The sequence below is a fragment of the Ursus americanus genome, chromosome X (genome assembly GCF_024610735.1).
Source record: "Ursus americanus isolate L20-20 chromosome X, mUrsAme1.1.p, whole genome shotgun sequence".
Classification (NCBI taxonomy): domain Eukaryota; kingdom Metazoa; phylum Chordata; class Mammalia; order Carnivora; family Ursidae; genus Ursus; species Ursus americanus.
The window spans coordinates 97,293,801-97,437,979 of NC_142164.1; the positions used below are offsets into that span (position 1 = coordinate 97,293,801).

At 40.1% G+C, this 144,179-nt stretch overlaps 1 protein-coding gene and 1 pseudogene across 8 annotated transcripts; both read left to right on the plus strand.

The window, feature by feature from the left end:
• Positions 1–10,086: 10,086 nt before the first annotated feature.
• On the plus strand, positions 10,087–95,127 carry TAB3 (TGF-beta activated kinase 1 (MAP3K7) binding protein 3). 8 transcript variants are annotated; one of them, XM_087859773.1, is made up of 11 exons: positions 10,087–10,257; positions 39,185–39,286; positions 43,926–44,002; positions 44,244–44,358; positions 66,603–66,794; positions 70,667–72,128; positions 73,007–73,167; positions 78,721–78,814; positions 81,446–81,529; positions 87,174–87,275; positions 90,956–95,127. In XM_087859773.1, exons 5-11 carry the CDS (start codon positions 66,693–66,695, stop codon positions 91,102–91,104), a joined length of 2,154 nt encoding a protein of 717 aa, XP_087715899.1. In that variant the 5' UTR covers positions 10,087–10,257; positions 39,185–39,286; positions 43,926–44,002; positions 44,244–44,358; positions 66,603–66,692; the 3' UTR covers positions 91,105–95,127. The 8 variants fall into 8 exon arrangements, 5 of the variants coding, with proteins under 5 accessions (XP_087715899.1, XP_087715901.1, XP_087715902.1 ...); XM_087859774.1 differs by lacking the exon at positions 10,087–10,257 and adding an exon at positions 11,958–12,182; XM_087859775.1 differs by lacking the exon at positions 87,174–87,275.
• Positions 39,293–43,917, plus strand: LOC123780101 (B-cell CLL/lymphoma 7 protein family member C pseudogene; annotated as a pseudogene).
• Positions 95,128–144,179: the final 49,052 nt, after the last annotated feature.

The following is a 144,179-nucleotide window of genomic DNA, read 5'->3' on the forward strand; positions in this document are numbered from 1 at the left end:
GTAAGTCCTGTCCTTTTGGGTTTTTATGGAGGGTTCATTAAATAGCCGTGATTGATTAAATCTTTGGCCATTGGTGATTAATTCAACCTCCAGCCCCTCTTCCCTCCCCAGAGGTTTGGGGGTGGGGCTGAAAGTTCCAAGCCTTTAATTACAATGCTGATTCCCTTGGCAACCAGCTCCTATCCTTAGGGGTTTTCCAAAAGTTACCTTGTTGACACAAACTCAGGTGTGGTTGAAAGGAGCTTGTTATGAATAACAAAAGGCACTTTCGCAGCTCTAAGACTCGGGAATTCCAAGGGTTTTAGGATCTTTCTGCCGGGAATGGGGACACAGACCAAATACGTTTTCTTATTATAAATCACAATATAACAAGGATCTATTCTCCCTGATTTATCATCTCCCAGCTATTCCCTCCCACACCTCTAGACTCGTGGTGGGTCAGAAGATTACAGAATGAGAAGTTTAAAAAGAATTCTTGCCACATCACTAGTCTCTGTTTGGGAGAATGAGATTTGAGAATAAACAAATGAACTTTTTAGATACCAAAATAAGTTTTTAAAAAACTATACATAATCTCTCCCTGGTAAAATTGAAATAATGATAAAAACTTTAATTTTGAATATTTATTATTTCATTTATAATAACTGAACATATATTTACCCATTTCCTTATGAGTTTTTCACATGACCTCTTTGGGGACACTCTCCCCAGATGATTTTCTCCTTCTTGTAACTTTTCCCAGTCCCCACTACGCCAAACACTTCCTCTAGACCATAGCTTCTAGAACATCAAAGGTATGAACTATAGGTTCATTTGCTTCATTCTCTTATGCTTATTTGTTTATGTGACATTTTTCTCAAATAGACTAAAATACCTTGAAGCCAAGGACTTTGTCTTATTCATCTCTGTAGCCTCAGAATCTGACTCAATAAGTGTATATTGAACAATGAATGAATTCCTAAGACGTGAGTAAATGGCACTTGCTATTTCTGGCACATAGGTTATTACATTTGGGAAGAGAGGATCGAAGTCCCATATTGACTGGTTCAGTTACTTATTACCTTGGGTAATTCTCTTAGCTTCAATTTTCATCTGTCAAATGTTTCTTCGTACTAGTCCGTCTGTGGTAGCAAAGGCTGGCTGCCCCCAAATGTGCCACTTTGGCACATTGATTATTTTGAACTAAAGTTACTTAAGGGGCGCCTGGCTGGCTCGGTCAATAGAGCATGTGATTCTTGATTTCGGGGTCCTGAATTCGAGCCCCACGTTGGGTGTACAGATTACTTAAAAAAATTTTTTTTAATTTACGAATTAAAGTTACTTGAGAAATAGCCAGTGCAAGAACACCCTGACCTTTATTGCCAGACAGCAGAAAGGAAATCTCTCATGTGAAGGTACCCTCCCTGTACCAGGAGGTAAAACAACGCCCTTATCACCAGAGATAGGGAATTCAGAGCCAAGAAGGCTGTCTAAACAAACTCGGTTACTTTCACTAATTTTCTACCCCCGCCCAAAACCTGTTGAGGATTCCTTATTAACCGAAGCTCCCAAACATAAGCATTCTTTGTCCCGTCAATTTCTCCCAAATTGATTGTTTCTTTGTTTAAAAAGCATAAAAACTGGGATGTCTGGCTGCCTCAGTTGGAAGATTGTTACTCTCGATCTCGGGGTCATGAGTTTGAGCCCCACATTGGGTGTAGCAATTACTTAAATAAACAAACCTTAAAAGAACAAAGTATGAAAACCGCCTGCCTTGGTCATTCTTTTGAGGTCTCAATTTTATTATAGGTCCTCCATGGACACATAATTAAACTTCCTTTTCTTCTTCCTGTTACTCTATATTATGTCAATTTAATTCTTAGACCAGCTAGAAGAAGCTCGAAGGGTAGAATAAAATCATTGCTCCCCTATACAGGTATACTATGAAAAGGAAATTCTGTGGTTCAGAAAAACCTCAAGACCGTCCAGGAAAGAAAGTGACTAAAACAGAAGCCATTGTTTATATGTCTTGAGGGTTTGGCCATGTCTTCCCAAAAGCAAAGAAGATTCTCAGTGAATATATTTTCTAAACTGTATTAATCCATAAATCGTTAACATTGGTGAGGAGGGGTTTAAATCTTGCCTCTGTCCAGACTCACTGTGCCACCTTAGTTCTCCAGGTTTGTTTACTTTTGTAGAATTATATTTAATTTAACAGATGTTTCTGGAGCACTTATGTCTTAAGAAGTTATACGTTGAAACCTGAAAGCACTAAGAAAAGATAGGATTCATTTTATTAACACAGAACATAAATATTTTTCATTAATTTGCCTTCCCCATCTCGATCATGGTCTCGAGTGTTCCAACTACTCATTTCTTATACTCATTCATTCATGCTATATCAGTTTAGAATCTTTTGTTGGCAAGCAATAGAAAACTTACCTTCAACAGGCTTATGCAGAAAAGAAAATGTATTAGTTCATGTAAATGAATGGTATAGGGGATAGGGCTGGCATATTTTTTTAATTTTTAAAATTATTTTAAAGATTGTATTTATTTATTTAGAGAGCAAGTGAGCATGAGCAAGGGGAGGGGCAGAGGGAGCGGGAGAGAGAGAGAGTCTCAAGCAGACTCCACGCTGAGCACAGAGCCCAATGCCATGACCCTAAGATCACGATCTAAGCCAAAATCAAGAGTCAGAAGCCCAGCCAAGTGAGCCACGCAGGCGTCCGTGTGCTGGCTCTAAGTACTACCGGAGTTCAAATGATGTCCCAAACCTACGTCCTTTTTCTCTCTCGCTCTCTTCATCTCTCAATTCATTTCCTTTGGGTTGTTACCATTCTTTTTTTTTTTTTTTAAGATTTTATTTATTTATTTGACAGAGAAAGACAGAGAGCACAAGCAGAGGGAGCGGGACAGGGAGAAGAGATGTGGGGCTCGTTCCTAGGACCATGGGATCATGACCTGTTCCAAAGGCAGATGTTTAATGGCTGAGCCACCCAGGCACCCCGGGTTGCTACCATTCTTTAGACGAGTTCCCTCTGTAGTCATGAGATGGCTGTTGTAACCCCAGACTTCCATCCTCTAGGAAAAGTGAGAATGTCTTCCCCGGATGTCTCAGAAAAGTCTTATTGCATCTGAGTTGTTCTGCCTGAGTCACGTGCCCACCCCTGAACCAATTACTGTGGCTTAAGGATTATGAGGCTCTGATTAGCCAGAACTGAATAATGTGATCACCTTGGGAGCTGGAGGTAGAGGAACTTCATTAGAGGCACATAAACTGAAAAAGGGGAGTAGTCTCTTCCATCCCCCACCAAGGGAAATCTGGGACGATTACTAGAAGGGTTGGTAGGTGCTAGACAACAAAACAACTCAGTGGAATATACATAGGTTTACTATACAGAGGGCTTAGATGGGCTTCTCCAGAAAGAGATTTTGAGATGAATAACTGAGTGCAGGAGGTTTATTGAGAAATTCTCTTGGGAAATACACCAGGAAGAAAGGAAAACAAAATGGGAAAGAGGGAAACACTGACCCATGATGACAATGCAACCAGGACTTCAGCCTATCTCACATGGAGCTCTGAAGCTGGAATGGTTCTTGAGAGTATCCCGAATTAATGAAAGGATGCCAAGTCTTTGTATTTCCACCTTAGCTAGTCATTGGCTGTGGGTCACCCACTGGGAAAGTGCATAACCTTCGTGAGGCAGATCCCTGAAGCAAAGGCAATTCCCAGTGAGTTACAGAGATGTCACCTGTCAGGAATCAATACCCCCAGTAACTTGGGGATAGGTGCATTGCTCTGAACAGGGGATCTCAGTGGATTACCGTGGTATCCCCTACAAATGCTCTCTACCATTGCTGTAGCCTTAGCAAGGTCGCTCCATAAGAACTTTTCCTAATTCACCTACCCACTCATTCTCTTCTACCTGCCTAGCCAAAAATGGTGTTAACCTCTCCTGTCTTCCCCCGGCACGGTTATCCACCATCTCCGTGCAAATCTACACTGCTGGCTCATTACAGAAGAGATTTTTATTTATTTACTTACTTATTTTAAACTTTTTTAAAAAAAGATTTTATTTATTCATTTATTTGACACAGAGAGAGAGAGAGTGTGTACAAGCAGGGGGAGTGTCAGGCAGAGGGAGAGGGAGAAGCAGGCTCCCCACTGAGCAGGGAGCCCAACGCAGGGCTCAATCCCAGGACCCCGAGATCATGACCTGAGTCGAAGGCAGACACTTAACCGACTGAGCCACCCAGGAACCCCTAAACTATTTTTTTTAAAGTAATCTCTCTGCCCAACACAGGACTCGAACTCACAATCCCTGAGATGAAGAGTTGCATGCTCTACTGACTGAGCCAGCCAGGCATCCCTAGAGAAGAGATTTTTAAAATAAATCTATTTTATGATTCTCTCAACTTGAGAGTTGAGGAAGGTGGGCAACTGGCAGCCTGTGCATTAGGGTTCCCTCAGAGCATTGGTGAGCTTATGTAGCATTAAGGAAGGATACAATGAGAGTCGCAGTGAATTTATTTAGAAGTTGATACTGAGCATGTTTTCTATTTGAAATGTACTTTTTTGGGGGGGAGAGGGATTAGAGATTACTTGGTACTGGTCAAGAGAACTGGAACCCTAAATGTTTTCATTCTGATTATTAATTAACCTTTGACTTTAAACAAGAAAAAGACATTGAACCAACTGTGATTAAGCTATATTAAGAGAGATAGTTTCCACTCCTGAGATGACAGCCTTGGTAGAGATGAACCAGCGGGGAGGGGACCACTGGATGGGGGCACTGGTGGTTAGGAATGCGGACTAGCAAGGAGAAGGAAGGATGTGAAAGGCGTGATTCTGGTCAGCAGCTGGAGTTGCTGAGATTGTTGTACTATACCCACCCGGTTCAGGTGATGGCCTGAGACCAATCCTATTTCTCTGGCTTGTTCTAAAAAGAGTGCTGGTGAGTATAGATGAGTCATGTTCCAGAAAGAGCACTATCCCATTATCCATCACCAGATCACAACTCCCAAGTCAGAGAATGCTGAAACATGAGACGATGAGCGTGTCCTGTCCTGGAACAGGGGGTGAAAGGGTGCTGGTGCTGGGCGACTGGCATCTTCACCTTCTTGGTCCTTTGCACTTAATTCATAACTTCATTTTTCTTCTTTAAATGTCTTGGTATAAAAGGGCTAAATCCCATTGTTCCTTGTGGTTATAATAAGGACAATTAGAATTGGCTGCATTTACTTCTTTCAGCAAGCTCAGAAGGCACTTTGACACACTCATTATTTAGGGTACTGGCCAGTATAGGGACAAGTGCCAAATGAAGGCTAGGAGGAAAGCAAAACAGGAGGTAGAACATAGGGAACAATTCAGGTAATGAGGAACCTCTTTCCCACTGAGAATACCAAAGCACAAGGTAAAAAACAGTCAAGGGGTCTACACGAAAGTGAACATTAACGTAATTTAAAGAGTATTTTAGTACAAAGAGTACACTTGTCTGAAAGTGATTCTGAGAAATTATGATGCTGGTTTGCAGGCAAAAATCTAACTAGAACCACAGAACTGCCTTTCTTCCAGAGGGATGGGTTGCACTCCAACCTAGCCTGCCATGGGACCCCCTCCTCTCACAAGAGGACTGCAACATCCCATCAGCTTCAAGGTCCCAGAAAATGCCTATAAACAGCAGGTACCCCAAATCCAGATTACCTGGCACCAAGCAGGCCAAGTAGTCCATCACCAACAAGGTTCCTCATAGGCTTGCTCCATAAGAAGGGACCCTGCCAATGGAAGCCAGGCTCACCCTTCAGGTCCAACAAGGGTTCCTTCTCGCTGAGGCTCAATTAGCTGCTACTGACCCAACCCACCACCTGCAGAAACCAATACTGAGCCACAGTATGGCACCATTTCTCAAGGAGACCAACCAGCCACTTGGGCAAAATGATTACTTTGGATCTCTTCCACATGGGGTGGGTGTGACTGTGGGGCAGCAATTCATTCTATCTAGGACTGATTCATACTCTAGTTATGAGTTTGCCTTTCCTATCCACAGGTCCCCCGGCAGGACTACCATTCAAGAGTTTACAAAACTGTCATCCATTGACAAGGTATCCCATATAGTGTTGCTTAAAACCAACGGATTGTGTTACTGCAAAGGGGCTGCACGTGACCATGAGAACCAGTGGTCTCATTATATGCTTCGTCACTCAGAAGCAGACAGCTTAATGAAATGGGCCCATTAAAGGCCCAGCTAACTTTTTAGCTCTGTATACGTGCTGCCAAAGTGCGCACAACTTTTTAGCTTTTAGATCATACCACGTGGAATTGGGGTGATTTGGCAAGAGGGGGCCCTTGTTAGTCCCATGAAGAGCCACTATTCTTGTCACCATGAGTTACCCTGGGTGAGACAAGAAGAAGAGCAGCCCACCTGAGGCCAATCTAAATTGCTGACCAACTGGGGTACCTGGCTGACTCAGTCGGTGGAGTGTGCAACCTTTGACCTCCGGGTTGTAAATTCAAGGCCCACGTTGTGTGTAGAGATTACAAAAAAAAAAAACACAAAGTAAATAAAAAATCCTTAAATTGCTGACCTCCTGTATAATGAACAAATAAAATGGTTATTAGTTTAGTCTATTGTGTTTTGCAATGGTTTATTACGTGGCAATAGATTATTGACACAAATGAGGCCAAAAATATCTGAAATGGTACATAGATGGATCTGATGCAGCTGAAGAAAATACGTGCTATGTTCTATCACATTCCAAAGAGAGCTCTAGGCCCTTCCCTAAAGGCTCACCAAGAGGCAGCAAAACTGGGTCTAGAACTACAACCCAAACACTTCCTCCAGCTGAAACAAGAGAAGACTAAAAGGGAGATTTTGACTAGTTATTATCGCTCAGGGACTATTGTAGATTTTCTCTTCCACTGGAGAAGGCAAAGCCAAAGTGAGAGGAGGACCTCTGAGAGCTGAGGTAGGAGCGTCTTAAAGATATATCACACTCTAGCTGCTTGCTTGAACCGTAGCCACTTGAGGATTTTAGGGGAGACAGAATTTTAGGGAGAGCTGGTCACATGTCCTTGGAGTTTGGAGACCAGAATCAGCACAGACACTGCTGCCTGCCTTTTGCCAGAGGGATTCTGAACACAGGAAGCTTGCTGGAGCAGCAATGACAGGGCAGCCTATCTGTTACTCAGCATGGCAAGCATATGTGTGTTTCCTATGGATCGAGTGATGGTCACAGAAAACAAAAAAGCTTGAGCCTCTTGCTTGTGCCCTGCCAAAGGCCCTGCCGATGGGTACGGGGATCCCAGCAGTAAGAAGCTGTGGGTATTCCACAAGGGCAGTCTGTAGCAAAGAACTATGCCACATGGAGGGTGTTGAAGAATCACACTCGCCTCATCGAGAGCCAGCATTTGGATGCCAGTCACCTAGAAGACATGGACAACCAAGAGAGGACTTTTAGCAACATCAGAAAGTAAAAGAGACCAGGGGTTGAGGAGAGAGAGGGCCGGCAGGGGAAAGAGCATCATATGTGTCCTAGGACGTGCATCCAATCTCCCAGTGGGAGGCTAAGAAGAACCTCCAAAAGCAACCCGCAGAGAAAGAGCCGATTTTAGGCATCTGCTGTGTCCGGAGACAACAAAACCATCTTATGACTATAACCTGTAAAGCAGGAAATGATCTACCTCCATTCCCACCCTCTTCATCCTTGGAGGAGAAGAAACTGTGGTTAGAAAAATGGGGAGGGAGAGGTGGAACCGTAAGGAACAGAGTGAGGATTATACTTGCTTCTTTGACTTTAAGCCCCTCACTGGTGGCAGAACCCAACTCGGAGAGAGGACAAGAAATAACTATAAACCAAGTTCTGAGTTTTGATTATTTTATCAGGCTGCTGGTTCCCCATCAACACCTCCCAACACCTCCTACCCCTCCACACCCTTTTTTCTGAAGTCATGGAATTTTTAGCTAGGTATGAGACTGCTGAGAATAAGAATACATTTCTCAGTCTCCCTTGCAGGTAAATACATTAACGTGAATAAGTTCTGGCTAACAGGTTTTGAACATAAATGATGTTAACCACTTCTGGGTTGTACCCCTAAAGGAAATGGGTACATCTTCCCCTTCCTGATGACTGGAATGTGCTGTGGTACTGAGCCATTCTGGACCAAATATGCTAGGACAGTACTCTAGGGATGGTGGAGCAAGAAGACAGAAGACAAACTCCAGCTCACTCTGTGGAACAGAGCTGCTGTTATCAGTCCACTTTGGCCATATAATAAGTGAAAGTCTCAGGGGCATACTACGATGGACATTTATTTCTCACTCAGGGCCTTGGGAGTGGGCTGGGGCAGTTCTGTTGGGTATGAAACCCTGAACTCAAAACAGGTTTTTTACCAGTGTGCCAGCTATGTGGGGTGGATGACAGGAGTGGAAGGCCCCCCTTCTGACCACATCCAGCTTCCAAAATGAGTGGCTCTGAACACCAGAGCTGCTCTGCTGGTGGGTGTGGGTCCGGTTCAGCTCCACTCTAGTGTCTCTTTCTCATTTGCATCTTTCAGGACAGTGCAAGTTCCTTCCCATCGCGGCAGGTGGGACGCGGTTTGCAGTTTTTCCCACACCTGCAGACACAGCATCTTGAGCCCTGATCTATCAGAGACACCAGCAGCAGTAGGGGCTGTTGCCTCCTCAGAGGTCTGAGTTTCAGCTCCACACAGCTCCTTCTAGATCTCTAAATTTTAATAATCCCAACCTCTTCCCTTGGTCCCCATAGCCGCTATGCCACTAGAGCACAATGGCTATATCTGCCACATATTGAGTCCTCTTCTTGCGTTTTCAGTTATCTAATTATCATTTCTTTGTATTAAATTCTGTTAAAACAATCAGGTGGTTTGTTTCCCTCCATTCAACTGACTGATTCAATGGACTAAATCCTATGCCTGTGAGACTACCTTCAAGAATTTGCTCTTTGACATATTTCATGATAGTCTGCTCCCACTACCTGCCACTCCTCTCTGCACTTATTTTCGTTATAGAATTTACTCTGCTGAACTGTCATCATTGTTTTTTTCTCATCCATCGCCATCCCAGGCTAATAGCTCCTTGAGGATAGAGCACATGTCCCTTTCCTCAGTACCTGGCACACAGGAAACTCTCAACAACACACGTTTGAATGAATGAATAAATTCATTTTTCCAGTAAGGAAAATAAAACAGGAACGGAAGCAGTTAATAGTATGCGATTTGGAAGGTTCACACTGCGCCAAAATGAAAGAGAAAGTTAAATGGTGATGTGAGAAACAGGAGGGCTGTGGCTTCCAGCAACGAGCCCAGCTCGGAGAACCCAGCGAGCTCTCAATAAAAAACGCGAATCGACAACAGGATGAAAGGGCAGCTGAGACTCTGCAAAGAATACTCGGTAACCGGGAGAGCAAGGAGAAGGAAAAGGTTAGAGGACTCCCGGGGACGCCAAATCGGCCGTTCGGGCTCTAGAGGGATGATCCAGCCTTAGGCGACGCCCCTCTGTTCTCAACCAGTCCTGCCCAACCCTTTCCCGGGTTTCAGTTCTGGTTCCTCCGCCCACTCCTTCTCCGCCCCGCGCCTCTAGAAGGAAACAGGTAAAACACGGAGAACTGGGTCTTACTTCAGGAGCCGTTCTGGGCATGCGTCAATCCCGGCCCCCGCGCAGGCGCAATAACTTCCGCTGTAGCTGGTACCGCCCATTTTCGCTTTGCGGGAGCGTTTGCTCTCAGGCCAGCTCACGCTGCCCTAATTGACCACTTTTCCTGTGGGGCCCCCCCGCCTTCTAGTTACTGTGGGGTGTGTGTAGGGGGAGCGGGGAAGAGGGGAAGTCTCGCGAAATCGCCTTCGGCCGTCTCCGGTGGCGCCATCTTTGTGCCTGGCGAGCGACGGCGCACGACAGGAGTCCTGAAGCCCGCGGATCGCTTGCCAAGCTCTAGCAGAGACCGGATCCAGGAAATACGAGGCGGGCATCGGTGGGAGGGACGAACTGAGGGAGGAGGGAGGGAAGGAAAGGGGGCGGCGGCGGCGGCGGCGGCGGCGGCGGCGGCGGCGGCGGCGGCGGCGGCGGCGGCGGCGGCGGCGGCGGCGGCGGCGGCGGCGGCGGCGGCGGCGGCTCCTCTCACCGGATCCGGTCCCCGCGCGGCGCGCACCCGAGGGGGGTCGGGCGGGGAAGCGGCGCCGGCCCGGACCCCCTCGCGGGAGCAAGCGGCAGGCGAGAAGTCGAGGCAGCGGCAGCGGCAGTCAAGAGCAGCGGCTGCTGGGTGAGTGTCCCCGAGGAGGGCCCGGCACCTGCCCGAGCCTGGGCGTCAGGGGGTGGCCCCGGGGTCGTCTCGGTGACCCAGCGCCCGGGCAGTGGGTGTGCGCGCGTCTGCGGGGGTCCTGGGGTTCGGCTTGGCCTGGGGTTGCGGCGGACACTAGGAACTGCGGGGCTGCCGGAGGTCTGCGCAGGGCCTGGCGCGCCCGCCCCAGACGCCCCGGGAGGCCGAGGAGAGAGGGAGTGGCCGGGGGCCTCGGTTGGCTCTCGCCCCCCGAACCGGCGCGGGGGGAGGTGGGTGGGAATGATGTCCTTCCTCGCCGCACCCTGGATATTGCGGAGAGTGAACCTCGGTGGACGGGCTTCAAGCCCCAGCAAGGCGTTTGGGGATGAGGACTAACCAGCATCAAGGTTGGGTCTGTTGAGGGTGTTGAGAGATGTGGGGGAAGGTTAGTAGTAATAGTAATTGTTCTATACGGGGTTTGTAAATTGGCGGCAGGTGTGGAGTAAGGCGAAAACATTGTCTCCGTTCTTTTAACAAAGATCACACAAGCAGTCCTCTGAGGTCCAGTGACAGATTAGAGTTATTCCCAGTTGGAGTTGTGTAGTTTAGTACTGTATGCCAGCTCATTAAAGTGCATAAAAACAAGATTTGGGGGGATGGGAGGGGAGGACAAGGTACGTTATAAAGTAGGGTGCATATAAAGTCAAAAGTTCATAGTGTTGATAGAAAGCATTTTTGTCCTTACTGAAACGTAATTTATTTAAATTGCTTAAGGACACTTATCACCTTTGGTCTAGACAGGGCTTGTCAATTCCATGTGTTCTTCAGTGACATTTGTCAATCCGACAATAATTTCAGCATCTGATGTATTTATTTCTGGTTTGTAAAAGAACAAAAATGAATGGGAAAGAAGAACAATTTGACAAACGTAGCTTTTGCTCACTTTTTCATTTTGGAAGAATGAAGGGATTTGTTTTTTTTCTTAGCCTTGTGAATGTTTTGCAGTTGTGTATCAGAACATTTTAAGAAGGAAGAAATATTTCGATCAAGAATAGGTTTTTGAGACGAGAGTTTAGTTTTTCACGGTGTTTTAAAGGGCATCGTCGCCCATGGTAAATTTTGTGATGGTGTCAGGAGTGCAAGCAAATACACATACATATTTTAAAGCATTGTGTCATATGAAGTTTTTCAACTTTAGCCTCCCCCCCCCACCCAGTTTTGCCTGTGACTAGTTTAATCAAAGGAAAGACTTTAGTGAAGATAAATATTAAATATATGACTTTCATCTTTACATTGGACAGAACCTGTGTTCTGTCACTCTGAATTTTCTTCCACGTGTGGATTTGCCACAATCTCCTCAATTATATAGATTTTTCATTAGTAGATTTTGTACAGTTTGTGTTGGAGTGAAGGGAGGTAACATTGAGTGTGTTCAGGCACTGGTTTTAGTGGGTTATGTACGTTTACATTTAATCCTCATAGCTACCCCGTGCAGGTAATTTTATTCCTGCTGTACAGATAACCACACTAACCTCCAGTATTCCTAAGTAATTTTCCTGAGGAGGTTATATAGCTGGTAAATTGCAGAGCTAGAACCCAAACTCATGTGTGTCTGATTTTAGAATATGTGCTTTTTCTACTATATTCTGCATAAGTGTGTATGCTGCTAAAAATTTCATGAAAATGGAAATTTTTGTTACAAAGAAACCTTTCAGTTCTTTTGGTAATCTTGAAAGATTTCAGTGTTCTTGGTTGAAGATAATCTTAAGGTTTTTTTTTTTCTTTCTTTCTCATGTGTTCATTTTCTAGCCAGAGGTAACATTTTAACAGAAGTCTGCTGATTAGTAAGGATTCCTAGTAGCCGGTAGTGACCTATGTGAAATTCAGATGTTTCCAGTAACTTTGCCTCCAGTTTCAGCATGCCCAGGGTAATTAAAAGATCAAGTATTTTGTTTATTTTGGTCCTGAATAGTTTTTCAAATTATATTACTAAAATGAAATACCAGCTATTTCTGGGGGTCTGAATTTGCTTTATCATAGCTTGGAGGTATACACACATACCCACCCACCTACTTTCTCCAACAAGTGGAGTGCTTGATAACAGACACTGTTTTTCTTCTCTTTAATTTAGTACAGAGGTTTTGGATCCACTTTGTCGTTTGCAGAAAATACGGCAGCTATTCTGGGATCCAGCATAATCTTCTGTGGGGCTAGGGAGTGAAAGATCTTCCAGGTTCCCAGGCAGTGTTGGATATATCAGTGAAACAGCAGGAACATCTTGCCCGTGCGTGGCTGATAGTCACTTTTGTCCCCTAATGGTCTCTGCTCTTGCATCTTTGATGTGCTGCTGAGCTTGCCTCCTGGCCATTATTTCTGCTCAGGAGAGAGTTCAACTGGAAGAGTAGCAGCTCAAATAATAGGGAAAAAAACGGATGCTAAGTGTCTGGCACTCATCCTCCAGCTGGTCATTTGGTTAGTTTTACCTGTTGAATTACTTATCCCTGGCTGGGAGTTCGGGAAATGTTACTATGGAATTTGGGATTTACTGCGCCATCTTTTAAGATGTAAATTGTTTGGGGGGGCCCTCGGTTAAGTAGCCGATCTCTTACAGAAACATGGACATTAAAGGCTGGATGTAAAAGATGCCCTGTGCTCCTCAGGATGCATTTGTGTATGTATGAGTTTGGAGCTTTGCTTGAAATACTAACCTTGGAGTCCTGACAGGCAGTGTTTGGTCTCAATGAGCAAGGTTTTCATTATAGTTATACTCCCAAGAAAGAGTTAAATATCCTTCCTTATTTGTGAAGGTAATTACTCAGGATATTTGGGCTATTGGGGTGAAAAAATTGACAAATGATAATGCAACTGAGTGCTCATTCTGTAAATAGAAAAACCTTTCTGAAATGATTTATATTGCCGCTGTGTAAAGAAAAGGCACCAGAAAATTATCTCACATGTATTTAGATGTATATTTTCGTATTTTCCACATAATAAACCTCAATATATTACCATGGCCACAAATACTCGTTTGTTTAAAAGTGAAATGAACTTGAGGAAATACTGGAAACTGTCAAGATGAATTAATCCTAAATATTTAAGAACAGTTGTTATTGTTTAATTTGCTGGTAGTTCTATTAACTTATTTGGCCTTCCACCATCCCACTTCCTGCTTCAAATTTCCTTAGGTTCCTACCTGTCTCCTACTAGTTGTTCCAGCTAGTACTTGGAGCCCTAATTTCCCTTAGTTCTAATTGACACTGAAGTCTTTGGCAGAGTGGATGCTGATGGGGGCGGGGGGAGGAGCAAAACCCCTCTTAAGTCCATTCCCGTTCTCCGAGTCTCTGTGCTCTAGGAGATCAAGAAGGATCTGGACAAGACCTCTTTTTTTTTTTTTTTTAAGATTTTATTTATTTATTCGACAGAGATAGAGACAGCCAGCGAGAGAGGGAACACAAGCAGGGGGAGTGGGAGAGGAAGAAGCAGGCTCATAGCGGAGGAGCCTGATGTGGGGCCCGATCCCGAAACACCGGGATCACGCCCTGAGCCGAAGGCAGACGCTTAACCTCTGTGCCACCCAGGCGCCCCTGGACAAGACCTCTTAACCCACTCCTTTCTTTGTTGAAAAGGAGAATGAGAGTAGCCAGAATGAGAGAGGCAGCGTCAAGATCCTTGCCACGGTTTCTTTTTCTTTTCCTCCCCTCTGCTAAATATTCAGGAGGAAAGTCTGTAAAAGCTCATCTGCTCCAGGAGCAGGTCCTGCTCCCTTGTCCTCTTCTGCAGCGCACCCTGACCCCACACTTTCCCTTGCTTGTTTCAGCTGCCATCCTGCCCCTCATCCTTCTCTCCCAAGCAGGTCTTGCCTTCCTTATCCCAGGATCTCCTCCCACTGCAGCTCTGCCTTTTTGTCCTTCTAGCTCTGAAGCCTCTTGCAGTGCCAACTGCCGTCTTTCCTGCCTTTTCTCCTGCTCTGCCTCGATCATGGAAGCCTAGGCCCGTGGTCTTAGGGGAGGGAATAGTTCTACTTGAGGGCTGAGTGGGGCAGGGGTACGTGGTTTTATTCTAAGTTGGTTGCTAAATGAGTTTTCCCATAGAAACGTTGCCCGTGCAGGTTTGGTATTTTATTATACTTCTGTAACCTTATGGGTGTTTTAGCTTTTGTGGACTCGTTTGGAATCCTGCCACACAGACCTTTGTTTGCTGGGAAGGCAAGTTCTGAGATTCAAATAGATGGTTTAAAAAAATCAGTGTGTGCTCCAGAAGTTGTTGGGGGTTGCATGCTTTTTGTTAATTACTCAGTGGGATGGTATGGAGCACACCTTTAGGCTGTCCAAAATTAGATGTTATGTGGATCAGGTGGCTCTTCTGGGAGATAAACTGATAGCCTTTTTAGATCGTCAGTGAAGAATTTCTGAATTTAGGCACATGTTTTGAAATGTAGTTGTTCAGTCCATCCCAAGTTAATATTTGTCCTTAAAGCAGTTGTTACAGTGTTGTGGAAAGAACAGAGTTTTGCTTTGTCATAAAAAGAATATCTTGTTCCCACAATTTCTTGTTGCTGTTTTGAAACTTTTCAAGGGTATTTGGACTAGCAGTTATTTTATCCTGGTTTACTTAATGGTAAAGAGACAATGTGTTTGTTTTTATGTTGAAGATTTTAAAATAAAGTTTTATTAGTCTGTTGTTGAAGCTGCATGCCTTTACCACTGTTCAAACAAGTGAGGGATTTCAAGCAAAATATATTTTAAATTTGTTCTCTGTAAATGTGTTCAGTCTTTGCTTGGTGGAAAGACAGATTCCTAATAAAAGGCAAGATGGATCTCTCTCTCTCTCTCTCTTTTTTTTTTTTGGTTTCCAAACCACTCTTGTTTTAAAAATGGAATAAACACCCTTTATTTAAGAGTTTGCCAGATTATTTAATAACACACAGAGTGCAGTGGTTAAAAACATTTCTTGGGATAAAATGCTTAAATGTTCAAATCTTACTTTTGACACTAGCTCTGTGATCTTGGGCAAGTTGCTTAATCACTGACCTGTTTCCTCATTTTTGAAATTGGGGTAGTGTAATACTTACCTCACAGGATTTTTGTGAGGATTAAATGAGCCAGAGGATGTATAGTATATTTTTAGAACACAACTAGTGATGGTAAATACTCAAGAAGAGTTAGTTTTTTTATTACGTTCTCATCATTATTGTTACTGCTGCTATTACTACATTCTGAGATGACACCCCTTCTGTTGCGGGTGTGTGTGTGTATGTGTTGAGAGACTGTGACTGAAAGATAACATTTGTTTATTTGATAGTAATTTTTCATGCAAAGCTTATGAGGGGCCAGGGAGAGCAGTATATTAACTGCTGGATACATCCAAAATTGGCTGTAGTGCAGGAAATGCATAAAATATTAAGCTAATTTTTTTTTCGGTGACACCATTCCTATTATGTTCAGTATAAGAAACTGTGCCACTTTGATATATGAGCAAAACTGGATTATGTGAGTAACAGCGGTGTCTTTTATTAAAATTTGTGTAATTATCTTGGCGTCTATAAGGCCAAATTCTGTGTAGAGGGAGCCTCAATTTTTAAATGGTCCGTTTATTAAGACTTCTTTTTGGAATTCACCACCATTTTCCCATAGAAATAATGTCACATATGGCCTACAGATTCCCAGGCCAGTCCCACATACCTGAATTTGAAGACTGATAGTGCTATAAAAACTGACTTGTATGTACAACAGTGTCTCAACAAGAATATACACTGGGTGCCTCAGGTACTGCAAGATTATGAACACAGTCTTGAAAATGGGAAGGGGGAGTCACATTCCTTCACAGTCCTAGCAAGGACTTCCAAGTCTTGGGCAGAGGGCTTGCTTCTGTAATGGACGCTGAGGACAGGGTGAGTAGTGGGACCTGGTCTCTAGAAGGCAGAAGTTTTTTCCTGGTGTGGCTCCTCAAAAGGCTAGCTAGAATGGTGGTTGCCCTCAATTCTCTGTTGCATCACTTACAGAACTTCTCATCTGTAAAATGTAGATACTAGTACTGTACTGCCTACCTTATAGGTTCTTGGGAGGGTTCAATGTGTTAATATATATAAGGCATTTAAAATGCAGCTAGCCCATAGGCAAGTGCATAAGTAACATTATACACATATTTATAATTGTTATTGTTTTAGGACTTCTAGAATCCCCCCCTCTCTCTGGAACGCCTGGATGGCTTATTTGGTTAAGCCCCGCAGTCCCCCATCGGGCTCCCTGGTCAGCGGGCAGTTTGCTTGTCCCTCTCCCTCTGCCCCTCCCCACTGTTCGTGCTTTCTCTCTCTCTCTCTCTGCTCCTCTCGAATGAGTAAAACCGGAAAGAAAGAAAGAAAGAAAGAAAGAAAGAAAGAAAGAAAGAAAGAAAGAAAGAAAGAAAGAAAGAAAAAAAAGAAAGAAAAAAAGAAAGAAAAAAAGAAAGAAAGAAAAAAGAAAGAAAAAAAGAAAAAAGAGAGTCCTGTGATAGTGGAAAGAATGCTATGGGGATGGAGTGGAGTGTAAAGCATTTTTATATTTTAAAAATATGTTTCACAGGACTAAATGGGTTGTTTTATGTAGTGTACACTTTTGATGGAGTTAACTTCAGAATGACAAGTCATTTTTCCTTTTAAAAATGTTAAAGTTGGGGCACTTGGGTGCCTCAGTCGGTTAAGTGTCTGCCTTCAGTTCAGGTCATGATGTCAGAGTCCTGGGATCAAGCCCCGCATCAGGCTCCCAGCTCAGCCGGGAGCTGCTTCTCTTTCTCCCTCTGCCCCTCTTCCCTGCTCATGCTCACACGTGCTCTCTCTCTCTCTCAAATAAGACCTTAATAAATAAATAAAAATGTTAAAGTTACATAGAAAGCACACTTTCTTCATATTAGATGGAGAAGCTAACTGGAATGAATTGGTGAAATTAATTTTTTTGAACTTACTGATTTAATTAATACTAAGTTAGTATAATAATTGTCACTAATTGAGCAATATTTATTTATGTGTGTATTTTTTACTACGTACTGATTTGAGGTTGTGGTCATTATTGGTTTTTTTGGTCTTTTTCAGGGGTACCATATGCTATAGGCGGCATTGTCATTCTAAATTCCCACACAAGCTTTAAGTTTGATGTCAGAGTCGTCATTTAGTGTAAACAGGAAGTTATCTGTTAGGTTGCACATCATGAGCTTTACTTTTAGAAAGTCTTATCTTTTCTGCTCCAGAAGTAGCTTTTGGCTATTAGTCATGGGTGGCAAAGAAATTAATTTTGAGTTGGTAACATTTAGATGAAAATGTTTCAATTGAAAATAGCATGTATTGAGGGACACTGTCAGTAAACAAATTCTCTTGCTGGGTGGGAATCCTCTAGAACTTAAAGAAAATTGGGAAAGTGATGAACTTAATTAAATAACTGTTTCTGCTTATGGAGAGCTGCTTATAATTTTGGACAAATTAGCCTATTCAGAGGACCTTGGTTTCCTTATAAAATTAGGAGATTTGACTAGATATGTGAACCTATTAGTTCACTTCTTAGATTTGAAAGACCCTTTTATTTAATAAAAACGTAAGATCAAGTGGCTAGTGTTAGAGCTTTATGAATCAATACTAGTCACTAAATCTAGATCTTTAACCAGTTTACCTTTTTGGGTTTGAATAGTTTCAAACCAATTTTACTGTGAGTTTGAGAGTTCCTAGTTGGTTTGGCACTTCTATGAATATTTTTTTGGTAGTTAGCATGTTGTCTAATACTGACTTTTTAAGTTTTTGTTAGTTATTTGATTTCTGTGATTTGACCTGAACCAATCAAACTTTTTTGCTCTCTTATCCCCTAACAACTTTTTTTGAAAAACAAGTACTCCTTCATACTTAAACAATTTATTAAAAGTTTATTAAATATGCAGAAAGCATATATCAGTAGTAAACAGCTCAGTTAATTTTCACCAACTGAGCACACCTTTGTACCAGCACCCAGATCAAGAAAGTGAACGTTATTAGCCACTTAAAAGCCCCTTTGTATGCCCTTCTGATCATTTACTACCCTACCCATCCCCTCACCATTTCCGACTTTTTTTTTTTTTTTGAAAACTGGAAATTTGTACCTCTTCATGTCCTTCACCATTTCCCTGACATTTAACGTCACATAGTTTTGCCTACTTTTGTGCTTTATGTAAATGGAATCCTCGTGTGCTCTTAGGCGACATTATGAATGTGAGATTTATGTATATACTGTGTATAGTTGTAGACTGTTTCTTCTCATTAGGGTATATTCCTTGGTGTGGCTATATCACTATTATTCTGTTGTTGATGGATATGTAGATAGGTCTCAGTTTTTGGAGAATGTCTTTGTGACCTTGGAGTAGGGAAAGATTTCTTAAACAAGACTTTTTCAATAGTAAGTATTTCTTTTGGAGTTGCCACTGGAGAAAGAAGAGAGAACTGGTTTATTTTAATATGGACATCTGAAACATTTTTTTAAATGTTAATAAATAGTAAAATCTTTTACTCTAAATGTCAGCGAAAGTGTCAGTATTTACAACTAAATTTTCTAGGTGACTGAGTTTTGTGCTTTTATAACTATTTTGGGCTGAATTCCTTCAAGAATGTGTCATGTACTTCGTTGACTATTTTGACTTGCTGATTTGTAGAAGTTCTTTATTATGTGCTAGAAATGAGCCCTTGCTTGTTGCATGAGCATGTATTTTTTCATTTTTGATGTGTTTTTTGATAAACCAAAATTCTTTAATGTCATCTGATTTAGAAATATTTTCTTTTGTATTTAAAATAGATATCAGGTTCAGTTTAAAATATCCTTCCCTATCTCAAGGTCTTGAAGATACTGTCATCTTCCAGAAGCTTTGTATTTGGCTTTCACTTATGGGTCTAGCACGTACCTGAAATTGACTTTTGTGCATTGTGTGACAAAGGGGACAATATTGTTGTTTTCTACATGGCTAGTTAATTGTCCTAGCACAGTCTTTTTCCTGCTTTTTTAGAAATCAAATATTCCTATGTTTGTGGTTCTGTTTCATAGCTGTGTATTCTGTTCCATTGCTCACTGCGCTGATACCACACTGTGTTCGTCACTAAGACTTGATTGTAAGTCTTGCTGGTCAGTAGAACAGGTTCTTCCACTTGCTTGTCCTTTCAGAGCATCTTGGGTATTCTTGGCCCTTTGCACATTTATAATGCGTTTTAATATCATTATGTCACTTTCCACACACCACATGTACACACACACAAAACCTGTTGGAATTTTGATTGGATTTCTGTGAAATCTATAGAGCAATTGATAACTGACATCTTTATAATTTTCTTTTCTTTTCTTTTTTTTTTTTTAAAGATTTTATTTATTTATGTGACAGAGAGACAGCCAGCGAGAGAGGGAACACAGCAGGGGAGTGGGAGAGGAAGAAGCAGGCTCCCAGCGGAGGAGCCTGATGTGGGACTTGATCCCGGAACGCCGGGATCACGCCCTGAGCCGAAGGCAGACGCTTGACGACTGTGCTACCCAGGCGCCCCTATCATTTTATTTTCTAATTCATGATCATGATCTGCTCCGTTTACTTAGGTCCTCTTCAATTTCTCTCAATATTGTTTATAATTTTCTTCAGAGAAACGTTCTAACATTTAAGATTTTTATTCCTAGGTATTTGGTATTTTTTGATATTGTAGTTTTTAAAGAGATCATTTTGTTTATCAAAATACAATTGACTTTTTCATATCGACCTTATATATAACAGTTGTGCTAAATGCTTATTACTTTAGTAATTTATCTTCAGGCTTTTTGTTTCCTTTCGAATTGCTGTACTTTTGGTTCTTAGTCCTGACTAGTACTAAGATTATATTATTGAATAGAAGTGGAAATACAGGGCACCATTGTCTTGTTCCCTTTTGCAAATGGGAAACTTTCAGTATTTTTTCATTAAATATGTATTTGCTTTAATTTTTTCCCAGTTACCCTATCAAATTAAGGAAGTTTTATTCTGTTCTTAGTTTGCTAAGGGCTTATCTCATGAATGATACTGGATTTTTACCAAATATTTATTGTTAAAAAGGAATTAGATTTTGCTCCTTGAATCAGATTATACCTATTGATTTTCTAATGCTAAATCAACTTTGCATTCCAGGAATAAACCCAGTTAGTTCCAGTTAGTATCACATTTTCCTTAGGAATTTTGAATCTTTGTTCTTGAGTGAGATTGGCATCTAATTTTGTTTCCTTGTAGTGCCCTTGTCAGGTTTTGGTAGCCTTTTAAAATGAGTTAAGGAATATACCTGTTGTTTCTATTCTCTGGAAGAGAGTGTGTTAAGATTGGTTTTATTTCTTCTTTAAAGGTATGAGAGAACTGAGCCCTGATGCCCTTTAGGCCTTAGAGTTTTCTTTGTAGGAAATTTTTTTTTTTTTTTTAAGATTTTATTTATTTATTTGACAGAGAGAGAGACAGCCAGCGAGAGAGGGAACACAAGCAGGGGGAGTGGGAGAGGAAGAAGCAGGCTCATAGCAGAGGAGCCCAATGCGGGACTCGATCCCATAACGCTGGGATCACGCCCTGAGCCGAAAGCAGAGGCTTAACGACTGAGCCAGCCAGGCGCCCCTGTAGGAAATCTTTTAATTACAGATTCAAGTTTTAAAATACTAGTAGTACACTTCAGGTTTCTCTTTCTTTTTCTCTTTCTTTCTCTTTCTTTCTTTCTTTCTTTCTTTCTTTCTTTCTTTCTTTCTTTCTTTCTTATTGAGGTACAAACATCATAACATATAACATTGTATCAGGCCTACAACACAATGATTCCATATTTGTCTATATTACAAAATGATCACCACAATAGGTCTAGCTAACATCTGTCACCATACATAGTTATTACCCCAGTTTTCTTTTTTTTTTTTTGATGAAGACTTTTAAGATTACTCTCTTAGCATCTTTCAAGGGTGCAATACTGTATTATTAACTGTAGTCACCATGATGTACATTACATCCCAGGACTTATTTATTTTATAACTGGAAGTTGGTACCTTTTGACCTCCTTCATCCATTTTGCCCACCCTCACTTGCTGCCTCTGGCAGCCACTAATCTAATCTGTTCTCTGTATCTATGAGCTTTTTTTTCCCCCCCAAGATTCTACATATAAGTGAGATCATATAGTATTTGTCTTTCTTTTTTATTATAAATAATGCTGCAATGAATGTGGGAGTTAGTGTTTTTTGAGTTAGTGTTTTTGGGTTTTTTTGGGTGAATACCCAGAAGTGGAATTGCTGGATCATATGGTAGTTCTATTTTTAATCTATTGAGAAACCTCCATACTGTTTTCCATGGAGGTGGCTCCATTTTCATTCCTACCAGCAGTGGACAAAGGGTTCCCTTTGCTTCACATCCTCACCAGCACTTTGTTATTTCTTGTCTTTTGATATTAACCATTCTGACAGGTGTGAGATAATAGTTCATTGTGGGTTTTTTTTTCCCACTTTTTTTTTTTTAAGTAAGCTCTACACCCAGTGTTGGTCTCGAACTCACGACCTGAGATCAAGAGTTGCATGCTCTAGCAGCTGAGCCAACCTGGAGCCTCTTGTGCTTTTTTGTGTTTTGTTTTTAAGATTTTATTTGACAGAGAGCACTCGCACGGGCAAGTGCACAAGCAGGGGGAGAGGGAGAGGGAGAAGCAGGCTCCCTGCTGAGCATGACCTGAGCCTGAGGCAGATGCTTAACCGCCTTAGCCACCCAGAGCTACCCAGGCGCCCCCTCGTTGTGCTTTTGATTTGCATTTCCCTGATCATTAATGGTGTTGAGCATCTTTTCATGTAGCTGTTGGCCTTCCGCATGCCTTGTTCAGAAAAGTGACTATTCAGAACTTCTGCCCATTTACAAATTGGGTTGTTTGGGTTTTTTTTTTTTTTGCTATTGAGTTGTATGAATTCTTTATATATTTTGGTTATTAACTACTTACCAGAGATATGACTTGCAGATATTTTCTCCCATTCAGTAAGTTGCCTTTTCATTTTTGTTGACGATTTCCTTTGCTCTGCAGAGCCTTTTAGTTTGACGTAGTTGGATTTGTTTGCTTTGCTTTTGGAGTCAGATCTAGAAAAATCCTCACCAAGGCTAATGTCAAGCTTATTATAGCCCGTGTTCTCTTCTAGAAGTTTTATGGTTTCACGTCTTATATGTTCAAGTGTTTAGTCTGTTTTGAGTTAATTTTTGGGTATGGGGTAACATAGTGATCCAGTTTCATTCTTTTCCAAGTGGCTGTCCAATTTTCCTGACAGACTTTATTGAAGAGATCTCCTTTCCTCACTGTGTGTTTTTGGCTCCTTTGTCATAAATTGATTGACCATATATGCTGGAATGTATTTCTGGGCTGTCTAATCTGTTCTGTTGGTCTATGTGTTTGTTTCTATGCCAATTCCATACTCTTTGATGACTATAGCTTTGTAAGATAGACTGAAATCAGCGAGTATGATGCCTCCAGCCTTGTTCTTTTTTCTCAAAATGGCTCTGGCCTTTTTTGGGGTCTTGGAGGTCAGTCCTACACATTTTAGTATTGTTTGTTCGAAATACCAAACTGCCATTGGTATTTTGATAGGGATTGCGTTGATTCTGTGGATTGCTTTGGGTGGTTATGGACATTTTAACAGTATTAGTTCTTCCAATCCAGGAGCATGGGATATCTTGCCATTTATTTGTGTCTTCAATTTCTTTCATCAGTGTCTTACAATTTTCAGTGTACAGACAAATCTTTCACCTCTTTGGTTAAATTTTTTCCTACCTATTTTATTCTTTTTGATGTAAATGGTATTGTTTTCTTAATTTCTCTGATAGAAATGGAACAGATTTCTGTGTTTTGATTTTGTTTCTGCAACTACTGAATTCATTTATTAGCTCTAAAAGTTTTTTGGTGGAATTTTTAGGGTTTTCTCTATATAATATGTCGTCTGCACATAGTAACAGTTTTACTTTTCCCTTACTAATTTGAATGCTTATTTCTTTTTCTTGCCTAAGGTCTGCCAAGATTTCCAATACTATGTTGAATCAGAGTGGTGAGAGTGGGCATCCTTTTGTTGTTCTTGATCTGTTGTTCTTGATCTGTTCTTGTTCTGTTGGAGTATGATGTTACGTGAGAGCTTGTTATATATGGCCTTTATTGTTTTGAGGTGTGTTCCCTCTAACCCACTTTGTTCAGACTTTTTATCATAAAAAGATGTTGAATTTTTTTGCATCTGTTGAGTGGATCATATGATTTTTATCCTTTATTTTGTTAATGTGGTGTGTAACTTGATTTGCATGCTTGTATCCCTGGAATAAATTTCACTTGATTCCGGTGTATGATCCTTTTAATGTATCGTTGAACTTGGTTTGTTAATATTTTGTTGAGGATTTTGCATCTGTGTTCATCAGTGATACTGGCCTATAATTTTCTTCGATTGTGATGCCCTTGTCTAGTTTTGGTATTAGAGTAATGCTGGCCTTGTAAAATGAGTTTGGAAGTGTTCCCTTCACTTCTGTTTTTTTGGAAGAGTTTGAGAATGATTGGTATTTTTCTTTGAATGTTTGGTAGAAGTCACTAGTGTTACTGTCTGTCCTGGTGTTTTGCTCATTGGGAGGTATTTGATTATTGACGCAATCTCCTTACTAGTAATTGTTGTATTCACATATTCTGTTCTGCCATAATTCAGTCTTGGAAGGTTGTATGTTTCTAGGAATTCATCCATTTCTTCCAGATTTTTCAGTTTGTTTGCATATAATTGTTTATTGTGGTCTCTTATCCTTTGTATTTATGTGGTATCTGTTGTATCCTCTTTGATTTCTGTTTTTATGTATTTGAGCCCTCTTTTTTTCTTGTTGAGTGTAGCTAAAGGTTCTCAATTTTATCTTTTCAGAGAACTAGCTCTTAGTTTTATTGATCTTTTCTGTTGTCTTTTTCATCTTTATTTCACTTATTTCTGCTCTGTTCTTTGTTATTTCCTTTATTCTACTAACTCTGTGCTTCCCCCCTGCCCCCAGTCCCTTGAGGTGTAATGTTAAGTTGTTTGAGATCTTTTTTGTCTTGATATATTTGCTGCATTGCATGAATCTTGGCATATTGTATTTACATTTTCATTTGACTTGGTATTTCTTGAAAGTTTTTATTTAAATTCCAGTTAGTTAACCTACAGTGTAGTATTAGTTTCAGGTGTACAGTATAGTGATTTAGCACTTCCAGACATCACTTGGTGCTCATTGTAAGCGCACTTCTCAATCCCCTCCACCTGTTTCACCCGTCCCCACCCCACACTCCTCCCCTCTGGTAACCATCAGTTTGTTCTCTATAGTTAAGAGTCTGTTTCTTGGTTTGCCCCCCCTTTTTTTGCCTTTGCTCATTTGTTTTGTTTCTTAAATTCCACATGAGTGAAATCATATCGTATTTTGCTTAGCATAATATTCTCTAGTTTCGTCCACATCATTGTAAATGGCAATATTTCATTCTTTTTTATGGCTGAGTAATATTTCATTATATATTCCAGGAACCTCCATACTGTTTTCCAGAGTGGTGCATCAGTTTGCATTCCCACGAACAGTGCAAGACAGTTGCCCTTTCTTTACAGCCTTGCCAACACCTGTTGTTTCCTGTGTTGTTGATTTTAGCCATTCTGACAGGTGTGAGGTGATAGCTTATTGTAGTTTTGATTTGCATTTCCGTGATGGTAAGTGATGTTGAGCATCTTTTCATGTGTCTCTTGGCCATTTGCATGCCTTCTTTGGAGAATTGTCTATTCATGTCTTCTGCCCATTTTTTAACTGGATTATGTTTTGGGGATTGAGTTTGATAAGTTCTTTATATATTTTGGATACTAACCCTTTATCAGATGTCATTTGCAAATATCTTCTCCCATTTCGTAGGTCGCCTTTTTGTTTTGTTGATTGTTTCCTTCTCTGTGCACAAGCTTTTTATTTTGATGTAGTCCCAGTAGCTTATTTTTGCTTATGTTTCCCTTGCCTCTGGTGGCATACCTAGAAAGAAGTTGCTATGGCTGATGTCAAAGAAGTTACTGCCTATGTTCTCTTTTAGGATTTTTATGGTTTCAGGTCTTACGTTTAGGTCTTTCATCCATTTTAAATTTATTTTTGTGTATGGCATAAGAAAGTGGTCCAGTTTCCTTCTTTTGCACGTCGCTGTCCAGTTTTCCCAATACCATTTGTTGAAGAGACTGTCTTTTTCCCATCAGATATTCTTTCTTGCTTTGTTGAAGTTTAATTGACCATATAATTGTGAGTACATTTGTGGGTTTTCTGTTCTGTTCCATGGATCTTTATGTCTGTTTTTATGCCAGTACCATATGATTTTGATTACTGTAGCTTTGTAATATAACTTGAAGTCTGGAATTTTGATGTCTCCAGCTTTGCTTTTCTCTTTCAAGATTGCTTTGGCTATTCGAGGTCCTTCGTGGTTCTATACAAATTTTAGGATTGGTCTAGTTCTGTGAAAAAACCTGTTGGTATTTTGGAGGGATTGCATTAAATGTGTAGATTGCTGTCTCAATGTGTTTTTTGATTTCTCTTTTTGATTTCTTTGTTGACCCATTAGTTCAGTAGTTTCATCTCCACATATTTGTGAATTTTCTATTTTTCTTGTAATTGATTTTAGTTTCATACCATTGTAGTTGGGAAAAGATGCTTAATATTGCTTTATTTCTTATAACCATTTGGTAAACCATATATTTATAAAAATTTGTTTCATCTGAAGTTTCAAATGTATTGGCATTACAGTTACACTTTTTTTGTCATTTAATGTATACAGATTCCTTAGTGATAGTCCTCTTTTCTTTTTTTTTTTTTTTAAAGATTTTATTTATTTATTTGACAGAGAGAGACAGCCAGCGAGAGAGGGAACACAAGCAGGGGGAGTGGGAGAGGAAGATGCAGGCTCCCAGCGGAGGAGCCTGATGTGGGGCTCCATCCCAGAACTCCGGGATCACGCCCTGAGCCGAAGGCAGATGCTTAACGACTGAGCCACCCAGGCGCCCCCTCTTTTCTTTTTTTTAATAGCTTTGAGTGTACAATTTAGTGGTTTTTAATACATTCACAGACTTCTCCACCATCATCATAATCAATTTTAGAACATTTTCATCATCCAAAAAGAAATCCTGCTCCCATTAGTAGTCACTCCTCATTATCTCCTAATCCCTTCCCTCTTCATCAGCCCTAGGTAATCACAAGTCTTTTTTCTTCTTATAGATTTATTTATTCTGAAATTTTCATATAAATGGAGTCATATGATATTTGGTCTTTTGTGAATGGTTTCTTTCACTTAGCATAATGTTAAGGTTTACCTATAGTGTAACACTTACCAGTTTTATATTTTTATTACCATAAAATATTACATTTTATGGATATATCATTTTATTTATTCATTCATCAGTTGATGGACATTTGGGTGATTTTTACTTTGTTGCTCTCATGAATAATGGTGCCATAAACTATTTCATGTACAAGTTTTCATGCAAATGTATATTTTCATTTGTTTTGGGCCTTTTTCATTCATTACTGGGTATATGTATCTTTTTTTTCCCCCTCCCTTTAAAAATAATTTCCAGGGCACCTGGGTGGCTCAGTTGGTTAAGCGTCTGCCTTTGGCTTGGATCATGATTTTGGGGTCCTGGGATTGAGCCCCATGCTCAGCGGGGAGTCTGCTTCTCCCTCTGCCCCCCCCCCATGCTTGCACGCTCTCTTGCTCTCAAATAAATAAATAAAAACTTAAAAAAAAAATAATTGCCGTGGAGGTTTAGTAATTAAAATAATTTCTCCAAGAAACCATTTTGGGTGTTTTCCTATTTTGTTAATATCTGTTTTTATGTTCATTATTTCCTTTTACTTAGAGTTTATGTTTGCTTATTCTAACTTCTTAACATAGGTAGTTAGGTATGAATTTGCGACCTTATTTCCTTCCTAACACATGGATTTAAAACTGTCATTTCAGGGGAGACAAACCATGAGAGACTCTGGACTCCGGGAAACAAACTGAGGGTTACAGAAGGGAGGGGGGGTGCGGGATGGGGTAGCTGGGTGATGGCTATTAAGGAAGGCACATGTTTTGATGAGCACTGGGTCTTATATGCAACTAATGAATTGTTGAACACTACATCAAAAACGAATGATGTACTATATGCTGGCTAACTGAACATAATAAAAAAAAACCTTGAAAAACAAAATAAAACAAAATTATGTCACTTTCAGTATTGCTTTACCCGAATCCCATAATTTTGGGGAGGGGTAATATTTTCGTTATTTCACATCATTTTCTAATTTCCATTGTTATGTCTTCTTTGATCAGGGGGTTATTTAAAATTGTGTTTCTTAAGTTTTAGTAATAAGATAATTTTCTAAGTATACGTATTTTATAATTGGTTACTGTCTTTATTACATTTTCCTTAGAGAACTTCCTTTGAGTGACTTTAAGATTTCTTCAGATTTACTTTATGGTCAACCTGTGGTCATTTTCTGTAATGTAAGTGCTTGCTTCACAAGTATATATTCTTTTTTTTTTTTAAAGATTTTATTTATTCATTTGACAGAGAGAGAGAGACAGCCAGAGAGAGAGGGAACACAAGCAGGGGGAGTGGGAGAGGAAGAAGCAGGCTCCCAGCAGAGGAGCCTGATGTGGGGCTCTATCCCATAACGCCAGGATCACGCCCTGAGCCGAAGGCAGACGCTTAACGACTGAGCCACCCAGGCGCCCCCACAAGTATATATTCTGTAGCTCTTGGATTCAGTGTTCCATGTATGCCTATTGGTGAAATTTGTTAATTGTGTTGTATCTGTATCATTACAGATTTTTTATCTTCTTATTCTTTTAACTACTGAGAGAGGTCTTTAAATCTGCCACTGTGATACTGACCTATGTCTGTTTCTCCTAGTAATTCTATCTACTTTACCTATGTATATAATTTGAGGCCATGTTACCAATTGCATACAAATTTAGTTAATTATATTCTGGTGAATTAAGCATTTCATTGTTTTTGAAGTGACTCTTTTAAGCCTAGTGATGATTTTTCTTTAATATCTGTTTTATCTGAAACTAATTTAGCTATTCTATATTTTGGCTGATGTTTGCATGATGTATTTTTCTATCCTTTTACTTTTAATCTTTTTTTTTTTAAGAGATTTTATTTATCCATTTGACAGAGAGAGAGCACACGCATGGGGAGCAGCAGAGGGAGAGGGAGAAGCAGGCTCCCCGCTGAGCAGGGAGTCTGATGTGGGGCTGAATCCCAGGACCCTGGGATCATGACCTGAGCTGAAGGCAGATGCCCAACGAACTGAGCCACCCAGGCGCCCCTCCTTTTAATCTTTTTGTATTATGTTTTAGATGCATCTCTTGAAAGCAACATCTATTTGTAGTTTTTTGGATTTTTTAAAATCCAGTCTGATAATCTTTAATTTTTTGGAGAACATTTAATTGATCTACATTTAATATGATTAGTGGTTTTTTTGACTTTACTTCCAGCATCACATTTCTGTTTCACCTGTTATGTATTTTCTTTGTCTCTTCCGTTAGTTTGATTATTTTTTGGTATCACTTTTTCCATTATTGATTCAAATACCACATAGTCACTTTCTTTTTGCGATTACCCCAGTACTTACAGCATGTATATTTCACTTATCTAAGTCTAGTGTTAAGTGATACTTTTACTTTCCTTTTGGTTGAAGCAAGAGTATTAAAACTCCGTAGTTCATTTAACCATCTCCTGACATAACATGCTGTTCTGTAATTTCATTTTCTGTATATATTTTTTTTATACAAGGTATACATATTTAATATATATAACTTAATGAGTTCAGAAGTAAGTTTCTGTACGTACCTTAAACTCCAGAAGACATTATTTTATACAGTGTTCTGTTAGTTTTTAAACCAGTTACTTACACTTTCATGGTTCTTCATTCTTTTCTGCATCTCTGCCCTTCCATTTGGATCAGTTTTCTTTTGCTTTATGATTTTTTGGGGTTTGCTGGAAGTGAATTCTGTTTTTATTTGTCTGAAAATACATTTCATTTCCGTTCTTGATGGATATTTTCTCTGCAGTGGAATACTAGGTTGGCAGTTGTTTTTCTTTCTGCTCCTTAGAGATTGTTTTAGCTTCCATGTTTGTTGTTGCAAATTAAGCTATCTGAAGTGTTGCTTCTTTGAAAGTAATCGCCTCCCCCCTCTTGCTTTTAAGTTTTTCTTTGTTGATTGTGCGCTTGGAATTCATTGAGAATCTTTTTTTTTTTTTTAAGATTTTATTTATTTATGTGAGAGAGATAGCGCATGACCAGGGGGAGGTACAGAGGGAGAGGGAGACTCCTTGCCTAACAGGGAGCCTGACTCGGGGCTTGGTCCCAGGACCCCAGGATCATGGCCTGAGCATGGAAGGCAGACGCTTAGCCAACTGAACCACCCACGTGCCCCACTGAGAATCTTACATTTGTGGTTTGACATCATACATCAGTTTTGGAAAATTTTAGCTACTCAAATATATTGCTTCTGCCCCATACTGTCTTTTCTTCTGGGATTCCAATTAACTGTGTTGTATGGTAGACCTTCTACTGTACTCTAAGCTTTTTTTCTTCTTGATCTGTCTTTTGATTTACTGTCTCAACTGTTGCTCTGATTTACTATCTCATTGGCTGTTAAACCTAAACCTGTTTATTGAATTCTTAATTTCGGTTTTTGTATTTTTCAGTAACAATTACTTTTTGTTTGTTTTAAAAATCTGGTATGTCACTTTTTATGGTTTTTTAGTTCATTGCTGAGATTGAGTTGTAATTTAAAAATCTCTGCCTGGTAATTGCAGTATTTGGAGTCCCTGTGAGTCACTTTTTGTTTTGTTTGCTATTTCTATGGCTTTTGATCTTGTTCTCTTGTCTCCTCAAGTGCCCGGTTCTCTTTAATTGTATGCTGGGCATTGGATTTGAAAAATTATTTTACAAATTATTTGAGACCAAGGATATTTCCCAGAAAGGATTTATTTTTGTGGCATCTGCTTTTTTTTTTTTTTTTTTTTTGAGAGAGAGAGAGCAAGGAGGGGCAGAGGGAGACAATCTTAAGCAGGCTCCATGCACAGTGCAGAGCCCAACGGAGGGCTTGATCTCACAACCTGAGATCGTGACCTGAGCCAAAATCAAGAGTTGGATGCTTAACTGCTTGAGCCACCCAGGCGCCCCGTATTTTTATGGCATCTGCTTGAGAGAATCCAGGATTGCTTAGTCTCATCTTACCTTTTAAGATGTTTCTGGGCTGACCAGATGACTCCAGGCCAAATTGCATTCAGTGTATGGACTGATTCATTTCTGGTTCACCCTTACTAATAAGGTACTGCTCTTCAGGTTCCTAACCTGAAGGTGGGAGAAGGGGATATTCCTTCTGTCCTTCTCAGCATGTCAGGCTGTCAGATATAGTTTAACCTCAGTTTCTTCTGGATCGTTGGGGTAACCTCTCAGAATTTTCCGGTCCTCTAGTCAATCCAAAAGCACTGTCTTGTCGGTTCTTCAGTCCTTTAAGAAAGTCATTTCTTACATTTTGTGCAGCTCTATTTACATGGCTTCAGCAGGAAGATTGGTTCACATTACCTAATGTGCCATAACCAAGAGAGGAGGTCCTCCTGTTGGCTCTTTAATGGCAGAATATGATTTTGTCGTGTTTCTCTAAGAGTTCAAACTCAGCCCCTACTTCTGTTTGTTTTATGTAATTGTACTCACTTGGATAATTTTGTACATTTGTATTAAAAGGTTATATTCTGTGTGTGTGTGTAAATATATATAAAGTTTTACCAGAATACTCAGTATTTGAAGTCTCTTCAATGTTGGGCAGTTTCTAGACCTTGACAATGGACACATTTGTTGTATTTAAGTTTCAGCTAAAAATAGTGTCCGGAATGAGTCTCAGAACATGGAATCCCTCTTAATTGCTATTGAAATTGGGATGTGCAGTATCAGCTGATTTTTTTTTTTTATGTCGTGGAAAGGAATGCTTTCCTAGCTACACTTTTGCCATCATTACATCTGTCTTAGTTTATCTGTTTGTAGGTATAATATATATCTGTACTTTTGAAGTAGGAAGGATGCTGTTGTGCAGATTCGATCTTGCTGTCCTTTGAGAACTCTCAAACAGCCTCATAAATTAATAAAATTCTTTACAAGTGAGAACCGTTTTCCTTTTTTGTGTAGTTTCCACAATAGCCTTGTGAGGTGGTGTGATAGTTATGTGGTATTATACAAAGAATTAGGAAACCGGGCCTAAGACTCGTTAAGTGACTTGTCTGTGGCCCTACACCTGGTTAAGGGCATATGTCCTTTGTCTATGACCAGTAGAGCGTTTTTTCATCTCTTGTGACCCATTAAAGCTTGCCTGTAGATACTCACTGATTTCTCAGTTCTGTCATGTTATGCTTTTTTCTTTCTGTAAACTAAATGATAGAATGACTTCATGACTCATGTCCTAAGGATTGAGACAATTGGGAGATTACTCCTTCCTATCTGATCCTCACTGACTCCCCCCAACCCTCTGCCATTTCTAGAACATGGTTCCACTGGCTCTGGAATTTGCCAACTCCTCTGCCCTGTTGGAAGGCTTGCTTTGTTACCAGTTCTTTCTCATCCCCACATGTACAGTCAGCCCCTTTCCCTCTCTTTAGACATGCTTCAGTTTTTCCAGTTCTGAAAGATACCTTTTTTTTTTCCCTAACACATTTGCCATCCTTGTCATCTTATGGTTAAAATCAAACTCTCTAACTCCCTTACTGGGTATCTTCTGTAAGCCTTCTTTTCTTGCTTCTTTAACCACTCCTGATTAAGAGCCTAGTCAAAATCTTGGTTGCTCTGATCATTTGAATCTTAGGGAGAACAAAAAGCTTTTCTGCCTTGGACCCTTTTTGCAGCAGTAGAGTCAGTGCCTCAGCAGAAATATGGTGGTGCTTCTGCTTCTACATGGTGCTCACATCTCATTTTCAGTGTCCTTGTTATAGTAACTTTGAACAGTTATATTAGGTCTGTGAATGTCACATGTCCTTGTTTACTTGGAGTATATTCAGTCACATAGTGTTCGTTTATCACATATTTAAGGGTATGAGGAAGTGGCCTCAAATTCAGTATTACTCCATTTTCTTCCAAGAACTATTTGTTTTAACCCCTAAGAATTCTTTTCTTGGAAGTTCATTTATTAGTTTTGCCTCCTGTCCCACTGACAAATCTGTCATGCTTTGAATGTTAATAGAGGGGTGCTTGGGTGGCTCAGTTGGTTAGGCATCCGACTTTGATTTCAGCTCAGGTCATGGTCTCAGGGTCATGAGGTTGAGCCCTGTGTGGGGCTCTGCACTCTGTGGGGAGTCTCCTCCTCTCCCTCATCCTCTGCCCTTCTGTCCCTGTTCGGGCACGCGTGCGCACATGCTCTCTCTCTCAAATCTTTAAAAAAAAATGTTGATAGGACTGTGACTGGTGCCATTATCTTTTGAATATCTTCATCAGAACTTTTGCATTTTTCCCTCCCTTTTTTAAAATCCTGTATCTATTCTGTTCTCTACTTTATTTTTCTTCAGTAAACTTGCTTTGCTTGAACGCATCTCCCTTCTCTGAACTGTGTGTTATTAGGGTGTGGAGTATGTTCTTTTTCACCAGCTCAAGTGGAAGCTTTAAAACAGGGCATGGGCTTCACCATCTTGCTTTATCGCTTATTGCAGAGTCCTGCATATAATAACTTTTCAATAAATACTTAAGTTAATATGTGTAATCAGTTATAAATGATAATGTGATAATTATGATTACTGATAGGATTACTAATTTTAATATTAATATTAAATTGATAGTTAAATTTAAAGATTTTGTCTCTGGACTGCCTTAGGAGCCCTTGCAGTAGTTTTATATCCCCAGCTTCTTTTTCTGCAGTCTCTGTTCAAAATAATGAAAACGATCAACTTTTAAATGTTAATTTGATTTCATTGATGTTTTCTTCTTAAAGGACTCTGCAGGGACTCCTAGTTGATTGCTTTTATTTTTTCCTTTTTTATTTGTGAACATTTTAAAATGTACACAAATTAAGTTTAGTGAAACTCTGTGCTACAGTCCATCAACATTTCACCATACTTGTTTCCTCTCCCCCACCCCACTATTTTGCTGAGAATTTATAACATATCGAAGATATTATTTTATTCCTAAATAATACGTCTCTAAAATAGCACATTTTCTTGCATTACTGCAATGTGATATCATGTACAACACACCTGATAATGATTTCTTAATAGCTTATGCGATATTTAGTCCGTGTTCAAGTTTCCCTGGTTCTCTAAAAAAATTTTTTTATATAGTTTGATTTGTCAGAGGGCTCAGGTGATAACATCCTGATCCCTTCATGAAACCCCACTTTTTACCTAATTCTTTTACCATCCATAGATTACCAATGCATGGATTAGTTATTTAATTAAAAGTTAGAAAATTGAGGTGCACCTGGCTCCCTGAGTTGTTACAGTATGTGACTCTTTTTTTTTTTTTTTAAGATTTTATTTATTTATTTGACAGAGAGACAGCCAGTGAGAGAGGGAACACAAGCAGGGAGAGTGGGAGCACAAGCAGGGGGAGTGGGAGAGGAAGAAGCAGGCTCCCAGCGGAGGAGTCTGATGTGGGGCTCGATCCCAGGACTCTGGGATCCTGCCCTGAGCCGAAGGCAGACGCTTAACGACTGAGCCACCCAGGCGCCCCAGACACTATGCAACTCTTGATCTTGGGGTTATGTGTTCAAGCCCCACATTGGGGATAGAGTTTACTTAAATAAATAAATAATAGCGATTGTTCTAATTTGGTCACTTCTGCCATTATTACCTGTAATATTTCTCTGAGGAGGAATTTTCCTTGTTCACTAGGGCTACTTGGTTAACCTGAAATATCTAGTCAGTTCTTGAGTTGTTAATGTTGCCTCTTGGGGAACTGAAGACTGCTTTCTTCTTTTTTAAATTGATGTATAAGTAGCGTACAGTGTTATGTTAGTTTCAGGTGTACAATGCACGGATTCAACAATTCTATATATTACTCAGTGCTTACCACAAGTGTAGTCACCATCTGTCACCAAACATTTTTACAGTATTACTGACTGTATTCCCATGTTTTCATTCAGTGATTTATTTATTTTATAACTAGCAGTTTGCACATCTTACTCTCCTTTGTTTCACCCATTTACTCACCCACCACCCCATGGCAACCATCGGTTTGTTCTCTACATTTAAGAGTCTGTTTTATTGTTTGTTTTGCTTTTTAGATTCTACATGTAAGTGAAATCATATGGTATTTGTCTTTCTCTGACTTATTTCACTTAGCACAATACCTTCTAGGTCCCCATCCATGTTGTCTCAAATGACAGGATACCATTTTTTATGGTTGAGTAGTACTCCATTACACACACACACACACACACACACACACGCTGTATCTTCTTCATTTGTTCATCCGTCTGTGGATGGACACTTGGGGTTGCTTCCATATCTTGGCTATTGTAAATAATGCTGCAGTGAAACATAAGAGTGCATATATTTTTTCGAATTAATGTTTTCATTTTCTTTGGGTAAGTACCCAGTAGTGGAATTACTGTATTGTATAGTATTTTTATTTTTAATTTTTTGGGGAACCTCCATACTGTTTTCCACAGTGGTTCTACCCTTTTATATTTCCACCAACAGTGAATGAAGATTCCTTTTTCTCTACATCCTTTCCAACACTTGTTATTTCTTATCTTTTTGATAATAGCCATTCTGACAGGTTTAAGGTAGTATCTCATTGTGATTTGCATTTCCCCGATGACTGAGCATCTTTTTATGTGTCTTTTGGCCATTTGTATGTCTTTTTTGGAAAAATGCCCATTCAGGTCTTCTCATTTTTTAATCAGATTATTTGGGATTTTTTTGGCCTTGAGTTGTTGGAAGCTCTTTTTATATTTTGCATATTAGCCCCTTATCAGTTAATATCATTTGCAAGTATCTTTTCCCATTCAGTAGGTTGCCTTTTCATTTTGTTGATGCTTTTCTTTGTTGTGTAAAACCTTTTTATTTTGGTGTAGTTCCAATAGTTTAATTTTGCTTTTGTTTTCCTTGCCTGGGGGACATATCTAGAAAAATGTTGCTAAGGCTGATGTCAAAGAAATTACTTGCTATGTTTTCTTCTAGGAGTTTTGTATTTTCAGGTTTTATATTTAGGTCTTCAGTCCATTTTGAATTTATTTTTGTGTGTGGTGTAAGAAAGTGGTCCGTTTTCGTTGTTTAGCATGTAGCTGTTCAGTTTTCCCAGCACCATTTATTAAAGAGACTCCATTCCCCATTGTATACTCTTGTCTCCTTTGTCATAAATTAATTGACTAAGTGTGGGTTTATTTCTGTGTTCTCTATTCTGTTTCTTTGATCTATGTATCTGTTTTTGTGCCAGTACCACAGTGTTAATTATTACAGCTTTATAGTATGTCCTGGTATCTGGGATTGTAGTACCTCCAGCTTTGTTCTTTCTCAAGATTGCTTTGGCTGTTCAAGGTCTTTTGTTGTTCCATGTAGATTTTAGTATAATTTATTTTAGTTCTGTGAATAAACGCTCTTGGTGTTCCAATAGAGATTACACTGAATGTATAGATTTTTTTGGGTATTATGGATATTTAAAAATATTAATTATTCTAATGCATGAACACAAAGTATCCTTCCATTTGTGTCTCTTTGGTTTCTTTCAGTGGTGTTTTATAGAATATAGGTCTTTCACCTCCTTGGTTAAGTTTATTCATAGGTATTTTATTCTCTTTGGTGCAATTGTAAATGGAATTGTTTTAATTTCTGTTTCTACTACTTCATTATTAGTGTATAGAAAGGCAACAGATTTCTGTATATTAATTTTATATCCTGCAATTTTCTGAATTCATTTATCAATTCTAATGATGTTTTGGTGGAACCTTTAGGGTTTTCTCTACATAGTATCATGTCATCTGCAAATAATGAGTTTTACTTTATCCCTACCAATTTGGTGCCTTTTTTTTTTTTTTTTCTTGTCTGATAGCTCTGAGTAGGACTTCCAGGTCTATGTTGAGCAAAAGTGGTGAGCGTGGAAATCCTTGTCTTGTTCTTGACCTTAAAGGAAAAGCTCTCACCTTTTCGTCATTGAGTGTGCTGTTAGCTGTGGGTTTTTATATATGGCTTTTATTGTGTTGCTGAGGTTCTCTCTCATCCTACTTTGTTGGAAGTTTTTATCGTGAGTGGATGTTGTACTGTGTCAAGTGCTTTTTCTGCGTCTGTTGAGATAATGATAAGGTTTTTATCCTTTCTCTTGATTATTTGGTGTATCTCATTGATTTGTGAATATTGTACCACCTTTGCATCCCTGGAATAAATTCTGTTTGATCACAGTGAATGATTCTTTTAATGTAATAATGATTTTGGTTTGCTCATATTTTGTTGAAGATTTTTGCATCTATGTTGACCAGGGATATTACTCTGTAATCTTCTTTTATTGTATTATCTTTGTCTGGTTTTGGTATCAGGACAATGCTAGTCTCATAGAATGATTATGGAAGTTTTCCTTCTGTTTTTTGAAATACTTTGCGCAGGTATTAACTCTTTAAATGTTTGGTAGAATTCACCTGTGAAACTGTCTGGTTTTTTTGTAAGTTTTTTGATTACTGATTCAATTTTATTGCTACTATAGTAATCATTCTGTTCAGATATTCTATTTCTTCCTGATTCAGTTTTGGAAGATTGTATGTTTCTAGAAATTCAGCCGTCTCTTCTAGGTTGTCCATTTTCATGGTACATAATTTTTGGTAGTAGTCTCTTACAATCCTTTGTGTTTTTGTGGTGTCAATTGTTACTTCTCTTTCATATCTGATTTTATTTATTTCAGCTCTTTTTTTCTTGAGGAATCTGGCTAAAGATTCATCAATTTTATCTTTTTCAAGAACCAGTTCCTGGTTTCATTGGTCTTTTTTTTATTATATTTTTAGTCTCTATGTCACTTATTTTTCCTGTAGTCTTTATTTCCTTCTTTCTACTAGTTTTGGGCCTTGTTTTTTCTAGCTTCCTTAAGAGTAAGGTTAGGTTATTTATCTGACATTTTTCTCATTTCTTGAGGAAGGCCTGTGTTGCTATAAACGTCCCTCTTAGAAGTGCTTTTGCTGCATCCCAACGATTTTGGACCAGCATATTTTCATTTTCATATGTCTCCATGTATTTTTTGATTTCCCATATGATTTCTTGGTTCACCCAATTTTTAGTAGCATGTTGTTTAGCCTACATGTATTTGTGTTTTCCCAGCTTTTTCTTGTAATTGATTTGTAGTTTCATACTCTTTTGGTCAGAAAAGATGGTTGATGTGTTTTCAGTCTTGAAATTATTGAAACTTGTTTTGTGGCCTTACATGATCTGTTCTGGAGACTGTTCCATGTGCACTTGAAAAGAATGTGTATTCTCTTGTTTTTGGATGGAATATTCTGTGTATATCTTTAGGTCCATCTGGTCTAATGTGCCATTTAAAGCCATTCTTTCCTTTTCATTTTCTGTCTGAATGATCTATCTGTTCATGTAAGTGGGGTGTTAAAGTCTGCTACTATTATTTTATTACTGTTTGTTTTTCCCTTTCTGTCTGTTAATAACTGGTTTACGTATTTTGGTGCTCCGGTGTTGGGTGCATAGATATGTACAATTGTTATATTCTCTTATTGCATTGTTTCCTTTATCATCATGTAGTGCCTTTCTTTGTCTTTTGTTACGGTCTTTGTTTTAAAGTCTATTTTGTTTGATATAGATATTCCTACCCTGCCTTTTGTACACAGTAAGCTTTTTTTTTTTTTTTTTTTTTGGGCCTGAACCTATGGCCCGAGATCAAGAAGTCAGATGCTTAACCGACTGAGTCACCCAGGTGCCCTGCTACCCTGGCTCCTCCCCCCCCCACTTGATTTGTATGATAAATGCTTTTCAGTCTGCACGTGTCTTTAGTTCTAAAGTGAGTCTCTTGTAGATCGCGTATAGATGGATCCTGTTTTTTTAATTCATAGAGTGACCCTGTATCTTTTTTTTTAATTAAATAGGCCCCACACCCAACATGAGGCTTGAACTCATGACTCTGAGACCAAGAGTTACATGCTGTACTGACTGAGGCAGCCAGCCACCCCTTACCCTATATCTTTTTATTGGAGCTTTAGTCCATTTATATTTAAAGTAATTATTGATGGGTGTGTACTTATTTCTGTTTTCCTTTTTATGTAAGACTATTGTTTCACAGAGGCTTATGATCAAGTATTTTTCTTTTTTCATATTTTTGAGTGATAGATGAGTGATTTTGTGAGTTGGGTTATGGGGACGGTCTCCCAGTCTTTAGTGAGCAGCTGTAATTCTATTGAGAAGGTATATCAGGTGACAAAGAACCATATACCCTCTTTGCTCCTAGGCTTTGCAGTGAGGGTATGGTTCTCATTTGGGGTGTGGAAATCTAAAAAAATTCCTTTACTTTACCAGAGAATAACTTAGACTTGGTATGGAGTCATTTAAATTTTAAGACCTATGGCTCTTAAGGAGCCTGAAACCCATTAAATTTTAATGGCTAGTATAAATGAGGAGCTGCAGGGACCCCGGATGGTTTGCCAGGGCTGCAGTTGAAGTTCTTCTTGCTAGCTTTCTGTGAAGGCGAAACCTCAGAAAAGCTTTGCCCAAACCCTCTCTGCTGTTGCTAGCTCTCCCTTAGGTACTGGAAGTGACTTAGTGGGAGGGGGAGCCAAGTGACTAATACAGTCACGTGAACTTTGTGTTAGTATTGATGGAACGTCAACTTTATTCACTGAAATTTCGGGTAGTAAAGGTGTACAAACAGCTGCTTTCTGTTTCATGACTTTGTATTTATTTGTTGTATAACTTGCTCATGTTGTTTTCTTTACACCTTTTATAATTGAAATCTTACCTGCTTGGTCTTTCATTTTTTTAGGGTAGTGTCTGCAGCCTTTTCTCAAGTTTTTCACCGTGAGTTGCTGTGTGTCAGACTGGACAAGGTATCTTAGTTGAAGCTTCATCATTTGAAAAATTGGAGGTAAGGAGTGTATATATACATGTCTTTATTTCTGTAGTTATTAGAGCAAAAACCTTTTTTGAATTCTAATCTGTGTTGCCGTTAACATGTTTGTTTATCTTATCCCCTCACTTCCATCCCTGGTGTGCATTGAAGAGCAAGGATGAAAAAATAAAAGATGTCTAGTTAACTTCAGATGTCCAGGCCCTTATTCAGGAGCCTAAGAAGGTCTTTGTACATTTCTTTTTTTTTTTTTTTTTTTTTTTAAGAAACCTCACCAGCCAATGGAAGGGTAACTTAGCATTTGATTTTGAATTAAAGGGGCAAATCCCACCCAGGTTCCTGGTTTTGGCTGGAGCTGGTAGAGCTTTAAAGACCTGCCCTCAGGAGTAACTGAGTGTGGTGTGTGCATATGCTGATCTTCCAACTTCCTGGTTTTTATTGTAATTTTCTTACAGGTCCATGTTCAATAACCAAGTTGCATAGATGATAAATCTAGTATTATAAACAAATACGGGTATAATTTTTTAAATGGTACTGTAGCATCGTTCTTGCTCTGAGCCATTGATAGATCTGTTTCAAGAGAGACTGTATAATACTATCACCTTTGATTTCTATCTAGTTTGTTTTTCGACCTTATACAAATGTTCCCACTCTTTTGAAACATCGGTTTCCTACTATAATAACATGTGTAGGTGTGTGTTGTGAATTAAACACTGAACAAGATGTTATGAGGCCTGTTTTAATAAACTTAGCTTTTTTTAGCAAGTTTTTAAAATCCCTATGGCCTTCGGTTACCTTCTTTTGTAAAACAAGGGGATTGTACTGAGATTGGATTCAGGGTTTCTCAACCTTGGCACTAATGACATTTGGGGCCAGATAATTCTATGTTGTCAGGGGATGTCCTGTGCCTTTAGGATGTTGAGCAGTGTCCTTGGCCTCAGCCTACCAAATGCCAGTAGCATCCCTCTCCAGTATGACAACTGAAATTGTCTCCAGACATTTCTAAATGTGCCTTTTTGGGTAAAATCATCCCTAGTTGGGAGCCACTTGGTTACATGATGTGTAGAGTTCCTTCCAACTTTATTTTGTTTTAATTTCAAAAAATCCTGTTCTTCGCAACCTAGCTTAAATGTCATCTCTTTGGGGGCGCCTGGGTGGCGCAGTCGTTAAGCGTCTGCCTTCGGCTCAGGGCGTGATCCCGGCGTTATGGGATCGAGCCCCACGTCAGGCTCCTCCGCTATGAGCCTGCTTCTTCCTCTCCCACTCCCCCTGCTTGTGTTCCCTCTCTCGCTGGCTGTCTCTATCTCTGTCAAATAAATAAATAAAATCTTTAAAAAAAAAAAAAAAAAAAAAGTCATCTCTTTGATGAAGCTTTCCTTCGTGCTCTTTTTCCTTGGCTTACTGTAATTGTTTCTGCATCTGACAACTGATTTTAGGACTTAACCCCACTCTACTGTAACTGTCAGTGTGTTTCTTTGAGGGCATGGGTCTTCTGTACCTCTAAGCTGCGTGCTCAAATTTTGTTAAATGAATAAACAGTGGATTTGGGAGGATTGTTAGGTTTGTCATTGTTAAATAAATGATTATAAATGATATTTTTGTTCATCATACCTTTCTAGTAGGAAATTCCCACGGTTTGTGATCTTGAATTTCTGAGTTTAGGAAACTGATTACTTAAAAAAAAAAAACAATCGTTTTAGAAGGCAGGAACCTCCGGTAGTACGTAAGGGAGCCACACACAACACATCGAGCCTGCGTTTGAGAAAGACAGTCACACAAAATTCATAACATAAAGAGTTGTGTCAGCTTTTATATCCAGATGTTTCTCAAATAACTCCATTTGGTTAATTAGAAAACTGCCATCTATTCCGATAAAAGTAAAATGGAAAGGTAGTAAATATTCTTTCTTACATAACCTCACCATATTCTAAGTCAGTATTTCCCATAGCAACCCACAGTAAAAAAACAAAAAAACCCCCATATTTTAATCATGATTTAATACATATCCACACCTCAAACAAGTTTTTTGAATCACTGTTTACCATTACTATGTATAAAGCACTCTGATACTTTCTATGACGTTTCTTTTTTTTTCCTTAAATACTTGTCACCATCCAATAAATTTATTACACAATTCACTAATAGGCCACAACTTAGCATTTGAAAAACACCGTTCTAAGTAATCTTTAATAAAATGTGGAAATGATCTGCTTCTAGAATGTGTTACCAGTCAGTTGTCCTGTCTTTCTTTTTAAATAATGCCATTTAAGAATTGGCCTAATAAAGACCTTGGAGGGAGGGCTGTCAGGCCAAGAGAGCGGCACCCAGGTCCAGTGCCGAGCCTGAGGCTGCTGGTTGGGAGGCAGCCCAGCCGCAGCTTTCGACCTTGGGCTTGCCAGCATGGCCGGCTGGACCATGTGGACTGAGTAGGGATGACATCAAGAAAGTGATGCAACCATCGAGAAGGTCTGGAGATGGGGAGAAGTGCTGGGTGATTGTGGGTGACACTTCCCTTCATATCTTCAAGTGAGTGCTAGTGGTGGACCCCCAGGAGAAAGAACGACAGAGGGCAGGTGGGGGCGCAGAGAAAGCCTTAGGCCTACAGTGGCAGGGTAGGGGCACCAGTCCCCAGGCGTGCGGTGGCCTTCTCATCCTGCTGGATCTCCATGAGAACCATAGTCAGTTTCCATTCAGAAGGTTTCCTGCAAAAGGGCACCGAGCTCAGCCCTGGGGGCATTTGCCAGCCCACCTGCCTTTTGTCACCTGCCAGACCACCAGAAGGGGTCCCAGAAGATGCTTGGCCCCCATGGCTGGGCTAAAGAGAGCAATCCTGGGAGCATTACTGCAGGCAGCACTGATGAACCCCAGTGCTGTCCAAGGAGGATCCTGTTCCAGAATTGCTGGAGGTTGAGGCCTTTGAAGTTTACCTTGTCTTTGAGCTAGTGCTGCCTGTCCCCAAGGCAGCCCAGGGTGATTCAGAGGGCAGCCCCTCCCCCTACTCAAGCACATCTGTCCACATGTCCCTGACTCCTGAGAAGCCGGCCTGCCTGTCCTGTCGCCTGAGGAGCCCCTCTGGCTTTTTACAAATAAAGACCCTTTTGTTTAGGGAAAGAAAAAAAAAAGACCTTGAAACACCTTGATTTCCAATTAATGTAAAATCCTATATTTTGTCATTTATACTAAGTATTTAGTGTGCACAAGGCACTGTTGGTTTTCTCAAGATTTACAGTGATAATACCTAGAGGAGAATAAAAAGTTAAAAAACGTTATTTCAGGTGCTCATAGTGGTAATAAACGCATGACATTTTGGGTGTTTAGGAAGGGGAGAAAGCTGTGGTGATTTAGGTCACTGGAGAAAGTTAACATGAATGTGGGGTGGATTTTGCATTGTCATATCAGAGATTTGAAAAAGCTATTACACATGGTAGAAGACAGCATTTGTGTAGGTGCCCAGGACTTTTGCTCATTTTTTGGGTACTTGAGAAATTAAAAAATAAGAAAAAATATGGTAAAGTGCTGAAAATATACAGTATAAATAGGGTATGTTAACTCTCCTGTGGTTATAAAATGAGGTTCATTCAGGAGATTAGAGTCTTGTGTCTGTGGTCCCTCTGATACAAGGCATTCTTTGCCCCCAGATGATAAAGTTAACATTGGATTATTAGGCTTACTGAAGTGAAGATATGGTAGTCCCCCCTTTATCCACAGGGAATATGTTCGAAGATACCCAGTGGATCCCCCAAACTGCAGATAGTACCAAACCCTATATATACTATGTTTTTTTCTGTATATAGAAACCTGTGATAAGTTTGTAAAGTAGGGACAGGAAGAGATTAATAATAATAAAATAGAACATTTATGACAGTGTACTGTAATGAAAGTTATATGAATGTGGTCTCTTAAAATAGCTTATTTTACTGTACTCACCCTTCTTATGGTAATGTGAGATGATAACATGCCTACAAGATCTACAGGGAGATAAATGGCAGAGGCATTGTGACACAGTGTTAGGCTACTATTGACCTGATGATGTGTTGGAAGGTGGCTCTTCTGCTTCTGGACTACAGTTGACCATGGGTAACTGAAACTGCAGGAGGCGAAACTGTGTGTAAGAGGGGACTGTCGGAATTTCTGAATGATGGGGAGAGAGAATGCTCATCTGTCAAATTAAGCCAGTGAGGTTACTGTTCTTTATATAAATTGCTCTTCATGGAACAGAAATGGGTTATATTATAGTCAGCATTTTTTAAAAAGATGCTTATTATTTTGGCCATACAATTTAACGTTTCCTACATGCTTGTGGGGCCTGGGCTTCATCCTTCTATAAATAGATGCGGGGCTCAGGATGCTACATCACAACCAGTGTGCTACCAAAGCCTTAAGAAAAATGGTGGGTTATTTTTTTATTTTTCTGGACTGCTGCTCTCTTCTTGGGATAATGTAGAATTTAATTACTGTAGAAAATATCTATGACCTGAAAGATGATGATTCAGCTTGTGATGGTACTTGGGAAAGAACCACCTGCCCTAAAAGTGTGGTCTAGCATCCTGTGTGCTGTTACTTAAAAGCACTAGAAGTCTGAGTTTTGTCATGTTTCCATACTGAGTTAGGAAGTTAGCAAAAGGATAACTAACTCCTCATTTTGTCACATTTCTAGACTACTGAAAAGAAGGTGCTTTTAGAGCTGGAGATGTGAATAAGACTCCTGTGCCAGAGATCATAAATCATCTGGAGGTAAATTTTTTTAAATTAAATAGATTGTTTTTTACAGTTTTAATTTTACAGAAAAATTGAGAGGATAATACAGAGAGTTCCTATATGGCAAGCACCCAGTTTCTTCTATTATTAATAGATGACCTTGGCGTGGTACATTTGTTAGAGTTAATGAACCAATATTGAAACCCTGTTATTAACTAAAGCCCGAAGTTCACTCATATTTCCTTACTTTTTAACTACTGTATTTTTTCTGTTTCAGGATCCCACCGGGATGACGTTTAGTTGTCATGTTTCCTTAGGCTGCTCTTGCTGTGACAATTTCTCAGACTTTCATTGGTTTGATGACCTTGTCAGTTGTGAGGAGAACTGATCAGGTATTTTGTAGAATGTCCCTCAGTCAGGATTTGTCTGATGTTTTTCTCATTGTTAGACTGGTGTTCTGGGTTTTGGGGAGGAAGACCACAGAGGTAAAGTGCGATTCCTGTATTTTTGTCACATCACGTCAGGAGTACCTACTGTCACCATGATTTATCACCGTTTATGTTGGCTTTGGTTACTTCGCTGAGAAGGTTTATGTCCGCTTTCTCCATTCTCCATTCTAATGTTACTTTTCTTTTTTTTAATTCTCTTTTGTACTGTGTTGTTTGGAATGAAGGCACTGTGTGGTCACCACTTTAAGGGAAATTATGCTCCATCTCCTTTAGAGTGTTCAACATAAATCATTGGAATTTTTTTGAATGGGAGTTTGTCTCTTCTCCCCCATTTGCTTATTTATTTAGTCATTTCTTTGTATCATTATGGGTTCATGGATAATTATTTTATACTTTGGGTCATAATCTGTTACTACTATATTTATTTTGTTGCTTCAATTTTTCTAGCCTTGGCCATTGATGAACTCTTTTGGTTGACCCATCGTCATGGGGGTGGGTTTCCTTTTGAGCACTTCCTCAATTTCGAGCATCGTAAGATACTCCAGACTTAACTGTGTATGCCCTGTTTTAGTTCTATAATCAGCCATTTCTCCACAAACCCCTAGTTCCTTTTATTAGAGAATGCTAATGCTATTAGAAATCAAGATCTGAGTACTAGATAGGCTCATTGCTACTTTGGGGTGGTGGTGTTTCTAGGCTCTGTTAGCTGAAATCCCATGTACACGCTATCTGTATATTTACGCATGTCTATAAATGTTTCTCTGTATCTGTTTTTATATATTTATATCAATATTAAGCTAAACATGAGTTTTTACTGATGTCTCCAACCTAATGCATTACCACATGGGTCATTTTAGCCTTCTCCCCTTGCTTTTCTGTAACCTCTCCCAACAGTGAGAAACCTAGCTCTCACCATTCACCATCCATGTACTTAATTGTTCACTCCTGGTATACATATAATATATAGATGTATGTCCGTTTTGTTAACTTCTACCCCCATGAGAAACGACTTTATCAACTAGAATACAGTGCTTATGTTCATTTTCTTTTACCTTTACTTTAGCCTTACAGATGCCACTCATTTTCAAAGTTATGTAGGTCAGCACCTTTTCCCCCCACCCTCTGGAATGACATTATTTCATACATTTGTAATACAGTTAGATTATATCATATGGTGTCTGCTCCTTCCTGGGATCCCCTGACCTACTAAATGATCTTAAATTTGCATACTTCAAGGTTCACTCTTGGGGCACCTGGGTGGCTCAGTCAGTTAACTCTTGATTTTGGCTCAGGTCATGATCTCAGGGTCATGAGATTGAGCCCTGCGTCAGGCTCCAGGCTGGGCGTGGAGCTTTCTTAAGATCCTCTCTCTCCCTCTCCCTCTCTCCTCCCCTTGTCAAAAAGAAAAAGGGTTCACTCTTTGTGTTATAAAGTTCTATGGGTTTTGATAAGTGCATGATGTCATATATCTACTATTAGAGTATTATACAGAATAATTTCACCACCCTTAAAATTGCCTATGCTTCATCTGTGAAACCGCCCCCCCCCACAAACCCCTGGCAACCACTGATCTTTTTACTGCCTCTGTAGTTTTGCCTTTTCCAGAATGTTCTTGAGATATTTTTAAAGTCACTTTACAAAGGAAACCTTTGATTTTTCTAACCTAGATACCATTTTTTCCTACCACCAATTCAGTATCCCTAAATGAACAAAGTATTTCTAATCAGAATCAAAGCTTTCCCATTTCTTTTTTCATATACTACTCTATAAGGTCATTTTGCTTTATTTTTTAATATCCTACTTCTTTGGGGCACCTGGTTGGTTCATTCAGTGGAGGATGTGGCTCCTGATCTTGGGGTCATGAGTTTGAGCCCCATGTTGGTTGTAGAGCTGACTTAAAAGCTAATAATTGGGGCACCTGGGTGGCTCATTCGGTTGGGTGACTGACTCTTGGTCTCGGCTCACGTTGTGATCTCCTAGGTTGTGGGATCGAGCCCCACATCGGGCTCCCCGCTGCATCGGGAGAAGCTTCAGGTTGCTGTCCGTCTGCCCCTCCCCCTGAAGGCTCCCACCCTCCCTCTTTTTCTCTCCAATAAATAAAATTTAAAGATAAAATAAAAAATAAAAAAAATAATATCCAGCTTTTTTGTTACCATACTCAGAATTGGGAGACGATCCTAAGTACCTTCATTTTTATTTTTGTTGGGGAGGTCGGTGGGTGGGGCGACAGGAGTGGCACGTATCATGGTTTCTGTAGAGATGGCAGCTGTCAAGCAGATACTTGGGAGGACGGATGCTCATCTTAAATTTATTTTTTTATTTTTATTTTTTAAACATTTTTTAAAAAAAAAAGATTTATTTATTTGATAGAGAGAGTACAAGCAGGGGGAGCAGTGGGCAGAGGGAGAGGGAGAAGCAGGCTCCCTGCTGAGCAGGGAGCCAGATGCGGGGCTCGATCCCAGGACCCCAGGATCATGACCTGAGCCAAAGGCAGATGCTTAACCGACTGAGCCACCCAGGCGCCCCTCATTTTAAATTTAAACTGAATATGCTTCTATTTGTTTCTGGGGGAGTATATTTAACATGAAAATGCTTTTGATTCTTTTAATATAAATATTATATTGATCTGTAGTATATCTCCTTTGAGAATATAGTAGAATAAGAGATAGATGGAACGAATATGTGACTGTTTCAGAATGGTTTCCATTATAATCAAAATCCTGTGGGACGATTGTCTTAGAAATTACTTGGAAGGCTTATTTAGGTGAAATAACAAGTATCGTATTCCTATCCCTTCCTTGTTATTTAGTTGCACCTTTACATATATGCATGAAAAATCTTGAAATTGGAACCCTTACCTGTACCAGTAAAAGATCATTTGTTCTGCTCCACTACTGGCCACTTCTTGTTGCTGTTTACCTCGAAGAATTTACTATGTAGTACAAAAAACCCTTCTATTTTATAATCAGGTTTTGATTTAAACTCTCTTTAACATCAGAGTCTTACCATGTAGCCAGAGGTATAGGAGAAAAATGTTTGTTTGCTAGCTTTGCTGCTCGTTGGCTCTGTGACTACAGGCAAATTATTTACCCTCTCTGAGTCTCACATTTCCTCATTTGTAAAATGTGGATCATGTTATTGCCTCTCCTGTGGGGTAAGGGAGATTAAATGAGACAGAGCACTTAGCCCAGTGCCTGGTACATACATATGGTTCAGTAAATATCATCTAAAACCAAAACTTCCAAAGCAGCAAGAAAATGGGTGAAAATTCCAAAGGTTTATATGAGTATACATGTTTTTGTTCAACGGCTATTGGCTGGGCCAGACTAATCAGAAAAATGAATGATTCCTTTACTTAAAAGTCCTCTCAAGGCAAGGCTAACTTTTCTTCAAACCTCAGCAGTTTTCACCTCACCAAACTTAAGATGCTAGCAGTGGCTGTCAGCCTGAGATACTGTTGTCTCTGTAGGGGCCACCTGGGGGTGCTTCTGGCATTTTAGAGGAGGGGCCAGGAAACAAACCACCTTGGGACGCGTGGGACAGGCTTGCATGATGAAGAATTATTGTACCCACATTACCGTGTGAGTAGCCTGCTGTGGAGACGCACTAGCCTAGACGGATACAGTACTGGCTTTAAACCTTCTATGGAACATATTGCAGGTGCCACAGACCCCGCTGGTATGCAGTGAGTGAGGCGACCGCAGGCCTCTGTGTCTGGGACGCCCTAGGGAGGGTGGAAAGTAGGCAAGCTGGAAAGTCCGTGGCCCTTCTAAACGGCACAGTTTTAGCCAGTTGCCTGCTGTTGCTCCAGCTTCTGATTTTTTCAGAGAAAAGTTGGGTATCCAGATTGTTATGTAAAATTTGTGTATTCTAAAGTGTGGATTGGGCCACCTGGCTGGCTGGGTTAGTGGAGCACGTGACTCTTGATCTCCGGGTTGTGTGAGTTCGAGCCTCACTTTGGGTGTAGAGATGACTTAAAGAATCTTCAGAAAAAAGTGTGGCTCAACTTTTTTCTTTAACACTATTGAGGTCAAACCAAGCAGATCAGCGGGCTGGATTTGGCCTACAGACCATTGGTTTGTAACCTCTGCTATAATTATTTTAGGAAGTGAGCTAAAATGTGGCAGAAGTAAACACTCAGGCCCATAACCGCACTACCCTGCGTATTTGCTGATCTCAGAAAAGGCTGTGGAAACAAAGCACTAGGTGTGAGGTCATTTTCTAGAGTGTGGAGAATGGCAGCATCAGACCAGAGCTCTGGGGAAGCTTTCTGTCTGTTTGGGAGGAGGAATTCTGTTGGGAGAAATCCCAGTGCCTGCGTTTTGAGGAACGGAACCCGCTGCGCCTTGTGATGCTGGCACTCCTGAACGGGGGTGGGGGTAGCCGCCCCGCTAGAAGAAGCGTCAGAGTGATTCCACTGCTGAGCATAGCATCTGGGCCCCCCACTCTCCATCCTGCCCTCAGAAATTGGGAGTGGCCCGCAAAGGTGACAGACAACAAAGGCTCCACCCTGAAGAACTTCTTGGTTATGTGGCTTTGGATCCTATGACGATCGTGGGGTTTATGCCTTTAGTATTTCTTCTTTTTTTGATCTAGGCTTACCGCCTACATAGCTCCACAATCCACAGCTGTGACCATCTGTGATTTAGTGGGGGTGTTTCAAGGGTGTCCCAGGAGTTAGGTCACAGCCTAGCCTGGCCAGTGCAGTGCAGTTACTGTTCAAGTCCTCTGGTTGCTTTCAGATCATCACTCATCACGTTAGAGTTGTAGAAAAAGTAGCAGCCCGTTAAAATGTTAAGAAGCAAAGTCCATATCTATTTTGCATAGTCGTTGCATACATTGATAATATCTGGACAAGAATAGATGGTATGTTTTGATGTGCATCATATCAAAATCTGTAGTATAAGATACTATAGGGCAGTGTTTCATTTTAGTTGTATTCTGTGGGATTAAATGCAAAAGTGTAGTGTAGTACTTTATTTTAAAACTTCGTTTTTCAGGGAAACGGGCTCGTCTTATTGGCTAGAATACTTTGTAAGCTATCTGCTGTTTTAACCTCTCAGCAGAATGGAAATTGCTTTTTTTAAAGAAGAATTTTAACATTTTTTTAATCATCAGGAAATTATTGAGTGTGTTATATATTGTGAAATACTTAATGATTATCCATGTCAGTGCTTACGTGAATAACTGTTTGGTATAGGGCAGAGTGCTAGCTGTTCAGATTGTGTACATAATCCTTTAAAGAGAAGACATTTTCGTATTTGATGTGAAAAGTAGGTATTCTGTTAATCATCTTTTCAGGAGCACCTGGGTGGCTCAGTTGGTTAAGCATCTGCCTTCAGCTCAGGTCATGATCCCAGGATCCTGGGATTGAGCCCCGCATGGGGCTCCTTGCTCAGTGGGGAGCCTGCTTCTCCCTCTTCCTCTGACTGCTGCTCCCCCTGCTTGTACTCTCTCTCTCTGTCAAATAAACAAATAGAGTTTAAAAAATCATCTTTTCAGATGGTAGCCATCTTTGTGTGTATGTAAGTTGTTGGCTTTGATTTTAAAGATGCTTTTTAGTATGTGTTTTCAAAGGCAAGTATTTGTAACTCTTAAGAAAAGGGCAATTTTTTTCCTTTTAGCTCTGCCTCTTTTATGTCCTAAAATAGCTTATTTATACGAAGACTCTTTGCTCCCCTCTTAGCCCTTCACCTCCTACCCCTGTAATCCCTTTTTGGATGATAAGCTGACGGGGGTTTCTTCTCTTTTTTTCCCCCAAAGAAGGGCACTCCTCCTCACCCTACTGGCAGTGTCCTTGATACCTACCAGTGACATAGTGGAAAGAACACGGCCTTTGGAGAAGACAGGCTTGGACTTGAGGCACGATTCTGCCATATGCCCATTCTTTGAGGTTGTTTTCTTACTTGTAAACTAGAGATAATCACAGCTACCTTTCAGGGCGCAGTTTTTCGGTAAATGGTATCTGATAGCAGTAGTGGTGAAATTAAGGGTGACTTTGGCGTTGGTGGCACCTGAGGTTTTAAAGGTGGACAGAGCTGGCAGAGAGCGAGCAGCTCCCAAGAGCTCAGAACTGGACAGAACCCAAGCTCTTGCTTGATAGCTAAGGCATCTTTCTTTTTGTTTACCCTTGTCGCCTTTTCTTCTTTTTCGTAAAAAGGCAACTGCATTATCCTTATATTTTAAAGACTTGAAATTAGGGTTGAGAAATGAACGAAACAGTTCTTTGGAGCACTAGGGAAGCTTGAGTTAAGCTTTTGGGTGCTTCAGAAGCTCTTTGTTGACAACAGTTAAATAGCTATCAAGTGTTCTGGATATGGTTAGTCCCTCAAGTATTGAAGTGCCCTTTCCCGGTGGGAAAGTTGTCATCATTTCTGCAAATAAAAGCAGATTTGATGACTAAGGTCATTCTTAACATTAAATTCAGTGAATTCCATTTTTCTTTTCTATTTCACCTAACAAATATTCTTTGAACACCTAGTCTGTGCCCGGCGCTGTGCCTAATCAGTTGTTTACCCTGAAAGGAGGTATTGAATTACAGAATCTAAGAGTTGTCGGTCTTAGCCTTTTAGCTGAATGAAAATCCTAAAGCCTTAGAGCTGTGCTGTCTGGTAAGGTAGCCCCTGCTAACTGCAGGTGGCTGCTGACCACTTGAAATGTGGCCAATCTGAATTGTGATGTGCTGCTAGTATAAAATGCACACTGGATTTCAAGGACCTAGTTGCTGAGAAATACGTAAAATGGCTCATCAGTGATTTTTATGTTGATCATATATTAAAACACTACTATTTTCGATATATCAGATTATATAAAATATATTAAAATTTCACCTGTTGCTTTTTTTTTCATGTGGCTGCTAGAACATTTAAAAGGACTTGCATTACGTTTTTATTAGACAGTGCTGTCTTAGACCTTCAGTGACTTGGCAGGGTTACTCACCTAGTTAGGACTCCTGTGGCTAGGGCAAATTACAGATCACATTACTGTGAAAATGGCAGATAATGTTTGTTTTGATGAAAATGGTGGGTAATTCAAACACGTTTAAAGATTTTATTTATTTGAGAGAGAGAGAGCAAGCAAGCTGGAGGGAGAGGGAGAGAGAGTTTGACGCAGACTATCCTCTGAGCACAGAGCCCGGTGCAGGTCCCGATCTCACGACCACGAGATCATGACCTGAGCCGAAACCCAGAGTTGGCCACTTAGCTATCCAGGCGCCCCGAACAGGTTTCAGTTGACCCTAAGGACTAAAGTTAACACTAAGGACTTTGAAATAACGTACATTTTAAATTAAGCCTGGATTGTTAATCTGTAGAATATTCTAGCTTTTCAGATTTGGGATATTTTAAGAGTAGAAAAATGAAAAACATACTCACAGTTTGAGTAGCTTTAACCTATTTTTCCTTTTCCCTCAGCATTCACCAATTGTTTCACATAGGTGATCCCTCATCCCCCAATATTTTATTGGGGGTGTGTATAGGAGGTAGGGGGCAGGGTTCGTCTATATATATATATATTTTTATCTTATTTAGGTAGATTGGTTTGGTATAGTAAAAGTGACTCTTCATTATTAAAAAAAATTTTTTTTCATTATGTTATATTAGTCACCATACAGAACATCATTAGTTTTTGATGTAATGTTCCATGATTCATTGTTTGCGTGTAACACCCAGTGCACCATGCAATACATGCCCTCCTTAATACCCATCACTGGCCTATCCCAATCCCCCACCCCCTCCCCTCTGAAGCCCTCAGTTTGTTTCCCAGAGTCCATAGTCTCTCATGGTTCATTCCCCCTTCTGTTTACCCCCCCTTCATTCTTCCCTTCCTTCTCCTACCGATCTCCCTGCTATTTCTTATATTCCATAAATGAGTGAAACCATATGATAATTGTCTTCCTCTGCTTGACTTATTTCGCTTAGCATAATCTTCTCCAGTCCCGTCCATGTTGCTGCAAATGTTGGGTAATCGTTCTTTCTGATGGCTGAGTAATATTCCATCGTATATATGGACCACATCTTCTTTATCCATTTGTCTGTTGAAGGGCATCTCAGCTCCTTCCACAATTTAGCTATTGTGAACAATGCTGCTATGAACATTGGGGTGCATTTGGCCCTTCTCTTCACTACGTCTGTATCTTTGGAGTAAATACCCAGTAGTGCAATTGCTGGGTCATAGGGTAGCTCTATTTTTAACTTTTTGAGGGACCGCCACACTGTTTTCCAAATTAGCTGTACGAACTTGCATTCCCACCAACAGTGTAGGAGGGATCCCCTTTCTCCACATCCTCTCCAACATTTGTTGTTTCTTGCCTTGTCCATTTTTGCCATTCTAACTGGCGTAAGGTGGTATCTCAGTGTGGTTTTGATTTGAATTTCCCTGATGGCTAATGGTTTTGGACATTTTTTCATGTGTCTGTTAGCCATTTGTATGTCTTCATTGGAAAAGTGTCTGTTCATATCTTCTGCCCATTTTTTGATTTATTTGTTTCTCGTGTATTGAGTTTGAGAAGTTCTTTATAGATCTTGGATACCAGCCTTTTATCTGTAGTTTCATTTGCAAATATCTTCTCCCATTCTGTGGGTTTCCTCTTTGTTTTGATGACTGTTTCCTTTGCTGTGCAGAAACTTTTTATCTTGATGAAGTCCCACAAGTTCATTTTTTGTTTCTTCTCTTGCCTTTGGTGATGTGTCATGAAAGAAGTTGTTGTGGCCGATGTCAAAGAGGTTACAGCCTATGTTCTCCTCTAGGATTTTGATGGATTCCTGTCTCACATCGAGGTCTTTCATCCATTTGGAGTTTATCTTTGTGTATGGTGTGAGATAGTGGTCAAGTTTCATTCTTTTGCATGTAGCTGTCCAGTTTTCCCAGCACCATTTATTGAAGAGACTGTCTTTTTTTCCACTGGATGTTTTTTCCTGCTTTGTCAAAGATTAGTTGACCATAGAGCCAGGGGTCCATTTCTGGGTTCTCTATTCCGTTCCATTGGTCTATGTGTCTGTTTTTGTGCCAGTACCATGCTGTCTTGGTGATCACAGCTTTGTAGTATAGCTTGAAATCAGGCAACGTGACACCCCCGGCTTTGTTTTTCCTTTTCAACATTTCCTTGGCGATCCGGCGTCTTTTCTGGTTCCACACAAATTTTAGGCTTGTTTGTTCTAGCTCTTTGAAAACTGTCATTGGTATTTTGATCGAGATGGCATTGAAAGTGTAGATTGCTCTGGGTAGCATAGACATTTTAACTATGTTTATTCTTCCGATCCATGAGCATGGAATGTTTTTCTATCTTTTTGTGTCTTCTTCAATGTTTTTCAACAATGTTCTGTAGTTTCTAGAATATAAATCTTTTACCTCTCTGGTTAAGTTAATTCTGAGATATCGTATGATTTTTGGTGCTATTGTAAATGAAATCGATTCCCTGATTTCTCTTTCTTCAGTCTCATTGTTTGTGTATAGAAATGCAACTGATTTCTGAGCATTGATTTTGTATCCTGCCACATTACTGAATTGTTCTATGAGTTCCAGTAATTTGGGGGTGGAGTCTTTTGGGTTTTCCATATAGAGTATCATGTCATCTGCGAAGAGAGACAGTTTGACTTCTTCTTTGCTGATTTGAATACCTTTTATTTCTTTTTGTTGTCTGATTGCTGTTGCGAGGACTTCTAGTACTATGTTGAACAATAATGGCGAGAGTGGGCATCCTTGTCGTGTTCCTGATCTTAAGGGAAAGGCTTTCAGCTTTTCCCCATTGAGAATGATATTCGCCGTAGACTTTTCATAGATGGTTTTTATGAAATTGAGGAATGTACCCTCTATCCCTACACTCTGAAGGGTTTTAATCAGGAAAGGATGCTATATTTTGTCAAATGCTTTTTCTGCATCAGTTGAGAGGATCATATGGTTCTTGACTCTTTTCTTGTTGATATGATCTGTTACACTGATCGATTTACGAATGTTGAACCACCCTTGCATCCCAGGGATGAATCCCACTTGGTCATGATGGATAATCCTTTTAATGTACTGTTGGATCCTATTAGCTAGGATCTTGTTGAGAATTTTGGTGTCCATATTCATCAGGGAGATCAATCTGTAATTCTCCTTTTTGATGGGGTCTTTGCCTGGTTTGGGGATCAAGGCAATACTGGCCTCATAGAATGAGTTTGGTAGTTTTCCTTCTGTTTCTATTTTTTGAAATAGCTTCAGGATGATAGGTAATATTTCTTTGAATGTTTGGTAGAATTCCCTGGGGAATCCGTCAGGCCCTGGACTCTTGTTTTTGGGGAGGTTTCTGATCACTGCTTCAATCTCTTCATAATTAATCAGTCTGTTTAAATAATCAGTTTTTTCCTGTTTCAGTCTTGGTAGTTTATAGGTTTCCAGGAAGGCATATCTTCCAGGTCGTTTAATTTATTGGCATAAAGCTGTTGATAAAAGTTTCGAATGATCCTTCCTATTTCATTGGTGTTGGTTGTGATCTCTCCCCTTTCATTCATGATTTTATTAATCTGGGTTCTTTATTCTTTTGAATAAGTCTGGCCAGTGGCTTATCGATCTTATTTGTTCTTTCAAAGAACCAGCTTCTAGTTCTGTTGATCTGCTCTACTGTGCTCCTGGTTTCTAATTCATTGATCTCTGCTCTAATCTTGATCACCTGCCTTTTCGTGCGTGGGTTAGACCTGTTCTTCTGTTCCAGCTCCAGCTTCTTGAGGTGAGAATACAAAAACTACATTTTAGATTTTTGACATTGGCGTTTTTAAGATGACATTCTTACCCTGTCCCAACCCCTCTCTTTTTTTTTTTTCTTAAATAGAACATTTATCATTTTGGCTTTGTCTCCTTCCTCATAAGTTTCAGGTTCTGCATTCCTTTTTTTTTTTTTTTTAGATTTTATTTATTTATTTGAGAGAGAGAGAGTGCACAAGCTGGGGTGCAGCAGGGAGAGGGAGATGCAGGCTTCCAGCCGATCAGGGAGCCCGTCGTGGGGTTTGATCCCAGGACTCTGGGATCGTGACCTGAGCTGAAGGCGGGTGTTTAACTGCCTGAGCCCCCCAGGCGCCCCTCAGGTTCTGCATTCCTGAATGGAGTACTGTAAAGTAGTACATTTTCTCAGGGTGTCCCATCTGGAGGTGTACATCGTCTGTCTTTCCCTCACCGTTGTAAATTTTGATTAGGTAATCATGGTATCGTTCGATTTACCTATGGTGTAATTTCCCCCCCTTGCAACTAATAAGCAGTTCTTTGGGGGAGATACCTGAAGACCATTCATATATACTATTCGTCCAAATCTACTTCTAGATTTAGCATCCATTGACGATTTTTTCTTAAAGCAGTATGTACTGTGATATCTGCAAAATGATGATTTCTCATGCTGGTACTCCTTTCTCAGGCTGGTACAAGCATTCCTTGCTTGTTTACCAGTTGGATTTTACAATAAATAAAAGTCTTCCCTTCTCCATTTATGTACGTGTGTATTTCTTTAATACTGATAGCCACTCGTGGGTTCCTGTTTTCTACAGGCCTGTAATTCATTACTGTCCTGCATTACTTTGGTACTCACATGGTCACAGATTTGGCCAGTGGGAGCCTCTTTAAGCTGGCTCCCAGGTCCTTAGGGCAAGATCCCATCGTTGCTGAGTACGTGCCCCGCTCTCTGGTATAGCAGCATGTTCTAGGTAGAGCTACAGTTTATATGAGACCGTTAGCCAGTCCGGTGGCTTCAGTGTCATGTGTTTGGTGCACCTCTGAGGATAAGCACCACCTGCAGTGACAGCACACTGGAGGGTCCTCCAGCACAGCCTGGGTGGAGGAGAGGCGTAGGACTCGGGGAATGCATTTGTCCGCGGAAGACTCCGTAGAGGCCTTGCCGTGCCGTCAGCAGCTGTGTGTACAGGATCGATGTGGCTTAGAGAAGCAGTGGCGAGTGAGGGAGCAAAGCGTCTCAGGCAGATGGATGACCATGGCCTCATGCCCTAGGAGGGGTAGCACTGGACAGCCATCCACAGGATCACACCTGGCTCTGTTCTGTCGGGATGTGGAGTGGAGGGGACATGATCAGATCTGCCTCTTAGAACATAAATACTCTGGCTGTGATGTGGGAGGAAGGCAAGGCCAGAGGTGAGAGAGCAGCAGGAAGTTGGAGCCATAATGTTGATGACAACAATATTCAGAAATGCCCCAAATAATAGTAACTAATGCTTTTTGACTTACTAACGTTTGATATTTAAATTTTCCTACAGCCCTACTATTATTTCCATTTTATAGGTGAAATTTCAAAGGCATAGGATTGAGTATATTTCTTAGACACTAACAAATAGCAGAATGGGGGGTGGAAACCATGACCACTTCATTTCACCCTCTAGTTGGTTGTACACAAATGGGAAGTCAGGGATCACACCCTCCTTTCTAGTATTGTTACTGAGTGAATAGTGGTAACATTCATGGAGAGAACAGAGAGCATTTGGGGAAGGGTTGTGGTGAGGATTTCCTTTTAAACATTTTGACAGTTATCTTTGGGCATATCCAGATGGTGCTCTGTAGTAGGCAGGTGGCTATATATGTCTGGAGTCTTAGAGAGAGCATGATGTTCAAGATACCAATTTGGGAATCCTCAGCCTTTAAATGTTAGTGAATGCCTACTAGTGGATACGATCACTGGTTAAAAGGATGTAGAATGAAAAGAGGAAGCAGCTTAGAGCAAAAACCCGACAGACGTTAATGGGATAAAAGAGGTGGGAAGAAACCAGGCTGGTATGCTGTCAGAGAGGCTAAAAAGAGAAGTAGCGATCAGTATTGTCAGATGCTTCAGAGATCAAGGGGGCACGGGGACCAGAAAATATATCCTCTGGATTTAGCAGCAGAGAGATGGTGGTATTTCAGTGGAACAGTGATAAGAGCCCGATTAAAGCAGACTAAGGAATGAATTGTAGGGAGAAGAGTACAGGGTGGACAGAAAGCCCAGATGTATGTCAGTCGTATTCCCCTACATTTTAATTTTTCTTCATTAGACAGCTTTCGTGTGGTGGCTGGAAGTCTTTAAAACAGTCTCTAATAACTCTTTTTACCAGTGGTTAGGCGGAGTCTCATAGGCATGGGCTTTGTGGCCATTGGTAGACAAAAAGAGTACATAACTCGACAGTCTTAGCTTGAAAGGAAAGGGAGAGCAAGCCAGATGCCCAGTGAAAGCCAGCAGTTTGTATGGAAAATGAAATGCCCTGCCTACAGTCAGCATCAAGTTTGAGATTACACGATGATTGTTTTTTAAGTATCTACTTAATTATAAACCAGCAAAAGTAATTCAGTATTTTCCTTAAACATTTTTATTTCTTCATTTGTTTTTCAAAGATTCAGTTTTTTAAAAAAAATTTAATTCAAGGATAGTAGACTTAAAATGTCATATTAGTTATAGATGTACAACAGGCAACAGAGTGACTCAACAATTCTATACATTAGTAGTGCTCACTACAATAAGCGTAGCCACCATTTGTCACGATACATCATTATTACAATATTATCGACTGTATATTTCCTATGTTGTACTTTTTATCCCCGTGACCTATTTATTTTATAACTGGATGTTGGTACCTCTTAATCCCCTTCATGTAGTTTGCCAATTCCCTCCTCCCCTCTGGCAACCACCAGTTTGTTCTCTGTGTTTATGAGTCTGTTTCTGTTTTCTTGCTTGCTTGTTCATTTTTTTGTTTTGTTTTTTTAGATTCCACATGTAAGTGAAATCATATAGTATAGGTCTTTCTATCATTGGTTTATTTCACTTAGCATAATACCCTGGAGGTTAATGTTGTTGTGAATGACAAGATGTTGTTATTTTTTTGTGGCTGAGTAATGCCCCATTGTGTATATATATACCTCATGTTCTTTACAATTCAGCTATCATTGTGGACACTTGGGGTGTTTCTATAAGTTGGCTATTGTAAATAATGCTGCAGTAAAAAGGGGAGTGCATGTATCTTTTCAAACTAGGGTTTTCATTTTCTTCAGGTAAATACCCAACAGTGGAATCATGAATTGTATGGTAGTTCTCTTTTTAATTTTTGGGGGAACCTCCATACTGTTTTCTATAGTGGCTGCACCAATTTATGTTCTCATCATTAGTGCATGAGGGTTTCTTTTTCTTCACATCCTCGCCAACACTTAATTTTGTCTTTTTGATATTAGACATTTTGGCAAGAGTGAAGTGCTGATTCATTGTGATTTTGATTTGCATTTTTCTGATGATGCGTGATGGTGAGTGATTTCTCATGTGTCTGTTGGCCATCTGGATGTTTTATTTGGAATGTTTGGTGTTTTGTTTTGTTTTTGGTGTTGTATGCACTCTTAATATATTTTCTCCCCTTCAATAGGAAATATCTTTTCCCCTTCGATAGGTTGTCTTTTTGGTTTGTTGATGGTTTCTTTTGCTGTATAAGAGCTTTTTAGTTTGATGTAGTCCCCGTAGTTTTCCTTTTGTTTCCCTAAGGAGACATCAAGAAAAACGTCACTAAGGCTGACTGACTGCCTATTTTTTTTAGGATTTTTATGCTTTCAGGTCTCACATTTAGGTCTTTAATCCACTTTGAGGTTATTTTTGTGTATGGTGTAAGAAAGTGGTGCAGTTTCATTCTTTGGCATGTAGCTCTCCAGTTTGTTTGTTTTTTTTAGCACCATTTATTGAAGAGACTGTTTTTTTTTCCCCATTGTATATGCTTGCTTCCGTTAGTGTAGATTAATTGACCATGTAAGCCTGGGTTTCTTTCTGGGCTCTATGTTCTGCTTCATTGATCTTATGTGTCTATTGTTTTACATTACCATACTGTTTTGATTACCGTACCTTTGTAGTATAGCTTGAAATCTGGGATTGTGATATCTCCAGCTTTGTTCTTCTTTCTCAAGAGTGCTTTGGCTATTTGGGGTCTTTTGTGGTTCCATACAAATTTTGGGATTATTTGTTCTAGTTCTGTGAAAAATGCTGTGGGTATTTTGATAGGGATTGCATTGAATCTGTAGATTACTTTGGGTGGTGTGGACATTTAAATGATACTAACTATACCACTCCGTGAGCCTGATGTATCTTTGCGTCTGTTTGTGTCATCTTCAGTTTCTTTCATCAGTGTCTTACAGTTTTCAGAGTATAGGTCTTTCATCTCCTTGGTTAAGTTTATTTCTACATATTTTATTCTGTTTTGATGCACTTGTAAATGGGATTTTCTCACTTTGTTGTTAGTGTCTAGAAATGCAACAGACTTGTGTATATTTTATATCCTGTAACTTTACTGAATTCATTTATTCTTTTTTTTAAAAGATTATTTATTTATTTATTCGATAGAGATAGAGACAGCCAGCGAGAGAGGGAACACAAGCAGGGGGAGTGGGAGAGGAAGAAGCAGGCTCATAGCGGAGGAGCCTGATGCGAGGCTCGATCCCAGGACCCTGGGATCATGCCCTGAGCCAAAGGCAGACGCTTAACCGCTGTGCCACCCAGGCGCCCCTGAATTCATTTATTCTAATAGTTTTTTGGTGGCATCTTTGAGTTTTTTTCTATATGGTGTCATGTCATCTGTGAATAGTGACAGTTTCATTTCTTCCTCACCACTTTGGATGCCTTTTATTTCTATTGTCTGATTGCTTTGACTAGGACTTCAGTACTACGTTGAGAGGGGACATCCTTATCTTGTTCCTGATCTTACGGGAAAAACTCTCTTATTCTGCATTGAATGTACTGTTTTTCATCTATGACCTATATTATGTTGAGTTACCTTTCTTCTGAACCCACTTTGTTGAGAGTTTTTTATTATAGATGCATGTCAATTTTTTTTCCTCCATCTGTTGAGATGATCATGTACTTTTTATCCTTTTGTTAGTGTGGTGTATCACGTTCGTTGATTTTTAGATATTGAACCATCCTCACATCCTTGGAATAAACCCCACTTGATTGTGGTGAATGACTTTTTCGGTGTATAGAATTTGGTTTGCTCATATTTTGTGGATGAATTTTATATCTTTGTTTATCAGGGACACTACTCTGTCATTTTTAAATTTTTTTTTTTTAAGAGATTGTGGTAGCAGAGGTGACAGGGAGAGGGAGAGAATCTTAAGTGGACTCCATGTGGAACCTGATGCGGGGCTTGATGTCATGAACCTGAGATCATGACCTGAGTTGAAATCAAGAGTCGGATGCTTAACCAAGTGAGCCATCCACGCACCCCTATAATTTCCTTTTATTGTAGTGTCTTTATCTAGTTTTGATATCGGGGTAATGCTTGTCTTATAGAATGAATGTGGAAGTTTTCCTTCTATTTTTTTGAATACTTTGAGAAAGTTAGGTGTTAACTCTTTAAATGTTTGGTAGAATTTACCTGTGTAGCCATATGGCCCTGGACTTTTTTCGAGGGGGGGTAGTTTTTTTAATTATAAATTCAGTTTCATTACTAGAACTAATCACTTTGTTCAAATACTCTATTCTTCCTGATCCACTCTTGGAATATTGTGTATTTCTAGGAATTTACCCATCTTTTTTACGATGCCCAATGTTTTGGCACATAAATTTTTTGTAGTAGTCTCTTATAATCCTTTGTATTTTTGTGGCATCAGTTGTTACTTCTCCTCTTCCATTTTTCTTTCCTTTTCTTTCCTTTTCTTTTCTTTCTTTTCTTTCTTTCTTTCTTTCTTTCTTTCTTTCTTTCTTTCTTTCTTTCTTTCTTTCGAGAGAGCACACAAGGAGAGGTGGGTGGATGGGCAGAGGGGAAGGGAGAGAGAATCTTAAATAGGCTCCATGCCCAGTGTGTGCTTGATCTCATAATCCTGAGATCATGACCTGAGCCGAAATCAAGACTTGGATACTTCACTGACTGAGCCACCTAGGTCCCCCTCTCCTCTTTAATTTTTGATCTTATTTATTTCAGTCTTCTTTTTTTCTTGATGAGCCTGTCTAAATGTCTGCCAGGGTTTTTATCTTTTTTATCTTTTCAAAGAACCAGCTGTTCACTGATCTTTTCTATTGTGTTTCAGTCTCATTTTCATTTATTTCCACTCAGATTTTTACTCTTTTCTTCCTTCTAGTAACTCTGGGCTTTGTTTGTCCTTACTTTTCTACTTCCTTCAGGTATAGAGCTTTTTCTTGGTTTTTGAGATGGGCCTGTATCACTATAAACTTCCCTCTTAGAAGTGCTTCTGTTGTGTCGCAAAGATTTTGAACTGTTGTGTTTTCATTTTCATTAGTCTCCAGGTATTTTTAAATTTCCTCTTTCATGTCCTTGTTGACAACATTGGTTGGTTAGTAGCATATTTGTTAGCTTCTGCCTGGTTGTATTTTTCCAGTTTTTGTTGTTGGCTGTGGTTACTGATGTCTAGTTCCATATCATTGTCATTAGACAACATGTTTGATATGATTTCAATCTTCTTAAATTAATTGAGACTTGATTTGTAGCCTAACATGTGATTTATCTTGGAGAATGTTCCATGTGCACTTGAAATGAATTATGTATTCTTCTGTTTTGGGATGGAATATTCCGTATATATTTGGTCCATCTGGTCTAATGTGTCATTCAAAGCCAGTGCATCTTGATGGATTTTCTGTCAGTGATTTATCCATTGATGTAAGTGGAATGTTAAAGTGTCTTACAATTACTGTATTATTCTGTTTCTCCCCTTTTGTTTGTTAACATTTGTTTTATATATTTAGGTGCCCTGATGTTGGGTGTGTATTTGCAATTGTAATATTCTCTTGTTGCATTGATCCTTTTATCGTTACATAATGCCCTTTGTCTTTTGTTGCGGTCTTTGTTTTATTTTATTTTTAAAATATTTTATTTATCTGAGAGAGAGAGCGTGCCCGAGAGAGAGCACAAGCACGGAGGTGGGGAGAGAGGCAGAGGGAGGGGGCAGAAGTGGACTCCCTGCTGAGCAGGGAGCCCGATGTGGGGCTTGATCCCAGGACCCCGGGATCATGACCTGAGCCGAAGGCAGACACTTAACTGACTGAGCCACCCAGGTGCCCCACGGTCTTTGTTTTAAAGTCTGTTTTGTCTGATGGAAGTATTGCTACCCAAGCTTTTTTTTCTTTTCTTCTTTTTTTTTTTTTTTCATTTGCATGGAATGATGGAATGTTTTTCCCTCTCTTCATTTTTAGTCTGTATGTGTCTTTTTGTCTGAAGTTAAGTCTCTTATAGGCAGCATGTAGATGGGTCTTGGGTTTGTTTGTTTTTTTTTTATGCATTCAGTCACCCTGTGGCTTTTGATCAGAAGATTTAGACCATTCACATTTAAAGTAATTATTGATAGGTATGTACTTACTGTCATTTTGTTAATTTTTTCTGATAGCTTTTGTGATTATCTGTTTCTTTATTCTCTTGCTCTCTTCCCTCATGATTGGTGACTTTTAGTTTTATGCTTGGATTCCTTTCTTTTTATTTTTTTGGTGTATCTCTTACATGTTTTTGTGTTGTAGTTACCTTGAGATTCATATATAACATCCTAAGTAAATAGCAGTCTGTATTAAGTTGATGATTGCTAAAGTTCTAGCATATTCTAAGGGGACTGCATTTTTACTTTCCCATCCATCTTTTATGTATGTTTTACATCTTTTTATTTTGTGACTCCCTTAATTTTTTAGATACAAATGATTTTACTGCTGTTGCCTTTTAACCTCCATACTAGCAGTGTAAGTGATTGATGTATTATGTTTGCCTTTACTCTTGAAATTTTTTCCTATCATTGTTTTCTTACCTCTTGTCATGGCCTTTTCTTTTCCACTTAAAGAGTCCCTTTAGCATTTCTTGTAAGGCTGGTTCAGTGGTGATGAACTCCTTTAACTTGTTCGGGAAACTCTGTCTCTCCTTTGATTTTACATGATACCCTGTAGTGCGGAGGATTGTTGGTTGTCAGCTTTTTTCCTTTTAGCACTTTGAGTACATCTTGCCACTCTCTTTGGGCCTGCAGAGTTTCTGCTGAAAAATCAGCTGATAGCCTCATGGGTTTTTTTGTTGTGCATAACTGTTTGGTTTCCTCTCGCTGCTTGTTAGATTTTCTCATTATCTTAAATCTTTGACCTTTTAATTAGTACGTGTTTTGGTATGGGCCTTTTTGAGTTCATCTTATTTGGGGCTCTCTGCTTCTTGAACCTGGATGTCTCTTTCATTCCCAAGGTTAGGGAAGTTTTCAGCTATTATTTCTTCATACAAGTTTTCTGCCCCTTTCTATCTTAGCTCCTTCTGAGATCCATATTATAAGAATGTTAATTTGCTTGATGTTGTCACAGAGGTCCCATATCTGTCTTCAGTTTTTAAAATTGCTTTTAGATGCTCAGCATGCGTGTTTTTTGTTCCCCTGTTTTCTGGATTGCTCCTCCGTTCTTCTGCATCCTCTAATCTCTTGTTAATTACCTCTAGTATGTTTTTAATTTCAGTTATTTTAGTCTTTAGCTCAGATTTTTGTTAAAAAAATAGTGTCTTTTTGTTGAAGTTCTTAGTGAGTTCATCTACTCTTCTCTCAAGTCTGGTGAGTGACTTTATGATCATTACTTTGAAATCTTTTTCAGGTAGATGGCTTATCTCATTTTGGTTTAGTTTCTTGAAATTTTATCTTACTTTGTTCATAGCGTATTCGTCTGCCCCTTTTTTAAATTTGATTTTCTGTATTTGTTTCTATGAATGAGGTGAAAGAGCCGCCTCTCCCAGTCTTAGAGGAGTGGCCTCGTGTAGACACATCCCCTGTGCAGACTGTGTATTCCTCGCACGTTTGGGTAGCTGGCTGCCTGGAGCTGTAATCCATGTGGTCTCTGGGTCCCGGGGCACTCCGCAGTGGGGCTACCCTAATGGGAAACTGAAGCAGAACCTGGCATGTGTGGAGGTTTCTCAGGGGGCTTTGCACTGTGCCCCCTTGGTGAGATTACTGGAGCTGTATTGAATGTAGGCTAGGTGGGTCCTGGTGTGCGCCCCACTGGGACTACCCTGCTTGGATGCCTGGAGCTGGTGTGTGCTTGGGGCCCAGGACTAGCTGAAGTAACAGGCTGTCTAGAACACCTGGTCCCTGCTCCTGTGTGGACTATCAGGGTGGGAGGGGGAAGGTAAACAGTGGCACTCACCAGCACCTCTGACCCCAGGGAGACTTCCAGTAGTTACCCCACTGTTTGGTGGATGTTCTGGGGTTAATGGTTTTCCTTCACTTACAGTCTAGTTACCCTTTAAGTTGCAGCATATTTTCTGTGCCCTGGGCAGGTGAGTCTGTCAGCGATATCTTCCCCTATTGTAGTTTGTGGCGTCAAGGTGGGGTTGCCCTTGTTACCCTGCATCTCTTTCTCTTGCTGTTCTGATTGAGGTCCCTCTAGCCTTGTATTGTGCAGAAGGTGTTCCGTCAGCCCCCCATTCTTCGGGAGGAATTGATCTATATGTAGGCGTAAATGTGGTGTGTCCATGGGAGGAGATGAGTTCAGAGCCTTCCTATGCTGCCTTCTTAGACCCATCCGGACATTTTTTATTTGTAAAATATTGATTATAGTTCTCTACATTGCCCCCAAGTAATGGTATGATTTCAAGTTTCAAGGCTTTTTTGCAAGATAAAGAAGATTTGGTGTGGAATGACCCTTATGTGTGTGGTTTAGACCATGTAGCTTACAATCATGGTTTCCATGCCTCTTAAGATGATGCAGGTGTTTACTTCTCAGACTTAAAAACATCTGACCATCAAATGGTGAACACAACAGAAATTATGAGATTGTATGGTATACACTACGTTTTTCCCCTTTAAAAAAATGGGAAATATGTGCAGTTGAACCCTTGAACAGCATAGGTTGGAACTCTGTGGGTCCACTTACATGCAGATTTTTTTTTTAAAAGATTTTATTCATTTATTTGACAGAGATAGAGACAGCCAGCGGGAGAGGGAACACAAGCAGGGGGAGTGGGAGAGGAAGAAGCAGGCTCACAGCAGAGGAGCCTGATGTGGGGCTCGATCCCATAACGCCAGGATCACGCCCTGAGCCGAAGGCAGACGCTTAACCGCTGTGCCACCCAGGCACCTCCACTTACATGCAGATTTTTAAAAATAAATACAGTACAGTGCTATAAATGTTTTTTCTTCCTTATGATTTTCTTACTATTTTTTCTCTAGTTTATTGTAAGAGTACAGTATATAATACATCATTTAACATACAAAATACATATTAATCAACTGTTTATGTTATCAGTAAGGTCAACAGTAGGCTGTTAGTAGTTAAGTTTTGGGAGAATCAAAACTTAAATACGGATTTTCGACTGCACTGGGGTTGGTGCCTGTAACCCCTATGTCATTCAAAGGTCAGCTGTATTAAAACGTGTATCAGTTCATTGATCCTTGATGCTGCCAGTTAATTTATGATTTCATTATTTCACTAGTTCCCTTATTTATATGTGGGTGCTCAACTTGAGTAGTGCCGGTGAGATTGGATGTTAATTTTCTGCACTCAAACTGTACCCTCAAATCCTGCCATCTTAGCACCTCTGCCGGTGACATCAGAAATAGGTGAAAGCCTCGCTATTTAGGTCTGGCTAATGATGGGCCAGCAGCATCATCTTTTTAATTAATTAATTTTTCTTCCCAGATTTTATTTAAATTCAAGTTAGTTAACATACAGTATAGTATTGGCTTCAGGAGTAGAATTTAGTGATCCATCACTTGTATACAACACCAGTGCCCATCACCACAAGCGCCCTCCGTAATGCCCCATTACTCAGTAGCCCATCCCCCCACCCATCTCCCCTCCAGCAAAGCATCATCATTAAAAACAAAGGATTCTGCGTTTCCATTTTTGTTTGCTAAGTTATTTCCTTTAGACTTTGGGTTTCCTTTACTCATACTTCAAATTCAAACCTTTTGGCCTCAAAGTGCAAGTAGAATGTCAGACAGGACAGGTAATGCTCTGTGGTATTATCAGCAAGTCCTTGTTTTCTTATTTTTTTTTTTTTTGGCTTCTTTTGTTTCTAAACCAGTGATTGGCTATATTATATCAGAAAAGTCTGGCTAAATTGAATTTGTCAATTTTACAACTTTGGAATTAACTATACTTATCTTCCGTATCTCCATTTTAACAGAGTGATCATTTCTATTTGAATAAAGTGAAATATATAATTAGGTGCAACCGTACTTTATTGGAGTATGTTGACACACAACGTTACATAAGTTTTAGGTGTATAACAGTGATTAACTTTCATTTCTTTTAATAGAAAATCAATGCGGTGTTGGAAGATCATTACTATCGGAAGGCCGGTTAGCATCAATTTCCTAACAGATACTTGACCACCATTTGTTCTGGCATGGCGCAGAGCAGTCCACAGCTTGACATGCAGGTTCTCCATGACCTCCGACAACGCTTCCCGGAGATTCCAGAGGGTGTTGTGTCTCAGTGCATGTTACAGGTAGATTACCCAGCAATGACAGTGATATTAAGCTGCATTTCTCCTTGAGTTTTCTTGTCTATGGGGAGGGTAATGGGAGATACTTAGAGCAGGATTTCTCAGCCTTGGTGCTATTGACATTTGGGGCTGGGTAATCCTTTTTGTGGGGCCCTGCCTTGTACATTGTAGGCTGTTTAGCAGTATTCCTGGTCTCTACCACTAGATGCCAATAGTACTTTCGCAGTTGTGACAACCAAAAATGTCTCCACACATTGCTACGTGTCTTATGGGAGGCGCAGCCTACCCCATTGAGGACAACTGATTTAGAGACAAAAAGGCATGTAGCAAAACAAAAACTGATTATGTTCACATTTCACTTTTTACATTTTTGGAGTTGTTCGATCAGTCTCAAAATCCTTAAATTTGAATTTTGAATCTCAAATTTATCATTATAACTTTTTAGGCTATATACTTCTGAGCCAATTTTTTAAAGTCTATAGCGTCCAGTCCCTTTTTTACTGGTTTTGTAGTTGATAAATGCTTACTAATAGGTAATTTTAAGTATAAGGCCACTTTCTCTAGTTTAATCATATTCCTTTGGTTTTGATGTCTTGTAGTGAAATATATCTTTAATATTGGATAGAATGTTTTTTCCCATTCAAGGGACAACAGACAAACTGGCCTAATGCTTCCCTTGTCGAATTTTGCATCATCCTCCACAGGATCTCAGTGTGTTCTGGGTTATAGCATTTCCCTGTTTGGTTCACTTTTGGGTACAGTACTTTTGTCTTGGCCACTGGACTTCCTCACACACAGTCAGTTCAAATTCTACCTTACTGCATCGTATGCAGAGTATACCTTACTGCGGGATATCACCTAAGCATATATACAGTGCAAGTTAGTTACAAGTAGAGACTCACAGAACAATTAAGTATGGTAAAAAGAGGTGCTTCCTAGCCCTTCTGCTAGGTCTAGACCTTTGGGCTTATGGTTTTTGTATTATAGCTTGTTTTTGTTTTTTTTCTAGCACACATTCCCAGTCTGAATTTCCGTTCTTTACTTTAGCCCCATTTTGGTCTCTGGTAGAGCAAAGGTGCTTCCCACTGGAGTAAAACCAAGCATGAATGAGGCTTCTAGTTAAAACCATTTCCTAGCAGTCACCTTCCTTACCTATCCTCACCACCTATCCCCCAGCTCTGACTTTGTTTTTTCAGATTTATGCCTTTATCATCTATATTTTTTTCATGGCTTAGTGTCTTTTTCACACTTACTAAAGTGAAGGAATGAACTTTAATTTCAGCTTAATGAGCATTTATTGCTAATTTACATCGACCCAAGTCTTTCTCTTCTCTGTTCCTTCGGGATTAACAGAGTTTATTGCTATGGAGACTTACCACCTAGTGGCTCTGAAGGTTTTTCTGTTTGCATTTGAAGACTCAGTAGTTTACATTTAATATTCAAGTCTTAAAGCCTCTCTCTCTCTGAGCTATAACCTCTCAGTTTAGGGTCACTTTTTAGGAGTATGATGCTTTTTTGCCTTGGTCTTTTCAAGAGTTTATATATGTGGGGGGTTTTTTTGTTTTGTTTTGTTTTTATTTCTGACCTCTTGGGGCACCTGGCTGTCTCATTCTGTAGAACATCCAACTCTTGATCTCAGGGTTGTAAGTTCAAGCCCCACATTGGGCATGGAGCCTACTGAAAAAAAAATCAAAAAAAGAAAGAAAAGAGAAAGAATCTGACCTCTTTATCCAACTAAATAATTTTGATTTCTTTATTTATATTTACTGTTTGATAAATTTTGTATGCATTTTTTTCTTTTGAAGGCATTTAGCAAGTTAAAGATGACATTTGAATCTGTTTTGGTGGTAGTCTTTTAAAAATGCTTTCTTAAAGATAATACTTAAATATCTTGTATTGCTGGTTTAAATTTTTTCTTCACAGGAAAAATTTACTTACCTTGTCACTGTAGACATGCATTTGAATAGGCTGACAGACCAACTTTGTATCATTGTGAATTTGGGTCCTCTCTCGAGGATATTGTTTAGGCTCCCTGATTCACTGTAGAACACATGAAATTTCAGCAGCATTAATACAAACGTCAAATAGTGAAGTATCCACAACTGCTGTAGGTTTCATATAAAATGGGCTAATTTTTGTTCTCCTTTCAGTCCAGTTGCAGAGATACTTTATTTTCACTTTTCATATTCTTTTCTTTCAGATATCTGTCAGTGACATTTTCTAGTAGGCAATCAGTTTGAATCCTTTGGATCCAAATTTGCTTAATAACTAGCTGCTTTTCCTTGATCACAGTGCTTTTTAAAGCAGGATTTTTAAAAAGGCCGAACTTTGAGTTTCAATAATTTTCTCCTTAAATTTCAACAATTACTTTTCTCTGTGGCTCAGAATTTTAGTATCAAAGCTTTATATAAGGAAACAGATACAAGTTATGTATGGAGTTTTGATGAAGCCGATTCTTTGAAAATTTCTGACAATTCATTTTGCAAAGGTTTGCTTAACTGAATCTTTGTTTACTTCCTAAAGCTTTAGTATAGTAATTTCCTTTTGGCCTAACATCCTCTCCCTTGTAAATTACTGTGTTATAGTCGAAACAGCAGTGGGAATGAGGAGACAGAGAATCTAGAACTGGCCCTCCTGTGAACCAGTTAAGTGCTTGCTCTCAAGCCATATAACTCTGTGGGCATCTCTTTCCTCATCTGTAAATGAGTTGAGTTGGAATAGATGAATCCTAAAAGTTCTTCCAGCTCTAAAATTACAGCATTGTATGTTCTGTTTTAGATTTAACCTTATTTGCTTCTCAGCAGATGGAAAAGTGTTTACTTTCATTTTTATATAAAATGTGCTTTTTCTAAAATAAATATACAGTAGTAGGTATGTATGTGCATATCTTTGTATTTATGAACTACAGAGAAAGTCACAGAAATTGAGAAGTTTTATTATTCTGAAGGCAATGGATAGTAGTGCTTTAGGCTAATAAAATAGTTCAGAATTTTGTATTTTAATGGAAAACTACCTTATAATATTTTCAAATTTAAAAGAGAGGAACCTCCTTCATTAGTTAGATTATTGTTGGAGTGTCTAAAATGTCACTTTGGTATCACCATCTTTGTGTGCATAGCGACTCAAAAATTCAAATCCTACAGTGATTCTGAGGGTAAAAAATTTTGAGACTGTGGGAATGTGAATGAATTTCATTAAGGCAGTCGAGACCCGGTTTTCTGGTACATGGCCTTAACTTTGGCAAAGTTGTGGAGCCGTAATTCAAACAATGGACTTGTTCTTACTGATTTCTTTGTTTACCTTAATCTCTCCCAATGATAGTTGAAGTTATATAGGGATAAATATGGTTAAAAGAAAAGGCTGCTTTAGAATTTTTATTGTTTTTATTCTAGGAATTTTATTATAACTTTTCTCCTTTTGTGGTTTCAGTGCCTTTCGAGACCTAAAGCATGGTTATTTTCATGTTTTTCAGTTTAAGTATTAATGATGAATATTGCTTTAACTTGTATGTTAGAGCAGTTGTGGTGAATCCAAGATTGGCCCAACACTTTAATTTGTTGAGATGCAACAGACCTAAAATGAGTCCTGGATTTGGACTCAGAAAACTTGGAGTTGAGTCACAGTGTTCATCAGTGGGTGCTTTCCATTTCTGTAGCAGTAGCAAGTAGTACTAGTCATAGGAACTAAATGTCTGTGAAACAATATGAATTGTTTGGGATCTCCATGTCAGGGTAGATGACTGTGAAGCTGTTTGTGCTTAAAATGCCGTTCTCGACTTATTTTGTGACAGTCGTGTTTGCGTAACCTGCAAAGCTTGACTTCTATTAGGATTTGTTCATTTTCTTGGTATTAATCTTATCATTTTTCTCCCCTAGAACAACAACAATCTTGAAGCCTGTTGCCGAGCCCTTTCCCAGGAGAGTAGCAAATACTTATACATGGAATACCATAGTCCAGATGACAACAGGATGAATAGAAATCGCCTTTTGCATATTAATCTGGGTATCCATTCTCCTAGTAGCTACCACCCAGGAGATGGAGCGCAGCTTAACGGGGGTCGAACACTGGTACATAGCTCAAGTGATGGACACATTGATCCACAGCATGCAGCAAGTAAACAGCTGATATGTTTAGTTCAGGAACCACACTCTGCCCCAGCCGTTGTGGCTGCTACTCCGAACTACAATCCATTTTTTATGAATGAACAGAACAGAAGTGCAGCTACTCCTCCTTCACAGCCACCTCAGCAGCCAGCTTCCATGCCAGCAGGAATGAACCCGTCTGCTATGCAAGGGCCTTCGCCACCGCCGCCGCCACCTCCTTCATACATGCACATACCTCGGTATAGTACCAACCCGATTACTGTTACAGTATCCCAGAGCCTCCCTTCTGGACAGACTGTACCAAGAGCTTTACAAATTCTTCCACAAATTCCAAGCAATCTCTATGGGTCTCCTGGTTCTATTTATATTAGACAGACATCTCAGAGCTCATCAGGAAGACAAACTCCTCAGACTACACCATGGCAGTCCTCACCGCAGGGCCCAGTGCCTCATTACAGCCAACGTCCTTTACCTGTTTATCCACATCAACAGAACTATCAGCCTTCTCAGTATTCTCCCAAACAACAGCAGATTCCTCAGCCTGCTTACCATTCACCACCGCCTTCTCAGTGTCCTTCACCCTTCAGCTCTCCACAGCATCAAGTGCAACCTTCCCAGTTGGGCCACCCAAGTTCCCACGTCTTTATGCCACCTAGTCCTTCAACTACTCCACCCCACCCATATCAACAAGGACCTCCTAGCTATCAGAAACAGGGAAGCCATTCAGTAGCCTATCTCCCATATACAACATCTAGCTTACCCAAAGGATCCATGAAGAAGATAGAAATTACAGTTGAACCCTCTCAAAGACCTGGGACAGCAATGAACAGGAGTCCTTCACCTATCAGCAATCAGCCGTCTCCACGGAATCAGCACTCACTGTACACAGCCACCACACCACCGTCAAGCTCTCCTTCAAGAGGAATAGCCAGTCAACCAAAACCTCCATTTAGTGTTAATCCCGTATATATTACGTATACACAGCCAACTGGACCTTCATGTGCTCCCTCACCGTCTCCTCGAGTGATACCAAACCCAACTACAGTTTTTAAAATTACCGTAGGTCGAGCAACGACTGAAAATCTTTTAAATTTAGTGGACCAAGAAGAACGTTCTGCAGCCCCAGAACCTATCCAGCCCATTTCAGTGGTACCAGGCTCTGGGGGAGAAAAGGGAAGCCATAAATACCAGAGGAGTTCTAGTTCTGGATCAGATGACTATGCCTATACGCAAGGTAACTTGAGCCCTTTTATGAAATTTAATCTTTGTGGGGAGGTGGCCTGTTGAGAATAAATTTATATCAGCTGGTTAGTTTTAATTAAATGGTTAGTATTTATTCACTATTGGGCAGTAGCATTGCTACCAAGAGAATAGGGTTAGAAAGAAACAGGGTCAGTGTGTCAGAGTTCTGTACAGGCTTTGTTTTAAAGTATGAAAATATATGCATGATAATAGTGACCTAATAAGGCTGTGTTTAGGAAGAACATTCATTGGGACAAAAACATAGACGAGTGAAATTGATACTGATCAAAAACAAACTACAGAGTGGGAAAAGGAGATTCATAGCAGGTGGACTAAAGTTGATCAAGGTTAAGGAATTTGAATCTTTTCTAATGAGTTTGGCCTGGAGGGTGTAATATCTATAAGTGGTGTATATTTGTAAGTGGGATTGGTGATGAAGACTAATGTTGGATTAGTTAATAGTGGACCTAACTGAAAGGAGGACAGAATTTTTTAAAAGTCCGTTGAGATTTCAAGGTATCTGAGAATCAAATATTCTTTCATTAAATAAGAGGAGTATTAATTACGATTGTAGTTTGATATGCCTGGTATCGAACCTGGTTAAATCCCACAGAGGTATAGTTAAAAAGACAATCTTAGGGGAACGAAGGTCAACAGAGCAAGAGGCACGTATAGATGATGTCATTTTGGCAGCGGTTAAAAGAGCCAAATTAAAGCAAAATAGCGTTAGCAAGACCTGAGAGTAAATGCCAACTCAAAATGGAGGACAGGGTTTCTTTTGAGTGTTTATGCATAAGCAACGCACATAGAAGTTTCCCGGTCACTTGTTCAATGTTATCCTCTGCAATGACTCTATCTGTAACACTATAGCCTTGCTGTTACATCAGCGAGCAAGGATGGAGAGGTTAGCAAAGCAGTTGAAACTTGAGAAAGAGGAGCTAGAGCGGTTGAAGGCTGAAGTGAACGGTATGGAGCATGACCTGATGCAGAGACGGCTCAGAAGGGTCAGCTGCACGACTGCGATCCCCACGGTAAGTCCTCTGCTGGCCTGTGCGGACAGGAAGCTGGGGGTGATGGATGTCCGGGCAGCTGTTTCTCTTGTAGGTTCTGTTCCTGGCAGGGCCTTCTCGTTTTTTAAACAATGGATGAGAGGCTTTTGCCTTCAGTTGTTCTCATCAGAAAATTCGATGCTTTAAATATACTTCTCACGTGTATGAATTCCATAGGCCCATCAGTCATTTCAAATAACTGACAGTTGTAACAAAGGTATGGCGTCTCATGTACTACGAATTGCTTTCTGTCAAAATGGAAAAGTGCGCCCTGCCCAAGCATTTTATATTTTTTCTCATGTATTTTTTTCTTTTAAGCATAATATACATATAAATTCCAAAGATTTAAAAGTTATTTTCTTAAGTATGTTGATTGAAATGAGTTAGAACAATATCAGTATGAATCTGGGGAAGTGTGCGCTATAGAGTAGTTTAAGGCAGAGCAATGTTGTTAAATATAAGTCATTGTAGGAACTAAGGTAACGGTATGGACAGCGGTCCTAATAGAAACTGCCCTAAAGACAAGATTTGGATAATATAGTCTTAACATGTTAAGTACTATTTATGAGTTCTAAAAAAATGTTAATTCAGGACGTTTTGAAACCAGTCTCCTAAAATCTTGTGACAATACAAGCTTTCGGTGCTCCAACCTATCACTTCCCCTTCTGACATTCATTCGCGCAGCAGCCCTTGTTGAGCTGGTGAGTGTGGTCCTGCGCTAGGGGCTTAGTACCTGCTAGCGAGAGAAGTAGGCCCCTGGACAGATAATTAGAATTCAGCGCGGTAAGTGCGGGTAATGCTCACGGGTAGGGAGAGAACTCATGCGGCAACTCGTCTGTGTATGTACTCAGAGCCCTTCTGCTGCTGGAGTGCCCTTCTGGAGCTTTTCCTGGTAAGTCCTGTGTATTCTTCAGGGCTTCACCTTACCCTTTACTTTGTCCTTGGAGCCGTTCCTTATTTTCCTGACCTCTGTAAATGGAGGGTAATTTCTCGGCATTTACAGGGTGAGAGAAGTGAGCATCTGTGTCAGGCCTCTTACAGACGGCATGTCTGCAGCTCTGCCTTCATAGATAAATTTTTAATGGAGGGTCATGGCTTCAAAGGAAATCTGTGACCTCCTGAAATTATGTGCGGTATGGAAGCATGTCTACAGTTTTCATGTGATTTTCGTAAGGTTAATAGAGTGAAGGGGAAAAGGGTGAGGACTCACTGCTCTAAACAGTATAGTGTTGCTGTATAGGCAGAGACGAAAGGGGAGGGCATTTTCGAAGGGAAAGAAAAGCGAAAAAGAAGGGAAAAGAACATTGAGGTGTAACAAAGGTGTGACGTTAAGACAGACTTTCCAGAGGCAGCAAATACAGGTCCTACACTCCAGCCGAGACTTCTCGTGTCTTAACACGGTAATGTGCACCTGTTGATGGAGGTTTAGACCTTGAGGGTGAGGTGTTTGAACTTTGCTCTGCTGGTAATGGGGAACCAGTGGAATTTTTTCAGAAGGAAATTATTGACAAACAGGCGTATGTAATAATTTAATGAAATTTTCTCTAATTTTGATGAAATTCCTAAGTATAGTCAGTATTAGAAGTAAGAAGGGAGGGCTTTACTTAAAACACTTAGAAAATTACAAAGCTGTCTGTAACTGAAAGGTAATAGATTTCTGTCTCATTGTTTTCTCCACTTGAAATCTTCACTGAATTCTCTGATTGGGAGGTATTGAAGAACATAATCCACATAGGAAGTCTACCCTGGTGGTTGGGCACTTAGGGGGCTTTTAGGTACTTACGGAGCATCAACAGATTTTGTTAGTGTAAAGGTCATTTCCCCTAACTTAACCAAATAAGGTTTGTTCAGTAACCTCTTGCTGTGTGATAATTCCTACTATAATGAACCCTATTGATTTTTCTTGTTGTGTTGGAAAGTAGAGAAGTGTCCAAGGTAACATAGGTTAGTGCTTCAAGAAAATCCAGATTTTAGATGAGCACTTTTATTGATGAGTTACTTCAAAACAGAAAAAAAGCAGAAGAGTAGAATGAAGCCCCTGTGTAGCCATCACGCAGCTCCAGAAATTGGTAGCTCATGATGAGTGACAGTATTTGAGAGATGAGAAATTGAAGTGTCTGATCTCCTTGTGTTTCTGCTGCCAGGCCTAGAGTAAAATGAAGGGCTAGCAGCAACGCACGGCTGCGGGACAGCTCTACCTGGGGTTTCAGACAGTGCCTCTCTCTTCCCGTGTGAATGTGAATCCTCCTCCTGCTACTTAGCTGTCCCTCATATATCCTTGGAGAAGTAAATGTCTCTGCTTGTTTTAGCTGTACTATCTGATAATATAATCAGTTCATGCAGTTCCCAACAAATACTAAGTATTCTTACCGACATTGGTTGGACAACACTGCAGAAACCTGCTTGAGATACACACACACACACCCCTGAACCATTTTGCAAAATTTCGATTTAACTTTAGGAATATGCATAACATAAGGACTATTATGTAGGAAATTCATCCAGAAATAGAGCATTTTGTCAGAATTCCCTTTTGTTGAAAGAGGCTCATTCGAGGCACTGTGACATCGTTTTAAAGAGTGCCCACATCACAGGCGCCTGGGTGGCTCAGTCAGCTAAGCAGCCCACTCTTCATTTCTGTTCACGTCATGGTCTCAGGGTTGTGGGATTGAGCCCCACATCGGGCTCCGTGCTCAGTGGGGAGTCTGCTGGAGATTCTCGCTCTTCCTCTTCCTCTGTCCCTCTCCCCCAATCTCTCACTTGCTGTCTCTAAAATAAATCTTAAAAAAAAAAAAAAGTGCCCACATAGGCTCTGGAGGCAGAATAGTTCTGGCAATCACTGACTGTATCTAACTTTTCTGCATTTGATTTTCCCTATCTATAAGGGAATTATAATAAGTACATTTTAATATTGTTGTCACTATAAAGACCTATATGTAAAGTGCCTGGCATGGAGTTAGGTGCTCAGGAAAATGGCTGTTTTTATCTTCGTCCCATTCACATGTAGGATTACATGATAGAGAAATGGACTGTTTTTTTGCTATTAAGCACATATTTCTACCTTCGAGTTTTCACATTTCTTATCAAGCAGTGTATTAAAAAAATGTGTGTGCTTCATGAGACTGAAAATGCACATTTGTTACCAGCTGTAGAGGCTTAGAGTACCAGTGAAATAATCTGAGGAGGGCAGAAGTGCAAGATGGTTGTAATCTGCTGTTTGCAAAGCACTATTAAGTGCTGTCGAAGAGGTCAGCTCATAAAGAGATCTGTATGTGAAAGGATAGACGTGTTCCTATGAACCTGTACGTATTTGTGAGAGAGAAAAGATCATGGAAACTGACATTATATCAGAAGTGTTGGCCAGCTTAAATGGTAAGGATATTAAGAACTTTCAGTTTTGAGAAAGAAATGTTAGCTTTTTGCTAATAGGGTTCAAAGATGAGACAGTTTCATGGCGGAGGGGGAAATTTAAGTTAAACCTTGAAAGATAAATAAGGTTGGATTAAGCGAAAGATGCCAGTTACCCCCTCAGCCAAGTTTTTCCTGTTATTCGTCTTGTTCTAAGTGGGTTTTTGGACTAACCCACGTTTGTTAGTCTCAGATGCGTAATTAGGGCCAAGCCACCAACCAACAACAGTGGTCTTCGACTGGGTCGCTGTGATACAACTTCTTAAAGTGCTGAGTTGACTTAAGGTAGTTTTGCCGCCTTTTGAAAACTTAGAATTTTTCACTTTGAAATGTCAGATCTTTTACAAACAACTCTAAATTACACACAGCCAACCTTGAAACCCCTCCTCCCTGAAAAGACAGTGTACTTTTTGGTAAATGGTACTGACTTTTCAGAATTTTTTTTTCCCTTGGTTTAATTAGAAACTATGAAAAAGGACCTATGAATTTTACAGGTAAACTATTCCTTTAGTGAATTCAGTGGTTCTCCTGTCTTTGGAGATGATCCTGTTGACTAGATCTCTTGTTACAAGCAAAATGGGCTGTAGCCTCTAGACTATAAAGTGTATTATAGTACTTCCGTGCTTACAGAGCTTCACTATTTAGGACCACTGTGGCTAAAACAATGCCCCCCCCCAATACATAGGAAGAAATTAACTCCTTTAGGTACTTAATTTTCCCGTTATGATTCTATAGAGAATGGGTTCTTTTACATAGTCCTAGGAAGACAGTATCAGTCTTTGAAACCCCCAGGCAAGTGCTACAGAGAATGGGTTCTTTTACATATTCCTAGGAAGACAATATCAGTCTTTAAAACACCCAGACAAGTGCTTTATTTTTAGTATAAATGCTCAGGTATATTTTAAACCCTTTTAATATTGCCTGGTAGACAAGGTGTAAGCATTTTACATGGTAATGTCTCATATTTTTGCAGATAAGGAAAAAGAAAAGCAATCCCTAATAGATATTGCTAAATGACTTTTGTGTTCCCATAGCATTCTAAGGGATTGTAGCTCTATCACTTATTTTAAATGTTTCATACTTGTTAATGTAAGGGGCAGTCCCAGTTATTCTGATAACATGTCCTACCACCATAAGAGCTTGCATTATTGTGAATTAAGAACCTTTTTGCTCCTTTTTCTTTGCTCTTTTATTAACATAGTTTGTAGAAAAATACAGGTTTTTTAACAGAATAAGATTTTATTCTGTCATAGCAGATATTTATCTTTATATAGTTGAAAGCACATTGGTAACTGAGTTAATATCTAGGCTGTACTGAAAGCTTCAGGACCCATGCCTCTGGAATTTAAACTCTAATTTTGTTACTGTATACATATTTATATAAATAGTAAAGAAATCTAGAAGGTCAGGGGATGTAAAGGCTTCCAAAAAAAAACTTTATTTAATTGAAGAGTAGGCATTCTTTACACTTCGATGTCTCATGTATGCCCCTAAAAGGCCTAAGGATAGGTAGACTGGGCTCGAAGTCAAGGAAGAAGGAGGAAGAATGGGATCCATTTCTTTGTGAAGTTTTCATGTAATAGATTGATCTAAATTCTGGTTCTACCACTCACTATGTTTTATAACCTTGGGGACATTATATGCACTCTGGGTGCCTCAGCTTCCTCATGTATAAATTAGCACTTGCCTTGAAAGATGTTTTGAGCAAAGAATGCGACCTCTGGTAAACACAGTGCCTGACAGTAGTTTTTTCAAGCCTGGACAACGCTAAAATCATGGACATTGCTTGTTTTACAGATTGATTCTCAGAGTGTCCCTTACCATGATAACATAGAAGTAAAATACTTGTAGTGTTCTGTGATTGAAATGGTATTTTGTATGATAAAACATAGTCTAGTAGCTTGCCACGTTTTATGCAGCTTTTGTGTTTATGTGGCCATACCGATGTCCCCATTTTACCTGACTGTTCCTGTAAACGTTTAGGACTTCTTAAACATGCCCTCTTACGGACTAAGGCCATATTGTTGGTAATAACCAAGCAGAACTATTAACATGAATAGCAGTTCTTAAATGTTGGGCTTGATAATGACTTTCCCACAATTGCTATTTTGGGTCCTTTCTTACTAGCCTGAGGAAATGACAAGATTGAGAAGCATGAACAGACAACTCCAGATAAATGTTGACTGTACACTGAAAGAAGTTGACCTCCTTCAATCTAGAGGTATAGACTTGATTATTTGGTAAACCATAAGTAATAGTGTGGTGTTTTAAGCTGCTTAAATAGCAATCATTTTGGTTTTACAAATTTAAGAGAGAGTTTTTATCCATTATAATCCTACTCAAGAGATCCCTCCACCCCTTGGTCATAGATTTGGGGGATCAAAAATAGTTTTACTTTGGCAATTCCATCATTAAGTTCTCGTCATTTTAACTGCTCTGTATTATTACTCTACATTTATCTTGTTCTAGTCATTTGATATGAATATTTTGTATTGATGGGTCTTAATTATAAAACTTCCTAGATTGATGTTGTGATAATCATCAGAAGTATCTGTAAAAATAGGGAATCACGTATCAGAATATCGGATTTCTCACTTTTAAAATAAATTCCATATGCCATTTTTATATGTCATATGAAAACATCCAGCTATATCTCAGACTTTTCAGAGTATGGGGTTTGTTTTTTGCTTTCTTATAGAATTATACTATGGTAGAAGCGCCCTTAACTTTCATTTACCCAACTCACTAGGTGAGAACTATTCTTTTCCCCTGTCAAATATTCTCACCCTGTCTGCAGCCACTGCACTGGCATGCTCAAGTACTGTTGCTCCTGGCAGCTGAATTGTCTGCTCAGTGACAGTGAGTTGTACCTATTCCCTAACCTGTATATACCAGTTACTCTACTTCTGTAATTTAATGTTTACTAAGCTGATGGGAATGCAGGAGGAGCTGCATTAAAAAAAAAAAAAAAAAAAAAACCAAAGGCAAATCACTTAGAAAAGGCATGGTTGGGGGGTGGTCTGTGAATTAGATACGGGTGAAAACAGAGGGCTAAGGAGATAAATCCAAGAGGATTCTGTTTTCTTTTTCAAAATAAAACAAAATTGTAGGGTTCCGCGAACTAGCCTGCTGGTTCTTTTCGTAATTTTAGTCGAATATAGTTGTCTGGGGCTGCTTTTGTGCTTCACCAGCACCGTTGAGGGCTTACAACAAAGCGTAAAATGTTTTTTCTGAATCTTACATAAGAAAAAGTTTGGGGGAAGTGTTTGCCCGCTCCTCCGGTAGCTCATCACAGGTGTGGTTTATGTAAGAAACAGCGTAAAACTTCAGTCTCGGTCCAACACTGAAGTTGACAAGTAATTTTTCTTAAAAGGTCTGTTTCAGTCAGCCTCTCCCATCACTCAATTATGGCAGCTAAGAGAGCTTCTACTCTGAGTATATAATAAATCTTGACTAAAAATGGCAACTTTAACAGAAGCAGGGGAACCCAAAAGATACCCAACAATCAGAATATTAGCAAATTCGAATGTGGAAGTTGAGCAGTCTGGTCACGTGAGAAGGTAGTCCCTCCAGGGACACTCGTAGCTTGAAGCAGTGGCGCTCTGCACCCTGTGGGGTGATACAGGTTATTGTTAGTGTGTTGGAAGACTGCGGCAGTCTTTGCTTGGGTGTTTTTTTAAAGCCAAACACACACTCAAACATTTGGTTAGGGTATTTATAGTAAGCCTTACGAGATCTAGAAATTAAAAATCAGCTGTAATTGAAGAAATGCAACGTCTTAAAGCACTGTGGCTTTATTTACCTTCCAAAGGGATAAAAGCATTTGTAATAGCATTTGTAATAGGACTTGCAAGGGAAACCACTGTTCACATTTTATAAGCAAAGAGCTGCGTTTTTGGTCTCCATTGGGCAACAAAGTGTTCTTTTTGGTGCTTAAGTATTTCTAAATCTCCTTTCACACTCTGGAAAAATTTTATACCGAATTCCAATGTAAACTTTGAAGCGAGAGACTTGGGTCTAGATGCAGATCATTATTTGGATTGCTGAAAAGCAGCTTTATGGTTGGTTTCAGTGAGGAAAACTTTGTAGGGGAAAAAATCATAAACTGTTCGTTAGTGCCTGTAAGTAAGTGTGCGTAGTTACAACGCTTAATTGGAATTGTGCAGAACAAGCCGATTACAGTGATAGCTTCACAGAAGTGAAGGTAGGACCTAATGCTGCCGCTGTATCAGAACCCACGTTGGAGGAGTCATGGCAGGAGCTGGGACTGAAATCGACACGAGGCCGGGGCGTGAACTTTTTAAGAGAGTTGAAAATTTTGTGGCAAGACAGAATTCTCAGGGTTCGTTGTATTTATTATTCTGAAATTGGCACCTTATCATCTTGCTTAAATCTGTAGACAATAGTCTCCATTTCTTGAAGATAGGAATCTGTGAGCTGCTGCTATTATTATAACTTGATTCATCTTTGACTTCTCCCACCGTTAAATTTATAATGGATAACTTTTTAAGGTGAATTACGCACGAAAGAAATACTAGAAAGTAGTTCAGCCACGCTTTACTTTCTCTTCATTTACCTCCCTAAGTGTGCCACGTACATAATCCTGCTGAAAGAGACTAGCCTTGCAGTTAGAAAAATATTCTTTCAAGTGATAGATCAACACTGATGTGGTAGTTTCCTTGCATCTTTTCTCATAGTGATAAAGAAAAACATTTTCAATGATAGAATAGGAATTCTGACACCCTGGAAAACAGTTTCCCGTTTCAGATATTTTATTTCTATATATTCTGTACCAAAAAAGTCAAATAGGAGAAAGAGCCTTAAATGCATGGTGATTTTATTTTCTTTGTAGGAAACTTTGATCCAAAAGCCATGAATAACTTTTACGACAACATAGAACCTGGCCCAGTCGTACCACCCAAGCCATCTAAAAAAGGTGAGTAGGGAAATGCCAGAAACATAAATATCAGATTCTTTGAGAGTTCACCTCTGTAGCTGAAGAAATTTCCATTAGAGATGTTAACTTGTTCAGCATAAAAAAAGTTAACCATATTGATCCTGCTGTGCCAAATGTCCCCCATACTTTAAAAAGCACTTAAATTAGTAACTCCTGGAATTATTGTCAAAGGTAATTAAATGGGATGTACAGTTTAATTTTTAAAAAACTTAAAAAAAATAGCTACATTACAATTTACTTACCTCTATAATAACTGTAATCCTAAAAGAGAATTCTTAGAAAATAAAGAGAACTTTAAAGGTCATGTTAGAATGTTAAGTTTGATCGGCAGTAGATCTGAGACCTTTAGGTTGCAGAAGAATCCTTATGTGCCCAACAGGTGAACATAATTAGATCGGGACTAGATGTTTTTTCATGAAGGACAAAGTAAATCCTCTGTAACCAAGTATTTGGAGGAATCACTTTTGGATCTGTTCTCTTTATGTACCAGTGTTTAATTGGCATTTCAGTGTTTTGAAAAATTAATTTGAATTAAATTTACGTCTTGAGTCATTGAATTCAGATAAATTTTTTCTGCCCTGTTCTCACTGAAGGCTCATATAGTTCTCAAGACTGAGCTGAAGTATGCATTTCATCTCTCAATATATTTTGCTTTAAGCAGCTTAAGGGTGAAACATGTTAAAATCTTGTCAGAGTTACTACTCCTCAGGTAATGTATAAATTCGGTCACCTAAATTTTAATTGAACAGCTTTCTATGTATTTTAAGTATTTGGTTTACGGGTTGCAGTGCAGTACTACCGCCACCATAGATGTTTCATCTAATCTGCATTTAAAATAGGATTCCTGAAAGTAAGAATCTTAGTGGATGACTTCAAAGTATTAGATTTGGCACTATGGCAACATTATATACCTTTTCAAGCTGAAAGTCACGGAGTTATGTACTTTTAATCCAAATGGTTAAAGTGATCGGTGATACATGAGTCTTTAAACTTGATGTTGCCTGAGTGTCTACTAAAGAAGCATTACCTCTTAACGATCCAACAGATAACTGATTCAAGGGCTGTTATAGAAGCATCACCCTATTTAAGGGAAGATGTTGAAAAGTTGGATAGAGGACCAAGTTGATGAGCAGACAGTGTGTCTGCCGTGAGCCATCGCATTAGCGTAAAACACTCAGGTATGGTCCAAAGGGCCCTCCGTAAATAACAAAGACACTTGGGAAATTTCAAGATTTTAGTGGTTATCTCCCAAGAGCTAGGAGTTAAGGTCGAGTTCTTTACTTATACATAGTTTATACAGTGGGTACAAAAGAAATTTCTGAATACATACGACCTGAAGATTAATAATCAGTGACCTAAAATTCAATCTCCTTGACTTTGTTGTTCTTTCCTAGCTTAAGGTGCAAAGATAAGTAAAACTTACGAATTTATTATCAAAATCAGAAAGAAAAGATGGGTTACCTGTTAAAACAGTAAGAGAATGTCCTGAACATCTTTAAACTCAGCACTTTGTGAAATGGACGCATCTACCTAAATTGAAAACAAGATGATATAGGACCTAATTAGAGCTGTATAAAGAAATTGAATCCATTATGTTAAAAATTTTCCCACAAAGAAAACTCCAAACCCAGATGATCGCACTGGTGGGTGAATTCTGTAACACATTTAAGGAAGAGATTCTACCAATCTTACACAAATTCTTTGAGAAAATAGGGGAGGAAGGCTTACAGAGTCAGCAGAGCCCTGATTTCAAAACCTGATAAAGGATTACTCTCTCCCGCCAAGAAAACAATTACAGATCAATAATCCTCCTGCACTTAAAAAATCATTAATATTCACAAAATAAATAGAAAGGGTATTATATCATGAGCAAGTTTGTTTTAGCTCGGGAATGTTCTATCAACAAAGGAGAAAAAGCTCATGATCATTTTACTTGGTGTAGGGAAAGCATCTGACTAAAGTCGGCAGCCATTCCAACTAACATGGTTATTTGCAAAGACAACCTAAGGATACTAAAAAACTATCAGAACTAATCAAGGTCTTGGGATGGAAGGTCAGTATACAAGAACTGTATTTCTATATAGTAGCAAACAATTGAACAAAATTAAAAAAAGAATTACAAAACCATCAGGAATAAATCTAGCCAGTAGTATATGCTGAAAACTACAAAACATTGCCAAATTAGAGTAATACACCATGGTTGCGATTAAATCAAAAGTGGGAAACTTATTTTTCCCCTGATTTGTACATAGAATATCCAGAATCATCTGTAGAAAGAAGGGAGTTGGAGTTGGAAGTCTTAGCCCTAACTCACCTTAGGACTTACTATAAAGCTACAGTCATCACAGTGTGTTATTGGCATAGGGATAAAAAGTAGGTAGAGAAATGACTCTAGGTTTCCAAATAGCCCAGATGTAGACCGTCACTTACACTGCCAGCTTCTTGACCCCACCACGAAAGCAACCGATGGAGAAAGGAAAGTCATTTGAGCAGTCAGTGCTGGAGGAACTAGATAATCACATGGAAGAAGTTCTGATTCTTACCTCCTACTCTACACAAAAATCTGAGATAGGTCATACACACCTAAGTGTCGAACTAAATTATCGAGCTTCCAGAGCAAAACATAAAATAAAAGCAACTTGGGTTTAGCTTAGAATTTTTAGGACCCGGAACAGTTGGTACATTAGCCTTCATTAAAATTCAACACTTCTGCTCATCAAGAGACACTCTTAAGAAAGTGAAAAGGCAAGCCAGGGACTGGGAGAAGATATTTGAAAACATATCCGGTAAAAAAACAAAACTGGTATCTAGAATATATAGAACTTCTATAACACAGTAATAAAAGGTCAAAACATTTGAGTCAGCACTTGACAGAGAAATATATATAAATGGCCAATAAGCACATGAAAGTGCTCAACTTGATTAGACATTAGAAAATGCAAATTAAAATCCTGAGATTCCTGAATAGCAGTGGTATGAAACATTCATGAGGATATAGAACAATCAGAACTCTTACACATTTCTGGTAAAAGTTTATGACCGTTTCTTAAAAAACCAAACATTCATTCACCTGCCCTGTAGCTCATCAATTCTACTCCGAAAGATTTATCCAAAAGAATTTAAAGCCTATGTCCACAAAATGGCTTGTATTAGAAGAGTCATGGGAACAAACCAGGAGGCCATCAACGGATGAATGGATAAACTGACATATTCAAATCATGGAGCAGTACACATCAACTGTTGTTAAACACAACATGGACCAACCCCAAGGACATAATGCTGAAAGAAGTAAAATACAAAAGAATGCATACTGTATGATTGTATATGTGCATTTCATAAGCTGTATTAATTTGTGTCAAAAAAAAAACAACCCAGAACAGCTGTTACCTTTGGGAGCAGAGGTTGGGGAATAACTGGGAAAGGGCATGGGAGGATTTCATGGGCTGGTCATAATGTCTTGATTCGAATTTGGATTATTCAGGTGTATATGCATTCGTCGAAATTCCTCAGATGGCTTGTCTATTTCATCGTGTAAGTTTTACCTTGAAAACTCACAAAGAAATAAAAGGAAAATTTCTTGAGCTGGTGTGATAAGTCAGCTGCCAGGAGCCCATATACTCGGTGTTCTAGTGGTGGTGATATTAGTGTGGCAGGCGGTCATACTGCCTGCGGTCTTTGAGACCAGCACCATGTGTTTGAGGTGGGGAGCTCGTGTTTGGCTCAGCTAGGAATGGTGCAGGGCTTGCATTATGAGGTTTCTGTAATGGTAAGCTTCGTTGGGCTCTCTACAAATACTTATATACAAAAAAAAAACAAAAAACCAAACCCTCTATTCTGTGGCACTTTGAAATCAAATTTTGCTAAAGCTGATAATTACAGCTAACGCTGAGGGACCATCCAATTAAGTTCCAATTGCAATCAACTTCTACATTATGTAGCAAATGCTCAGTATTTAGATGGCTTATGTAGATAGACGCTTGATGCCACAAAGTTAAGACATGACTCCTCCCCCAAGCAGCTTCTCTGCTACGTGTACAGTTTTGAGTAGATGAGAGAACTAACAGCTTCACTATAAATGAATCTCTACTATAGAAATCCAATTGAGCTTTCATTATATGTACTGTTGGTTAGAGTATAAAATAGTATTATGTACCCCTTACAATTTTTACACCTTTCACCTCTTAAAATTTATGAATAGAACTTAATGCTACAATTCCTTAAGAAGGCTTTTCATTACATTTCTAAAAGCTATTTGATTTTCTTTATGAAGTCAAATTTGTTTTCTTCTAAGCATTTGCAGATTTTTAAACTAAAGTGGCCTCTTCTAAAAAAAAAAAGTTTATGTGGTTTAATGTAGATTTCCTTGTAGTATCACCTAATTTAAGATTAAATAACTGGTAGAATTGATTTATGGGTTAGAATAAATGTCTTGGAGTTATTACAGACATATACTGTAAATCCAAGTGGAATATGGATCTTTGTCTGACGTACGGTAATAAAAAGGAGAGAGTAAGAAAAAGAAGGAAAAAGAGGGAGACCCAGAAGCCTTTTTGGACTGAACCTGGTATTGAAGCAGTGCCGTGTACATGTACGCGCCCCGGCTGACTCAGCAAGTCTTCCCCCAGCTGTCCCTGTAACACAGTGGTGAGAGCATCGACCTTGGTGTCCCACTACTGGAGCGTGTGTCTGGGTTGTCTTGGCCACCGGACCTTGTTCAGATCTACTCTGTGCACCAGAAAGGTGATCAGTCCAGATGCTTCATAGTTTATGTATTTTACAGGGCTGTTTTAAGAGTCTGTGAGAGTAAGTATGTGACACTATGAAAGTGCTTTACAAATTTAATAGAACTGGACACTATTCTCTGGAGCCTAAGGAGACCATTTTCTCTGCTTTTGTGTACTCTGAGAAGGGTGTGTTTAAGTACCTAGGCACCACGCTTAGAATTCTGGAGCACTGATTTCCAGAGGTGGATCGTACTAGGGGATTGTTTATATGCGCTCTGAACTAATCAGAAAATACAAGATCTTTCTTTGGTTCTTAAGGGCAAATGATACCAAGTCTTAATACAAAGAAAGAACTACTTACTAATAATGCATAAATTACTAGAGACAAAATTCTAGCAAGAAATTGGGATGCCTGCAGTCCGTATTATTTTGAGTTCTGATTTTTTTCAGTTATTGCTACTCCTTCCTACTCTTTAATTATGAAGTACTGTAGTTTTATATTATTTTAATAGATTCTCTGGCTAGCCTTGCACATCCTGTACTTTCAACCCATGGTTTTCTAATAACTGCTGCTTACTAAGGCAATTGCTCGAGTATCATCTTCCACATTTTGCCCTTACATTGACATTTAATTACTCTGAGTTTGCACTAGGAAAATTAGGCATTGATTCCAAGTAATTGTAGAGGGTGGAAAAAGTTCTAAGAGCACTGTTCTGTATAGGTTGTAAAAGCAATATTAAATTCGGCACTTACCCTCACAGGAGAACTTAAAGGTATCATGAAGTAATAGGGTAAACACGCAACCGTGCATGTCCCATGGGAGATCCTTGGGAGCCTGTCCACTCTTCTCATGGATGGCTTTAATCCCTTTTCTCCTGGCTTTGCTTCTTTTCATGCAGATTCGTCAGACCCTTGCACAATTGAGAGGAAAGCCCGAAGAATTAGCGTGACGTCCAAAGTACAGGCAGACGTCCATGACACCCAGGCAGCAGCTGCTGAGGGTTCGTACTTGTGTGTCCGGATTTTGTGCACAAAGTCCAAAGACACGTGTTCGCCCATGGAGAGTTACCACCAGTAAAGGCCGACTTCGCCCCCCCCCCCCCTTTAAAAAATTACTCCCTCCAAGCACCTGGCTGGTTCAGTTGGTGGAGCTTGTGACTCTTATCTCGGGATTTTGAGTTCGAGCCCCACATTGGGTGTAGAGATTACTTTAAAAAAATCATTCTCTCTGCTGAGTTTCTAAGGCTGTGCTGTCCAATAGAAATATAACACAAGGCAGATACCGGAAGTAGTTAATGCAGTGGATGCAAAGTCGTACTTCAATATGGAGTCAATATAAAGTAGCGAGATATTTTACATTCTTGATTTCGTACAACATCTTTGCAAGCTGGTGTACAGTTTACACTTAGAGCACATCTCAGTTCACAGTGGTCACATTTCAAGTGGCCAGTAGTCACTATACTGGACAGATTGCTCTAATGATAGCATCTAGAAAACAAGGCCAAGTAATTAAATAACTTGGAGTGGGAAGTTATAAAATCCAGAACTTTCACTTTTCCGATGCTTCCTGAATTTTACCCTGGGATTCAGTTGAAATAAGGGTTCTAAAAATACTGTCTATGGATGTTTGAGTTTATGCAAGTAGGACTATGTAATATAAACAGTATTGGTGAAACTGTTGATTTTTGATATTTTTGAGGATGGTTATTTTTATGGAAATCTGGCCTATTAACCCATTTAAAAATAGTCTTTTTTTTTTAAGTTTATTTTTTTAGTTCTCTCTACACCCAGCGTGGGGCTTTGACTCATGACCCGAAGATCAAGAGTCACATGCTCTTCTCACTGAGCCAGCCAGGCGCCCCTAAAAATAATTAGTCTTGAAAAACGTACTGACTTCAGTTTTCATTTGTGTATAAATATGCGTCTTTTAAGGTTTTTTTTTTTCTATGCGGCCTGAAATATTTTGCTTTTTAAACAGTCCATAAAAAGACAAGATTTTACAACTAAATCAAATGAAAACGGACATCCAAAATGTCTTTCGGGTTTTAGATGCTTCTAGTTAAACAGTACTTCCCTATGATGAGCAGTGTCTTACCAACAATAATTCTAACTTAGGCGCCTTTAAAATTTTTTGGGTAAGTTACTTCAGAGTGACTTTATTCCAGATTACATCATTACGGTCCTGAGGGGACAACTGTGCCACCGCCAGACATGCCTCTTTGGCATAAAGGCAGGAGAGGCTCTGACCACAGGGTAGAAGTTACCCTTTCCTAAGGAACAGCTACATCGCTATAGGCAATCTCCGTCTAGAAGTGCCTCCCTGCCGCTCCCAGAGAGCCTTGGGACTCAGCAGCAGAGAAGGGCGCTGACTGAAATCTAGGTAGCAGTCAGGTAACCCCCCTCCTCACTGGCTTCCCCTGCCCTCCCCCAGCGTCCTTCTTTTGTCTTCAGCTGCAGATGGTATTTTAAGCGGCAGCTTGGCCCCCTTTGGGGAGTTCGTTTTCCTAGGTCTCTGCCCTGTGTGAGGTACACATGCTAATGAACTTAGCTTCTTCTCTGTTAGTTTGTCTTTTATTACAGGGGGGGGGCTCAGGCAAGAATTCAGAAGGACAGAGGGGAAGTTGTTTCTACTTTGCGTACGGTAGCAGACAATGAGGAGGAGCCCCAAGTAGCCTGCGTTAGTTCGGTTAAAAGAGGTTGTGCGGTTACTTAGGGAGTTTAGAAAATAAAATTTAAGGCTAGGTTTGGAGTTCCACTTCATGAAGTAAAAAGTCGCCTGTTCCAGAAAAGTATAAAAGTGAGTTTTTAGAGCCTCTTTATTAAAAACCAACAGCAGTACGGTTTAAGTGTTCACCTTTTAGGAGATCAAAATACCCTGAAAACCAAAGAGTGTTGTAGGAGAGAGGACCTTTCTGGAAACGGCATGCAGAACACTTTTCCTCTAAAAGAAGGCTATAACAGTTAAATGTGCTTTTTATTCTTCCATATTGTACAAAAAAGAAAACTATCAAGTCTTTGTGTTTTGGAGTCATGAGCCAAAAGATACAAGGTGGGTGATAATGGTCACTCAGATTGCCAGTGGAGGCCAGAGAAACAAACCCATTTTCCTTTTTATAGTTCTAGGAATAGGTTGATGAACCCAGTGGTTTTCTATTCTACTGTAACGAACATCTCCTTCCTGTTTCCACCTGAGCCTTATTACCTGTTGTAAGGTTCGAGGTCTAAAACTCAGTTCTCTCTACGTCTTGGGGAATGTTCACACCAGCCATTGATCATGAAATACAAATGGCTAAGCACAAGCCAGCTCATTAATTTCCAGTGGAAGATAGACTGAACCCCAGATGGTAACTGATTAAAGCTTTACATCTTAGTTTCTTCTGTGACCCACTTAGGTAGGCTGCCTACCTTAGATCTTAATCTCATTTGCCGTTCACAGTGATGATCCGTAGTTTTATAGGTAAATTCTCCCAGCCTCCTGGCCACACTCCAGGTTCCAGGGGGAATTCCACGCAGATATCGTTAGCCTCCTAGGCACTGCCGCCACTTTCAGTAGGGACTGCTCCTAAAAAGCAGGATTTATAAATTAACTATCAAAGCAAAGAGCCTTTTTTGAGCTCAGGGCCAGAGGGATGAGAATCTAGGAGGAATCTTAAGTTTCAAGTATTTTTTGTTAAAGATTTTATTTATTTGACAGAGAGCACAAGCAGGGGGAGCAGCAGGCAGTGGGAGAAGGAGGCTTCCCGCTGAGCAGAGAGCCTGACATGGGGGGCTCGATCCCAGGACCCTGGGATCATGACCCGAGCCGAAGGCAGACACTTAACCCACTGAGCCACCCAGGCGCCCTAAGTTTAAAGAATTTTTAAAGAAAACCCTGAGGACCAAGGCGCCTGGGTGGCTCAGTCGGTTAAGCCCCTGCCTTCCACTCAGGTCATGATCCCAGCATCCTGGGATCTTGTGAGGCTCAGGCTCCCTGTTCGTCCTCTCCTTCTGCCTCCCCCACCCCCCGCTCGTGCTTTTTCAAATAAAATCTTAAAAAAAAAAATCCTGAGGACCCACCCAAGGTTGCGAGCATTTTATATTGCTAGATATAGACATGTTTAAAAAACTGTCTGAAAGACCTCGTAATGACAAAAAAATCTGAGAATAAAAAACAATCACACTGAATGAATTTAGCTTTCATGAATAACTGTAGAGTGTCTCTCTCTTTTAACCATTCTGGGAGCAACTTAGGAACCGTTGCTGTCACTGTGAACATTATCAAACAACACATGTACACTGTAATGCTGCGGGTCTCCTGGAAGGAGGCCGACATCCCAGCGGATGTTGAATACAGTGTGGCCACGACTCCGAGGGGGCGTGTCCTGGGACGCTGAAGTCGTGGGGGGAGCAGAATTTCATATGCTGGGTGACATTTCTCCTTCTGTTCATTTGGCTAGAATACAGCATAACCACTGTCTGTGGGTAATGAATGAGGAAGGTGATCTATCTAGGACCTCTGTTTATCTTCTTCAACCAAGTACAGTTTGTATCATAAACTTCCTGTTCTAGTAGCTATGGACGACGTTCATTGGCTTTCACCTTAGGTCAAGTAAGAAACTTTTTTTTTTTGGTAATTTTTCAGTTTTGATTATACTTGGAAGAATTCAGTCTCTTTTTCTCTCTTGATCCTCACTTCCCTCAGAGCATCTAACTGGCTCCACACAGAGTCCCCGGACACAAGCCCGCGACGAAGACTATGAGGGGGCCCCGTGGAATTGTGATAGCTGCACCTTCCTGAACCACCCTGCGCTGAACCGCTGTGAGCAGTGCGAGATGCCGCGGTACACTTGAACTCCCAAGAGTCCACGTCGACCTGCCGGAGAAACCAGGAGCACCCACTAGAAGAAAAGGAAACCTTGGGAGTCTGTTCCGCCGGGGGAGGAGCAGCACCCCTGGAGGGCTCGCGCTCACTCAAGAAAAACAGGGAGTTCTCTTTGTTTCGTGCTTTCGTTTTTTCCTTTCTTAACTCATTGCAGAGTGCGATAGAAAGGGATACTTGAAACTGGGAAAGGATTCACTCCTGAAGGAATGTACACAGAGAAGTCAAGAGCTCTTCTGTGGAAGCCCAGTTGTTCAAGTTCCTGCTGAGCGGCCCTTACTTTATAAACTAGAACTTGAAATCATGTGTTACAGTGTATGCAGACAAACTGTGAATTCCCAGAGCAGACTTACCTGGTCACAGCTCTCTGGAAAACCAAGGTTCCCCATGCTTCTTCCCGTTGTGTCCTACTGAAGAGAAGGACAGGAAAAAGCACCCAGAATATGACTTTTTTTTTTTTTTGGGCAAAATAATAAGGGTATTTGTAATTGCTGCTTTTTTCAGAGGTAATTTCAAACACACACAGTGGCTTAAAATGTGATTTGTAGCAGTCAGGAATGAGGCATATTGTGCCCTTCATTCAAAAGTACAATCAGAGGTGATAAGATCCCTTTTAGTTGTACAATAATTCAATTCATCAAGCTAAAGCAACACTGGTAACTAAGACCTAATTATGTCACATAATAAATTAATTTTTATGTTACTGCATGCTTTTATTAGGCCATTGGCTTTAAAAATAACAAGTCCTTACCAAGTACGATTTTATGAATGACCTTCTCGTAAAACTGCGCTTTGCCAATAGCACAGTGAATGTATGCCAAATGTAAATCCATTCCAGAATCCATTCGGAAATCTTGAGCTCAGCTGTGGTTCTGTAAGAAATGTTTGCAGTCCATAGGGCCTTTTTTTTTTCCTCCTTCCAATTTTGTGATGCATTCACGATGTTTACAGCACAGCGTTTTGTGCCAGAATCCTTCCTTAGCTGAAAAAAAAAAAAAAAGAATCAACATTAGCTGTTCAGTACAGATTGATTTGTACATGTTAATAAACCAGTGTGAAGGAAATTGCAGTTGGCCAAGGTCATAAAGTTGTACACTGCGTTACTTGGGAGGAAGAGAAGGCTAGTCAAGAAACAGGATTCAGAGAAAGGTGAACGCAAAGGACTTTAAAACTAAGAACTGTTTCAACTTAACATACTGTATTCAGAGATAATACTGAGTTTGTTCAAGTAGTTCAGGTGATACTAAAGCACTCTTTGTTTATGAAACCCCAACTTTAGGGCATGAATAACTGAAGAGATAAAATCAAGTGACTCACTAGGGTGCACCACTGGAAAATTATTAATAGGACATTTAATTAAGGTCTCTATCACTGTTGAATTTCCTTTCTAGCTCAGAATTGGATTTTGGAATCTTCCCGTTATTTGGGTGAAAATAAACAGCAATAAAAGCAGTGGGGCTTCTAATCCTAAAGGATTTTACCAGAGGTTTTAACTTGAGGACTATCCACTCTCCCATACTGTGTGCCCTGCTGCACGCGCGTGCACACACACTCTCACACTCGCACAGACTCTTGAAGCCGTCATTGTATTCTACTTTAGAAGTGATATCTGGCAGATCTGGAAAAACAAGCTGCACTTAATAGTATAATGAAACCAAAGGCTTAATAACCCATCATTTTCCATCAAAATCATCTAATTTCACACTCGACCTACAGCTTTGAAAAGGTGGTTTTTTTCCCCTAGGTGGAAAATCCCCCCCCCCTAAAATATCCACTTGTCTCACAAAAGTATGCATGGCTATGTGATGACAATGATAAAACATCTCTCATAAAACTGTGGCAAAACTGTGAAAATAATGGTGAGAAAACAGATGGGCTTAAAAGCATTGACCTGAAAACTGCATTCTTTAAAGGTTTCTGTGACACTGGTATCTGTCAGTCTCCAGTCGCCATCTCTCAGTCCTGCTATTCTGTAATACGCCAATGCCTTCACCTCTGTATGGTTTCGTATCTCTTCAGTGATGACCAACCCCACTTGGTGTTAAATAACAATTTAGGGGCAAACTATATATACTGCTTGGTGTTCTAGCTAAAGGTTTACCAGTATTCTTAGATCTGCTGAAGCGGCAGCAGTTAACTTGGCACTTGTCGGTTGAGAATGAAAGTAGCATGTATGGAAACAGTCGGATGCTTTATTAAAACCATGTAGATGACTTTACAACTATTGCATGAACACACATCCAGGTTAATAAGCTGTTCTCATACAGTAGATGCATGGTTCCAGTCCTTTGGTGATCTATCTAGTAAATCATTGTTTTCACCTGCCAGGAAAAAGCAGCAACCAGTCTGATAGGTGTAGAGGGTGGGGTAGGAGACATCAGAGCTGGATTTTAAAGACGTTTCGTCTGTGTTCATTTCTGGTTGTGCAGAAGTTTCATACGCCAACATAGGCTGTATGCAGTTTTTAAAGTAAGCAAAATTGTTTTACACGGACAAATTTGGTGTGCTTAACTGTGTCCCCTGTATATACTTCTTGCCCGTGACCGCTTTAAGCAAGGCTTCCGTCCGCTTTCAAGGTGCCTTTTCAAAAGGATCTCCTAGTCAGCTGGACGTGCGCGTGCGGCCGGCCTCGCGGCGGGGGACAGGAGGCGGGCGGTGCCGTCTGCTGCGGTACTCCGGCTCTTTGGGTCCGTTGGTGCACTTCGTGTTTCTAGTAAACTTAAAACGACTAGTTTGATTATCTGGTAACATAGGCCTGACGATACATGTCACACTATTTCATGGTTTTGTAAACTGGGTTTTTAGAAAGCACATTCGTTGTTTTGTTAAAAGTACATCGCCCCTTAACTTTTGGACTAGGTCTGAAGAGTTTCAAGTGGGAGTGGAGGAGCCAGAAACTTTCTAAGCATTGTCAGATGTTTGGAATTGATAATGACCTTGTACGCGAGAGCAAAAGGCAGGGGGTTTTAAAGAAACAGAAGAACTGCGTTGTAGAAAAGGTAGTTTTAGAGAAGACAAAGGATGATGGGGAAAGTGTTGCTAATTTGTTTATTTCCCTGAACGAAATGGGAAGTGTGATGAGCAGTTTAATTTTTAAGGAGCTGGTCTCGATTTTAGTACTTTTTAATTATTAAAAAAAATTGTTTCCGTAAATTTTGTCATTGTTTTGTCCCCGTTATTGAGGGTTCATATCCAACTTTCTGTGGCAACTCCGTTTTATATAGTATTTTAAAAGGTAACTGTAATGTCTTTGACAGTATAAACAAAAAGCAAGGATATAAGGCATAGAAAATTTGTCCTTTGAAATTATCAGTGATGTATCCTGGAATGTGAAGATGTTCCTTCATAAATTTGATTTATTTTAATATTGTAACCACTGTTCAGACTTTGAATGAATCCATGTTACAGTGTGTGTCTGTATATTGGTCGAGCAAGAAAAATGACCATTGAAATGTTACTATAAAAAATCAGAATAAATTGGGCACTGTCTGTTGCACCACTACTGTATCTTTTTGAAAGAATTAACAGTATTTTCTTATTGTAAAAGTTAATTCTGATGATGTTTTCACATTCACTAGACCTGCATTTTTTTTCTTTATTATTTGCATCCCCAAATATTTAATACAAGTAGATTTTGCATGGCTTGGGCATTCAGAGATTAATAGGATGATGACTCGATCTTAGTTTCTAAAGCCATGAAAAGTTGCTTTGAGACTGAACAATTCTGAATTCTTATTTATAATGACACCCAATGTCCATGTTTCCCTACTGTAAAAGAATTGATCAGTTTCTTCATTAAAACAGCAAGAACTTATTAAATCTTGTAAATACCATGTTTCTTTTAGATTTCTGTGTATGCTGTGAATCATTATTTTGAGGTGAAATTGTACAAAGGCATTTTAAAAGGCTATGCATGCATCGTACTTCCAAACAGTACATATTCGGAAAGTCAAAGATTCCTGCAAAATAAATTAATAAACTAAAAGCAAACACTACATTCTGCATCTTTTCTGTGTAGTTAGAAATGATTTATAGCATCAAACTAGTCCACCACATAATTTTCTAGACTGAAATACGCTGTCTCAAAAACGTAATCTTCCATCATATTTCTGTTCCCCTATTAGAACGCGTTGTAATGTTAGATTTGGGGTATTAAGTGTACATGAACTTTAAAAATTGGGTAGAAGGATATATAAGCAAATTTTATGAAAACAGTGGAATACGTGAGGAACTTAAATAATGAGTAATTTTAATTTTTTTTTTAATCATTTGTAGCTACAGTTGACCCTTGAACAATACGGGTTTGGACTGCATAGGTCCACTTCTGTGTGGGTTGTGATAGTGCAGTACAGTACTACAGATGTGTTTTGTCTTATGATTTTCCTTATACTTCTTTTCTCTAGCGTGCTTTAGTGAAGCAATACAGTATATGATACATAAAACATATAAAATATGTGGTGAATGACTATTTATCTGTAAGGTTTCCAGTCAACATTAGACTCTTAAGTTTTGGGGACCCAAAAGTTACATGCAGATTTACAACCGTGCACTGCTTCAGTGCCCGCTAACCCCCATGTTGTTCAAGGGTCACCTGTTGTTCTTCCAAGACAAATTGTCCAAGGCCTTGACCCTCATCTTGCTAGAGTCTGTAGTCAGCCTTCCAACATTTGCACAGCAACCAGCACAGATGAATTCTAGTAGCTAGCCTTTTCAGGGAGTAAGCATATTTGAAGTCAAAACAATTTCTGTGTTCTTTTAATCTATGAAAATTCATACACCCAAATACAAAAAGAATTGTAGAATGATCCTTCATTTGCTCATTACCTGGCTTCCAAAATTATCCCTCTATAAGCAATTGTATTTCATCTGCATTCTCATTTCCCCCACGCCCTGATTATTTTGAAACAAATCCCAGGCATCATAGCAATTCATCTATAAGCTTTTTTTTTTTTTTAACATAAGCACCATATACTCCTATCGCACCTTACAAAACATTATCATATATCCTGTGTTAAATTTTCCAAGTAGCTTTTTTTTTTTTTTCCATAGGTCTCAATTAGGGTCTGAGGAGAATTCTTGAAATTGTTGTGCCTTACACCTTGAAGCTACACAAGTGTTTTCTCTCCATATCTAAAATCATAAAGAAACTTTCCCTCATTAATATTTGGTTACCTCCCCACCACATCTTACAGTAAGTAAAGTAATGCATAGAAAGAAAATCCAAGACAACTTTAAAAACAGTTGGCGGACTATTTCTCTTATTCCCCTGCTCCCTTTCTTATGAGGCATCTGTGAGACCTACATGATCGCCCTATAATCCCATAATCTTTATCATTATTTCTCTATAGGTATTGAGTCGCCCAGTTTTCCATACAGGAGTCTGGGGCACTGTTGGGTGCAGGGTGTTTGTCTCCCACCTGCATTCCCCCAAAGACTTCCTATTTAACTTTGCTCTGTTGGCCTTTTCCTAGGATGCTGTCCCGGCCATGTTTTGTGATGGGGTTTCAAAGGTTTTAATGGGATAGAGAGTATGTGGGTGATATTATGGTTCACCAGTTCCAGGTTCTGCTATCAGGCAAACCACCTCCCTTTTTCCTGCCTCTTGGAATTTGATGGGTATGCTTCTGACTGCCCTTTCTTGACATTCCGGTGGTTAAATACAGAGTGCGGGGAAAATCGGGTCCTTTTCACACAGCCTTGCTTCCTCAAGTTTTGCGTTGTGGTTTGGGAACAAAGTGCTCATTATTCTAGATTACTTTGCTTGGTTTTGACTTACTTGTGCCTTAATTCTCTTGGGGACCCAGGTAGTTTCAGGGAGTACAACTGCAGTGGTCAGGAACCACTTATATTTATAGCCTTTTAAAAATCCCATCTTCCAATTTTGATTTCTTATAAATCACTAAGAATAAATAGTCTGCCCTGGGTAGGTTAGGCCTAATTAAAAAAAAAAAAGATCTTTGGGTTAAGCCTAATTGAAATTGCTTGCATTCCTTATACACTTAGGCAAGGAATCAAACAGTCACACGTGGCAGGGGAACTCCTATTTTAAGATTACGATTAAAGTTTCCCTTTCCAAGTTCTAAAATAACTAATGAAAACATCTTTAATGGTTGGAGAACAGGAAACGATGTTCTGGGGGTCAGAAATGACAAGGTACAGCTGGGGACATACTGAAGGCAGTAGCAACCAGGATCAGCAAGGCCACAGTTCCCGTCACCAATGAAGGTCATCAAGGAAATCTACAGAGCACATCTATGGGACTCCCCAAGAGAGCCTGTGAAGACCCCCCAGCTCTGGGCAGCAGAAAAACGCAAGAATAAGTGTGCTGGACAAGAAGCACTGAGACTGTGGCTTTTCTCTTTGTCTCACTTGCACCATGGTTTCATTAAATAAGCAAGGCCGTTAAGGGAGTAGTTTGGCCAGGTAACTTCCAGCTACCACAAGGAACATGGAGGAAAAATGTGCTTCGCCTAGCTGAGGATTCCAAGGAACAATTTTCAACTTCCCCGGAGGTACGGTACCTAAAGCAGTGCCTGCTGGTTCTCGCTTTACCGGATGGCTACAAACAAAGGGTCAGCAGAACATGCACTTTCCCTGTCTTTCCTGCGCTCTGTCATCAAGCAGCTTCTCATCGAGGAAAACCCACAGGAAAAAGTACAAAGCTTTAGCTTTTTCATTAAGGATTAAAAGATCTGAGCACTGGGATCCACATAATCTTTTTAAAGATTCCTTAAGAATCAGTCAATGGGTGAAAAGATTTAGCATCCTAAAAGAAAGACCGCATCCTACATAATCAGAGCAAAAAACTTTAATTTCTAATTTTAATTCCAAACAAGATTTACAGGGATGTGATACACTCTCAGAAAGGATCAATCAGATCAAAAAATGGTTTCCTTCAAATGAAAACTGGTTTTTACAAAATCCTGAACTACAAATACAGGTAGTGAAACTTAAGAAACGTGAGTCAATAGAAAATTATTCTAGAATTCAGAAGAAAGATGAAGCTAACACCACAAATATGAAATCTAGATCTAGGAGAATTAAAAAAGAAGAAATGACACAACAAATAGGAGAAGCAACAAATAAAATAGAAACATGGTGGGAGTGTTAAAAAAAAAATAGTACCTACAAAGATAAACAAAAGTGACATCAGAATTCTGCATTTCTGCTAAACTTGAACAGAACTCTGAGAATGCAAAGCAGACAAATAGTATTAGAATCAGCTTAGTGAAACCTCCATGTAATAAATTTATCCCATATGAACTAAATGTTCTTTCAAATGTTTACTAAACATTTACCAAAAAAAAAAAAAAATCCAGAAAACTGCCGGTTTGGGGTTTTTGTTTTTGTTTTTTAAAGATTTTATTTATTTATTTGACAGAGAGAGACAGAGAGGGAACACAGGCAGGGGGAGTGGGAGAGGAAGAAGCAGGCTCCCAGTGGAGCAGGGAGCCCGATGCAAGGCTCGATCCCAGGACCCTGGGATCACGCCCTGAGTGGAAGGCAGACGCTTAACAACTGAGCCACCCAGGTGCCCCAAAACTGCAGTTTTTAAAGCAATTATACAGGCCACATTTTTCTGACAGCAAAACATTAAATCTACAAACAAATCAAGCCGCCAGAAAGAAAACTAAAAAACTCTTTGAAATAACTTTTGACTAAAAACTGGAATTAAGAATCAGATTTAGTTCAGGCAAATCCTTAACAAGGGGCATTAGCAAAGATATTACCTGACACTAAAAAGAAGGCTTTCAACTCCCAGAAAACAGGACAGAATAAAACAGTACAGTATCTGTGTTTTAGAGTATATCTTTTAAAAAATTTCTATATGCAGATAAATTGTCTGCACCTGTAAGAGAACAAGTTGCACAAAGAAATGATAATGCAGAACCCCATGAAATACATTTCCGGCACAGGATGTCTTTGTGCCAACTCAAACAGTGAAAGAGAAATGTGGAAAATCGCAGCTCAACTATACTCTGAAAGAAGGTGCTGTATCTAATACGGCTAGTGTCAAGAATCCTGATGGAGAGCGCGCCAGGAAAAAGCTGAATCAGAGAGCGAGGTTTCCCCGCTATCCAGAAGTCCAGCGTCCCTATGAAAGCTTCTATAAGCTGAAATGGCATAAAGGGAAGAAGCAGTCACCATTAATTCATATGAGACCGTTTTTGAGCACTCCCAGACCCAAAAATAACCTCTTTTAAGGTTTTTCTGATACCTTAGGACACATCTTGCTAATAGATACACACGCACGTATATGTATATGTGTACGTATATGTGTATGTATGTATCAGGATCAAGCGCAGAGGCTCACAGAGTTCAAAGCTATGGCGGCTTGATGCTGAGACGCTCAGTGCGGTTCCCAGGGAGGACGCTTGGTGGGGCCCCTCTCACCACTCGGGTCGCGTGCTGCTCAACACCTTTCATTTTCTGCCTTTTTTGGTAAAAATTAGTCCTCTTCCGATTTCTTTTGGTTAGCAAAACCATGGATGAATGCAAGTCTTTTGTAAAAGCAAAGTGGTGTATCACAAACTTTTGAGGGGCCAGATACACCCATATCCCAAGGCCAGGCTGCTGTGGAACATACACGGATAAGTGTTTCTACAAGCCAAGAGCTTGGGAAGGTATGTGAGTGTCTATGTAGGAGTCCAGCTCTACCGCTGCCACGTGTGTGGAAAGATACTCACCCGCGTAGCCGGCTGAAAACTCATGTAATGAGCCCTCCAGGTGAGAAGCCATAGCAAAGTGAAGTATGCGATAAAGGCTGTGCCAAAATGCCGGCTATTCATCCACAGTCACAAGCATTCTGGTGAGAAAACCACTATCAATGTGAGGCATGTGGTTTACAATTTACAACTTCTTGTAGTCTCAAAATTCACACAGGGACCTACAGCAGAAAGAAGCCAGCATACTGACCTATCTGGTCATAGGAAAACTGCAGGAAAGTCTTACATGTGTCATATCCATGAACAGGCACCTGTCTCTCATTTTCCCGTCACACGCACTTAAGGAAACATATGGGAGAAACCCACAAGTAGGTGGTTATCTGCAGAAGAACTTCGGCTCAACAGCAACTGCTGAGCTCGTCAGTAAGAAGAGCTGGACTGAGGGGAAGATGCACAGGAGGAGGGTCCGAAGCCCATCTCATCCCACGGACACAGTGAGGCAAACAGGTGCAACCACGCCACTAACTCTGAAGATGACCTCAAGACTGGCGGAACAGATCTTCTGGCTAATTGCAGAGAAGAGGCCACATCCAGAAAACAGGAAGGCAAAGATGCAGCTGGGAACCAAATCCCAGGTAAGACTGACCACAGGCAGGAGAAACACTGCAAGCCCACAGAAACAGGAAGATGAGACCCCACCCCCGGCACTGGGGACCCACTGGGAAGACGAGTCCCCTCGCTTTGAAAACCTATTGGGTTTAATTTGGGGAGCTTTGAACACCGGCGGGCTCACCTTCAGGAGAGCAGGGAGGCAATAGGAACCGGAGTCCCTGCCCTTCAAGAGTCAGAATAAGTGCACCCAAGACACAGCACCTAAGCAGCGGTGTGAAACTGCCTGGGGTACTTGTGAAGGAGATTTATTGACTAATCGTAGAACATGTGCTGGAGGGGCAGGGATTTCAGGTATCTCCGGGAAGAAAAAAGCTGGTAGGCACCATTTCTTGTCCACTCCCCCAGCCTAGAGAGCTCTCCCATCTCTCTTGCTAGTAGCACATGTCCTGCCCCAGGATTCCCTCGCAGACTCACTCCATCCAACCCACCTGCGAGAGCGAATGTCCCCCCAAAGCACCTCCTGCTCTGCCACACCCCACAGGCAGCCTAAGCAGGGACCAGTGCCACTCTAAAGTGACTCCTGCCCTGGGGAGAGGTGGGGATAACCCCTCCCCCCCCAAGTTTCAGCAACACTGCCTCTTAGCTGGCTGCACAGGAAGTAAACCTTGACCTTGGGTGCACCTTTAGCTGTGGCCCAGAGGCTAATTACAGACATCCTGGCTGACTGCCAGCCCTGCCCACCAAAGAGCTCGCAGTGGCCTCAGACCTCTCAACAATGCAGAGACCAAACCCTGCCCCGTGCTCCCACAGCAGGCAAAGGAGCTCATTGCAGCTGGCTCAGCTAAAGATAACCCATGGCTCAGCTCCAACAGTAGTGTTTATGTAGCCCACAGAGTGCATACCCCTTGGAGCACCTAATTCTGGCGATCTGGGGGGTGGGGTGGGGGACTGTGCTACAGGTTGCCACAGGACCTGCCACACAAGGCCACTACTTTCAAGAAACCAACAAAGAAACTAAGACAACATAGAGGAATCTCTGCAAAATTAAAGAACAAGACAAAATCAGAGTGAAGAGCAAAATGAAATGGAGATAAACAATATGCTTGATAAAATTCAGAGTAATAGTCATCAAGATACTCAGTGGACTTGAGAAAAGGGTGGGAAATATCAGTGAGAATTTCAATCAGGAGATAGAAAGTATAAAGAACCAGAGATGAAGAATTCAATAAATGAAATAAAAATACATTGAAAGGAATTAATAACAAATTAGAGGAGGAAGAAAAACAGATCAGCAATTGGAAGACAGAGTAATAGAAATCAACCAAGCTAAAGAGCAAATGGGAAAAGAAGAATAAAAAATGGCAGTAGGTTGAATGAACTCAGCAAATCATCAAGCATGTAACCTTTGCATTATAGAGGTGCCAGAAAGAGGAGAGAGGGCAGAAAACTTATTTGAAGAAAAAATAGCTGAAAACTTTACTAATCACTGGGGAAGGAAAAGCACAACCAGATCCAAGAGGCAGGGAAAGCCCTCAACAACATCCATCCAAGGAGGTCCACACCAAGACACGTAATAATTAAAATGGCAAAAAGTAATGATGAAGAGAGAACTTTACAAGTAGTAAGAGAAAAAGAAAACTTAGTTACATACAAGGGAAATCCCATAAGGCTATAGGCTGATTTTATCAGCAAAAACTTCGCAGGCCAGAAGGGTATTGCAGGATATATTCAAAGTGCTGAAGGGAAAATACCTACAACCAAGAATACTCTTCCCAGGAAGGTTATCATTCCCAATTGAAGGAGAGAGAAAAACTTTCCCAGACAAACAAAAGTTGAAGGAGTGTATCTCCACTAATCCAGCCTTTCAAGAAATATTAAAGGAAATTCTTTAAGTGTAAAGAAAAGTCTATAATGAGAAGAAAATTGGGAAAGGAAAGAATTTTATAGGTAAAAGCAAAGACATAGTAAAAGTATTAATCACTTATAAAGCTAATATGGAGGATAAAACACCAAAATAGCAAAATCAATGATATCTACAAAATATAGTCAAGGAATACACAAAAGAAAAAGAAAATATGACATCATCCATGGAAAATGAGGAGGGGGGAGTAAAATGTATTTTTAGAACATGTTCAAACTTAAGTGATCGGCAACTTAGTATAGGGTGCTATACATATAAGATGTTACGCGTGAGCCTAATGGTAGCCACAATAAAAACCTGTAATACATACAAAAAAAGAGAAAGGAATCCAAACATAAAGAAAGCTACAAGGGAAAAGAACAAGAGAAGAAAAAACTAAAAGAGAAGAATTACAAAAACAACCAGAAAGAGGTGTCTGACTGGCTCAGTCAATAGAACATAGGAGTCTGGATCTTGGGGTCATGAGTTCAAGCCCCACATTGGGTGTGGACCTTGCTCTCTCTCTCTCTCTCTCTCTCTCTCTCTCACACACACACACACACACATACCAGAAAAATTAACAAAATGGCAATAAGTAAAATCTATCGATAATTATTTTTCTTAAGTCTACATTTATTTTTTTGAGGCACAAAGAGAGCAAGTGAGTGGGAGGGAGGGGCAGAGGGAGAAGGAGAGAAAGAATCTTAAGCAGGCACCACTCCTGATGCAGGGCTTAATCTCGTGACCCTGAGATCATGACCTGAGCCAAAATCAAGAGTCAGGTGTTTAACTGACTGAGCCACCCAGATGCCCCAATAATTACTTTACGTGTAAAGGGACTAAATGCTCCAATCAAAACACTGAGTAGATAAGAAAAACAGCACCCATCTATATGCTGGCTACAAGAGACTCACTACACACCTAAAGACACATAGACTGAAAGCGTAAGGTTGGAAAAACATGTACCATACAAATGGAAGTGGAAAAAAAAAGTAGGGGTAACAATAATTCAGATACAAAAAAGGCTTTAAAACAAAGACTAGGAGTGCCGGGGTGGCTCAACTGGTTAAGTAGTGGACTCTTGATTTCAGCTCAGGTCATGATCTCAGGGTCTTGAGATCAAGCCCTGTGTTGGGCTCCATGCTCAGTGGGGAGTCTGCTTCAGAATTCTCCCCCTGCTTGCCCTCTCTCTAAAATAAATAATCTTTTTTTAACGATTTTATTTATTTGACACAGAGCAAGTATAAGCAGGGGGAGCAGCAGGCAGAAGGAGAGGGAGAAGAAGCCTCCCTGCTGAGCAGGAAGCAGGATGCGGGGCTCCATCCCAGGACCCCGGGATCATGACCTGAGCCAAAGGCAGACGCTTAACCGACTGAGGCACCCAGGTGCCCCTAAAATAAATAATCTTAAAAAAATACAACAAAGATTAATAACAGAAAAAAAGAAGGGCATTATGTAATGACAGAAATATCGATCCATATACCCAACACAGTAGCACCTATATACATAAAGCACCCTTTAACAGACATAAAAGGAGACAGTGGAAGTAACAGAATAACAGTAGGGGACTTTCATACCCCACTTAGATCAGTGGACAGATCATCCCAACAGAACATCACGGAAACAGTGGCTTTGAATGAGACATTAGACCAGATGGATCCAACAGATACATACGGACACTCCATCCCCAAAACAACAGAATACACATTCTTTTCAAGTGCACATAGAAGATTCTCCAGGGTGGATCATATATTAGGACATAAAACAAGGCTCAATAAATGTAAGAAGCCTGCAATTATATCAAGCATCTTTTGCAACCACAATAGTCTTACACTAGAAATAAATTACACAGAGAATCAATTTCTACAGGATGAAACTAGAAATCAAATCTGGAGAAAATGCAAATTCATGCAGGCTGAACAACATGCTACTCAACAACAAATGGGCCAAACATGAAACCAAAAAGGAATTTTACAAAATACGTGGAGACGAATGATAATGAAAACACAACGGTCCAAAATCTGTGGGATGCAGCAAAAGCTGTTCTAAGAGGAAACTTGAAAGCAATAAAGGTCTATCTTAAGTAACAAGAAAAATCTCAAACAACCTAACCTTACACCTAAAGGACCTAGAAAAAGAAGAATAAAACGCAGAGCTAGTATAAGGAAGGAAATAATAAAAATTGAGTGGAAGTAAATGCAATACAAACTAAAAAACAATAGAAAAGATCAATGAACCCAAGAGCTGTGTCTTTGAATGGATGAACAACTGATAAACCTTTAGCCAGGCTCATCAAGAAAAAAAGGGAGAGGACTGAAATCAGAAATAAAGGTGAAGAAATAACAATGGACATCAAGAAATACAAAGGATTTTAAGAGAATTTCATGAAAAATTATATGCTAACAAATTGGACAACCTAGAAGAAATGGGTTAATTCCTAGATACATACTATCTTTCAAAAGCAAATCAGGGAGAAATAGACAATCTGAACAGACCAATTACTAATAATGAAATTGAATCAGCAATCCAAAACTCCCAAAAAACGAAAGCTCAGGACCAAATGCATTCACAGGTGAATTCTAGCAAATATATAAAAAAAGAATACCTACTCTTCTCAAACAATTCCAAAAAATAAGAGAGGAAGGAAATTTCCAAATTCATTCTACAAGGCCATCAGTACCCTGATACTGAAACCAGAGACATTACAAAAAGGAAAACTGCAGACCAGTATCTCAGGTAAACATAGATGCAAAAAATCCTCAATGAGATATTAGGAAACTTAATTCAATAATACATTAAAAAAATCATTCACCAAGATCCAGTAGGATTGATTCCAGGGATGCAAAGGTGGTTCAAAATTCATAATTCAATGAATGTGATACATCACATTAACAAGAGGAAAGATAAACACCATATAACCATCTTAGTAGACGCAGAAAAAGCAACATATATTCATGACAAAAACCTCAAGAAAATGGGTTTAGAGAGAATATGTTTTAATATGGTAAAGTCTATATTAGAATTGTTATTGATAATGGGCATGTAAGAATTTCATAGTCACAACTGTCAAGAAGTCTAAGGAAGAATAAAGAGGTGATGTGAGATGGGAATATCTTGATTTAAAATCTGTGAGACACAATTACATGATCGACACAGAGAATAAAGAAAATTGTACCTTTCCTAACTTGCCAAGTCTTGTTGATTATATTCATTTTTAAAAATGTGATAAAGAAGTTATTTGGGAACCAAAAAGTTAGAATCTCTGATGTTTTATCTAAGAACATTTTCATTTTAGAAGGAAAATTTGGGGGCGCCTGGGTGGCGCAGTCGTTAAGCGTCTGCCTTCGGCTCAGGGCGTTACGGGATCGAGCCCCACATCAGGCTCCTCCGCTATGAGCCTGCTTCTTCCTCTCCCACTCCCCCTGTGTTCCCTCTCTCGCTGGCTGTCTCTAACTCTTCAAAAAAATTAAAATAAAATCTTTAAAAAAAAAAAAAGGAAAATTTGCACCAAGGAGTAAAAAATTCCTTAAGGAGTAAAAATTTAATAAAATAAGTAAATAAATAAATCTGTCTTTCTATCCCATCAATATGTTAGTTTCCAAGAACAAATATGAATTAGTCTCGGGATCAATGTTTAGGTACAAAGAACACAAGTTTAACTTCCAAAGAGCCACAATGAATGAAGCACTATATTCACTCCTCCATTTGTGTTTATTCTCTGAAATAACCATATTCCTCTAATTATAAGCACACATGCCGTGTGTGTGTGTGTGTGTGTGTAGTGCCACACAAATTCCTATGACACGGTTTTGTACTTGTTTTAGCAGGAGAAGTACCTGGAGTATTAATGGCTAAGGGTTCTGCGTGGGCAGGCGGACCACCTACTTGCTGTATGACCTTCTACAAACTCCTTTGTTTCATTCAAACTCCGTCACGTCATCTGTGAAGTGTGGACATTAATAGCACTCTACCTTATTGGGTTGTTGTGAAGACTAAATGAGTTACATTTGAGGCACATAGAAGAGTTCCTAGTATAATCTGACTCTTGGGGCGCCTGGGTGGCTCAGTCGTTAAGCGTCTGCCTTCGGCTCAGGGCGTGATCCCGGAGTCCTGGGATCGAGCCCCACATTGAGCCTGTTTCTTCCTCTCCCACTCCCCCTACTTGTGTTCCCTCCCTCGCTGGCTGTCTCTCTCTCTCAAATAAATAAATAAATAAAATCTTAAAAAAAAATAAATGCTCAAAAGGTGTTAGCTATTATCATTATGTTATTTTTACTTTTAAAAATGATTAACATTACAAAACATAGGAAGCAAACTTTTGTAACTGAAGGGAGAAATAGTTCTGCAAACGGTTAAGTTATGGATAAAACATCTAGACAGAAAATCAATAATGAAAGAGAGAACTGGAACAATACTATAAACCATCTATACTTAACAGACACAAAGAACTCTCCATCCAACAGCACTGGAAATCACAGTCTTCACAAGTACACGTGGAACCTTCTCCTGGAGAGATCATGCTAGGCCAAACAGGTCTCAATAATTTTAAAAGATTTAAATCATACAAAGTATCTTCTCCAACCATGAGGGAATAAAATTAGAAATCACGTTAAAAAATGGAAAACTGGAAAATTCACAAGTATGTGGAAATGAAACAACACACTCTTAAACAACCAGGGCATCAAAGAAGAAATTGCGAAGGAAAATAGAAAATACTTAGAGATGAGTAAAAAAGAAAATACAACTACTAAAGCTTTCGGGATGTAGTGAGGGCAGTAGTTAGAGGCAAAGTTCTAACTATAAATGTCTGTGTTAAAAAAAACAAACAAAAAACCAAAAAACCAAAGATCTCAAATGAGTAACCTAAATTTACACTTTGAGGAACTAGAGAAAGAAGAGCAGACTAAACAAAGAGCTAGCAGAGGGAAGGAAATAGTAAAGACTAGAGCAGAGAGAAAAAAAATAGAGAAAAAATAACAGAAGTTTGGCTCTTTGGAAAGAAAAAACCTTTAGGTATAATAAGAAAAAAAGAGATAAAAGTACCTAAAAGAACAAATAGAAGATGACACCAACAAATGAAAAGATATTCCATGCTCATGGAACTGCAAGAATTAGTATCATTAAAATGTCCATACTACCCAAAGCATTCTATACATTCAATGCAGTCCCTATCAAAATACTAACATTTTTCAAAGAACTAGAGGAAATAATCCTAAAATTTATATGGGATCACAAAAAGACCCTGAATAGCCAAAGTAATCTTCAGAAAGAACAAAGCTGGAAGCATAACAATCCCAGATTTCATGATATACTACAAAGCTGTAGTCATCATAACAGTACGGTGCTGACGCAAAACCAAACTAGATCAATGGAACAGAATAGAAAGACCAGAAATAAACTCATGCTTATATGGTCAATTATTTTACAGCAAGGGAGGCAAGAATATACAATGGGGGAAAAGAGACTCTTCAATAAATGGCGTTGGGAAAAGTGGAGAGCTACGTGCCAAACAATGAAAATGGACCACTTCCTTACACATACACAAAAGTAAACTCAAAATGAATTAAAGACTTAAATGTGAGACGTGAAACCATAAGGCTCCTAGAAGAAAACATAGGCAGTAATTTCTCTAACATCGTCTGTAGAAAGATTTTTCTAGATATGTCTCCTCTGGAAAGGGAAACAAAAACAAAAACTACTGGGTCTACACCAAAATAAAAAGCTTTTGCACAATGAAGGAAACCATCAACAAAATGAAAAGGCAACTTACTAAAGGAGGGAAGGTATTTGCAAACGATATATCTGATAAGGGGTTAAAATATCGAAAATATAAAAAGAACTCATACAACTCAACAACAAAAAAAGCAATTAGATAAAAAATAGTCAGAAGACCTGAACAGACATTTTTCCAAGGCAGACATACAGATGGCCAAACAGCCACATGAAAAGATGCTCACCATCACTCATCATCAGGGAAATGCAAATCAAAACCACAATGAGATATCACCTCACACCTGTCAGAATGGCTAAAATAAAAAACACAAAAATAACTAGTATTGGTGAGGATGTGGAGGGAAAAAAAAATCCTTCATTCACTGTTGGTGGGAATGTAAATTGGTACAGGCACAATGGAAACCAGGATGGAGATTCCTCAAAAAATTAAAAGTAGTATTAGCAGCTGATCCAGTAATTCCACCACTGGTATTTGCCTGAAGAAAATGAAACCACTCATTCGAAAAGATACATGCACCCCTATGTTTAGTGCACTGTTATTTACGACAGTCAAAATATGGAAGTACCCGAATGTCCATTGACAGATGAATGGATAAAGAAGTGGTGTGTCTACATATATATACCCACACAATACATACATAAACACACTCTAGAACATTACTCGGCCATAAGAAAGAATGAGATCTTGGGGCACCTGGGTGGCGCAGTCATTAAGCGTCTGCCTTCGGCTCAGGGCGTGATCCCGGTGTTATGGGATCGAGCCCCACATCAGGCTCCTCTGCTGGGAGCCTGCTTCTTCCTCTCCCACTCCCCCTGCTTGTGTTCTCTCTCCCGCTGGCTGTCTCTCTCTGTCAAATAAATAAATAAAAATCTAAAAAAAAAAAAAAAAAAAAAAAAGAAAGAATGAGATCTTGACAACTGCTACAGCATGGATGGAGCTGGCGCATACGATGCTAAGTGAAACCTGTCAGAGGGACAAATACCTTATGATTTCACTCTTACGTGGAATTTAAGAAACAAAACAAAGAAACAAAAAAGAAGACAAATAAAAAACAGACTCTAAAATACAGAGAAGAAACTGCTGGTTGCCAGAGGGGAGGTGGGAGCCACCCAGGTGCCCCATAAAATAAAATCTTTTTAAGAATTTCTTTAAAAAGAAACGACATTAAGAAAGCAATTCCATTTATAATAGCATCTAAAAGAATAAAATACCTATGAATAATTTTAGCCAAGGAAGTGAAAGATTTATACACTAAAAATTGCACAACACTGCTGAAAGAATTTAAGGATTATATAAATAAATGGAAAGACATCTTGGTTCTGGGATAAGAAGACTTAATATTGTTAACATGTTAGTATTACCCAAGGTGATCCATAGATTCAGTGCAAACCCTCTCAAATTTCCAACAGCTTTTTTCACAGAAATGGGAAAGCTGATCTTGAAATTCATGTCAACAATACCCAAAGTGATCTATGGATTTAATGCAATTCCTGTTACAATTCAAACAGCTTTTTTTTTAAGATATGGAAAAGCAGATCTTAAAATTCATACAGCATTTCAAGGGGCCTGAACAGCCAAAGAAATCTTGAAAAAAAAAAACAAAAACAAAAACAAAGTTGCAAGACACAACTTCCCTATTTCAAAACTTACTACAAAACTACAGTAATCAAAACAGCCTGGTATTGATATAAGGAGAGATCAGCAGACCAATGAAAAAGAACAGAGAGTCTAGAAATAAACCCACACATCTGTAGCAAATTGATTAACCACAGGGCCATGTCTATTAAATGGGGAAAAGAATGGTCTCTTCACCATATGGCGCTGGGATGACTGGATTTCCACAGGTAAAAGAATAAATTTGGACCCCTACTCCCCACCATATTTAAAAACACAAAATGTATCAATGACCTAAATACAAGAGCCCAAACCAGAAAACTCATAGAAGAAAACACAGAGAAAAATTCCCATGGCCTTGGGTTTGACAATTACTTCTTAGAAAGAACACCAAAAATACTAGCAACAACAATGAAAAATTAAGTGAACTTTATCAAAATTAAAAACTTCCATGTCTTAAAGGATATTATCAAGAAAGTGAAAAGATAAACTACAGAATGGGAGAAAATATTTACAAATCATGTATCTGCTAAGTGTTTAAAATATATAAAAACACTCCAACAATTCAATGCAACATAAAACCCAATTCAAAAATGGGCAAAAGAGGGGCACCCGGGTGGCTCACTGGTTAAGCGTCTGCCTTCGGCTCAGGTCATGACCCCAGGACAGCGCCAACTGCCCCCCCCCCTTCAGTGGGGAGCCTGCTTCTCCCTCTCCCTCTGCTGCTTCCCGGCTTGTCCTCTCTTTCTCTCTCAAATAAATAAATAAAATCTTAAAACAAAAATGCACAAAGGACTTTATTTTTTAAAACATTTTAAAAAGTTTTGAAAATTAGGCTCCATGCCCAACGTGGGGCTGAACTCACAACCCTGAGATTGAGTCACATGCCCTACTGACAACCAGCCAGGTGCCCCTCCCCACCCTTTTAAGACATTTTATTTTATTTTTATTATTTTTTTAAATATTTTATTTATTTATTTGACAGAGATAGAGACAGCCAGCGAGAGAGGGAACACAAGCAGGGGGAGTGGGAGAGGAAGAAGCAGGCTCATAATGGAGGAGCCTGATGTGGGGCTCGATCCCAGAACGCCGGGATCACGCCCTGAGCCCAAGGCAGACGCTTAACCGCTGTGCCACCCAGGCGCCCCAAGACATTTTAAGTAGTCTCTACACCCAATGTGAGCTTGGACTTAGAATCCCGAGATCAGGAGTCAGACGCTCTACTGACTGAAGCAGCCCAGGCGCCCCGTGAATAAAGTCTTTTTACAGTGAAAATATACAAACGGCCAATAAGCACATAAAAAGATATTCCACATCACTGATTATCAGGGAAATGCAAATGAAAACCACAGTGAAGATACAACCTTCAAACCTATTAAGATGGCTATTTGAAGAAAAAACCAGAAAACAACAAGTGTAGACAAGGATACGGAGTAATTGGAACGCTTGTGCTTTGCTGCAGGGGCGGGGCGGGGGGGATGTAAACTGATGTAACTGCTCCGGGAAACAGTTGGGGGGCTCCTCAGAAAGCAAAACAGAAAATTACCATACGATCCAGCAATTCCGGCCCTGGGTATATACTCAGAAGAACTGAAAAGAGGGACACCTGGGTGGCTCAATTGAGCCACCAACTTCAGCTCTGGTCATGATCTCAGGGTCCTGAGATGGAACCCCGGGATTCGCTCTCCCCCTCTCCCCTCCCCCCTGCTCATGCTCGCGCATGCGCACTCTCTCGCTCTCCCAAATAAAATGTTAAAGAATTGAAAAGAGACTCCAACCATTACTTGCACACCAATGTTCACTGCAGCATTATTCACAGTGGCCAAAAGATGGAAACAACCCAAGTGTCCAGCAGCAGAGGAAGGGATAAATAAAATGTGGTAATATATGTACAATGGACACTTCAGCCTTAAAAAAAAAAAGGAATTGAGTTCTGATACCTGCTACAACACTGATGAATCTTGAAAACATTATGCGAATTGAAATAAGCCCAACAAAAGAACAAATACTGCATGGTCCCACTTACATGAAATACCTAGAATAGACAGATTAATAGAGACAGAAAGTAGATTACAGGTTACAGGGGTTTAGGGGAAAAGGGGGGAAATGAGAACGATTGCTTAATGATTACAGAGTCTATTATCATTATTATCATTATCATTATTATTATTATTAAGTAGGCTCCATGCCCAACATGGGGATTGAATTCACAACCCTGAGATCAAGAGTCACATGCTCCACTGAGGAGCCAGCAGGGCGCCCCACAGTCTCTCTCTTTCAAGTGATGTAAATTTTTGGAAACAGTGGTGACCATTGCACAGCACTGTCAATGTGATTAATGCCACTTAATTGTACCCTTAAAAATGGTTAACACGGCACATTTTGTTACATCTATTTTATCACAGTTAGAAAGTGAAAAAAATTAAACTTATGGGACATCTGTTTAAAAAATGCAAATAATCACGTCCCATCCTCAAGAATTCTGATTGAGTAGATCTCAAGAGGGGCTCAGAATTTTCCTTTATTAAGTCACTGATAATACAAGTGATTCTCATACAGGGAGCCCTAAGATCTCATACCGAAAAACACCGGTACTGCTCCTCTGTTGTTAATAACACGTGGGCCCCTTCCTCCAGCTTGCTCCTTCACAGCTTCAGCTCCTACACCTCAATTTTTTTTTAAGATTTTATTTATTTTACAGAGAAAGTGAGACACAGAGGGCATGAGCAAGAGGCAGAGGGAGGAGAAGCAGACTCCCTGCTGAGCAGGGAGCCCGAAGCGGGGCTCGATCTCAGAATCCTGAGATCACGACCCAAGCTGAAGGCAGATGCTCAAACGAATGAGCCACCCAGGCGCCCCACACCTCAACTACTCATTTCAACCTTAGAAGGAAAACAAACATTTTTACTTTTATAAAAGATAATTTCTTAACATTATATCGAGTTCTATTTGTTCAAAACAGTAGAGAGTGGGAAGGAACGGTCTTTTGAGGCCCTTTTCCACTTCCCAGAGACCACCACTGTGACCGTGTAATGTGCAGTCTCCAGAAAAGAAAAGGAGGCTGAGGGCTTCTCCGAGTCTTTAATATGCTAATTTGCACCAGGACTTTGCAAAAGGTGGGGATGCAGGGATCCCTAAAACCTTGAGAGCCCGAGTCCTACTTTCCTCCTGACTAGTCCCTGCAGAATCAATGTTCCAGGAATTACTCTTCGGGCCATGCTGAACCATGTAACATACACACATACGGGATTTCCGAGCGCAGAGAGATTACTTCTGTCCCAGATCTTGTCAAACAGCACTCGGCATCTTTTCAATCCCTTCTCTGTTCATTCTTCTATTACAAGAACTTGAAATTTTTATTTAACAGACAGCCTTCCATTAAGGCACTGGATGCGATTCAACTTCAGTCAATTCACATGAGATTTGGATGGCTGAGAAGAGAGCAATCTTGCAGCAGGGGTGGCTGACAGTTTCTAACAGTTATGAATTCTTGCAGTGGCCACATTCCACACATCACCATTTATATACCAGCTGTGCGGGGAGACGGGTATGAAATCTAGATGCTTATTTCAAAGTGTGCTGGCCTTTCCTAATTTCTGGGTCTCAGTTAATCTGGAAGAATGTGGCAGATGCCCCAGACTTCTACTCCTCCGGCCCTTCCAAAGATTGTGTGAGCCTCTAATTCCCGACACAAAATCACTTTGCTGGTATAACTACAGTGGTTCCCATTTCCAGCTGCACTGGTGCAATTTCTGAAATACCCATTTCAGATGATTTCAACTTTTATTATCTAGCATCTCTTTCAGGTGATATATTTCAAACTGCTAAGAAAAGCAAAATATATCTATAATCAAGCTTTGGTATAGTCCAAAATCAAGTGATATCGTGATTTCTTTACAACACAAGAAGATTTCCTCTGATCTTTGAAGCTATTTTTGTCTTGATCCAGACGATGTCCCAAGTCTCAGCTGTATGAGCTGGCATACCAGCACCCATGAAAGGCTGAGCTCAGCTCAGTGAAAATCCCCAATGTAGAGCACAGTTCTTTAAAATATGGTTGGGGGGCACGTGGCTGGCTCAGTAAGTAGGACACGTGACTCTCAACCGCAGGGTCCAGAGTTCAAGCCCTATGTTGGGTATGGAGCCTACTTGAAAAAATAAGAAAATATGATCAGAATTACATCTAACCTTGTCTGTTACATCAAAAGGTAAAGCAAATGATGGGTTCTAAATTGGCAAACTTTTTTCTGCAAATTATTAGGTTTTTCTTCCTCCCCTTGAAAAAATAAATGCACAAATACAACATGGTTAAAGCTTCCATCATAGAAAACATTCTATTTAAAAATGAAAATATGCTTCCCTATGATCAGGAGTATAATCAAATTAGTGCTGTTGGTCTTGGCCTTGATGGTTCTCAACTTCTCTTTGACTTTGCTGGTCCCTATCACGGAGGTCTCAGCATGCCGCAAGGCAAATTTAAGATGTCTACAGAATAGATTATGAACGTAAAGTAAGATACTGGAAATCTTAGCTCTTTTCATCCATCCATGTGGATGGGCTGCTTTGCCAAAGTATTTATATATACTTCAATTACGCAGATATCAAGTAGTGAATATAATGATTATTTATACTGGAATACTAATCTGTAGGAGTATCATTAGGTTTTAAACTGCCACATCATCTCTTAGAATAGCATAATTTATTCTACAGAATTGAATGTCTGATGATGTGACTTAAGGATTGTCACATTAATTATAGGCAACTGAATACAGAAGACATTCAACTAAAATTTTGAGGATATATGAATTTAGAAAGAATCAAAGGTTGCTCAACTAATAATTATGCACTTCGTTAAATTTAAAGCAGATGAAGCTTTAGCAAAACATGTTCTAACTACAGAAGGATTCCCTCGCTCAAAAGAATTACCACCTTGTATATGCTTAAAGGTTATCTGTCTTAGCAGACCAGGACTCTTGTTCTACACAATTTTCTTCAGTAGAACCAAAGGACATTATCTCAAAGACGAAATTATTTGACCAGTTGGTTTGTTCTGCAAATCGTGACTGAACTCAATACCATTATCAACAGAGAAGGTTATCACGCCATGTACCTACAGTTATGTAAGACGGCCCCATTGTGGGGAGAAGGTGGGTGAAGGGACTCTCCAGGATTTCATGGGACTGTATGTACTATTTTGCTACTTCCTGTGACTCTACAGTTACTCCAAAATAAAAACCTTCAAAAAAAAAAATGGTCCCAAAGTTTCGTAAAGACAGTTTATCTCAGGTACCCAAACCCATAACCCTGCTCTCTAAAGCGATTCATTGAATGCTGCATGCAGACTGGATCTTCTAGTTTTCACAATGTTGCTACAAACCCTCATTTCGAAAAGAATGCTCTGTAATGCTGACTTTTGAAAATCTGAATTAGACCCAAGTGAACTTCATGTTAATACAATGGAATCATATTTTTTTTGTGTGTCTTCTTCAATGTCTTTCAAGAGTGATTTGTAGTTTCTAGAATATAGATCATTTACGTCTCTGGTTAAGTTAATTCTGAGATAACGTATGATTTTTGGTGCTATTGTAAATGGAATGGATTCCCTAATTTCTCTTTCTTCAGTCTCATTATTCGTGTATAGAAATGCAACTGATTTCTGAGCATTGATTTTGTATCCCGCCACATTACTGAATTGCTCTATAACTTCTAGTCGTTTGGGGGTGGAGTCTTTTGGGTTTTCCATATAGAGTATCACGTCATCTGCAAAGAGAGAGTGTTTGACTTCTTCTTTGCCGATTTGGATACCTTTTATCCCTTTTTGTTGTCTGATTGCTGTTGCAAGGACTTCTAGTACTATGTTGAATAATAATGGCGAGAGTGGGCATCCTTGTCGTGTTCCTGATCTTAAGGGAAAGGCTTTCAGCTTTTCCCCATTGAGAATGATATCTGCTGTAGGCTTCTCATAGATGGTTTTTATGAAATTGAGGAATGTACCCTCTATCCCTACACCCTGAAGGGTTTTAATCAGGAAAGGATGCTGTATTTTGTCCAATGCTTTTTCTGCATCAATTGAGAGGATCATATGGTTCTTGACTCTTTTCTTGTTGATATGATCTATCACACTGATTGATTTGTGAATGTTGAACCACCCTTGCATCCCAGGGATGAATCCCACTTGGTCATGATGGATAATCCTTTTAATGTACTGTTGGATCCTATTAGCTAGGATTTTGTTTAGAATTTTGGTGTCCATATTCATCAGGGATATCGGTCTGTAATTCTCCTTTTTGATGGGGTCTTTGCCTGGTTTGGGGATCAAGGTAATACGGGCCTCATAGAATGAGTTTGGTAGTTTTCCTTCTGTTTCTATTTTTTGAAACAGCTTCAGGAGAATAGGTATTATTTCTTCTTTGAATATTTGGTAGAATTCCCCGGGGAATCCGTCAGGCCCTGGACTCTTGTTTTTGGGGAGGTTTCTGGTCACTGCTTCAATCTCTTCATAATTAATCGGTCTGTTTAAATAATCAGTTTCTTCCTGTTTCAGTCTTGGTAGTTTATAGGTTTCCAGGAAGGCATCCATATCTTCCAGGTTAATTTATTGGCATAAAGCTGTTGATAAACGTTTCTAATGATCCTTCCTATTTCATTGGTGTTGGTTGTGACCTCTCCCTTTTCATTCATAATTTTATTAATCTGGGTCCTTTCTCTATTCTTTTGAAAAATATTCCATGCTCATGGATCGGAAGAATTAACATAGTTAAAATGTCTATGCTACCCAGAACAATCTACACTTTCAATGCCATCCCGATCAAAATACCAATGACATTTTTCAAAGAACTGGAACAAACAGCCCTTAAATTTGTGTGGAACCAGAAAAGGCCCCAAATCTCCAAGGAACTGTTGAAAAGGAAAAACAAAGCTGGGGGCATCACAATGCCAGATTTCGAGCTGTACTACAAAGCTGTGATCACAAAGACGGCATGCTACTGGCACAAAAACAGACACATAGACCAATGGAACAGAATAGAGAACCCAGAAATGGACCCTCGGCTCTTTGGGCAACTAATCTTTGACAAAGCAGGAAAAAACATCCAGTGGAAAAAAGACAGTCTCTTCAATAAATGGTGCTGGGAAAATTGGACAGCTACATGCAAAAGAATGAAACTGGACCACTCTCTCACACCATACACAAAGATAAACTCAATGGATGAATGACCTCGATGTGAGACACGAATCCATCAAAATCCTAGAGGAGAACATAGGCAGCAACCTCTTTGACATCAGCCACAGCAATTTTTTTCATGACACATCTCCAAAGGCAAGAGAAACAAAAGAAAAAATGAACTTGTGGGACTTCATCAAGATAAAAAGCTTCTGCACGGCCAAGGAAACAGTCAAAAAAACTAAGAGGCAGCCCATGGAATGGGAGAAGATATTTGCAAATGACCCTACAGATAAAAGACTGAGAAGTTCTTTGTAGATCTTGCATACCAAACTCAATACACATGAAACAAACAAATAAAAAAATGGGCAGAAGATATGAACAGACACTTTTCCAATGAAGACATACAAATGGCTAACAGACACATGGAAAAATGTTCAAAACCATTAGCCATCAGGGAAATTCAAATCAAAACCACACTGAGATACCACCTTACGCCAGTTAGAATGGCAAAAATTGACAAGGCAGGAAACAACAAATGTTGGAGAGGATGTGGAGAAAGGGGATCCCTCACATTGTTGGTGGGAATGCAAGTTGGTACAGCCACTCTGAAAAACAGTGTGGAGGTCCCCTAAAAGTTAAAAATTGAGCTACCCTATGATCCAGCCATTGCACTACTGGGTGTTTACCCCAAAGATACAGACGTAGTGAAGAGAAAGGCCCTATGCACCCCAATGTTCATGGCAGCATTGTCCGCAATAGCTAAATCGTGGAAGGAGCTGAGATGCCCTTCAACAGATGACTGGATTAAGAAGATGTGGTCCATATATACAATGGAATATTACTCAGCCATCAAAAAGAACGATTCCTCAACATTTGCTGCAACATGGACGGGACTGGAGGAGACAATGCTACGCGAAATAAGTCAAGCAGAGAAAGACAATTATCATTATCATATGGTTTCACTCATTTATGGAACATAAGAAGTAGGAATATCGGTAGGAGGAGAAAGGGAAGAAGAAAGGGGGGGGTAAAAAGAGGGGGGAATGAACCATGAGAGACTATGGACTCTGGGAAACTGAGGGCTTCAGAGGGGAGGGGGGTGGGGAATGGGATAGACTGGCGATGGGTATTAAGGAGGGCACGTATTGCATGGTGCACTGGGTGTTATACGCACGTAATGAATCATGGAACTTTACATAAACAACTAGGGATGTACTGTATGGTGACTAACATAATAAAAAATATTAAAAATTTTCACTCCAATTTTTTTTTTTTAAAGATTTTATTTATTTATTTGACAGAGATAGAGACAGCCAGCGAGAGAGGGAACACAAGCAGGGGGAGTGGGAGAGGAAGAAGCAGGCTCCCAGCAGAGGAGCCTGATGTGGGGCTCGATCCCATAACGCCGGAATCACGCCCTGAGCCAAAGGCAGGCACTTAACCGCTGTGCCACCCAGGCGCCCCCACTCCAATTTTTAAACCTAATTATGGAAATTTCCTCAGCAACATACCAAAAGCAACTATTTCATTACTCTTCTGTCAGTCCCAAGAGTTAAGACTATGGTGCCAATCCAACCACTAAAAAGAAAGGATCATTATGTAACATGATAGAGGTGTTAATTGTCACTACAACAGGAATCATATTACTGTATATAAATGCATCAAAGTAACATGGTGTACAACCTCAATTTACAATTTCATATTTCAAATATATTCTATTTAAAAATAAATTAAAATAATTTAAAAAGTTTACTTCTTAAAAAATTATGGCATTAAAATTTGCATGTGGGGGGATGTGAATCTTTTTTTTAAAGATTTTATTTATTTATTTGACAGAGAGAGCCAGCGAGAGAGAGAGAGAGAGAACACAAGCAAGGGGAGTGTGAGAGGGAGAAGCAGGCTTCCTGCCGAGCAGGAGGCCCAATGTGGGGCTCGATCCCAGGACCCCAGGAACATGACCTGAGCCGAAGGCAGACACTGAACGGCTGAGCCACCCAGGCGCCCCAGGGGATGTGATCTTTGTCACAGCCTCATTTCAAACTATATTATAAAGCCTGTATTAATCACAACAGTATGGCATTGGCACAAATACAGACACACAGATCAATGTAACAGAACAGAGCACCCAGAAATAAACCGATGCATATATGGTCAACTAACACATGACAAGTGAGCCAATAATAATCACTGGAAAAAGGACAATCTCTTTAATAAATGGTATTGGGAAAACTGGACAGCTACACACAAAAGAATGAAACTGGACCATTATTTTACACCATACACAAAAATTAACTAATAAATTAAAGACATGAATGTAAGAGCTTTAACCATAAAATGACTAGATGAAAATAGGGGGTAAGCTCCTTGACACTGGTCTTGGTGAATATTTTTTGGATCGGACACCAAAAGCAGAGGCAACAACAAAAAACAAAACAAGTGGGACTACATTTAAAAAGGGAACTGTTGGGGCACCTGGGTGGCTCAGTTAAGCATCTGATTCTTGATTTTTGGCTCAGGTCATAATCTCGGGGTCCTGAGATCAAGCCCCATATAGGGCCCCACAGTGGGCATGGAGCCTGCTTAGGATTCTCTCCCTCTCCCTGCTGTGCTCCCCTCCCCCACCCCATCTCAAGGGAAAAAAAAAAAAAGGGAACCGTCAACAAAACGAAAGGCAACCTCCTGAATGGAAGTATTTGCAAATCATGTATTTGATAACGGGTTAATAACCAAAATATATAAAGAATTCCTACAACTCAATAGCAAATAAACAATCCAACTTAAAAATGGGCAGAAGATCTGAAGAGACGTTTTACCAAAGAAAACATGCAAATGACCACAGTACACGAAAAGGTGCTCATCATCACTTATTATCAGGGAAATGCAAATCAAAACCACAATGAGACATCACGTTACACCTGTCAGAATGGCCAGACTCAAAAAGACAAGAAATAGCAATTGTGAGGATGTGGAGAAAAGGGAACCCTTGTGCGCTGTTGGTAGGAATGTTAAGTGGGTATAAGCACTATGGACAACAGTCCGGAGCTTCCTCAAAAATCACAAAAATAGAACTACCCTGTATGATCCAGCACCTCCACCTCTGGGCATTTGTGTCAAGGAAATGAAAACACTAATTCTACGAGATATCTACACCTGCATGTTCATTGCAGCTTTATTTACGAGAGGCAAGGCATGCAAATAATCTTAGCATCTGTCAACAGATGGCAGGGAAAATGTGATCTATATGTACAATGAAATATTATTCGGCCATAAAAAAGAAGGAAATCTTCCCTTTGTAGCAGCATGTATGGACCTTGAAGGCATTGCACTAAATGAAGTAAGTCAGAGAAAAACAAGTACTGTATGATCTCACTTATATGTGGAATCATAAACAACAAAAAACAACTCACATACAGAGACCATATTGGTGGTTGTCACAGGGGAGGGGAGCAAATGGGTGGGGGCAGTGAATTGGTACCAACTTGCACTTATAAAGTAAGTCATGAGGATGTCATGTACAGAATGGCAAGTATAGTTAACATTGTGTTGCATGTTTGAAAGTTGCTAAGAGTAGATCTTAATAACTATTCTTATAAGAAAAAAAATTCTGTAATAACGTATGGTGACAAATGGTCACTAGACTTACTACAGTGATCATTTCACAGTGTATACAAATATCGAATCATTATGCTGTATACCTGAAATATAATGTGTCAATTATACCTCAAGAAAAACATCGCATGTGTTTGTGCTGTTGGAGACACAAATATTTGTTCATTCATAGAGAAATATAGGACACAAGAAAGAAGACTGTCTGCTTAGATACCTGTTTTCCAGAATCATTCTGTGTGCCCTGATAAAAATTCTTATAGACCATGCCTTACTTCCCCAATCGGAAAGTATTTCTTCCATACACTTCTATACACTCCCTCCCAGGGAGGTGAAATCCAATGAGTGAAGCAATGAGTATGGCAGGTGCCAAGCATCTACGTGTGTGGATCTCAAATACTAGCCTCATTTAAAATGTGTCTAATTTTTAGGGTCTTTTCGATTGTTTCACTCCCCAAAAAAGTTTACAATTCTAAACAATGGCTGAAGTCTATGGTTTTAAAAAAATAGGCTAAAAAGGATTCTAATTGTTTACAGGAGGATTGGGGAAGCTTTGGAAGCATATGACTTCACACCTATGTGAAGTTAAGATTATCCAATGGACTGCTTTTTCATGTTCCTAAGTTTGATCTGACTCTCACACATGGGTATTTTGACAAAAGCATCTAACGATTTCATTTCTGATCTCTAGGTCTCCTCTGAGGGAGCCCTGTATCTCACCCCCAGCAATGGGACGGGACTTGTTCATCTATGCTCTAGAAACTTGATGAGAGTAAGTTTTTGCCCCACCTGCTTTGAGCAGATGACCTTTGTCCTTGGTCTTCGTTGGAAGCGAGTCATAGATGTGGTTGAATCACATGCTCATCAAAATATATTTGGCCTGAAGTATCCTTAAATTATTAACTCTCTTTTACAACTCTGACAAATTTTGGGCTGTTTTTGGCATGAGAATAAGTCAAATTAAGATTACTACCTCTTTCTCCCCTTTGTCTCCTGTACACATGCACAGATACACACACACACTTTTTAATTTTAGCTTCAGAATTCTGACTTACTTTTTGCTCACCAGTTTTTGGGACAGCTAAACACACATTACCTTTGGGCAAAGAACAAGCTTTCCATGTGGAACATTCTAGGTTTTCCCTCTCTGATAAGAAAAACATAACTGAGTGTTTTGGCAAACTTGGGGCTGGGACTTCAGTCTTCTGGTAGGTAGATTTAAGCAACTTCTTCTTCTTCTTCTTTTTTTTAAAGATTTGTGGAGAGAGCACACATGAGAGGGGGGAGAGGGGCAGAGTCTCAAGCACACTCCGTGCTAAGCATGGAGCCCAGTGCTGGGCTCGATCTGATCTCATCATCCTGAGATCAGGGCCTGAGCTGGAACCAAAGGGCCACCACCTAACTGACTGTGCCTCCCAGGTGCCCCTAGCAACATCTATTTACTCCCTAATTTCTTTGCCTGAATTATATACTGCAGAGGGAGCAACTCTGGACTAAAGAAAAACTCAACCGGTGTCCCCAGAGGTGTTTTATATACACTTACACACGGAGCACATTGCCTGGCAAATCAGAGGTGCTTGATGAGGGCTTGGTTGGATGAGTATCGAGTATACTGGGGTGAATGAGCGTTAACGGGAGTAGGAACAGGGTCCTGAAAAAACCCCAGTTTATGAACGCACATTAAGACCACGGAGAGACTTTGTCCAAAGGGAAACAGAAGCTTGGTGGAGCTTCTGCAGGCGAGGGCTGGACGGAAGTGCTGGCTCTGACCCCCGCGCCGATGAACATGGCGGTGATGACGCGGCTGGGGCCGCCGAGGGGTCCGCTACGCCCTCAGAACCAAGCCGGTTCGCGTGAGCGGAACTAACCGCAGTGGGTTTCCCGTGCCAGCACCCTGGCACAGGATCACTCTTTCACTGAGCAAAACACAGAGGGAAAGAGTGTCCTGTGCCTCTTCCCCCCCCCCCCTTTCTGGTGCATAAATGGCGGGAGAAATATTGAAGTTATCAGAGAACTTTAGCTCCAGCGGGCGTCCCGCATAGACGCTCCACGGCGGAATCGCTGCTTCTCTCGCCGTGACAGCCTTCTCGGCCACAACTGTGGACACTGGGAAGCGTCTTGAGGATTCCCAAGAACATGTGGTCTGGTAGAGCCTCCCCACTGTCCCACAGGATTCATTGTCTACCTCTTCCTTAGTTTTACAAGCCCTTGAGTTCAAGTTCATGGCACTTTTAAGTGTATGACTTCTGTTTGTGGTATACATGAGGGTTTCTGTGATTTAACAGAGAATTTGTATTCCCCACGCCATTCCAACCTACTCTAGAACCCCTACCGTATTACCATACCAGGGATTGTACTTAGACTCTATAATGCAAAGCTCAAGGATAAGGGTTTTATAAATTTGAAGGCAAGAGAGAGAGAGAGAGAGAGCGCGCGAGCGAGCATGCACAAGCAGTGTGAGAGGCCAAGGGAGAGGGAGGAAGTCTCAAGCCAACTCAATACCAAGTGCAGAGCCGTATGCAGGGCTCCATCCCAGGACCCTGAGATTATGACCTGAGCCAAAACTAAGTCGGAGGCTTAACCAACTGAGCCACCCAGGTTCACTTAAACAGTTTTGATAGAACTCTTGAATTGAAAATAATCCTACACATATAAATAAATGTAAGATTAAGTAGAACAACTCTACAAAGATAGACCTGTGTGTGTGTGCGTGCACACGTACACACGTTTCATAGCACCGATCCAATTCTCGGCAGACAGTAACCAGGTGTCTTACAATTCAGCTAAATTCTGACACCGCCTACCCAAAGATAGTATCAGATCCCAGAGGTTAAGAGCTCAGTCCTAAAAGAACGCCTGTCCCTTCGGACACCAATCACAAGTCCAATTAGTCACCTATGCTTCTGACTGGCTATACATCAGAGGTTCCCCCTACCCGCTTCTCAGGTTCAATTAATTTGCTAGAACAGCTCACAGAACTCAGAGAAAGGTTTTCCTTCCCAGATTCCCAGTGTATTATATAAGGATAGAAGTCAGGAACAGCCAGATGGAAGAGATGCATAGAGCAAGGGAAGGGGAAAGGAGCAGAGCTGACTCGCTCTCTCCAACACCCTACTTTCCCTGAATCTCCAGGTGTTCACTAATTCAAAATCTCTCTGAACCCCACCCCTTTTTGGGTCTTTATGGAAGCTTTGTTACACAGGCATGAGTCATTCATTCATTGGCCACTAGGGATTGAACTTCATCTCCAGCCCTTTTCCTCTCCCCAGAGGTCAGGCACTGGGGACGGAACAGTTCAACCCTGTAATCACGTGGTCAGTTCCCCTGGCAATCAGCCCCCGTCCTTAGGTGCTTTCCCCAGATCGCTCATTCACTTAACGAAGACACCTTTACCACTCTCATCAAGGAAATGCTAACGCTTTTAGGAGCTCCATACCAGGAAAGGGACAAAGAACGAATATATATTTCTCATTATAAATCATAATATCACAAATAGTAAGACAAGATTTTAATGAGAGAGGATAATAAGGGTCTTTTTGCTGATTTATATAAATGAGGGTATATAAAAGTACATAAATCTTAAATGTACAACCTGAAAAATTCTACATATATAGACATACATATAAATCACCAACCACATCAAGATATGAAATATTTCCAGCACCTCGAAGGCTCCTTTGTGACCTCTTCATGTTGTTTTTCCCCAAAAAACCCATTTTTATTTATCATAGATTAGTTTTGCCCATTTTGAATTTCATATAAAGAAATGATACAGATTGTGCATGTATTTTGTGGAGAGGACAGTTTTTGTTTTTAAAGATTTTATTTATTTATTGGACAGAGAGAGACACAGCGAGAGAGGGAACACCAGCAGGGGGAGTGGGAGAAGGAGAAGTAGGCTTCCCACTGAGCAGGGAGCCCGATGCTGGGCTCGATCCCAGGACCCTGGGAGCATGACCTGAGCCGAAGGCAGATGCTTAACGACTGAGCCACCCAGGCTCCCCAAGAGAGGATAGTTTTTAACTAAGAATGCTGTAACCCAGAGGACATGTGACAGTGGGCTTCAGTCAACAAACCAACGAAGAATATAAGGAATGTCTCTTTTCCAGTCATATGTACTCTGGAGGTATTCTCATCCTAACAAATAAGTCTGGGTGAAATATAAAACCCTTCTCCTAATAGGTAAGGAAAATACTCCACTTACTTGAAAAGAGGGATTTAGTTATGACTACAGTCTCAATGGCAGAAAGTGAATGTTTAGTATTTCAGTGTGATATGGATCTATGTGCAGAAACAAATGGGATAGCTAGAAGTGAGAGTAATTACAACAGTTGCTATGGTTTGTGTAGAGGCTAGGATCTTTTATAAGCAAGACTAGTCCAGTGTTCACTGCTGAGTCCCAAGAGCTTAAGACAGTTCTTGGTGATCAAAGGGAGGAAAACGGCAGAAAAGAAGGATCCTGAGCTCAGCTTGTCCCACAGACACAAGGTAACAGTTTCGTCGTGTAACTCACTCTAAAAATGACCTGAAGACTAGCCAAACACACCTTCCGCACTTAATCGTAGAAAGGAGGCTACATCAAAAAAGTCAGCAGAAGCAGAGATAACGATGGGAACCAAAACCCCAGCAAGACGAAGCACCAATGGGAGGGACACCACAAGCACTGAGAAGCAAGAAGGTCAGCCTCCACACGGGACACCCCAGAGATGGGAGACATGCATCGGGAACACAAGTCCCCATAACATTTGGCTTTGAAAACCAGTGGGGCTTAACTTGGAGACCTTTTAAAATCAGCGGGGCTTAACTCCAGGGACTTGAAAAATCATGAGGCTTAACTCCAGGAGAGCCAGAGGGCAACAGGAAGTGGCATCCCCCCCTTCAAGAGCCAGGATAATAAATAAGCCGGCAGACACACAGCACAGAAGCAGCAGTTTAAAAAGCACCTGGGGGTTTATGTGAAGGACAGTTATTTACTTAGAACATGCACCGGAGGGGCGGGGATTTTTCAGGAGAAATCTCTGGGAACGAAGTGCTGGCAGATGTCATTTTTCTTCCCCTCTCCCAGCCCAAATAGCTGGATATCGGCAGGAGCCAGTGCTAACACTTTCCACCTATCTTCCTAGTACCGTGTGACCACCCCGATGTTCCCCTGTGGAGATCCCCCATCCCGTCCGCCCACATGGGGAGGTGTCCCTCCAAAGCAGCTCCTACCGGCAGTACCGGCAGGGACCTTTGTCACTCCAAAGTGACTCCTGCCCTGGGGCGAGGTAAGGATAACCACACATAGCACTGCACTTGAGTCCAGCGGCTTCGCCTCTCAACTGGCGGCACAGGGAGAAGGCCTTGCCCTTTGGTGCCCCTGCAGCTGTGGCAGAAAGGCTAATTACAGACACCTAGCACACTGCCAGCCCCAGGCCACCAATGAAAGCCTCGGAGGAGGTCAAACAGGGATACTGCCCTGCCATTCAGGGTACAGGGCCAAGTGGGTCATTGTAGCTGACTGGACTGAAGACAGACGTGGCTCAGCCACAGCAAGGTGCACACAGTCCACAGAGGAGACACTCCTCGAGGGCCTGGTTCTGGTGACCAGGGGGCGTTGCACTACAGAGCAGCATTGGATGTCTTCTCCATAAAGCCACTACTTTCAAAACCAGAAAACACAGTTGACCTTCTTAACACATAGAAACAAACACACTGAGTTAGACAAAATGAGGAGTCAGAGAAGTATTCCTCCAATAAAAGGACAAAATCACAACAAAAAAAGCTAAATGAAATTGAGATAAGCAATATGTCTGATAAAGAATTCAAAGCAATGGTCACGAAGATACTCACTAGACTGGAGAAACAGGTGGAGGATCTTGGTGAGAACTTCAACAAAGAGCAAGAAAATATAAAAAACCAATCAGAGATGAAGAACTCAGGGCTGAAGGAAAAAATACACTCGAGGGAATCGCCAGCAGATTAGAGGATGCAGAAGAAAGGGTGAGGGATCTGCAAGACAAAGTAATGGAAAGCAACCAAGTGAAATAGCAAGAGGAAAAAAAAATATTTAAAAATGCGAACAGGTTAAGGCAACTCAGCAACATCATCAAACAAAACATTTGCATTATGGGGATCCCAGAGGGAGAAAGGGGGAGGGATGGCAAACTTATGTGAAGAAACAATACCTGAAAATTTCCCTAATCGGAGGAAGAAAACAGACATCGACATCCAGGCAGCATAGAGAGCCCCTAACAAGATGAAAAGCAAGGAGGTCCACGCCAAAACACATAGCAATTAAAATGGCAAAAAGGAGTGATAAAGAGAGAATTTTAAAAGCAGCAAGAGGAAACCGAACAGTTACATACAAGGTCATATATATATATATCTCCTATATATATGACATCATGTACATAAAATGGCAGGAGAGTAAAAATTTATGGCTTTTAGAATGCGTTCAAGCTTAAGCAACCATCGATTTAATATAAACTGCTATATGCAGCACATAAGATGATATATATGAACCTAACGATAACTACAAATCAGAACCCTATATAGATACATACAGAAAACCAGAAAGGAATCCGTGCATAACAACAAAAAAAGCCATCAAACCACAAGGGAAGAGAGCAAAAGAAAGGAACAGAGAAGAACTACCCCTCCCAAGAAAACAACCCTGTAAAACAAGTAATAAAAAGGCAGTAAGTAATCAAAAATTACTTTAAATGGACTAAATGCTCAAATTGAAAGACACAGGGTGATTGAATGGATAAAAAGCTAGACCCATCTATGTGTTGCCTACAAGAGACTCACTTCAGACCTAAAGTCATGTGCAGATTGAAAGTGAAGAGATAAGAAAACATCTACCATGTAAATGGAAGCAAAAAACAAAACAGAAAAAAAAAACACCCAAAAAACTGGGGAAGCAATGCTTCTATCAGACAAAACAGACTTTGAAACAAAGTCTATAACAAAGAAAGGCACTACATAATGATAAAGGGAAAATCAAACAAGAAGATATAACAATTGTCAATATTTATGCACCCAGGGTGGGAGTATCTACATACATAAAGCAACTATTAACAGACAAAAAGGGAGAAATTGACAGTAATACAGTAAAAATAGAGGACTTCAACACCCCACTTACATCACTGGATGGATCATCCCAACAGAACATCAATAAGGAAACAGTGGCTTTGAACAACACATTAGACCAGATCGATCTAACAGATATATACAGATATTCCCTCCAAAACCAGCAGAATACACATTCTTTTCAGGTGCACATGAAACATTTACTGGAATAGATCACATGTTAGGCCACAACCCAGGTCTCAACAAATTCAAAAAGACTGAAATTGTATTATGCACCTTTTCTGACCACGACAGTTTGAAACTAAAAATCCATGATAAGAAAACATCTGGGAAGAACAGAAATACATGGAGGCTAAATGACATCCTACTACACAATGAACGGGGCCAACAAAGAAGCAAATCAAAGAAATACATGAAGACAAATGAAAATGAGAACACAATGGTTCAGGGGCACCTGGGTGGCTCAGTCGGTTAAGTGGCTGTCTTTGGCTAGGTCATGATCCCAGGGTCTTGGGATCGAGCCCCACATTGGGCTTTTTGCTCAGCGGCGAGTCTGGTTCTCCCTCTCCCTCTGTGATATCTCTAGCTCTCAATCTTTCTCAAATAAATTTAAAAAAAAACTTTAAAAAATGAGAAAGGATAAAAGCATATGATCATCTCAAAAGAAAGAAAAATTATATGACAAAACACATCTATTTATGATAAAAACTGTCTACTAAGTAGGTTTGAGGGAACACACTTCAACAAAATAAAGGCCATATATGTCAAACCCACAGCTAACATCATCCTCAATGGTGAAAAACTGAGAACTCTCTGCTTAAAATCAGGAACAAATAACATAATAACATCCTTATGCCCACTCTCACCCCTTTTCTTCAACATTGTACTGGAAGTCCTAGCCGTAGCAATCGGACAAGAAATAAAAGGCATCCAAATTGGAAAGAAAGAAGTAAACCTGTCACTATGTACAGATGACATGATAAAGAGAAAATCCTAATGACTCCACCAAAAAACTACTAGTACTGATTTATGACTTTAGTGGTTACAAGATACAAAATATACAGAAATCTATTGCATTTCTATACACAAAGAAGTATCAGAGAAATTAAGAAAAAAATCCAATTTACAGGTGCATTAAGGAGAGTAAAATACCTAGGAATAAACTTAACCAAGGAGGTGAAAGACCCTTACTCTGAAAACTATTTAAAAATTGATGAAAGAAATTAAAGATGATGCAAGGAAATGTAAAGCTATTCCATGTTCATACATTCATTGTAGACTTGTTATATCTTCTTGTTTGATTTTCCCTTTATCATTATGTAGTGCCTTTCTTTGTTGTTACAGACAGTTTACCAACAGCATTTTTCACAGAACCAGAACAAATAATCCAAAAATTTGTATGGAACCACAAAAGACCCCGAATAGCCAAAGCAACCTTCAAAAAGAGGAACAAAGCTGGAGGCATCACAATTCCAGATTTCATGATATACTACAAAGCTATAGTAATCAAAAGAATGTAGGACTGGCACAAAAATGGGTCTGTTCAACAGCATAGAGAGCCCAGAGAGAAACCCACACTTATATGGTCTATTCATCTATGACAGGGTTGGCAAGAATATACAATGGGGAAAATATGGTGTCTTCAACAACTGGTGCTTTAAAAAAATACACACAAAAGCTACATGCAGAAGAATGAAACTGGACCTCTTTCTTGCATTGTACATAAAAATCAACTCAAAATCGATTAAAGACTGAAATGTGAGACCTGAGACTATAAAACTCTTAGAGGAAAATATAGGCAGTAATTTCTTTGACATTGGCCATAGAAACATTTCTCTAGATAGGTCTCCTCAGGAAAGGCAAACAAAAGCAAAAGTAAACTTTTGGGACTACATCAAAATAAAAAGCTTTTGCACAGTGAAGGAAACCACCAACAAAACAAAAAGGCAACCTACTGAATGGGAGATGATATTTGCAAATGACAGATCTGATAGGGGATTAAAGTCTCAAATATATAGAGAACTTAGACAATATAACACCAAAAAACCCAATAATCTGATTAAAAATAAGCAGAGGAACTCAAGAGACATTTTTGCAGAGAAGACACACAGATGGCCAATAGGCACATGAAAGAATGCTCACCATAACTAAGCATCAGGGAAATGCAAATCAAAACCACACTGAGATAGCACCTTACACCTGTCAGAATGGCTAAAATCAAAAAGACGAGAAAGACAAACATTGGCAATGATATGGAGAAAAAGGAACCCTCACGCACTGTCAGTGGGATTGTAAACTGGTACAGCCACTGTGGACAAGGCTATGGATGTTCCTCAAAAAATTAAAAATAGAACTACCATATGATACAGTAATTCCACTACTGGGTATTCATCCAAAGAAAATGAAAACACTAATTTGAAAAGACATACATACTCCTATGTTTATTACTGCATTATTTATAATAGCCAAGATTTGGAAGCAACCCATGTGTCCACCCACAGACTGAAGAAGTGGTGTATACATACAGTGGACTACTACTCAACCATAAAAAAGAATGAGATCTTGCCATCTGTGACGACATGAATGGACCTAGAGGGTATTATGCTAAGTGAAATGAGTTCTACAGAGAAAGACAAATTCTGTATGATTTCACTCATATGTGGAATCTAAGAAACAAAACAGACAAAGAGGGGCACCTGGGTGGCTCAGTTGGTCAAGCAACCGACTCTTGGTTTCAGCTCAGATCATGATCTCATGGTCATGAGGATGAGCCCTGCAATGGGCTCTGCGCTCCGTGTGGAGTCTGCTTGAGATTCTCTCTCGCACTCTTCCCCTCCCCTCGCTTGCACAAATTCTACTCTCTCTCTAAAATAAACAAATCTTTCTTTAAAAAAGAAAAAAAAACTGACAAAGAATCTAAGAAACAAACCAAAAAGAAAAAACAAACAAACAAACCAGACTCTTAACTACAGAGAACCAACTGGTGGTTGCCAGAGGAGACCTGACATGAGTTGGGCAAAATGGGTGAAGGGGATTAAGAGGTACAAACTTCTAGGTGCAAAATAAGTAAATCATGGCGATGAAAAGTACAGCATACGGAATACAGTAAGATTGTAATAATGTTGTTTGGTGAGAGATGGGGTCTACACTTACCATGGTGAGCAGTGAGTAACGTAAAGAATTGCTGAATCATTATGTAGTACACCTAAACGAACACAAAGCTGTGTATTAATTATACTTCAATGATACATACATGTATATGGTGAAAGTAAATTAAGAACAAGAGAAATTTTAAAAAGTGGGGAGGCACCTGGCTGGCTCAGTCGGTAGAGTGTGCAACCCTTGATCTCAAGGCTGTGAGTTCAAGCCCCATGTTAGATGTAAAGATTACTTAAAAATGAAATCTTTTTCTAAAAAGAAGTTTAATTACAAAGACCTAAAGAAAAAAATGGTAAAGAAAGGGAAAAATAGTTGTGCTCAAACAATATATTGATAATGCTACAGATATACGATTTGATAATTATGAGCCATATTAATATTGATTTCCTTGGCCAAGTTAAACTTGTAAAAGGAGAAATTGTCAACAACTTTTCACAATGGTCAGAAATTTTATTTTTTAAAAGATTTTATTTATTTGAGAGAGAGAGAGAGAGAGAGAGAGAGAGAGAGAGAATAAATGAGCAGGGGGAAGGGGCAGAGAGAGAGGATGAAGCAGACTCCCTGCTGAGCAGGGAGCCCGACACAGGGCTCAATCCCAGGATCCCGGGATCATGACCTGAGCCAAAGTCAGATGCTTAACTGAGTGAGCCACCCAGGCACCCAGAACATTTCAGTTTGTAGTCTACGATAGGTAACGTAACCAAAAGTCTCATCATCCAAATGTTACATGAAAGCATAGAATAGAAAACTGTCTTCTCCACCCATTCCTCACCTGTGTAGTTCTCACCAGTGACAACCTGATACCAGTTTTGGGAGGAGCTTTAGATGTCAGAAGTACTGAAATAAAATAACATGAATCATCTATTAATCAGGTCTACAGTTTTTGATGAATATATTAATGACATGCCTATTGTTGGGACTATGGCTGTTTATATGGTACGTTAGGTAGGAGTTTTCATTTACACAATGGCACCACTTCTTCCCTATCTCCAGGATCCCATGCTTTCAATTGTCTTACCTACTCTGCTTCTCCAGGGGCTCCTTCCTTCTCAATTACGTTCAGGGCTTCCTACCCTTAAATACCCTCATCTCCTTACAAATAGCTTATAAGTGGGGGTTGTGGCTGGCTCAGTTGGTAGAGCATGTGATTCTTGATGTCGGGGTTTGAGTTTGAGCCCCTGATGGGAATGGAGATTACTTAAAAATGCAATCTTTAAAAACAAACAGCTTATAACTTAAAGAAGAAAAAAGATAGCTTAATAGTGGAGAAACCCGTCAGATACTAACTTAAACAAGTGATCAGAGTTACCATCACCAGTAATATGTCCAACGGACAGCATGTGGCTCCTGATAAGAAAACATCCTTCACGTGGTATTCCTGCCCCAACTGCACAACTCCATCAAATCCTAAGTAAATATCAGAGCAACTCAATTTTACAAGACATTCTACAAAATAATGGTCACTAAACATCAATATTAGGAAAGACAAGGCAGAACTGTTCTATACTAATGAGACCCGGTGACTCAATGTAATGTCTAAGATCTTGAATTTGCTCCTAGACCAGGAAAATTTGCTATAAAAACATTATGATGAAAATGGACAACACTTGAATAAGGACCAGGGTTATCTAATAGTACATCAAAATAATTTCCCTGATTTTTGAAAATTACACTCTTTTGTAAGAAAATGTCCAATTCTTTTTAAGATTTTATTTATTGATTTGAGAGAGAATGAGAGCCAGAGAGATCACAGAGGGAGAGGGAGAGGGAGAAGCAGACCTGCCGCTGAGCAGGGAGTCCGACGTGGGGATCTATCCCAGGACCCTGGGATCATGGCCCGAGCCGAAGGCAGATACTTAATTAACTGAGTCACCCAGGTGCCCCAAAAAGGTCCAATTCTTAGGAAGTAATATATGAAGTATTTAGGGGTAAAAAGGATGGTATCATTAACAGACTTCCAAATTTTTCACAACAAAATTGATGGACATATGTGTGTGTAGCTATGTGACCTATATGTATACATATACACACACGCATAGGGGATTGTTATGCAAACGAAGCAAAATAATTGTGGAAGTTTGAAATTACATCCATATAAGAAGTGATCCTCCCCAAATCTTCCAGAATTGGAGTTCTGAGTTGTGGAATGAGTACACTTCTTTACCTTCTCCCCAGCAAGACTCCATGAAAACGATAATAAAGGAATTAAAAAGGTAAGAAAGCACAACAACGAATAAATAGAATGGGGGTTATTGAGGGACAAGAGAGGACAACAAATATCTGGTGGGCAGTGAAGAGTGGACTGATGACAGCAGATGGGAATAACCTGCAGCCAAGAGTACGTGAGAGGCAGTCGACATGACTGCCAAGTGCACAAAATGTCTTGGGTTCAGAGTCTATAGGTTCTGGAGAGGACAGGAGGGAGAAGCCGAATGGAAAACCATCAAATACCTACCATCTACTCCCAAACTCCAGCTCAAAACACTGCTTGTGACCATGTGGCTAATTGTCCAGCAAGGAAAAGCAACAAAACAGAGGATTTTTCTCTAAGAAAGTAGAACAATTTGGCACTACTGGCAGCTTCCTGCCAACTCACACTGCCAGATAATAAATAAGCCCTGTGCCCAGTGAGCCCTGTAACATAACCAACAATCAAGATCACCAGACAGCCGAGTAAGCCTGCAACTTACAAGAAATAGAAATAACTAACTCCAGAAAAACAAACAAACAACAAACCCCCCAAAACCACAAAAGAACAACAACAACAAAGAAAATTCAGGGATAAAAAGCAAGCTTACAAAAACTAGTCACATTATTTCTTTAAGAGAAGTAGGAAAGGAAATTGTATTCTTTAAGCTAGAACATGAGGCTGTAACACCATGGAATAATTGGAATAGCAAATAAACTTTTGAAATTAAAAAATACAATTACTAACATAGTAACCACCTAAAGAAAAGTTGAAGTTGAAGAAATTTCCCAAATGTGCAGCTCAACACAAGGAGAGGGAAAATAGGAGAAAAACGAAGACATATAGAGACTCAACTCAGGAGGTCTCCAAATACTGAGTTCCAGAGAGAAAACAGAGATACAGAGGGAGAAACTCACCACAGAAGAGACAAAAGAACATTCCTAGGATTTCAGGGAAATAGAAGGTTTACTCAGTGATATTGAAGATAAATAGTGAAGGACTTGTACAGCTCACAGTGAACTTCCTGAATAATGTGAAGACCCAATGGCCCCTGGCTACCTCTGTAAGTGGAGCGTGCAACACTTGATCTCGGGATTTTGAGTTCAAACCCCATGTTGGGTGTAGAGCTTATGAAAAAATAATAATGGGAAGACCCAAAAAGCTTCCACGAAGAATAAACACATCACTTAAAAAGATATAATGATCAGCCTGGTTTGAGAATTCTCAACATTAATACCACAACTGTTTTCATCCTCAATTTTGAGTAAATGTGATTTTCAAACCAAAATTACATAGTCTCAAAACAGAATAAAGACATTTTTCATCAAAGCCAGGACTCAGCAGTTTACCTTTTCTATATGCTTTCGGAGAAATTTCTGGAGAGTATGTTCTGGCAAAATGAGGGGGTAAGCAACAGGGGGAATGATAAGTAGGAAACAGACCGTGCGTCTTAGCAAAGCCATGAAAGAAGCCCCTGGAAGATGGCTGTGAAGAGGCCATCAGCTCAGAGTGCCACAGGTAAACAGAAGGCTCCAGAAGGGAAGTGTTCTAATTTCTTAGAAACCCCAGAAGGTTACACATTAGTATCCATGTTGGTTCTACAGTTAATGAAGCCCGAGCAATATGAATACTACTGGTTGTTAGCTTTTAGAATCAACCTGGAGACCCAATCAGGGGTGCACAGTGGTTAGAGAAAAGAGTATCAGTGCTATCAATGTGGTCAGTGTGAAAGCACACAGGACATCAGCAGGGAGGCTGGAGTAGTGACAAGAAGAGGGCATTAGCATTGATGTCCCAATCTTTTCAAGAGGAGAGACAAAGGACACTGGCCGTAGTTGATGAGATAAGAAGCAGAACTCTAAGCATACTATTAAAAGTCTCAAAGGCAACTAGGAAGGTAACTACAATCGCAATAGGATTATACTGGGAGGAAAAGGGAGATGCGGTGTCGGTGCGAATGAGTTAAATCCTCATCTATGGAAGCAGAAAGTAACTAGTTATTATTCAAAGTTGCTAAGTTAAGAATTTACATAAACATATGATTTACCAACAGGACACTGGGCAGAGAGTCAGTGTTCACCTCGGGGTGGAAGATGGTTCCTTCTCAGTAGGAGTCATTCTGCATCATCTGAACCAGGTGCATCAGTGACTTTAATTTAACTGTACCTTTTCTGATTTCCCAAACACTAATTCCTCCTCTCTCTCCCCTGTTCCTTTCACAGGGACACTTCCAACTTTATTCTAGCTTTCTACTCTTTCTCAACTACGGATTCCTCTGCCGCAGACTGGACTCTGTGCCAAGCTGCCTGCTGAACATGTTTTTTGGTTTTGGTTTGGTTTTGGTTTTGGTTTTTGTAAGAGAGAGTACATGTGAGAAGGGGTGGGGCAGAGGGAGAACGAGAACCCTAAGCAGGCCCCACGCCTGGCACTGAGCCCCACACGGGGCTTGATCCCAGGATCCCAAGATCATGACCTCAGCCAAAATCAAGAGTTGGACACTTAACCAACGGAGCCACCCAGGAGCCCCTGAAATTGATTTTTCAATCGAGAGTGATGTGCTCTCAGGCCTTTATCTCACTTAACATTTTGATGTCAACTACTTCTCCTTGACCTCTCTTGTGCTGGTCTCTAATATTTCAGGACCTTCCAGGTTTCTTTCTACTACTGATGACTTTCTAAGTCTCCCTCTTAGATGCCTCCTCCCCTGCCCATCCTGTTCATGCTGTTCACACAGTGTTTCGCCACTGGCCTGTTTTCTTTTTTGCTCCACAGCCTCCCCTTGTATAAATCCACTCACTCTTCTCAATTGTCAGTTGGACACTGATGACTCTTTTCTTCCTTTACCTCTATTCTTGACTTTCTCTTAAATGCCAGGACTGTTTTCAACTTCCTATTAAAACTGCTTCATCTCAACATTCCATCAGTATCTCAAACTTGACACATTCAAAGACAAAAGATACCAAAGCTTATGGGATGGAGCTAAACCAGGGCTTAGAGGGAAATCTTTTTTTAAGGTTGTATTTATTTCTTTGAGGAGAGCCTGGGTGGCTCTGTTGGTTAAGCGTGACACTTGATCGCAGGGTCGTGACACCAAGCCCTGCATTGGGCTCTGTGCTCAGCACTGTGTCTGCATCTCCCTCTCCCTCTGTTCCTCCTCCTGCACGTGTGCATACTCTCTCTCTCACAAATGACTAAAAAATATTTTATTTATTTGAGAGGCTAGGCATGGAGCCTGATGGAGGGCTCAATCCCAGGACCCTCAGATCCTGACCTGAGCTGAACTCAGACCACTTAACCAACTGAGCCACCCAGGTGCCCCTAGAGGGAAATTTAACACCTATATTAAAAAAGAACAAAGATGTCAAAGCAATAACCTAATCTTCCACCTAAAGACACTGGAAAAAGAAAAGCAAACTCAATCTAAAGGAAACAGAGGGGAGGAAATAATTAAGATTGGAATAAAATTAAATGAAAGAGAGACTAGAAGAACAATAAAGAAAAACCACTGAAATGTTGATTATTTGAAAAGATCAGCAACATTGATAAACCTTTACCACACTGACCAGAATAAAAATAGAAAGAGAGGGGCGCCTGGTGACTCCCTCAGTTAAGCACCCAACTCTCGATTTCAGCTCATGTTGTGATCTCATCGCCCTGGGATCCAGCCCATGCTGGGCTCGTGCTCAGCAGGGAGTCTGCTTGATATTCTCTCTACACTCCCTCTGCTCCTCCCACCTCCCCTTCTTTCTTGCTCTCAAATAAATAAATAAATATTTTTTAAAAAGAGAGAGAAAGGGAATTCAAATTATTCAATCAGGAATAAAAGAGGGGCCATCAATACTGAAGTTACAGAAATGAAAATGGTTATAAAAGATTATTATCAGGACGCCTGGGTGGCTCAGTTAAGCGTCTCCCTTCTGCTGAGGTTGTGATCCTGGCGACCTGGGATTGAGTCCCATGTCAGGCTCCCTGCTCAGCAGGGAGTCTGTTTCTTCTTCTCCCTCTGCCCCTCCCTCCCTATTTGTGAGCACACAGATGCGTGCTCTCAATATATAAATAAAACTTTTAAAAAATAAAGGAACATTATCAACAAATGTAAGCCAACAAATTAGGTAACTTAGATGAAACAAATTCCTAGAGAAACAAACTACTGAAACTGAATCAGAAAGAAATAGAAAAGCTTAATAAAAGTGTAAGAAAAAATTATATTAATAATTACAATTAATAATTATAAAATATAATTTATATAATATATAAAATATAATTATAAAATAAAATAATTAACAATTTAAAATTTCCCACAAAGAAAATCCTAGGCCCAGATGGCTTCACTGGAGAATTCTACTCAATATGTAAAGAATTATTGCCAATCCTTTGCAACCTTTTCTAAAAACAGAATAGAAAAGAACACTTTCAACTCATTCTATGAAACCAGTATTACCCAGATATCAAAGCTAGACAAAAACGAGAAAACTACAGATCAATATCCTTTATGAATAATGATGCCAAAACTCTCAATAAAATACAAGCGAATTGAATCCAGCAATGTATAAAAATGATTATACACTACAAACAAGTAGGATTTATCCGAGGATAATCAATCTAATGCATCACATTAATAGAACCAATGACAAAAACCACATGATCATCCCTATTGATTCAGAAAAAGCAGCTCACAAAAATCCAACACACCTTTGCGGTTAAAACATTTAACAAAATAGGAAGACAAGGGAGCTTCCTCAACACGATAGAGGACATTCATGAAAAACCCATAGCTAACATTATACTTAATTATACTAATGTGAAAGGCTGAATGTTTTCCACCTAAGACCAGGAACAAGACAAGGATTCCCACTCACCACTTCTAGTCAACATTGTACTTGAGGTTCTACCCATGGTACTTAGGCAAGAGAGAGACATAAAAGGCTTTTTATCTATTACGAAGGAAAAAGTAAAACTATTTGTATTTGTAGATGACATGATCTTGTATATAGAAAATCCTAAGGAATCCAAGAAAAAAGCTATTCCAAATAGTAAATGAGTTCGACAAGGTTGCAAGGTATAAGATCAATATAGAAAATCAATTACATTTCTATACACTAGCAATGTACCACATGAAAAATCAAAATAAAAAAACAATTCCATTTACAATAGCATCAAAAATAAGAAAACTCTTAGGACTAAAAAAGAAGTGAAAGACTTGTATATTGAAAACTAAAAGCCATGGATGAAAGAAATCATAAATCTAAATAAGTGGAAAGACATCCCACTGTGTATGGATTGGAAGACTTTACATTGTTGACATGACAATACTCCCCCAAATGACCTACAGATTCCATGCAATGCCTATCAGAATCACAGCTGACTTCTTTGTAGAAATTGATAACCTGATCCTAAAATTCTTATGAAAGGCAAGTTACCAGAAGCCAACACAATCTTGAAAAGAACAAAGTAGGACAACACTTCCCAATTATGAAACTTACTAGGAAGCCATAAAGATAGACATGTAGATCCATGGAGTACAAGTGAGAGTCAAGAAATAAACTCTTACATTTATGGCCAACTGATTTTCATTTTCAACAATGGTGCCAACACGACTGAATGGCAGAGAAATAGTCTTTTCAATAAATGGTCTTAAGACAATTGGATATTTAAATGCCAAGGAATAAATTTCAACCCCCTCCTTATGACGTATACAAAAACTAACTCAAAATGGATCTAAGATCTAAATGTAAGAACTACAACTTTCTTCTTAGAAGACGACATAGGAGTAAATCTTCCACCTTTGGAGTAGACCGCTGTTTCTAGATATGACACCAAAAGCATAAGCATCAAAGGAAAAATAGATCAATTGGATACCTCGAAATCATTAACTTCATTTTCTTGATGGTATTGCTTAGAGCACAAAAGAGACTCTAGACAAAGATGGCAACGAAAGAGGCTCTTGAATTTCTCTACTCCCACAGATGCGCTGAATACACAGCCCATACAGACCAATACCCTCTAAGAGAAATTCAGAAACCAGTTGAGCGATTCCTACATATCCGGCAACTGAGGAAATGCCCACACAGAAGTAAGTGGGAAAGGCTGGGACACGCTCTCACCATAAATGCTACCCCAATACAACGTCATGCAATTGGGAGGGAATCCCCAACTTCCAGCTTCTCCCTGAGGAGGGAGGGGTTTGGACCACACATCCAATGCTCCAACTTTTAAGGCTATCGCTTGAAGGATGGACCCCCCAACGAGGGGTTGATACCGAAAATATACAAGGAACTCCCACAACTCAATAGCGGAAAAAAAAAGGAATAACCCTATTAAGAAATGGGCAAAGAACCTGGACATTTTCCCAAAGAAGGGATAAAAATGGCCAACGAGTCTAGGAAAAGGTGCTCAACATCACTCCTCATGAGGGAAATGTGAATCGAAACCACACTGACAATTCACGGCGTCAGGGATGCCCCGGAAGCTGCGTTTTCACAAACTCCTTGAGTGTCTGTTGCGCAGACGCATTTGGAATCTGCTGAGTTAAAGCTGGTGGAGCTGGCCATCGGATGAAGCCTGGGACCTGTGTAAGTACTGAGTGGTCTACAATGATGACCAGCACGTGGAGCTGGAAAAGGAGCTTCTACAGCCGTCACGTCCCATCTGGCAGAAGTCAGAGCTGGCCACCGATCTGGGGCTCACTGAAGGGCAGCTGCAGATCAGGTTCCAAAACCCATGGGCAAAGAAGGGCGAGGTGAACAAGCAACAGCAGCAGCAACCCCCGCCCCCCCAAGCCACTACCACCAGCCCACGAAGTCACCCCCAGCACAGCTCTGCCAGCCTCCTTGGAGCCACCTCCCCAAGGCCCGTAGGGAGCTATCTACCATAGCCCCCCACCCAACCTTATGGGTTGGGGGCCTGGGGACTCAGATGGTGGGAATAGGGCTCCCGTTAAGGCCTAGGAGGCCAGGTCTGAGTCCCAGCCCTGCCAATGGCCTTCTGTATAACCTTGGACAAGTCCACCCAGTCCTTGCATCCCTGTATCCCATCTGTGCAGTGAGCCTGTTGGATAACGATCTTTTCAGCTCCTGTGTTCTAGGCCTCAGGGGGAGTAAGGAAGCCCAGTGTGGGAGGTCTCCATCCTCAAAGGGCTAGGTGAGGGGCCATGACAAGCCATGATAGGCCCCCAGGCCTCCACTTCTCCCTCCAAAGGTTCGAGGGTGGGAGACCGCTGTAGGGACTGGACTGACCCTGAAGAAAGGAGACGGAGCTGAGAGAAGATGGAATGCTTGCAGCCCCTGACCTGAGAGGGAGCAACATGGTCAGTTCCCCCTGCCTCTTCCTACAGCCTCACCTCCCCCTGCCCTCACTGCAGATTGCCCTAATGCCCTCTACGAGCTGGACATAAAGCACGGAGCCCACGTGACCGGGCCTGAGCAAGAGGTTCTGAGGCCTGTCCCCTCCGGGTTGCAGAGTTCTAGCCCCCCACCAGCATACTCAGTGGGGCTTCCACGTGGGGGGAGCCTGGAGAGGGTTAGAAGGGCACCGTCCACCTGCCCAGGCTGTTCCTCAGGGCCCAGGCCCCAGGGAATCCCCAGAAGACTCTCTCTGGAGCCCACAGAGCTCACAGGTGGGCAGGGGGTGCTCACAGGTGGGCAGGGGGTGCGCACAGGGCGGCAGCTCTGGGATGCAGCTTCAAGAATAAGGGTTTTCTCTCTTTAAACAACCCACAGTGACGTATCACCTTCCACCTGTCAGAATGTTTATGAGCCAAGAGAAGAGATGAGTGTTGATGATGACGGGAAGAAAACTGTGAGTGGGAATGGACACCGGAGCAGCCATTAACAGTATGGAGGATCCTCAGAAACTTAAGACTTAAACTTCTGCTCCAGCATTCCCACGGACAGGTGTATGCAAGCGAGAAACGAAAGCACCACCTTCTGTAATCGCATCAGATGTCTACGTGGCAGGGCGCCGGGCTGGCTCAGCCCATGGAGCGCGTGACTCTCCATCTTGGGGTTGTCACCTTGAGCCCCACGCCGGTGTAGAGATTACTTAAAATCTTTTAGAAAATGCACGAAGCTTCCAATTTCTCCACATACTCACCAACATTTATTATCCGACTTTCAAAATACACTTGTTACTCTTGGGTGGAAAGAATCCACAAAAGAATCCTAGTCCATTGCACGTTGTCTACAGCGGGGCCAGGATGAGGCTGTCTGTATCTCATTATCCCCATTATCTATCAAAAGGGGCTAACAAACGTACCTGTATCATAGGCTTCTATGATGAAAGTCTTTCCTTAGAACATGGCCTGGCCATAATAAATGCTCTGAAGCCATGAGCTATTATCACTACTCTTATCTATGAAAAAGCATTTGCCTTTTCAATACATTTCTTACTGTAATCTACTAACTTCCGAGTCGTGGGCGGGTTGCCCAAAGCATCCCCAGTTTGTGACGGTGGTAAGCACAAATACTTGTCCCCTGCTCCTGTTGTAGCTTTACGTTTGGAGAAACAGTCCGTTAAAACAGGGCTCCTGGCCTCTCTCTGCTCCTCTGAGGGCAGTGACAGATCTGTTGGTAGAAGTGGGAGTAGGCACTGTCCATCTTTGTCGCAACGTTTCCTCCCTGTCTTCAGGCACTCCCTGCCGACAGAGGGCGTGTGGTCCGCTTGGCTTCTCCATGCCCCCACCCCACCGCCCAAAGTGGCCTGAAGTCATTCAGTTCAGCGGGGGGGCTCTGAGTGGGTGTGTAATCCTCAATCTGTAAACTCAGTAGCATAAAGCTCATAATCCAAACCATTTCCTCCAAGCCAGGCCTAACCAATCATTACAATGATACTTTATTCCCCTCTGCCTTACTCCTTGGTCTGTCACTTAATCAGTTTTAAACTTGAGTGGGAGATGGAAGGGAAGGAGATTATTATCAATCCCTCTCAAACTAACACACACCTATTTTTGTCATACTCAAGACTGTAATTTAAATTTTTAAATTATATCACCTCCATCATCTTTAAGGCTTACCAAATTATAAAAGAATAAACATGTAAGAAACAAACATAAAAGTAGAAAGATGTGCTAATGTGTTAGAGGCAGATTCTATCAGTTAACTTTTGCTGTGTAACTAACTAGCCCAAAATTTATTGTCTTAAAAGAACAATCTACAGGGGTACCTGTCTGGCTCAGTGGGTACAACAAGCAACTGTTGATCTCAGGGTCATGAGTTCGAGCCCCACATTGGATGTTGAGATGACTTAAAAATCCTTTTTAAAAAAGAAAAAAATAGGGGCGCCTGGGTGGCGCAGTCGTTAAGTGTCTGCCTTCGGCTCAGGGCGTGATCCCAGTGTTGTGGGATCGAGCCCCACATCAGGCTTCTCCGCTAGGAGCCTGCTTCTTCCTCTCCCACTCCCCCTGCTTGTGTTCCCTCTCTCGCTGGATGTCTCTCTCTGTCAAATAAATAAATAAAATCTTTAAAAAAAAAATCTTCATTTAGCTCAGTACTCTATGGGTCAGCAGTTGGGGCTGGGCTCAAGAGGGAACTTCTGACGCTGTCTTGGCTGGGTTCACTCATGTTGATGGCCGGGTTGGCTGGGGGCTACTTGGTCTTGGGGGCCTCAGCTAGGACAACTTCTCTCTACTCTATTTTGTCTCCTCCAGCAAGCTAGTCCTGGCTAGATCACATGGTGGTGAAAGGATTCCAAGAGCCAGAAAAAAACAAAAGCTGTAAGACCTCTTTAGTTCTATGCCCAGAATTTTGTGTATCTCTTACACTACATTCTATTTATCAAACCAGGTCACTTGGCCAGCCCAGATTCAAGGGGGGAAGGAAACAGACTTCACTTCTGGGTGGGCAGAGTTACAGAGTATTGTGGACATTTTTGCAATCTACCACAAAAGCACAACAGAATAAAAACAAATCTGTGGAAACACGGACTACACTTGTGTAACAGAGTTATCTGAATTGAGCTAGACAAAACAAGTTTCCATTTAGTATTGTTCAAGCAGATAAGCCACAGGGCACCTGGCTGGCCCCATCATTAGCACATATCACTCTTGATTTCGAGGTGGTGAGTTCAAGCCCCATGTTGAGGGTAGGGATTACTTAATTTTTTTTAATAAAGATTTTATTTTTTAAGTATCTAAGCCAGTCATAAAAAAGTTACCATTACTTTGTGAGAACTATGTGGAGGAAATAAAAGTTTAAATTACAAGACAAAAGTCACATGCTAAATTTTGAAGTAGAAACCTCCTACATAAACCCAGGGATGACTAGGTTTAACTTAACTCAACAGCAGGGTCAACAAAATTGTTAGCCCATCATGCAACTTTGGGTTAGGTACATGATTTGAAAATGAGACACTCTATTTTTTTTTAAGATTTTATTTATTTGTCAGAGAGAAAGAATGAGTGGGGGGTCAGGGAGGAGCAGAGGGAGAAGCAGGCTCCCTGCTGAACAAGGAGTCCAATGCGGGGCTCAGTCCCAGCACCCTGGGATCATGACCTGAGCTGAAGGCAGACACTTAACCAAGGGAGCGACCCAGGCATCCTAAAAGTGAGACATTCTACAATACAAATGATGTGGGAGACGAAGGCCCAAAACCATACCTTGGCAGACCATAAATATAAAATTAGAATATTAAAATTATGTAACAATTTTTTATAATTATAAAAATGACTCATTTCTGAAAGACTGGCTAGGATATTTTTGTCACCAAAAAGTCATCTTCTACTAAAAAATTTTTTGCCTAAAAATTCTGTTCTTTCGAAAGAACAAGTATTATTTAACTTGTTATTCCTATGTACATCATGAACTTCTTACCTTCCTTTTTCCTCAGCTTTTTTAGTATCTATTTTATAAACTTCTTGTAAGTGTGTAATTATTCCATGATACCATTTTGTCATCAACTCAATTGCTATCATTATCTCTATACTATTCTTTTTATTCTGGTTTCCTGACATTCCCCTCTGTCCCATTAATGACCTAGATTATCAGATTTTGGTTGATTTCCCTCCAGTTCTCAGATTTATCCCTAGTTTTCTAAAATCCTCTTTGGTCCACTGGATGCAGAAAATGAATCTTCCCCAAATATCTGGTCTCAAATGTTTCACTGTTATACAAAGGTAGTTTTTATCTCATTATGAAAAGAAAATAAAGAAAACACCTAATGGGGGCACCTGGGTAGCTCAGTCTGTTGGGCATCTGACTCTTGGTTTCAGCTCAGGTCATCATCTCAGGGTCGTGAGATTGAGCCCCACATTTGACTCCACACTCAGTGGGGAGTCTGCTTGGGGTTCTCTCTCTCCCTCTGCCCCTCTCCCTATTTGTGCACCCTCTGTCTCAAA

What these genes read in the sequence shown, in the direction of transcription:
- TAB3 (XM_087859777.1), top strand. Translation starts at nt 70,241, where the DNA reads ATGGTTATTTTCATGTTTTTCAGTTTAAGTATTAATGATGAATATTGC. An exon ending in TGACCTCCTTCAATCTAGAG is followed by an intron (nt 78,815 to 81,445) that starts GTATAGACTTGA and finishes TTTTCTTTGTAG; the next exon opens with GAAACTTTGATCCAAAAGCC. An exon ending in CCAGGCAGCAGCTGCTGAGG is followed by an intron (nt 87,276 to 90,955) that starts GTTCGTACTTGT and finishes CACTTCCCTCAG; the next exon opens with AGCATCTAACTGGCTCCACA.